The following is a 116,444-nucleotide window of genomic DNA, read 5'->3' on the forward strand; positions in this document are numbered from 1 at the left end:
CATAATCAGCACAAGTTTTTACGTGTATCCTTCGTTTCAAAGATTCTGAAGATTATCTTTTATCATCGTGAATTGTGACAAAATCCCATTTATTACAAACGGATTTTACTCGATGTCACAGAGACTCACAAAATTGTTGTTTTGGTATTGTGTTGGAGACCTGTTAAAATGGATCAGAACTCCACTCAACAAGTGAATTCGACTTACTAAAAATTGGATTAAATTGGGTTGAAATTTTTTTACAAATTTTAATACAAATTAATTTTTGATTTGGTCCACCTAGGACTCAGTTCATCCATATTGAACCCGTAGTGAGACGAGTTAGTTCACCAACCCGCAAATAAAGAGTCATAAGTATTTTGCATTTGGGTCAAGTTAAGTTGTTTTCTTTAGCCAACACAAAGATAATTTATATTTTTGTAATTTTGGTGTGTATTTAGATTGTATTAAAATTTGTTTAGATTTTAATTAGAATTATAATTTAGTTTTGACTGAAAAAAAAAATAAATTATATTTTTTTTAATTAAGTGAATCTGATTAACCCACTAACTCAGTCAAACTAGATTCAAATTTTTTTGACTTACTAATAAGTGAATCAGATTAGATTGGCTCAGTAAGTGATCAATTCGTGATAGGTTGAGCCAGATTAGACCGGATTACCCATTTTGACAACTCTAATTTCAGCATTTAAAGTCGGCCATTCATGCCCGAGAGGAGTTTTAATTTGTATTCTTTAATATGTTATGATGCTGCAGTAGCTATGGTAAAGAATGTGGTGGGGGAAATTTTGTCTGGTTGGGATTAAAACAAAAAAGTTCTGTGAATACATCACGATTTCAAGAATTCAGGGCTGTAGAATTTGTACCTTTAATTTACTCCATTCAGATGATAAAGCTTTGAAGTTTCTTTGGGTCAGCAACAGCATAGCAGGTGAGATTATCTGTTGAGGACTTTATTTGTCTTCTATTTCTGTCTTCTTGCTGAGATCAATCGGTAGTTGTTGATTCTAAAGAGCTGAAAAATTGCCTGTTTGGGTGATCATTGGACCTTTCCCTTAAATATCTACATATTGTTAGTTGAAGGTACATCGAGAATATAGATAGCAACAAATATAAGCACAAGTTGAAGTTCCATTCAGGGAGAGAAAGGTGAACACGGTATAATAAACAAAACCTATAATAACATCAGAATGTAAATGAATTCATTGGACTACGTAGCAGTAAGAAGTGCCTCCGTCAAAAAGATATCAGAAACAATTAAAGAAAGAGGGATGAACAAAATGCTAGCATAACGAATCAAACTATGTTCAAAGAAACTTTATGTAGAAAACTGATGTTTGGCCAAAATATACTTACAAAAGAACTTGTGTAATGTTTCATGAATTCCTGAACAGATTGGTAACAGACAATTGATCTTGAATGGTTAAGACATGTTCCCCAAGATAAAGCAAAGTAAGCCATTTTATTTCTTCTATTACCATCAAGCAATCCTTATCCCCAAAACTCACTGCATATGACAGTAAATAAATAATGAAAATTAACCATGTCCTTTCTATATTTTAATATCAAATGTATGGACTATCTGCTGAGCATCCGAGGGTTGGGGTTAACCACAAGAGATAATTGTTATAGGAGGACTATTACTCATCTAAGAAATACAGGAGAAATCTTGAACCAATAATACATAATTAGCGAAAAATTCAGCTCATCTTAATCGTGTACAAATTCAATTCAACAGCCAAAGGTTGTCTTATAACACAAAACCCAGTCCTTCAAACAATAATGTACTAGACATTAAAAAAAAAATAGTTTCGATGGATAAAGCTTCCAATTAGCATTCAATGTAGCACAGTTTTCGTTGGAAATATGGCTTAACTCCTACCTTGCCTTGGTAGCAGACTCTTCAGGGTTGTCTTAATTGCAATTTCAAGGGTGGGGATCTAGTTGCACATCAACTAAATATATGGGTTAAATACAGTTTACAATGCTTGGAAAGTTTTCACCTAACAAACTAGTTCTCTGAAATTGAATTAGACTCGAAACACAAGTTCTAAAATGGTATCAAAGTTTATCCTAAATTAATTGATGGATCACTTACATTTGTCACACTCCAAGCCTGATGCCCTATGCTCAAAGCAGAGTGTTGGAAGTCACCTTAATCGCAGTCTCAAGGATGGTGGTTTATTCTCATTAACTACACCAGACCCATATAACAAGTTATGCAAGCAGACCCTCTGCACAGGACCTCCAACTATTGAAGGTCTCTAATTTTTAAAAGTCAGCAAATTTGAACCGACATTTTTATTTGGATGTGATTATCAATATCAATCAGGTGGTTTGAATTTTTTGGGACTTTTAAAAAAAAAAATCATATTATAATATTTAGCAATATTAAAGGGTGGAAGGGTCCAATTTTCATGATTAGTAAAGGGTCTCCAAATATTTTAAGACGACACTGAACTAGACATTTGGCCTGAATACATTTTTTTTTATATATTTTTCAATGACAGCTTTATATCCATAAACCAAACCTTAACTACTAAATTTGAATGGTGAAATTTCATGGCATGATTTATTATTCTTCTATATTTTTTTCTTATTTTTACTTCTCTTTATTTTAAGGTAGGTACGACAAGCTAAGCTCACCAATTGTTGGCCATTTTTTTGGGTTGCAACGGATTGGATCAACTCACTTTTGCGCTAAACCAGTTATTTGTGTCAATTTGAGTGAGTCATGTTAGCTCATTTTGACAACTCTTGGAATTTTAATGGCCAATTGCCATTAAGGAAGTTGCAAGAAATGTATTTTTTGTTCAGAACTATCATATTAATCCCCTCAAAGATTAAATAAAAGGAGCACAAGAACAATGCTTAAACAATCAAATTCAGGGGTCTAAGGCAATCCTTTTCGTAAAGAACTACAGTAGTTTTAATATTTGTAAATGCACAGACAGAGTAAAAAGTAACTATTATAGGGAAGTAAGTAGAAAGAAAGCATTTCCTTTGTTTGGTAACAAAAAATGACAAAGAAAGATGGCACTTTCCATTGGGTCTTAGATATTTTACTTGCCACTTGAATATCGGGACAAAAGAATAAAGAAACTAGTATTTTCCAAAATTATTTATATCCCGTCTCTTTAAAACAAAAAATTAGATCATTTTTTCAGATATGTTATTTCAATAATTTAAGTAACTCAAAATATTATTAGAAAATTATAATTTTATAATAAAAGTATATGATAATTATATATCAAAGTGTAAACAGATTGGACAAAAATGAAACTTTAACTTTAAGGTGTTATTTAAAAGTTATTACATTCATAAAATAATCAATTTTGTTTAGGTAATTATGTAATTGTACAATTACTTAATGTTTATTAATTTATTTATATTTTTTAAATTACAACTTCCTTCATTTTCACTCTATTTCTTTTTTCTTTCCTCACTTTGTTTTATTTTCCTTTGGGGAACCGAAAGTAGCTTAAGTTTTGCATAGAATAGTATGAAATGCTAAGTGAAACACTTAACTAGAGCGGTTATCCCTCCTTGACGGCTAGTGTATGAGCACCAAAGTCTAGCAGCTCTTGTGGTGGAAGCTTGGCCAGCATATGTATGAAACCAAACTCCATCACAGTTGAAGACCCACTGGTGGCCAAACACAAATCAAGTGGCTCCAAGGGTGGTGGTTGGTCCACTGAATTGTCCCAGAACAAGCATGCCCAGCTTGCTACCCAGCTTGCTACTTTAAGGAAAAGTTCCCCGAGCCGTTGGGGGCTGATCAGATTAATTGAACCTTTAAACAATCTTTTCCCTGTACCTTAAGATGTCATGACACTAAAAATCAGTCATGGCTATGAAGAGAAAAAATTGTGCATACATGTGTCAGATACAAGAATACGACCAGCACCTACGACTAAGTCCAAGTAACTTAGGATTCAATACCTTCAAGTCATAGAAACATCATTGCAGAATAGAAATTTTCAACTGATGCAATTTTCCTTATCTAAAAAGCTCATATTTTTTATTAATCAATAAATACAAATATGCGCAGAAAACAGTTGTCCAAAGGGACTTGACAAAAAGAGGAGAAAAATCAAAAGAGAAAGAAACAATGTGCAGAGAGACACAGAGAGAGAGAGAGAGAGAGAGACTGTAAGGATAAAAAAAAAACATAATGAACTTTTTATTATGAATGAACCAAATTATAGACAATGAAAAAGTGCATTTATGACTAGTTTTTGTTAAAATCTCCACCAGTTTTGTCAACAGACACAAATTATTAGCCCACTTCACAGACATAAAGCAGTTCCAAATGCTAGCCTACCATTATTAAATAAATAAAAGAATATTTAGTGGTTGAACCGAAAGCCTTTATGTCGCAAAAACTTACAAGCACAACGGACCTAAAATGCATTATGGGATGTGAGCAATAGAATTCCTCAAATGGTGTAATGCGAAGCTCAAATGACTGGAGTGTTTATATCAGAACAATCGATGTTTCCAATTCATTCTCTATACTGTTTATGACTGTGTTGTAATAAGGAAAGGAGCCAGATTCTCGAGGAGAAGAATTACAGAATCCTATATCTTTTTTTACAACCCATCCCACTGCTATCAAAATTCACCCTAAGTAGAATCTACAATTTCTCAAATTAAATGTTCTCAAAGTGACGACAACATTGTCATGGTTTGGTGTGAAGAACCAGTAAAAATGAAGGCAAAGTAATAACAATATAAGGGGTTTTAATTCTCATTTCACTTTTCTTTTTTTATTTTAAAAGCTGTTTCCTAAAATAATTTCACACAACTTAACAATCCATTTGTAACTTCAAATCTATTAAGTTTTGAAAATTATTTCCAAAAAAAAAAAAGCATTTGAAAACCGAAAAAACAAAAAACAAGAAGAAAAAAATTATCCATTGTTGACAACATTATGCCTGGGTCATACATTTTATGGCACATTTGTCAGATTCCATAATGTCTTATGATATTTACTTGTCATCTGTTCTCATCTTATTTGACAAGCTACAATGATTAACTACAACAATATGTTTAAAAGCTTCATATTTGATGGGTATGCACGGGCTAATTAAGTCATCTTCAAAATGTTAAATATGGACTTGGATAAAGAAATACAACCAAACTATACCGATTGTTGAGAAGGAACTCGTAAACAAGAATGTATGTCTGTGGTCTGCCAGTATCTATTATACCTTTTTATTTTTAAATGCCTAAAACCCCATCCACTAGGAATGTATATAAATATTAAGAAAGACGATTTGTCAAAACATAATCTGTCAATTATGATAAAACCATCTAAACGCCAAATACTGGATCCTCTACAAGATTGTTTAGAGGATAAGAGGAGTTTAAGATTATCATAGTTGACAGATTCAGTTCGTTCTTTTTTCCATACAAGTTTTGCACCCAAGCCAACAGTTAGAATTATAAATATTGTATATTGAATTCAAACCTTGATTATATAGTAGTGTCAAATTCTTGAAGGAAGAGCTTTCTTGTCCAAGTCCTACCAAGTTCAAGCATGATTGTCTCCTATGGATGGTACCTAGGATATCTGCAAAGAAATAAAAAGATAGACCTTACCTTATTGTTCAGTTAAGTGCAAAAGTTATGTCATTCGATTTAGTGTTCAACACCACCACCATCCTCCAATAATCCTTCACAGGTAAAGAAACATTCGTATAAAACATTAGCTGATAAGGAAAACAATAGATCAAAAGTATAATAAATGAATTAGAAAGAACTTGCACAAAAATGGCATAAATTAATAAAGCTAGTAGCACTTGCTTATATATTCAAGAAAGGTAACAAGACACATCCCCATCAGGCATATGAAAGCCAAATTGTATTCACCACAGATGCAAAAGAGAAATCCTTGTTCGAAAGAATTGAGTTGAAACCAGAAGATAATTCAGTTAGAGGTAGATACTCACGAGATCGTTCTCCGCTTTATTTCCGTGCAGTTCCCAGTCATCGAAATGGTTTTCCAATTAATTTAGCAGCATAAATTGCCATTACACCCGAGAAACCCCGACGATCCGCTATCAGAATGCTGAGCGATTAGCGAATTACAGAGTAAAATCCACAAACCCAACGAAATAGAACAAATCGCTTATCTCGATAAACAGATCCTAACTAAACAACAACCACATCACGCATTCCGTGCCTCCCATCACACAAACGACGACGCAGAAATGAGAAAGAAAATGAAGGAAAGAAGCGCGAGTATAACTGTACCAGCAGCTAAAGATTTTCTTTCGGCTTCAATTTAGCAGAGGAAAAAAGAAATGAAAAAGAGAGAGAAACAAAAGAATTAGGGTTTGGAATTGGAAAGCGAGGGAAAGAGATTGGGGATGGGGAAGATATAGTGGGGTGAGGACAGATAGAACAGAAGGAGAAATGTAACGGTTATTGCCATTGTTCTTTTGCCGCCACTTTTTACTTCCCTCCTTAACTTTTCAAAACAAAATATTTAATTTCCATAAACTTCTTTTTAGTAAAAGCACCTCCAAAATTCTTTTTTTTTTTTATAATTAGTCGCATAGTATCCATTTTGATGCTGAAGTTTCTAATTGGTATCCGGTTTAAAAAAAGTCTCAATTACGTACCCAAATTAGTTTAAGTGTACCAATTGAGTCCAAACCGTTAAATGTTCCGAAACAGCGTTTAGAAAGTAATGAGGTGGCAGTGCAAAGGGATACGTGTCAAATAATAACACATGACTGGTTGAAATTATAATTGTACAGTGTTCCACGTGGTATTTACATTTAAAGGAGATTTGTCCTCATTTTCATTGTCTTCTTCCTCCCGTATCTTCTGCCCTAATTCAGTTTCTTCTTCATCAATATTCGCACAGTAAGTGCTGCCCTAATTGAGTTTGTTCTTCCACTCGTTTTTCAATTCCGCAATGTCTCGTAAAGAAGGGTGTTCATGTTCTTCGTGGGGTTCACAACAGCAGAGCGTCTCCTCCCCTAGTGGTTGGAATAGGGGTTTGGGTGAAAGACCAATGTGTTATTGTGGGGAGGTAGCTGTGTTGAGAGTGGCGAAAACTATTAGGAATGCTGGAAAAGAGTTTTGGGGCTACCCCAACTTCAAGGTTTGTACATTGGTTTTAATTTCTTTTTGATTCATTCTGCAGTGGTGGATTGTAATCGGAGGTTGTGTGTTTTTGTTTTGTAAGCAGCGAAGTGGTGGCAATGATGTATTTAAAAGGTGCAATTACTTCAAGTGGTTGAACAAAGATAATGGGGATGAAAAAGATGCTACCATTGCTAGACAAAGGAGAAAGATATACCATCTGGAAAAGTCACTTGTAATTTCTGGAAAGTGGGTTAGATTTTTAAGTGGGATTATAATTTGTTTGGGTTTGATCAATGTAATATTGGTTTGGAAGTTTATACAAATCCCACGAAGTGCTGTAAAATTCAGTTCTGTAGTGAATAGGAAGTTATGTAATTGGTCTGTATTTTGTAGTTTGCTTTTGTAATGAAGTGTTTTTAAATGGACGAGAGTTTGAGTAATTCGTCTGTATTATTGATTTATAATGAACCATATAAGTAATATAAAATGGACCATATTCAGAACATAAACGAATGAAGCATATAAGTAATCCAAAATGTTATTAAACCAAAATAACCATGTTCTTCAAAATACATAACCCCTACACCAAAATACATAACCATGTTCTTCCAAAAAGTTGTTGCACATTAAACTTAACAAACAAAATGACCATGTTCTTCAAAATACATAACCCCTACACCAAAATAAATAACCATGTTCTTCCAAATAGGTGTTGCAATTACACATTAAACTTAAGAAACAAAATAACCATGTTCTTCAAAATACACAACCCCTACACCAAAACTGCCCCAACCCTGTTCTTCCAAAAAGTTGCTGCAGTTACACATTAAACTCATTGCTTCGAAATTGGACCCCTCCTATATGATATTTTTTCTCTGAATGTGGGCCTTGTTGGTGGGTCACTGACATTGCATGAAGAAATCTGAGTTGGTTGACTTTGAATAGGTGTTTGAGTTCCCTGTTGTGGTTTTGATGGTAGAATAAGCGCACTTCCAGTAATCTGTGATTGAGTCACTTGTTGTGCTTCAACTGGTTGTGTTGGCTGAGATTCAATGGGTTGCACTGCTTGCCCTTGGTGGGATTGAGTAACCTGAGTTTCAGTTGTTGTGTGCCTCCTTGTTGTGTAGCAGATGGAGTTGGGTTTGGTTGTTGCTGAAGTGGAGGTGCTTGGGGACAATTATTTTGTTTGTGTCCAAGCTGTTTGCATATGGCACATCTTTTACGTGTTCCACCCTGTCTTACTTGTGTGTCATCCTTCCTCAGCTCCCAAGACTCCAACCTGCGTTTCTTTTTTGGTCTTCCAGGAAGGATTCTTTTGGTAGGAGGCAAAACATCACAGTATGATTGTCATTTCCCATAGGTGAGGACCATTGACGGGGTATATCATTGTCAGGGTCACACAACAAAGTACTACTACCCCCCACGTATTTCAGTGAACTCTCATTGACAAACCTTCCCCCATGGTGAAACACTACTTCAAAATTTTCGTCGTTCATGGCAACTACTATATGCCTAACTTTATATCCCTGCCAAATATACAAAAAACCCAAACAATAACACACAATTTACACTCAATACCACTAACACACCAACACACCGACAATAATTAAGAAAGAGGGACCACACCACATACTCAACACCGTCACTGTCACATATCATGGGGGACAAACCAATAAAGTAATACTGACTCAAAGGCAACAAAAAAGACAACATTGAAAGTAAAAAAGCTTCAAATACACTGCGCCTAAACACATAAATCAACAAAACTTCACAAAAAACAACCCTAACATCAAAACCCTAATCAGAAAATCAGAAAAAAAAAAAAAACACAATACCAACCTTTCGTTATTAATGGCCGACAAGTACCTCTCAAGTCTCCACTTCAGTGTTCGAAATGCGCCTTCAATTTCTCCACCACTTCGTGAAGAATCGTCCACCACTTCGTCTCCCCTGCCTCACCTTTCCCCAATTTCACGTTTTTATCACATGTTTCTGCGACTTCTTTTTAACTTCTCGCCCTTTTTTTATTTTCGTTTTTTTCTTTTTTTATTTTTTCATTACAAGACATATTTAATATTCTTCCCTAGATTTCCACGTCATTAAAAATTAATCACCACGTGTTCCAAATTTAATTTAGAGACCAACCAGTATCAGTCAACGTTAACCTTTCTAACGGCGTCAACTTAAATGGACTCAATTGGTGCACTTAAACTAATTTGGGTACGTAATTGAGACTTTTTTTAAACCGGGTACCAATTAGAAACTTCAGCACCAAACTGGATACTATACGACTAATTATACTTTTTTTTTCCTTCATTCTCAAGATTAACTCATTCAAATAGATATCATAACATTTAATTTCATGTAATTAATTTTAAATTGTATTATTCTTTTAAATAGACACCTCTACTTTTAATATTACCCTAATAAATCTTTAAAAAAATCAATTTTATATTAACAATTTCTCTAGCCTATTGTTATTAAAATATTTATATTAAATTTACTATTCATTTTTTATTTTTTAAAATTATTTCTTGTATATTAAAATTCATTAAAAACAAGATTTTAAAAAATAAAAATTAAATTAATTAAAAGATCTATTTGATTTTCTTAATACTAAAATTTATTATATTTTAGTGTTTTAAAATCATAATATGTTTTGTATGAACAAAGGTGTGTTTTTATTATACTTATTCTTAAAATTATGGCAATAGTATTTTTCAATTCATTAAAAGTTCGACATTATACTCACAGTACATAATTATTAAATTTAATAATTATTATTTTATCTTTGTATTCAATAATCATGTTAATTGTGGGTGAACCATATAACATTCAAAACTTTGTATTGACCCTCTTATATGGAAAAAATAAATAAAATGAAACTAGGTTTCATTTTACAATTGTGGGTACCTCAAGGGCTTAGGGACTTATTATATTGTAAATTTCATTTCACTCAAAGTTTGGTGTTGTAATAATACTTTGGTCTCACAATGACATTAGCCTTTGCAATGGATAATAATCAGAAACCAAACTCCTAAAACGATGAATTTTTACAGACTTCCCATTTTTTGTTTCTTAAATTTGTTGAATACATATATTATCAAAAAGAATATTCTGCAAAAATAATTAAAATAGATGGGGAAAATTACAAATACAGTAAAAAAAAAGAAAAGAAAAGAAGAAGAACGTAGTTATAATAATAAAGCCCCAAAAATAAACCTGTTTGGACCTAAATTGATTTACGGGACAAACTCACAAAGTCGTAATGGGCCATTATTTTGACTTAGGTGGACCGAAAGAATAGCCCATAGAAAAAATATGACATAAAGAAATAAACGACCACAGTGGGAGTCGAACCCACGACCTTTTGATCCGAAGTCAGACGCGCTAATCCACTGCGCTATGCGGTCTTCACATAAGCTGATGGGCCAATTAATTTTATAAACTATGATAAAGTAAAAACAAAGCATAAAAGAATTAACCGACCACAGTGGGAGTCGAACCCACGACTTTTTGATCCGAAGTCAAACGCGCTAATCCACTGCGCTATGCAGTCCTCACATGTTGCAATTGCCATTCAAAATATATTTCTTATTTAAAATAGTATATAAATATATTTAATTATTGTTTTTTCAATCAAAAATAATAATCATACTTTTTTTTCAATAATAATAAAGAGTTAACAAAGACGTACTTAGATTAATGAGGAAGGAGTTGAAAATTAAATGCTCAATAGCATCATTATTACTATATACATATAAAAAAAAATACAGAAGTGATAATATTAATAAACTTTCCAAAAAAACATAAAATTATTTTGTCTAACATGTTTTCCTCCCCCCCATCCCAATGTTTGCACACAGTATTTCATGAACTTTTCCCCCCTTCATCATGTTTCATTATAACAATATCTTCATTTTCTGTCTCTCTCTCTCTCTCTGATGTGTTTGTACTTTTTGGTTTACATCAATATCATCTTCATATGCTTACCTAATTTTAGTCCCTTGCTTCTGTAGTCGTGGGACATTATAACTATTACCTGATGTAATTAAAGTATATTCTCTCAAATTATATATATTGGAGCATGGTTACCCCACCCATCCACAAAGTCGAAGATCATATAAATTCTCCAAAAAAAATTAATTAAAAAAATTCGGATAAACTAAAAATAAAATTAAACATATATATTTTTATGAATTGAAGAACCGAGAAGAAGAAAGATGGTGTGTGGAAATTGTGAATACAAGATTCTCCGATGATGAAGATGGAAGGAGGGAACAAAAGTTCGATGATGTTTGTTTATTTTACGGAGTGAATGAATGATGATGCAATGGGATCACAGCCGTCCATTCTCCCATCGTGGTCCCACACTTCTCCAATTGTCCGTACAATTGTTATGATCAAACCATGTTGTCTAGCTGTCCTACTCTAATCACCTTTCCTATTTAGGCAGGGACAAACACTTCTTTCTCATCATCAAACACAAACCCACATTTTTCACTTTCTCTTTCTCAAATTCTCCACCTTTTAATCATGCATGCCATCAACTTTAACACAACACTTTCCCATGAGAACGACACCATCCACACTCTATAATCAGCGTTCTTCTGTACAAATTTTCGACAAAACTATCAAAATAATTACACTGCCTTTATAAATACTATTGTCACTTCAATATCAAACTTAAACAAATAAATTAAGATGATGTGGATTCAGCTTTCTATTTCTCTATATTGCAAATTGAATGTATTTTATTTTAAATAAATGCTTTTACAAAAGTATAGTGAGATTAAATAAAGTTCTAAAGTAAAATTCGAAGCTAGGTGCCTAATATCCTCCACTAGATCGACCTAGTGAATATTAAGATGTGATAAAACATCGAAAGGTTAGCATCGAATAACTAATTAAGTTAACATGCAATGCACCAAGTTTGTATAGAACCAAGGCGCGTAAAAAATGAAAAAATATAATTCGAGTACATTACACTATTAAAAAATGTTTTGATCCATTTTTTATTCATTTTTAACTTACATTACACTATTAAAAAATTAAAAATAAATAATTTAAAATAATAAATAAAAAAATAAATTAAAATATCATTTTCCTAAATATAATTATTTATATAAATACCATACTATTAAAAATAAGAAAATAATTACTGAATAGGATCTAGAAAAGAAAAGAAAAGAAATGAAAGAAAAGAAAAATAGAATTAAAATTGTTATGATGTGACATGAGCAGTTGGAGTGACGTGAGAGAGGTTACGAGGGAGATGTTGGTTTTTGTGAATTTGCAATAGTTTGTGGTTTGGTTGATTCTTCTGCGTTTTTGTTATATATATATATATATATATATATATATATTATATATATATATATATATATATATATCGCGGCTACGTCAATGTGCATGGCAGCAGGGAGAAAGAGAGAACGTGGCCTACACTCACATACGCTGCTGCAAAATCTGCTCCCACCAACGTCTGAACCAAGCAATCAGTTCTCACAGTGATTCAGTCACTACAACTTTTTCACTTCCTTTCTTTTCTTTTTTTTCGAATCTCAATCACTCACTATGTAACACTTCCTTTCTTTCTATTACACTATATTCCTTCTATTTCATTATTACATGTATAACAAAAATTCATTAATACTGTCTTATAAAAAAAAACATAATAGTCTCTCCTGAAGACAAAATGAAGGTGGCACCTCCACCAAATCTAATAACGATTGTAACACTCTTGTCTATTTTCAGATCTGTTGACAAAATGAAACAAGACTAACAAATTATTCATCTAACACGTGAAAAATAAAAATAAAAGAGAAAAAAAGTGATAAAAACTGTTGCGAGTTGTATAATTGTTTTGTGACGGAGGTCAGGTAGGTCAAGTCATAATTCAAGTAGGATTCTTGGTGCTGAGAGAGAGATTGTTGCATGTGTCATCAATTGTCTCGTAACGGAGACCAAGTGGGCTGAACCGTAATCGAATCGTGACACTTGGACTGTTATGCTCATAAATAAAAAAAATTATGTTCTAACTAATGACTATAACTTTTAACTGGTAGTAAACGTTCGACCCTAACATTTGATATCATAACTAAAATCACGAGTTTGATGGACAATTAAGAGTGAATAACTGTATAAAAAGTATATTTGTGTTTTTTTAGAAGAAGAAAAAAGGTTGAAAGGTGCATGATTATTGTTGGGGTGGTGGTGGTGAGTGAGAGGAATGAGTGAAGAAGATTAGAAAGGGTTCGAAGTTTGAGGCATGTGATGAGGGAAGAGTGGTGAAGAGAGAAGTCAAATATTAGGTACGTAGTCTATTCCATGTAAATGCCTTCAGCAGCCACGATTCCCGATTCTGGCCCCCCAACCCCAATTCTCTACCATTTCTCAAACTTATTATTCTTCTCCTTTCACACAGATAAGACAAATCACAACAACTACCATACTACATACACCAAAATTACTTCCATCAAGAATAAATAAACAATGTGTACACATTATTTAATTTCGTAAAAATATTAATTATTTAGTGTTCTATTAACATTAAAAAAACGAATGATGCTCGACATTCATAAAGTTAAAAACATTTACTTCACAACTTAAAAAAATATTTAATTTTATACATCATTGAGAAATTTGTATATTACTCACTAATAATTATAATTTAAGTTTATCAACACTCACTAATAAATTTGTGTTGATAATTATCGACACCATACAAAAAATTATTAAGTAATAACTAATTTTATAACTAAAATTAAATAGTCATTATAATGATTAATTTAGATACTAATTTATAAAAAAATTATTAGTAATTAAAATAATTTCAAAAATTTATAATAGGTTTCTAAATTAATAACTAAAATAGTTTTTATTACACTAACATTAATCACTCAAGTTTTCACTACTAAATAAATTGGTCTTTGGATTCATCTTTAATTAAAAAATTAGTTTTTAAATATATTTTTTATCACTAAAATTAATTATTATTTAAGAGTTTCTCGTAATCAACATATTCTAATTTTTGACTAAATAGGCAATTGGGTATTCTTTCTCTTCTTCTTTTTTTCTTTTTACTTCGTATTCTTCTTCACCTCCTCGTTATAGGATTATCTTATTGCATCCACCAATGTAACCTCTTATCATCTTCCTCGTTCCTGTTCTCTTTCTCATCCCCCTCCCCTCAAATTTAACAACAAATTTGTCACAAAAAATGTGTCAATAACTATAATTAAAAGTTACCAATAAAAATATCCATTAATAATATAAATTATAATTTAATGACAGATTTGTTACTTTGTATATAAAAGTATATGTTAATAAATTAAGTTATAAATTAATCGTAAAAATCCTTGATAAATTTGAATTTATCCCGACATGTTTTTGTTGTTGTTAATAATAATCTACGAGTAATTATAAATATTATTGTAAAGTGATATTGTTATTATATTTTATAATAGTTACTAGCTTGGCGTGATTTTTTAAGTGGTTGAAAAAAAATTGCTTGTCGATCCAATTTCACGTCCCAACTTTCAATTCTCTCTGATATTTGAAATTAGATGAATAGAAAAAACTGAAATTATAATGGAATATGTTATTGACAATACATAATTGATTTTTATGAACTTTAAATTCATTTAAATAAATATTTTAGTTTTGAAAAGCCTCTGAAAGTCTCACTTTCACATGGTTAAAGATTGGGTATGCTTGTATATAAAACTAACTTGACTTGTGAAGGATCCTACAAGTCAATATGTCAATATTGAACTAGATGCTGATTTATATATACACTTAATATTGTCTTTTGAAATTCCTAAATTATAAATTAAATGAAAATTCTTTAAATTTATTGGTTACGTTTGAAATGTTATTAATAAAAAAAATCATAAAATTATGTTTTATATAGTTATAGATGATCAGAAAATTAATATTAATATTTATGTAATTAGCTAAAATTTTAAATTTTTAGTAGTGTTTTTATTAAATATTAACTTAGTTTTGGGATTACTGTGAATGTTAATGCAAGTGGTAGATATATGAGTATAAACATCATTATGGGGTTTTTAATTTATTTTACTAAATGGTATTTAAAACAAATATATATATATATATATATATATATATATATATAAAATAGTTTTTTGAATTTGACGTAACATTTTTAATATTTCTCGTAATTATGTTAAACATGTATGAAATAAAGAGATATTTAAATAACTCATAAATAAATAACTTTAATATATATATATATATATATATATATATATATATATATATATATATATATATATATATATATATATATATATATGTATGTGTATGTATGTATGTATAAGCATTGTATTTTCTCATGATTGCATGCTGCAGCAAAGTAAAATGAATTGAACATGATAAGGTGAGGGAATCGGAAAAAGAAGATTCTCACCTAGACGCTGAAAACGACTTTACTATATAAACAAGAAAGACTAAAATAATGTTTTGATTAAATAATGTAATATTTTATCAATAATATTTTCGGAGATTTTTGGTTGTTGGAATTTTTTTTATTTTAATGAAGACTTTTATTAAATAATTTATACAAGATGAAATCTTCACAAAATTAGCTACTATTAATATCATAAATATTATTAAAATTCTTGTTATATCCTCATAATTAAAAATGCATTGTGAAGTACCAAGACCAGTTAAATTTTATTAAATATTTTTAAAAAATCATAAAAAGTTTGTGTATTAAATATTTTTAAAACATTTATATATTAATTTATTTTTTTCAAATTTTTATCTTCCAAATTGACTTCTTTTCTGCAATTGTCTCATTAGAAATTCTATTTATTGTGACTTGTCCATCAAACTCATAACCTTGATTCCTTAGTTAAAGCGTAACTCTTAACTGTCTAGATGTTACGATTCAATTTCTAAAAAGCATGGAAAATCGATTTCTCATACAACAAAAATCTAGATTTGTACTTGGTTAAGGATGAAAGTATGAAAATAGTGGAAATGGTGGCACCTTCATCTATACTAGCAGTTTCGATTTGAATGAAAATATCTAATTTATATAAACTGAGGTTACTTTGCCGTTTTGCAATCATTCAATTATTATTATTTTTTTAATAAAAAGGTTCACTGATGGCATACCTACAATGTTGACAATTGAAAATCTAACAACTAAACAAAATGGTACAAAAATTAAGAAAAATAAAATTTCTTTTATCATGTCCTTCTTTCCGGTCTTTTTATTAAAAAGTGCAATGAGTGTTAATATAATAATAATAATAATAATAATAATAATAATAATAACAATAATAATAATAATAATATCTACATATTTCAAAGAAGATTTAACTATTTTAAAATTATAATTTTACATTCTGCATAAGAGTCGAGGATTACATCTCTTTTTACCATTTATAATATTTTTTAAAGAAAAAACCGTGACTGAAATACTCTTCAAAACACACATTACCTATGAATTTATAATAAATATAAATAATTTAAATTATATATTATTATTATTATGATCAAATTATTTAATCCATTATTGATATCCACGTATATCATTAAAAGTATTTATTTGATGATCATTACAGATTTTAGCTGCATACATTTGGAGAGAATAATTTTTTCCCCATTCCTTTCTGTTCCCTAAAAGTAAAAAAGAGTGCCATTCAAGTGCAGTGTATTTTGGAATTCTCCAGCAATTGAGTATTTAGCTCAATTATAAGTTGACTTCTCAGAACATCTTTATTTATGATGATAACTAAAGTTGATTAATATGGATACTTGTCTCATTTACAATATATAGATATTATTTTCAAGCATATAATTGTAAAATCACGAAGCAAGCACTGTTTTTTTAATTATTTACACTGATATATATTCTTACTAGATGTCACTCAACTGCTACAGTATTATAGACTCATTTTTTACCAGAAAAAAAAGAGTTAAAAGAACCTAACAAAAACACAGACACAAACACATGTTAGGTATTAACTGTAGAAACTCTTTACCAATGAGATTGATGAATAAACAGCAGGAGATGGTAAATACTTGATGAGAAGGATTTGGTTTAAAGAAATGAAGATGATGTTAGATAGAAAGGGAAGAGGAGGAGATTGAAGTGGAATGATTAAGAAAGGTGTGTTGGCTTTAAGCTATGTTATGGCAGCCTCCAGAAAGATGCTGCTGCTACTGCAACTGCTGCTAAAAAGCAAGTAAAAGTAGTGAAAAGGTTAAGTGTGAAGTACTGTGCATCCGTCACGATTCATCGTCTCATCCCCTGCCATTTGTCTCTCTCTCACTGCCTCAAACAATAATATTTTTGGTTTAGAATGAGAGAAGAGAATTTAACAGCAATTGTTTGTCTGTGTAGAAGATGAATAAGGAAAACCATTTGATGATGGTACTTTTATATCTCCTAGGTATGGAAGAAGTAAGAATGGGTCTAAGAGGAACCTATAATTTACACTTTCCCTACCAAGTACTTCAATCCTTACTATTTAAATCACCTTCTTTAATTACCTTCTCTTTCTCTTCCTCTCATGCTCTGACCCAGATGAGTCTAACTTTTAAGAGTTGCGGTAGACTCGGATCCTGTCCCCTCTTCTCAAATAATAATAATAAGTTACTAAAACAATCAACGTCCGTTTCGTCCTTCACAATTAATACTCATCTCTTATTACTACTGCACACTCTCTTTTTTCATCTTTTCTTCTCATTCTTTTTACGTCACATTACTTACTTTCTTCCTTCTCATTGTAAAAACACCTCATAACACTAACTATATTTTTATATAATATTTTTTCTACTAGGTAACGTGGCTGCCGTCAAATTTGTGAAAGATGAAATAGAGGGTGAAAAGGTAAATGAAAAAATAAATAAAAAGTGTTGCTTGTTGTGTGATAGAATAGAACCAAGTGAGTGAGACTCTTCTCTCATCCCTTCTGTGTCTTCTGTACACACTTCGTTTTCCTTTTCCTTTTCTCTCTCACTGTCTTTTCCTTATGGGTGACCCATATGGGTTGCCGGAGGATCTCCGGCGGTTTATACCACCCAGAACCCATATGAACCCTTCAAACACGCACCTACTTGAGCCACTGTGTCTTCACCATGGTCTCAGTGCGGTTGCTGCTGCTGCTACTACAATTCCACCGAACACCTATGACCCCAACATGGTTGGGGACGTTTTCTTCCCTCGTGCCTTCACTCACTTTGCTCATCATCATGACTATTCCTCTTCTTCTGGTGTCAACCCTACTAATGCTGCCACCGGTGCTGTCTCGGATCATGCATTCTGCAGCATGGAGAGTGCAGAGAAAGGGTGGTTTGGGTTTGATTCCGGGAACAACAGGTGGCCGAGACAGGAGACCCTTTCGCTTCTAGAGATCAGATCTCGTCTTGATTGCAAGTTCAGAGAGAATAATCAGAAAGCACCCTTGTGGAATGAGATTTCTAGGTATATGTATACACTAACTTCTGAAAAAAAGGAAGAAAACCACTGTTTTTGCTTTCTGTTTTGTTTTCAGACTCAGAACGAGTTGGGGAAATGCATAGTGAGGTTGAGGAGTGAGGAGTGAAGAAATATGTGGTTGTTCTTTCTGTCTTTTCCTTTTATCTTGCTGGTTTACAATTTTTTGGGGGGTGGGAGGCTAATTTCCTCTTTGCATTTGAAAATGACAGGCCATTACTTACAGATAACTGAGAGATCCATGTGGCTTTTGTTATCTATTTCTAGTTTTGTCCAAGAAATCCACTGACTCAATGTGTATACTTGCACTGGTTTTTCTGTGAGTAAGTAATTATGGGTGCAAGGATTTTCAGCACCCTGAAAGCCTGTCTTTGTTTTTAGTACTATTAGACCTAGCTAGCTACTTTGCTCAGCTAGTTAGGGCTATATATCGGAGTTTATTTCCTTGATTGATTGAACTCGGATAATTGTATTCTTGTTTCTGACATCTTTAATGAAGAGAGAATGTTTTCATTATTTTAATCCTTCACCACACATGGTCAAAGAAGATACAATACAATGATAATAAACATAATGGAGAAATCTTAAATCCTAAATCTTAAATGGATTTACAATTTTTAATGTGCATGCGTGTTTAGGATAATGGCTGAGGAATTTGGGTACCAAAGAAGTGGGAAGAAATGCAAAGAGAAGTTTGAGAATTTGTACAAATATTACAAGAAGACGAAGGAAGGTAAAGCCAGTAGACAAGATGGGAAGCACTACAGGTTCTTCAGGCAGCTCGAAGCAATATGCGGAGACCAAGCAAACACAAACCATGCCTCAACTTCAGATAAACCCCATCGTGGTGGTGGAAACAGTAACAACACTAACAACATTCAAACACCAACCTTCACAATCAACCAAGACAACAACGGCGATTCTAGTAACAACCCCAAGTGCTCAGAGAGCCTGAGCATCTCAAACTCGTCCGAATTCGAGACATCCTCGTCCGAAAACAACGAGGAGGATCTTTCCGCCATTGCATTCATGATGAGGCAGTCGAGGGAGAAGCAGAAAGCGTTGTCGGATGAAAGACACGGCGATGAGAGGAGGTTGAGAAAAAGCTGGAGAGCGAAAGTGGAGGAGATTGTGGATTCCCACATGAGGAAAATCATAGAGACCCAAGATGCTTGGATGGAGAGAATGCTGAGCGTTGTTGAACAAAGAGAGCAAGAGATGTCATCGAAGGAGGAAGAGAGGAAGAGGAAAGAGTCGATGTGGTTTGACCAACAGGTGCATGAGCTGTGGGCTAAAGAGAAAGCGTGGGTTGAAGCTAGAGATTCTGCATTGATAGAGGTTGTGAGGAAACACGTGGGGATCGAACTTGAAGCATTGCCTCTGGATGAAGCCATGGTTGAAGAAGCAGGAAACAAGAACAAGGGCCAGGGAAAGATTGAATTTCCGTCGGAGGGTGTGGATCAAAGAGGTAGCAGTAGGTGGACAGAGATGGAGATTTCGAATTTGATACAATTAAGGAGTGGTTTTGAGCAACGATTCAGAGAAAATGGGTACTTGGAGAATGGGCTTTGGGATGAAATATCAGGAAAACTGGGTTGTTTGGGGTTTGAAAGGAGTGGAAGTGAGTGCAAGCAAATATGGGATGAGATCAGCATCTCTCTGAGAAGAACAGTGGATGAGTGTGATGGTGGGAAAAGAAGGCCTTGGTATTTGGGACTTAAGGTGACGGATGATGATGATCTTTGACACATTCTTGTAATAACGCAGGCTTCATCAGAAAGGTTAAGTATATATCACACTTGCTTTTGAGTTCTGAGCGTTGTTAAAAGGAAAAAACTTTGGGAGAAACATCGTTGATTAGGATTAATTAGCAAGTTTGAATCATTCGCAAATCACCATGTGTTTAACTTTGTATTCAGTGTGTAAGCATTGACTTTGTTGATTATGATCAGTTTTATCCATGCATGCATCAATGCCAGAGTTTAGTTATTAATTATCTATTATGCATCTATGTAAGTTTGTAGAAGTAGAAATCTATAAGTATCTTCTGCGTTCATGTGATTGATTCTAAAAGAATGCAATACCAGTTTATGTGGAAATGTACCCTTGAAAATATGTTTATTACTGGATGCAATAACTGGGTATTTGGATTTGGAGGTAGGCATTTATTATATCAACTCAAGCTTAACAAGATTACATACGATTCTCGTATTAATTTAAGGATTACTTCATATGTTTGTTATTTGTAGAAATGATTAACCTGGGATCACTATATATGTTGTTTTATAAATCTGACTAGTTTTTCTACATATATGTTTAAAATTCTCAATTTCAATAAATTAGTCTCATTCATTTACATCTCATATATATAGAGATTAATAATGACTATGATAGTTTGAATTATCTAATAACTTTTCTTCTTGTAAATATAATTTTTTTGGGTAAGAGATAACACATAGAAAATCAGGGATGAAAAAGGGAGATACATTTAAGGAGATATTTTCTATAAAGAAGAGAATAATGTGTTTTTTGAAGTGAATGCGTGTGCCAGAAGTAAGAGAAGGAAAAAAACATGTGGAATTAAAATAGGAAAACTATATTTTCACACTCATCATTTTTTCTTACTACACTTCCCAACTTCTTTTAAAAGCAAAATATTATATTTAACTAATAAAAATAAATATAAATAAAAAAAATTTAAAAATAATTTGTAAGGGTATTAAATGAAAGTGGAATAAAGAAAAAGTATCAACATAATATCCATTAAAATATGAGGGTATGCATGTTGTCTTACTCTGAACCTCATACGACAAATATACAACTAAAGGCTAAAACTTTTTCAATTTACTAAATTGCCCTTCTGATATTCTTTCTCATTTCGCTTCAAAACGTCATTACCAGTGTCTACAGTAACAGTTATACCATACCTGTTAATTTTTTATTTTTTGCAACTTTTACTTTGATAACAATTAAGAATTATTATCATCCTCCTCTTCTTCTTTTTTTTTTTCACTCCCTGAGTTGAGCATGTAAAGCCAACCAATAGGCTTATAAAATCTCGAAACTTTTGATCGGTTTAAAATAAATCGATAGTAGTTTTTCATCGCATTATTATATCTACATTAAAAACTACTATATGTGTGGATAATTAAGTTTATCAAACAGTAGAAGATGAAAAATAGAAAGAGAAAACAAGTGGGGAGGAATAGACATCTCAAATGTGAGCCGATCCGATTTATACGGGTCGGTTCATTATGAGTCGGATTGAAAATGAATAACTCTAACCCGACTCATTTTATGGTGAGTCAGAAATTTTGTAATCCAGCTCAACCAATCATAGGTTGGTAGATTAAGTGGGTTGTTTTACCAATTCACATAAAAAAATATTTATTTATTTATTTTTTTGTATTCAAATATTTAAATAAATTTTTAAGTAACTCATGAGATGACAATTATAGTAAAATTAATAACCAATGTCTTGATCATGCTCACCTTCAATATAGGATGAATTGTTTCTAATAAAGTATCCATATAGTCTAAGAAAACATAGTTAATATTACACGTTTTCTGTCATGCTATTCAACAAAATATAAATAAAAAAACTATACATTTTTGTCATGTTAATTTAGACAAAAATTAGTTATAAAACGACTGCTTGAGTAATTTACTATAAAGATTATAGTTAAAGATTAAAGTATAAACATATATAACTTGATAATCAAATTAATTCAAATTAATTAAGCATTCAAACTATTCATATATTATTGAGTAACATTTCTAGCATTTAAAAATATGAAATTGTGAACATATATAATAGGAGTAGTAAATAATTATTAAAAAATTATAAAAAAATGTTGATGGATTAAGTGGGCCAACCCACCTTCAACCCGACTCAAACCTGTTTAACCCGTGGGTTAAGTGAGCCGGGTTAAGTTCAACCCACTTTTGAAAAAAATAAATTTTTCTGAATTCAACCCAACTCAAACCCATGATGAGCCGGATTAGCTCACAAGTTAAAACTCATTTTACCATCTCTACAGAGAAACCACTACTGATTAATAGAGATAGAGAAAAGTTATAAGTAACCTTTAAAATCTTGGAAACGAATATTGTAAGGACAAGATAAGATTCTTATAAGCATATTTAGGAAAGAAGAATACTATGAAATACATTTTTTATAAACTAAATTTAGTTTTGAAAAATTATAAATTAACTTATATATAAATTATTTTTTATTTATGGAAAATAATTTTAATTATTCTCCATGTTTTTACCTAGAGAGGAAGGATGTTTATTTAAGCCAAGGCACTTTACTGGCTGATTCTCAACTTTATTATTTATGCTGTCTGCATTTTCCAGTAAAGAATGCCAATAATTTCAAAAAAAAAAAAATTATGGAAAAAACAAATCGTAAATGTAACTCTCTTTGTATGTGAATCCTAATTGGTTATCCTTCCTGTGAAACATAACTTAATAATCAGGAATGTTTCAGTTTTATTTTAAAAAAGAAAATATTTCGAATTGTGTATTTTCAAATAAAAGAGAAAAAATAATTTTACATTGTATTTTATATTTTAATATCCTAAAAATTATATTTCAAATTATATATTATGTAATGTAAAATTTATATTTTTAATTGTAAAATCTGAAATACACAAAAGCTATACAAAAATTTATGGAAGTGCAAGAAAAATATTTGTGGAGGTGCAGAAAAAAAAGCTGGTAGTTACGTTATTAAAACTTTTTAAATATGGTCTCAATTCGGCAATTGTATATGGGCTTTTTTACTCTGCACCCGATGACTACTATCTGCACTATTATTACTTGTTGCACCATACCGCTGCTGCTATGGCAGCTACCACCTCCAAATACTTATTTGGAAAATCTTGTTTTGAAATGCATATCATATATTTGAAAAAGTTTTTTCTGAATTTTTTTTATTTATATTGCATTTTATATATATTTTAAAGAACTTGTTCGAATAGTTGTTTTCCAAGGATTATATTTTGAAAAATTTTAAAAAATAACTTGGTCTGGAATACTTTCAGAACAGGTAAAAGTATTGTTATGTTAATTACTGAAACATTGTTTGTTATGATATAAATGGCAACGAAGGAGTTGGAAAGCAGGTGGATTTCACAATAATTGTTGATAGTTAGTTTTTTGAAGTTATTTAGTTATTGATGCCAAGGAATTATTGTTTGTCTAATTGTTGACAGAGTTCATTATTTTATTTTATTTTCATGTTAACTCTAAATGAATGTTGTAGGGTTTAATGATCGTGTCTCACGACTTCACCTTTTTTTTAATGTGTATTTACACTATAGGAAACATTCATATCAAATTTAGTGTCTAAGAAGGATTTTCAATATTGGTTGTCTTTTATATATATATATATATATATATATATATATATATATATATATATATATATATATATTCTCTCACATCTTTTGTGAAATTAATAGGTATTTGGTATTTTTAGTAATATTAGAGTTTTAATATGTAAAGTATTATATATCTTAGTGTGAGGAAGTGTATTAAAAATTTCAGAAGTGAAGTTTTAAGTTTAACTCAATCTCACAAAACTAGTTTGTAAGATGTGTAAGGCCCATTAATTTATGGTTCCCTTTTTTGCCCTAAAGTGAAGGGTTGCCCTACAACAGTTGGGCCTAGAGGCTGGCCCATAGATTAAATGTCAAATTCGTGCTGCCTAATCCCCATTTGTCTCATTTTCAGAAACAGATCTAGAACTGTGTCGTCATACTCCGCTGCCGTAAGGAGCTCTGTTAGGGTTACGTTTTCCCGATCGAACAGTGCTCAACTCCGTTTTCATATTCTGCGCAAGTCTCCTTCTAACCCTGCTCGTGGTTTTGCTACTATTTCGCTGGATAACCCTTTTCCCGTGTCTCTCATCTTTTTCCAGCACCTTGAGTCGCTCCTGGTTTTGCCGTTCACCACTGTTTAAGATCGAGGTCTCGTGCTAGTCTTTTCCAGGTAAGGGAAGCTAGGACTCTCAGTTGCTGGTGTTTTTCGCGGTTTTGCCGATTATTTCATGTCTGTATTGGTTGGTGGTCGTTGTGCCCGATTAGGATTGATTTAAGCATGTTTTGGTTTGTGGTTTTGGCTATTGTACGCGAAAACAGTGGCAGGTGCTGGTTTTCTCGCACAAGCTAGCTAATCTCGCCTAGGCGAGATTATTAGAGGCTCGCCCAGGTTTTTTGTCCCTCGAACTGTCGCTTAGGCGACTTGTGTTCTTTTTGAGCGAGGAGTGCTCTCGCCTAGGCGAGAAGGGGCTCGCCTGAGCGAGACCCCGCAGAGCCCCCTGTTCTTTCGTCGCGCCCTCGCCTAGGCGAGCTGGGATTCGCCTGAGCGAGAGGATCCCTCTCGCCTGAGCGAGCCCTGTTAGCTTGGGCAAGGCAGCAGGCAGGTTTTGATGTGGTTGTTAAATGGTTCACTGGTGTGTGGCTTGCTTATTTGACCCAAATGCTTTACTGGAAGGGTTGTGTGATAATGGCATGATTAATGCGTAAATTTGAAATGGAAATGGCACGTGGTTGATGGAATATGAATGAGAAAACGTGAGTTGCATGATTTGTTGATTATACATGATATGTATGTTTTGAGAAATTATTGATTGTGGGTGAAACATGTTTAAAGTATGGGTATGGCATAATTCCATGACTCTTGTAGTGAGAGATCTTGGTGGCGCCTCACCGGTTGAACGTAATTCCATGGACCCTTAAGGGGAGTCCCTGGTGGTGCCTCGACGAAAAGGACGTAATTCCACGGGGGGTTGTGGTGGTGCCTCAGGGCCAGGGCGTAATTCCACGGAGGCCACGTGGTGGTGCCTCCTGTAAGGGTATAATTCCATGAAGGCCTCGCGGTGACGCCTCATTTGTAGGGCATAATTCCATTGTCATGTGGTGGTGCCTCAGATATGGATCCGGATAGTCAAGTCTTATAGTTTTGAAAGGGGGTTTGATATATTATGTGTGGGTTCCCGTCATTTATGCTCGATTCTATGACTGAATGATAATTATTATAATGTATGAATCTTGTGCACTAGCTTAACCTTTTGCTTATTTGTATGGTTGTGTGTGTGGTCTCCCCCCTTTGCAATGATCATCAATTCTATTGATGTGAGCAGATGTGAGAAATCGAGGCAGTGGTAATAACGATGGAGATGCTACAGTGTGATGGTCATGGACAGGTATGAGCTCACTATGGAGCCCTCAGCTGAAGAAGTTATTGTCTATTTACCTTTCTATACAAGAACCGGTGTTGTTGTGTTTCATGTTATTTTGGGGTTAGGCAGTGTTGTGCCACCTTTTTTGTTATGGATATGTTGGGGTACTGTGTACGTACTCTCTGAATATTTAATATATGTGACGTTTATTTAAATTGATTTTTATCTATTTAATTGGAACGCTACAAGATGAGATTTGCATCCTATTTATATACTATAAAATTATTTTATTTCTATAAAGTTGAATTTTTGTTAAAAATGGTCAGAACCATTAAGAATTTAGGCTCAGTTAGTTTTTTTAGTTTGGTGTTGTTTTCTTTGACATGAGTTTTTTCTAGCCTTTTATGCCTCCTTGTATTTTGTTTCTTTATTATTCCTTTTATGGATATTTATGTAATGATAGATGATACTAAAAGTTTTGGAGTGTCAATCCGCTTGGGATGCTACAATTTTATAATAATACCCAATATTATTTATTATTTATTAAAAAAATCAAACATATGATGTTATTAATTATTACTTTAACATATATAGAATAATAAAATTCATTATATTTTGGTAATATAATATACTTTAAATAAAATGAATTTATCATTTTAGTATAAAAATGGTATTTTGTTTTAATAAATGTAAAACGTTTTGCTAAGGGGTCCACAATGTTATTTGACTCGTACTTGTGTTCACAAATAACATTTTTTTTTCACATAGGAAAGCATTTAAAGAGGTCTCTTCATGCATGAAGTTTGAAAAGGCAAAATGGAATTTGGGAAAGAAGAATGGAATACTGGGGACACACGTTACCATCTATTTTAGTTCCAAATTGTGTCGGGTTTCATATTGGGACCAAATTTGGTGACATTAATTCCTATCAAACTAAATAATTAACCCTTTAAACGGATCAATTAAATTTCGCCGACAAATTTGGCATCACAATGAGGAAAGAAAAGTAGATCACACCAATTGGTGTAAAACCACAGTATTCATATGTTGTGATCACTGTTTATTACAAAACAGTAGATGAATTTACCCAACCAAAATAATGTTTTTTGTATGGACAAGTAATGGCTGTCTGCTTTATCAAAATGTTCCTTGATATAGTATTCTCAAAATGTTCCTTAAATATGTTGTCTTCAAATCAATAGACAAATTAGTTGAATCGAGGCTGTAGGATAGGCAATGGGTTAAAGTTGGAAGATGTAATGAATAATTAATATTTTATGTTATCGTTGGTATTTTGTTAGTGGAGAATTGAATACACAATTTCTTTTCCTTTTTTTCATATCTTTCAAACTAATTTTATAGTTTTTGTGAAAAAACAAATTAATCTCATAATTATTTTCACCTTTTATTATAATTTTTATTATTAAACCAAATTTATATTTTCTAAAATTAATTTTCAATTGAAGGTAAAATCAAAGTAAAGTATAATTTGTAGTTTTACAGTTCTTCGTATTGAGCTTGAAAAAATAGGAAAAATTAGTATGATATGTTCAACAGTCTTATATTAATTAAAAATTGTGAATAAAATAATTTATATATATATATATATATATATATATATTATTTTGATATTTTTTAAACAAATAAAACTGTAATAAAATTATAAGTATGAAAACAAATAATATCTTAAAATTGGTAATCAAAACAAAATTCTTATTCCTCTAAACAATGTGGGATTTATTGAGTGCATTAATAAAGATATATTTATATACATTCTAATAAAATAACATAATTGTAACATATTTTTATGTTATTAGGTTTAAATAGACTCAAATTATATGAAAAGTCGTAAGTCACACTATTCTTATCAACAAATTCCCATGATCGGTTTAATTGAAGTGTAGGGTTATTGGTATAGAAAAAAGGGAAAAAAAAATAATTTGTAACTGTTTTCAGTTTATAATTAATTACATATTTTAATGTGTCTAGCTATAGCGTGAATTAAAGAGATGCAATTACTCTTATTGATTTTGTTGTACATCATTAATTTCGTTGAAGATATTCTAAAGCTGGAAGAAAAAATTAAACACGGTTTCACTCATCATTCACATTTTGAAGGATAGATTGAATAATATTTTTCTTTTTATATTTGTTCTGTTGTTATGTAAAAAAAGTGTGTTTATCTATTATTAATTGAATTTACTATAATTAAGTGAAGTTTTTTTTTTCCTTTCCAACATTAGTGAGAGTCCTACTTGATGCACCAATTATTCAAATTTTTCTTTTGTGGTGTGAAGTTAAAGTTTGTCTGATATTAATAGAAGTTGCTTTTAAATAAGCAATCAAATAATGTTATCCTAATACAAATTAACAACAAAAACAATAAGCATGATCATTAATTAAATATCAGAGTTTAGCTTCTAAATATTGAACATAGTTTTAAACTAGTATTGATTAATTACTAGCAAATAAAGAAATACGTTTATATCTTTATTTGTTATCTTATGACTTACGTTTTAGTTAAAGTGCTTTAATTAAACATCTTGTACATGGTCCTATATAGGACGAAAATAGGACGAAAATAAATTCTAAGAGAAAGGATTTTGCTATTTTTCTATTCTGTGTAAAAATATGATTTCACTCCTTTGTTTCATTTTTTTTTTCTCTTACATTCTCTATTAAGCCGAATTAATAAGGACCATAAATGCTTCACCGCATTGAATATAAAATCCTTAGTTTATAGTTATCTCATAAAATAAAGAAAAAGGAGAAGGCCTTTTTTTACTAATTAAAAGTACATGAAGCTGATAGAATTTTTAGAATTTTTGAAAATACGATATATATATATATATATATATATATATATATATATATATATATATATATATATATATATATATATATATATATATATATTATCTTATAGAAAAAACATATTTTTGTATTTTATTAATATATTTTATATATAAAGCAAAATATAATAAATATAAAATATAAAATATTTAAAATATCTGATTTCTAATTTAAAATAATAATAAATTTCTAAAATTAAAATATTTTTTAAAAATTAATTTAAATAAAAAATATTAAGTAATATTCGAAGCAACTTTAAATTTTATCTAGATTTTGCAGATGATGATGAACATTGAATAACGTACACCATAAAATACTGATGGTAAAAAACTGTTTTCAGTTTTTTCTTTTCTTTCAATTCAGATGTTAACTTTTGAATTTGACTATCATAAATATATGTTTTTGAATTAGTTGTATTTATTAGTTTATAATTGAAATTTCGACGCTATATCTCAATTGTTTTAAAACATTTTTTTTTTTTTTGCATTTTTATCATACCAATATAAGTGATTATATAAAAGTCATGTGATCAATGTTGGTATAACAGTGTAAGTATCACTTCCACACTATTTTCTCCAAGAAACTTTCAAAGCAAACAAGTGTGCTTATTAACAACTGTGATTAAGCACTAATTTCTCGTTGACCAAGGTTCCCCCACCCACTGCGCTGTTAGTGGCCGCAATCATGCTTAAACTCAAACTTAATTTTTCAGGTGAATTATTTATATTATATGTAGCTCGGATATAGATACGGATACCATACGAACATAGATATGGAGATATAGTTAGATTGAAAAATATAGGATACGGAATACAGTGTATATACATGTTAAATTTGAAACGATCAACTAACACATTGTCAACTAATACAAAAATAAATCTATCTAATATCCAATATGCGAAAAATAGTAATAAAATAAAATTTATTTCTTATTTTAATCATCAAAATCATATTAAAGATAAAAAAATATTTTTCAGATTTGACATAATATATCCTACAGGTATCATACGAGTGTCGATATTCAATACGTGTCGAATACAGAACACGCCAAATATAGAAATTAAAAAAAATGACTTTTAAGTTATATATATATAAGCAAGCCATTTTCTTGTTTTAATTTCTTTTTTAACAACTATTTTAAATTGTAAAAGAAAACAACAATAATTATAAATCCGCATCTTCCAACAATAATTAACTCTAAAATTCACTATTATTCTTCTTCTTCTTTTTTGTAAAAATTGAGGATGATAGGAACTATAGTACAATCTACATAATTTACTTTCTATTATTTAAAATATCTTTTTCTAAATCATCTAATAAATTAATTTATTTTACATTTAGTTTTTTTTTTCCATTTCCATCGTTCTTTTATTTTCTTTTTCTAAACCAAATGGAATTGATTAGAGGAAAAAAAAAAAGAGTTTGTTGTTTGAAGTAAGAAATATAATGTTAGAAAAGAAAGTTTGGTAGGTTGAGTGTGTGGGTGGAAGACTCTCAACTCAACTCAAATGTCGTTGACCTTGTTTTGAATTTCCATGTTCAGTGCATGGCAATTACTATTGGATGAAGCAGCTCTCCTTGTTCTCTCCGTAGCCCTTTCATATCACCTTTTTACTATCTGCCACGTGTTTGAAAAAATGCCACGTCAAAGTTGTGAAATGATCGTTCTGAATTACTGCAATATTGGTCAGTGCTGCATTTAATGTTTCTAGCCCCTTACCTGTGAGCCGCACCATTTGTTTTCTTGCGGTTAGCCATAAATTTTGCATCACTTCTTCGAAGCATGGCATGTCCAAAGCTGTTTTATCAAAGTTGTTGAGTCCATTAAGTAGCGGTCACCATCAGAACCCGCCTCAACACAAGTGTAGCAGTAACCAAAAAGTACTCGCACCACCACAACCACCTTCGTCTCTTCGCTTCAAAGTGCTTTAATTAGCCTCACCTACAATTTCACGCTGCCTTCCATTTTTATACCCTCCATGCATTCTTCACCTATTGATCATCATCTCCTCCAATAACCCTTTCTTCCTCTCTTTCTCTCTCTTTCTCTCTCCCAAAAATGGTGACACTTTCTTTCTATGATCGCCTTACCTTCACTGCCTTGGCCCTCTTCGTATCAGGCCTCATTTTGTTCCTCATTCGCAGAACCAAATCCAAGAAGTTGAACCTTCCGCCAGGACCCCCCGGATGGCCTATTGTGGGGAACCTTTTCCAAGTTGCTCGTTCTGGGAAGCCTTTCTTTGAGTATGTGAACGATGTGAGGCTCAAATATGGCTCAATCTTCACCCTCAAGATGGGGAAGAGGACCATGATCATCCTCACCGAAGCAAAGCTCGTCCACGAGGCCATGATTCAAAAGGGGGCAACATATGCCACAAGGCCTCCTGAGAACCCCACCAGAACCATCTTCAGTGAGAACAAGTTCACCGTTAATGCGGCTCTGTATGGCCCCGTTTGGAAGGCTCTCAGGAGGAACATGGTGCAGAACATGCTGAGCTCCACCAGGCTCAAGGAGTTTCGCACTGTGAGGGACAACGCAATGGACAAGCTCATCAAAAGGCTCAAGGATGAAGCGGAGAACAACAGCGGGGTCGTTTGGGTGCTCAAAGATGCCAGGTTTGCTGTGTTTTGCATACTTGTGGCTATGTGTTTTGGTCTAGAGATGGATGAGAAAACAGTGGAGAGAATAGACCAGGTTATGAAGAATGTTTTAATCACCTTGGATCCCAGAATTGATGACTATCTTCCCATCCTAAGCCCCTTTTTCTCAAAGCAAAGAAAGAGAGCATTGGAGGTGCGTAGAGAACAGATTGAGTTTCTAGCCCCTATTATTGAGCAGAGAAGAAGGGCAATCCAAAACCCAGGGTCAGATAACACTGCCACAACATTTTCCTACCTGGACACACTCTTTGATCTGAAAATTGATGGGAAGAAATCAGCACCCTCGGATGCTGAATTGGTGACACTGTGCTCAGAGTTTCTTAATGGAGGCACGGACACAACAGCCACAGCGGTTGAATGGGGTATAGCACAGCTCATAGCGAACCCTGAGGTTCAGACAAAGCTGTATGAAGAAATTAAGAGGACGGTGGGGGAAAAGAAGGTGGATGAAAAGGACGTTGAGAAAATGCCTTACCTACATGCTGTGGTGAAGGAACTCCTAAGGAAGCACCCTCCAACACACTTTGTACTCACACATGCTGTCACAGAGCCTACCACTCTGGGAGGGTATGACATACCCGTTGATGCAAATGTTGAGGTGTTCACTCCAGCCATTGCTGAGGACCCCAAATTTTGGTCCAACCCTGAGAAATTTGACCCTGAGAGGTTCATCTCTGGGGGAGAGGAAGCAGACATAACTGGGGTCACAGGGGTGAAGATGATACCATTTGGGGTTGGGAGAAGAATATGCCCTGGCTTGGGAATGGCCACAGTGCATATTCACCTCATGATGGCTAGGATGGTGCAGGAGTTTGAATGGGGTGCTTACCCTCCAGAGAAGAAGTTGGATTTCAGTGGCAAGTGGGAGTTCACTGTGGTCATGAAAGAATCTCTAAGAGCAACCATCAAACCAAGAGAAAAACTGCAGTTGTAAAATTTTGCTGCTTCTGGTTTTTACAGATAACATAAAACCTTTATCATCATTAATATTATTACTATTATATATATACATCGTCATGTTTGTGGTTAATTTGCATACAACTGCAAGTTTAATCTCATCTCTGTTGTCTTAATTGGTCTGGTTTGTTCCGAGAAATTTGTTTTGGAGTTGTCACAAAAATGGATCTTTAGTGGATATTTACACTTGTCTTATTTATTATGTGAACATCCTTTTTGAAGAAATCCAGATCTAGTGTAGACATCACCTTTCCCCTTTGGAATGAAGTGAAAGCTTTGTTAGTTTTCTTCTTTTTCCCTTTTGCTGTCAATGAACTAATTGGCAATGGAAGCCATACTACACATATTTAGAGTTTAATTTTTTGGATTATAAAATCTTGTCTGTTTAAGCTTTGCACATTCTTTTAGCATATTCCTTGATGTGGCACTGAAGACATCTCAAATCAAGTAATGTTACTTAATGAAGCATTGTTATAGGAACATACGAACTGAATTTTTTTTACATATATTAATTAAAAATTAATGTATGAGTTCTCAACAGATTACTCCAAATCCTTACAATATGTAATCACTTGTTTGGTTTTGGAGGAAGGTGCTGCAGTTGAAAAGGAGAGTGAGATTTGTTAGACTTAATTGGCATTATATAGTAAAGTTAAGGGGAAAGAATTTGTGGTTAAGGAATTGTTGAAAAAGGAAGTTGGTAATGAATGAATCCACTTTTGTTGGCTTTAAATTCGTATGAGTCCGGAAAGTGATGTGCAAGTAGCAGGAGCATAGTAGAAGACTGAGACGATTTGGACATAGAAATAACAGAGAAAGCAATGGTTGAAGAAGACAAATAACTGCCATGTTAAACGTTTTGCAGAGATGTTATGTACTTAGCTCCCTCTCTCTGCCTCTGCCAATCAATACACACACGTCACACCTATGCATAGTTAATGCATGTCTCATGCTTCGGATTTTTTAACACGGACAGACAATAAAGATTTAACATTAAGAACCATGATACCGTATTTGTCTTATAATTTTAAGGTTCAAGGTTTACACTTAGTGTGTTATCTTTAACCTACCCCAGTTAAGGTCTTCAAACAATTTTCCTATTTCTACTTAAACCAGACTTTGAACATCTTTTTTAAACTCTCCAACTAAGTATGCAAAACGTTGAAAGAATAGATGTTTTTCTGCAAAAAATTACATAGAAAAGTTTCGAGCAGTGAACAAACATACCAAGAAATAATGAATAATGAAAACCTTGAAGCGTGTGGGGTTAGAATGGTCCACACACTCTGCGTTACATTGTACTTTTACGGGTTGGGCAGTGCGCAGAGTGGACCGAAGATTCACCGTCACTCAAATTCCCAACTAATATTACATTACATCCCCCTCGGTCAACCTCAGCCTCTCCTATGAAGCTATATATGATATCACCCACTTTTATGATTTTAGATTTCAAACTAAACTAAAAACCGATTCATTCAATTTTTCTTTCTAATTTAGCTTTACTTCTTGTTTATAACAAGAATGAAGTTAGGATCGTTGGGTCATGAGAGCGATGGGTTCTTTTCAATCCTTCAATACTTTTCTTCCGGCGAAACGGTTAGGTGGCGCTGGACGTAGATATTTATTGTGTTCAATTAGATTTTACATACAATTTTATAATATCTAATTTTGTTATTCTTGGCACTGCGTTAAATATTGTGGACAACTTTTTTAGTATTATTAAATATACTATGGACTTTTTATTAAAAAAAAATCTCGTAACTGTATAATAAATTATCATCAAGATAAATCTGATAAAATAAAACATTATTAAGGATACATCTATGTAATTAATGGTGACAAAGTCGTGTCTTATCCCATCTGATAGCGATTAATACTTTTAAACTAAATTTACGTGAATACTCAAATCAATTTATTTATTGCATGTCGATATGTATTGATAAAGTCTACGAAACTCATAAATAACCCTCATGCTATGCTATAAGTGAACACACACACCAAAAACATACATATATATATATATATATATATATATATATATATATATATATATATATATATATATATATATATATATATATATAAATAAGAGTAGCTTATTGTTCACAATTTATTTTTTGCTAAAACATATTAAAATTTCAGAATACTTATTTTCTAAGCATTCATTAACACAATGGTCCACCATTTATTACGTGTAATTCAGAGAATTTAAGTAATGTACTTCGTAAAAATTATCCCAAATCTAGCATGTATGTTTTTTGTAGTGGTTTAGATTAGATGTAATGGAAACCGATATATTTATTATTTGGCTGAAAATAATTATATCGAGGAAGGAAGATATTTTCTCTCCTTATGTTTTTCCTTCCTATATTGAGTAGAGGAATAATAAGATGACATGACAGATCACCCATCCATGTAGATATTGTTTGAAATTATTCCAAGATTTTTGCATCGAGTATAATATATATATATATATATATATATATATATATATATATATATATATATATATATATATATATATATATATATATAAACTATCTTATATATTTATTTCTTTCTAAGTTTGAATTTATTAAATAATTTTATATTAATTTTATTATTACTAATTTCGTACCGTATTTATATTTTACTATTTTTACGTTTTTTTATGATTACTTAAATTTTGTATTAATATTTATATAATTATAATTTTTTATGTATTTAATATTGGATAATTATGTATATTGACATTAAATATTTATTAATATATGTTTTTCTCTTATGATTTTTATCTTTTGTAAAATTATTATTTAATTAATATTTAAAATAATTAAAAGATAAGTAAGGACAAAAATACTAATATATTTACAAATAGGATAAAAGTTCTATATTCATTAAATATAAAATAACGAAATGAAATTAAATATCTATATTGGGATGTCAACGGGTAGGGTACGGGTAGTAGCTCTCCCGTACCCTACTCGCTGGATAAATATTCGCTCCGTACCTGTATCCATATCCGTCGGGTATCCGTTATGCGGGTACTCGTCTATTTTTTTCATATCCGCGGATATCTACGAGTACCCGTGGGTATTTACAAAAATATTTAAAAAAATAAATATTTACCCATAATTAGTGCTTAGATCAACAAGTCTCCTTCCTCCGATTGATTCTTGAAAAACAAACAAATAAAAAATCACTATCAATTTATATTGTAGTTTATTTTTGAATAGAATATTAAAGAAATTACTAACTTCATCAATGTCTATCTCTTGCAACATTGTATAAAGTTTCATGGTTGTCCAATTTTAATCTAGAAGAGTCTTAAAACATAAGAAGTTCAGTAAAAATTTCTAACAATCACTTAATTAAAATATCTAAGTAAAAATGTTAATTTCTTTACTTTCCATGTTGGTCCATAACCAGTCTTAGAGACACATCAATGCCTCTACAGTATATGGAAGTAATTTACTCATTTGTGGGGTAAGAATCTGACCACCATTATTGAATGAAGACAATATATATATATATATATATATATATATATATATATATATATATATATATATATATATATATATATATATATATATATATATATATATATATATAAGGATAAAGTTTAGCGGGTACGGGTATCCACGGGTACGGATACTATGATACCCATACCCGCAGGTAATGGGTATCCAATCTTAATATCCATTTTCTACCCGTTGCGGGTTTTATCCGCAGATATCCGCGGATACGAATTTTTTTGACATCTCTAATTGCCATATTTCATAAATAGTAAATGTACCAGTTTATACATACACTACATTTCATTATAAAATTTTGACCGTGGTTTCTAATTACTAATATCTTTAAAATATTTATTAGGGCACTTTTAACGTGGTTTCTAATGCAAAAAAGTTATATTTTTCAATGGGTTGTTAATGCAATGGAAGTATAAATTTAATGGCATATACCTTCTTACATATAAGAATTGTTTTTTTTTTTTATTGAAACAATGTTGTTGAGAGAGAAATGAGTTTGAATTGTTGAAAGAGTTTATTGTGAGAGTTGAATAAAAGGTGGTAAAAAATTGTTGGAAGAGTAGCATAGTTGCATCATTAAAAATAGAAACAGAAGTAAGAGAAATCCTGTGGGCTAAGGAAGTAAGTTGTGGGCGATGAAGTTTTGTTGGTTGGAAGTGTGAGGTTCTAATTAATGGTGAGAGGGTGAAGAAACATCTTCACTGTGGACCACTTTCTCCTAACTTTCCCACCATTAACTCTACCCTTATAAACACAAACAACTTTACCATTTCATAACACAGTACAATATTTTTCTATGTAATCAAAATAAATATAACAATTAATTATAATTTATAGAAATAAATATTAACTTCGTTAGTATGGTCAGTGTCATTAGTTATTGCTTAGATTGACGTTGCAATTACTGTTATAATTAAAAAATAAATTTTATGTATCTTTAATATTATTGGGTACGGTGACATCCTCACAAAATCTTATTATTAATTGATAGGTGTATAATCATTCAGGTCTAACAATACCGATTTAACATGATCTAAGTTTAACATTTTAAATTTAAATTTAATGTTAAATATATTTTTAATCTTTTTAAGTCTGAGTGAATTTTGGAATTAGTCTATTTTGAAACTTTAGACTAATTTAGTCCTTTACGTGAATTTACTTGATGTTTTTTTGAAACAATTCGAAATACGTGAATTTAGTTTTTTTAATCCAATTTTGTTAAGTTTATTTGATGTTTCGTACACATTTCAGGATTGAATTTGAGTTGTTTATACTATTTGACATATTTTTGCTTTAATATAAAGTCAAATACTATCCTGAAACGTGCTTGAAATGTCAAATAAACTTAACAAAATTTGATTAAAAAGACTAAATTCACGTATGTTGATAAATGAAAGATCAAATTGGTCCAACGTTTCAAAATAAACTAATTCCAAAATTCAGTCAAAGTTAAAGAAAAAATATATATTTAACCTTTAAATTTATATTCAACACTTTCACATTTCGAATTAGACAGGATTAAAATGATCGAAAAAAAGAAGTAAGTAAAGTTGGAGATAAAAAAAAAGTGAGGTGACATCAAAATTATATTTTGAAGGAAAAATTTACTTTTATAGTTAATAATTTTGAGTTGGATGAAATAACAGAAAGTTTAGAATATTGATATTTTGACCTATTATTTTTTTATCACTTTTAATTCATTACTTTAATTATCTTTAAATTATCACATTATATTATTATAAAAATTAAAAATAAATAATTGAACGATGATTGAAATAATATATTAAAGAAAAACGAAAATAAAATTATCATTATTCAAAAGTTTAATCCAACCCATATCCAACCTCCGCATTTATCCATATAATTTACACATTTAAATCGAATTTACTTACAACTAACCAATTCTTTTTTTCCTTTTCGAATTTTATCGTTTCGTACGGTTTAAACACTTTTGCTCAGGCCTACCTACGGGACTCGACTTTGATCCATACGGACTAGGATAAAAAAAAAGTTTATGTGGGTATAAAATTCAAGAAAAAGAAGTCTAACGACCAAAGTTGATCGATCAATTATTTTTTAAAGTAAAATATTTTATTTAAAATAAATAATATTCATTTAAGAAAATATTTATATACATAAGAAGTATCTCTTTAATCTTAATCTACATCAATATTAACATAATTGGCATAGATTATGTCATATCAACTTGGATTAAGATGTATCTGAATACGTGCTTTTCATTATTAAAATGTGATTTAATTTTGTAGACAGTTTAGACCCTACAACACCGTCTAACCAACTTATCATTATTAAAAGTAATAATAGCACTTTTAATGTTTATATATTATAATTTATTTTATATAGATTTTTCTTTTCATTATCAGTCTATTAAACTATTTTAGAATCTATCATAACCAAAAAAATTCAACATAAAATAAGTTTTTCTAACAATGTTGATCTAATATGTGGTTAAGCTTAAAAAGGGCTATAGCTAGCAAGTAAACTAGGTTTAGACTTTAAGTATGCCAAACTTATTTAAACAAAATCTTTTCCACCCGTATCACAAAAGAAAGTGAAGAGGCCCACAAAAAGAGTTTGTGATTCCTCCCTTTAAAACCGCTCTTCTAGATTGATCCTTTCCCCAGTCACAACTATATTTTCACAAGAAACTATGGATCATAGTTATGGCACCTTCCTTAAAATATAAAGGAGAAAAATCACCAACTGAACCTGATTAAAAAAACTATTGTTACAAAAGTCAATTGTTGGATATGAAGTCAAGATACATTAATTGAACAGCATGGCTTGAATTGATACAAAGGTTTGTTGGGGAAGAACACAGCTAAAGCTCCACCTGATCTTCAACTAATTACAATTAAAAAGGGAAAAGAGAGAAATAGAGATAGAATTGAAATACTATTTAGTATCAACAAATTCTAGAAGAATCTAGATTCTCTGTTGAGTTTTTAGTACTGTTTCTACTAATCCTTTCAAAATGCAATGACATTTGTATATTAAAAAAGTTTTTAATATATTTTAAAACATCAAACTCAGTGTCTATATGTCTATCTTGAAAACTCAAGAAAAAATCGACACAAAATTCAGTAAATAATCCAAATTTCCAAATTTCACGACAAGATAGGAGAAACAGTAAAAAGCGGCTCAGGGGAGGAAGGGGTGTTCTCTGCTATATATACAGTAAAAGATATTAACCATCCATTCAACCTGCTAAAGCATTTCACATTTTCAATCCAGTAACTTTTGTACTAAATGTGTGATTTGAAAGTATGATAGTGAAGCTATGATTTCCATGAAAACAATCAATTCTGGAAGTTTGATGGACTCTCTACATGCTTCTTCCCTTCATCTTTAACGAAGTCACCCTCACTTAAACATATGATGTTGTCTAATGAAACTGCTCCACCAACCTCAGATGGAAAATGATCTTCTTCTACAGGATTCACCCCATGGTTGTCAGGGGTTCTTGATGATAATCCATTATCATCCATCATACACTGATAATGTTGCGTGTCAAAGGATTCTATTCCAGGTTGCAAAGCAGAGCTGAACAAGGGTTGCATTAACCACTTTCTATCTGGAAATTCGCGCAACGATATTCGACAAACAGGACATGTGGAATTCTGCTGCAGCCATAGATCTATGCAGGTCACATGGAAGGAGTGTCCACAAAAAGGGAGAATACGCAGCATATCCTCACCTTGGTATTCTGAGAGGCACACTGTGCATCTACAAAAACAATGAAATTGAACGTTCAAAACAAGGAGATTATTATCTGAATGAGAAATGTTATCAATAATCTCATATGTGAAACTTCATGAGAAAACCTAAAGCACTCTCCTCAGTTAAGTTCCTTACAGCATAAACCACACAAAAAAACTTCATACCATTTTGTATCCTTTGTAAGAATTATAGGAAACCATTGGGGTCAACCACTTCCGAAGCTGTATTTAACTTTCCAAATTTGTGGTATGATTAGATGGCACTGTCATCCCACAAGTTTTGCCTACATAACTGTCTTTTTGTCGTAATGTGTCAAGGTTATTAAAGGATCATCAGTATATAATAACCTTCCAGACATTACGACAAGAGGTAGTTAGTAGACAAATCTTGTGGGAGATTAGTACAACTAATTCATATCATAAATAGTTTTTGTAAGATTTGTTGATATGACTATGCCATGATAAAATTAGTCATGAGAGGATCCATTCCCATGGCATACACGTATAGAGTAAAGAAATTCACTCTATCATAAGCTTCTTTTGCAGGAAAACAACAAAAGTGATGGTGATAGAACAATCTAAGTAAGACTCTGACAAGAGTTAGCCAATGGAAACTATTATCATATAACTTTCTCATGAGTCATGACAGATACATACGTTTTCAAATTAAAGAACATACGAGATGTCAAAGTTCGTACTGATGCATAATAACATACTGATGCCTAACATGACCTTATTTGGAGAAGACTTACCATTAGAAACCACAGAAAAAAAGAAAAAGGCTATGGGATTGACACCTTCATTACAAATTCCTGTGCATGCAATTCTTTTTTAACTTAACTACTGAAATAGGCATAAACTACCTTATGCTATTTTGCCATAAGAGTATCATACAGTAATGAATATATAAATGAGAAACAGATATTCAAACATACTGAGAATTTTCTGCTGCAGCAAAAAACTTGTCACTGAACTTCTTTGTTGGAAATTTGGCTACAGTCACGCGTTCGAGACCATGGGAACCCCGCTCCACCTAAACACGGGAAAAAGGTCTAATTGATAATAAATCCAATTCAAATAAAATGACATCATATTTATTAGGAAAACAACACAAAGCTTGCACTGCATCAATTTACATATATAAATAAATAAAAAATTCAGTTGCTATGTTATATCAGTGTAAAGTGTAAAAATCTGTATGCCATATATATGTCATGATTAGTATCACTTTTAAGATAATTATTATAAATTTAACAAAAATATTTTGTAATTGGATGATAATGCAAAACCCTTTACACTGCCATGTGCATGGTCTATGCGTATCAAAAATGGAAAAATAATATAAATAAGGGGCATAGACCATTTAATCAAAAAGTGGAGAAATTTCTTTTACTCTGTCAACCAACTAACAGAAATTGTGCTAAATTTGTTGACTTTCACATGAATCACCTTGAGAGTCATAACATAACTTCAAATTATTTGAGAGAGTAATTTTTTACGCCAACAGTGGATAGTGGATAAAACTTAAACTCCAAAAAATAATGATACTAACAGCAGAAATTTTAAGATTAACTTGAAAACTGAAAAAATGTGCACCATGCTGAGATTGGATCTGGAGACAATAGGAAAGGATCTCCTTGCAGCATTCAAGTGAATTCGAGCACATATGAGCCTGGTGCAGACGAAAACAATGAACATGGTGCTCACCGCAAACCCAATCACAGTCATCACCAGGTTAATCCCAGAAGAAATCATTTTGCAAAATAAAAAAAAAAAATCCCAAATTGATAAAGAACCCTCCAATTTCAGATTCCAGCCGAAAAGGCCCCAGTTGAACAGTGAACACTAACAGACACCGCCAGCAACTTCCTCCATGGGTTTCAGATGAGAATCCGAAGTGAGCTACACGCGCTGGCACTAAAGATGCATGCTTTTCTGGGTGGGTATGGAGGTGAAAGGTGAATCAGATAATGGTGGTGTGAGAGGGTGAGAATTGGGACTGTTGTATTGTCCCAGAGACAGAGAGAAAGCAAACCCTAGAAGGCATGGTGGGTGAGTTGGTGAAGAGTGAGAGTGAGAAAGGGGTGAAAGATCTAAGGGTAATGATTGCTATGATCAAGATTTTTTAGATCTAAATCAAGTTTTGAAGTACTGTTCTTTGGCTATGGAACAAAGAAGATGAAGGATGATGACTCACTGGGGTGTTGTAGACTTTTTTACTTCATTAAGAAGAGTGTTGTGCTAACATAAATATTTTTATATTATCATCTAATTTACATTTGACCAAGGAGATGTGAATGAACTATACAAATTTAATTTAATTGATGGTATTTAACTTTTTTTCATATAAATTAAATTGGATTTATATATGGGAAGTAAAAATAATAATAAAAGATACAAAGAAAATATATTAAAAACTAAAAACTTTAAAATCTATAATATGAAAATAATATGCTAATCAATATGTATAATTAATTACCCATGTTTGTAAATGTTTAATTATTATTTATGTATATATAATTAATCGTGTTTGCAATTGTAATTAAATAATATTATTAATATTTTTTAATATATTTTATTATATATGATAAAATGAATAATTAAAATAAAAGCATTAAAATAATCAATAAATAAATTTATTACTTTGTTAGTATACGTTTTATATTATGACAAAGGTAAAATTGAAAAAAAAACGAAAAAAAAACAATAAGTTAATTAATTTAATTTTTTATGTTTACTTTAACATTTTCTTTCTAAATATAATTTACTTTTAAAGTTTTATGATAAATTTATATTTTAAATTTCACTTACATTTTCAGAAAAAAAAAACAAATTAAAGTGTTCTTAAAGATTTATTTTCTAAATATGTTAATATATAATTAAATTTAATTTAATTTCCTCATATTTTTTTTCTTAATTGAACAATTTCACTTTTCCTTATCCTACCATTCTTCTTCTTCTTCTTCTTTTTCATTTTCTACTCTTGTCAATTCAAACAAAATTATAAAATCAATTTTTTTGGTATACACAAAAGTTTCATGTATATGATGTCGAGTCAAATATGATAACTTCCAAAAAGTAATATGTGTTCTATTTTTATTTTTGGAAATTTTAAGAAAAAAGTTAGTAAGCAGTATTACTACTACTTTTAGTAAATTATTGAAATTCTTTCTCTCCCTTCTTTTCCGATCACAGAAGAAGGTTTTCCTTTTTTTTTTTTCTTCTTTCTTGTCTTGATCCAATCAAGGAAGAGGATGGTGATTAAACAATTGAATAATAAACTAATTGATCAGAAAGCGAATAATTGCTCCATTAATTAAATCAGAGAGTGGTTATAAGGTGAGAATCAAGTTAGAATTTAATACATGAAAGATTCTTTACGAAATTATATGTGATAGTTACATGTATGGCCTCCTTTTTCAGTTTCACCAATCTGCACTCATCTATTCTTGTATACATTTTTTTTAACTTTAAAAAACTTGAAGTTTGATTCCTCTAATTTGAGGGACCACACCTTAAAATGCAGTAACAAACCTTAATTTAAAAAAAAAAATATAATAAATCAAACATATATTTAACAAAATTTAAAACCCTCATAATTTGAAATGTTATTTATTTACTCAATGGTTATTTTTATATTTATCCTCTAACATACATTCATGTTATTCAGCACACTTTTTTTAGTAGTTTTATCATATAATTTTAGAAAACTATTTTTGAAAAGAAAAGAACAAAATAAGTCTGATAACTGTATTATTCATAGAAGTTGAGTTGTACTTGAGTGATGTCACACCTTCCCATATTTTTCCACTTGGGTTGAGGATCATTCATTCCAGTTTTTAGTAAGTTTGACAAAAGGTTATTAAAATTCTCAATGAATCTCTAACAAATGTGACGAAATATAATTTAGTGATTTTTGTTATTCAAATAAAAAAAAAACTATGTATCAGATAGAGAATGATGGAAACTGATAGGTGTGGACCTGATAACTAATCTGCTTTGACTATTGACAATCAACAATCTCACCTCCCCCAAATAGTTTCCTATGGATTTCTTGTTGGTTTAATTTAAAAGATTATTAATTTCTAAATAACTTGTTGTTACTCACAAATAGGTTTGTTATTTATTTATATCAAAATTTTAAAACTATTTCCATATCAATATTTTTCTTTTCTTTCAATCATGACTTTGGAGCAAGAAAAGTGAGAAGTGATTTAAAAAAACATGTTGTGGGTTGCTTTTGTCAGTATGGAGGAAGTAAAGCTGAAAAGGGTGTTGAAATTTTCTAAGACAGGGTTTGGGGGTGATGGGTGAGGACTCAGGAGGAAGTTCTTAGGGAGACAAAGTGGCGGAACCAGAAGCTTTCCTAATATCGATTACAAATAAATCATAGCAAATTTATATTCGGTTCAAACCTTATAATATCATCTTACAAAAGTTTAATTAAAGGTTAAATTAAGTTTAAAATTTATTTTATAATATATTATTAGTTATGATTAGAATTTATTTTAACAAAATTGATTATTTATTGAATTTATTATTTATTATCTGTTATCAAATTGTTCGTTAATATCTAATTATTTATTTAAGATATATATGTTTTAATACGAGTAAAATATTTCGAGATCCCGTATCTAATAAGAGTTGGAGAAACAGGCTTTTGTTACCAAGGCTGAGTTTTTGTAATACTGTGCACTAATAATGTGATAAAAACCAGATAAATGCAATTACATAATAAGTTTGGATTGAATGGGGGGCTTTTAAAATGGACTTTCATACCTTCCAAGAGAACAAACCGATAAACAAGAATTAGTTAACTTTCTCTCTTTTTTTTCAGATGCACTGAAAGTTTTCTGTGTAAGTCTCTATCAAAATCGATTTCCTTCTTTTACTTTGATACACTTTCAATGTGTGTTAACATGAAAGTATGAAACTTTGGAGAAATTTCCTGCTAGAAAGAGTCTATATTTCTAGAAGAAAAACTCTCAACCACTAGTGCCTTTTTATTCAAACAGACCCATGGTTTTGACACTCGATTAATTTAATCACATCAAATTACATTCAATAATTTAAACTCAATTCATATTTTGTTTTCAACTTACCCAAGAATATGTTTAATTCAACAATGGGAGAAGGGATGACATTTTAGAAGTGGGAACACGAATGGAAGGGAGAGGTGGGATGTTTTTAGTAGAAAATTGTGTGCGGTAGAATGGAGAGAAATTTTAATGGAAAAAGAGGCAAAATAATCTTTTTCTCGTTTGGTTCTCAAGAAAAGAAAATGTTAAAAGAATAATATTTTTTTATCCATATTCTTGTAATTTTGGATTTAAAGGATAAATAAAATTACTTTTATCAATATACTTAAAATATTTTAACTAACCTCCTCTTTCTTCCTCTTCCAATATTGAAGGGGAACACAACATAGAAGAGAAAGAAATTTGTTCTCCTAAAAATTGAACTAAACAAAAAGGTTTCAAAAAACCCCTTCTTCCATCCCCTCCATTTTCTTCTATCACTGTGTAAGATTAACACACTAAAACATGTTTCCCATCATCAAATCCAATCTCAGTTTAAAATTATCAAATCTAGAGATAAATCTACGACAGACAAAATCTTGATGACCAATAAATAGTCAGTTCGGCATTTAAAGTAAAAACAGTCCAGATTAATGGAAGAATTAAGAGTGTATTTTGCCACAAAAAAATCTCTTCCCAAGACAACTAAAGAGAATACAGAGAATCACCTTAAAGTACATAACAAATAAAAACCATTATTTTTACACCAAGCTTAGTTGCTAACCTAATGAAACTATATATACATGTTTCATCTTAAATGATCGCCATTAAATGAGAAACGATTTGCAAGAGGAACCCCAACAGTGCTATTTGAATAGGGTCTTGAAACCTCATCACCAAATGGCATCTGTGGTGTTGCATTTTCATAAGATGGATTGATGGGAAACGTGGGATACGAGTATTTACTGGAAGAGAGTGGACCTCCGTTTGAGAAAGGGTCAAAAGGGGACTTATTAGAACTAAATCTTGACCCATTTTCCAAGTATCGGGTGGAAAGAGCTTGATCATCAGCAGATAGGCTCAACATTGTGCCAGAGTAAGGAGGATTGGTTAAAAACTGACCATCAGAAGTTCTAGACATGGTTCCATTAAGATGATAGTTTGAACCAAATCCAGCAGCTGGATGACGGACATTGAATCTAGCTGTTGCTTCATCAGAAAAATCTGTTGGTAGTCTGAAGAGACCAGAACACCCAATAGGAATGTCAAATCTATCCTCACTTTTACTCACAGAAGGCAACGGTTTAGCAGTGTACCCACCCTCTACTACTGGCAATCTATTGAGTTCCTGTTGTAGGGATATTCTAGCTTGTTTAAGAGATTCAAGAACACCATCGAATTTGTGAGTTTGTTCGCGAGTAACTAATGCATAGAGATCCATTTTGTTTTCTGAAGCATCATTTTGGTGCTGGACACCATGAATATCAGTTGGAAAGGAACGAGTAGGCCTGAGATCAGAATAACTATGCCTACCTGGATCTAGATGGCTCGTATCAGAAGACGGAGATTGGCCATTTACCAAGCTCTCATTCTGATTTTCCTTCAGTGGGGAGTGTGAGTTTTCTTGACCAAGCAAATCAGAAGTGCTAAAAGTGGTGCTTTTCTGGTTTCTGTAACCATCTGTATCATCATGTGTTTTTGGCATAATTTCTCTGTCCCCAGCTTTGAATTTTTCTTCTGATAAGCAAACACCTCTTGGTTCTCCTTTGCTCTCTTCAGCCTTTGAGGTAACCACCTTAGCAGCATATGGAATCTGAACCTTGCCTTCATCTTTATCCTCAGTCATATCTGACTGATTGCCCGGATCACATGAATCCTGAATAATTTAGGGTCCAAAATAAGTTTGACACTTCAGGTGAATTTTACATGGAATTAGAAAGCAGTAAATAACCTATTTTGAATAATAAAATCATTAGATGCACAAGGTTAATAGAAAAAAATAACATGAACTACCTGTTATTACTTGTTTAATACAGTGGAAGCATACATATTAAAAATCGGACACATAATAGACAACAAACACTCTACCTCAAACATTTTGATCAAACCGAGATTCATACATGTGTTTCATTCAATTCGTTCTCTACATCCTTTTTGAAAAAGAAATGTCTTACATAGTTTTGCATGTGAGCTTACTTTAATCTTTGGATAAAAAACAGTTTTCCTATCTGTTATTTAAGAAGTACTTCGGTACTTGTTATTTTTGGTCGGAGAGGACAGGAAATTGAGAGGATGGTTAAGTTAGTGTGTTTGGTGAGAGAAACAGGGAAGAGAAATTAAAAAGTGGTCTAAGCAACATTTTTCTACTCTATTTTTAACTCATTTTTAAGCTTCTTTATATCCCTCTCCTCATTTGTTCTTTATTTCTCTTCAACCAAAGACATTTAATTTTTTATTTTATTTCTCACTTACTTCTACTCACCAAATTTATTTCCACCTACTCTTTCTCCCTTCTCTACCAAACAGACCATATATGACAACCACAAAATACATTGGTCAAAATAAGAGATACAAGACTCATCTTCAACCTTCAGCATTAACTTTCGTTAAAACATCCATAGGATTATTTGGTCAAGAGCTTTATTCAGTAAACTACACTTCTAATTAAATTTGAATTTAACAGATATTTAACGTCAAACTATAGCCGCTAATTCTGTTTTAATGTCAAACTATGCCGAAAATCATTTCTACCTTCCTGCAATTTCATAAATGCAACAACCAAACACCAAGTTTCAAGAAAAAACACTTAGAATATAGTAAGTCTAGGCGAATCATACATACTGGTGTTGTGCTGTTATTCTCTCTAAATTTCTCCTCCCATTCTCTTTGAGCCTTCTCCATTGCTTCATATTGGTCAATAAGTTGGGCTTGGTGTTCAATAGCCTTCTCCATTTCCTTCTCTCTTCCATATCCATCTATGTGACGATTTTTGCTAAGTAGGTTGGCCTCTGATCCATTCTCTTCTTGAATTTTAGATTCTATTTTAAGAATGTCAGATCCACCATCTTGGAAATTTGGAAATTCTTCAGAAGAGGATACAAGTTCATTTACTTGGCAGTTAACTTGGACAAACTTGTCTCTAGATTCTTCCATAACTGACCTGGGAAAACACAGCATATTTATCAACTTCACAAGCAATTAGGAAGACAAGTGTTACAAGAGAAGAAACATGCAAATTACATTCAGGGGTTATTCATATATGAATTTGGAGCAGATAGGACAAGACTATCAAAACTAAAATAATAAAACACTGTCAAGCAGAGAATTTATCTGAGACACTTCCTTAAAAGATGTAAAACAAAAAGGAGGGATCAATAATTTATCAAAATAACACCAAGTTTACAGGCACAGTTTTTCTAAAAATCAGTTTTCATTGCAAGACAGTAATTGAGCAACCACAGGTATTATATAACCCTAGAAATTTAGAGGCCCAAAGCCTATGAGTTGGAACCAAGTCTAAACTAGAAACAAGCAGATTTTTTGTTATTTGTCGGTTACCTCACATACAGACAATAAGAACAATAAGAACAACAAGCAGGAAAACAGCATTGTTCTCTGTGGAACATAGTCACATAAATGGAGATAAAAACAAATTTGATCAGAAAGAGTAAAGGTTATGACTTACCTGGGTTGTCGATGTCTTATCTTGCGACATGACTTTCCTAAGCGGTGCTTTGGTGAAGAACTAAAAGATGAAAAACTGCTTTGCCTCCTCACATTAGTAGTCTTGGTCTTGCACTTTTCAAGAGAATGGGACAAATCATGGCGTCCTTTCCATGACAAACTTTTACTGGATCCTAGTGAAGAATCTACATTGGAACCAGACATTTCATCTGACCCATGTTGTCTTCCTTTTGAGTTCATAGGCCCCTCATCCTCTTTTGAACAGTCATTACTCATACTAGAATCAAAAGGATTTTCAAGGTCTGAGCCTGAATCAAATTCATCAGAAACACCACTTATCCCTTGATTCTCCAAAATGGCAAGAACATCAGCAGTGGCCTTCTCTGCCATCTTCCTCTGAAGAATCACCATCCTTAGTTGTTCCTCCAATTCCATGACCTGATTGAAATAGTGGAGAAACATTTAGTGCCAAAAAGGGAGCATTAAAGGCCAGTTTGGGTACAAAGCTAAAAGAGCTTTTCAGAGCTTCTGTACTGAAAGAAAAAAGAAGAAGAAAAGAACTCTATATTTCTTGCAGAGAAGTTCTCCCCTTCTAACCTGTATCCAAATAGGCCCTAAAAAAGGTCAGGCATGTTTGACTACATAATATAGGAAACTTAAACTTAACATACCTTTTTTGCCAGTTCATCGGCTCTCTGTCTAGCACTTTTTGAGATGGACCTTTCAGAAAGCAATCTTGCGCGCAGGAACTCAATAGTCATTGCAGTTGAATCCTCCGTACAGGAAGCAATCCTAAGTGACACACATTTAATTAATACAGTTCAAAAAATATCTGATAGAGAAGAAAAATAAAAGAAATCTGATTGTAATGCTAAGTCAGTATTGAAAAATCCTAAATAACTATTCCTTAATTTATGCTGACTAAATTTGGAGGGAGGAAGGGCCTTCAAGATGACTTGTTATAAACTTATATCCTTCCTTCCTTTATTTCCTCTCAGTGCCTTGCCTTGTTCCAATCTCTCTCTCTCTCTCTCCCTCTCTCTCTCTCTCTCCAGCTAAAGAAAAATAACAATGAAGTTCAATAACAAAATGAAAATAGAGGAGTTCAAACACATTAAATAGAAAGAAAAACAGTCCTTCTCCCCAGCCAAAGAAAATGTCCACTTATTTTAAGACTATTTTCCTTAAGGAAAATGTCCTAAAATATGCTATACCCAGAATTTAGCAAACAAAAAAGCTGAATGTGGTATTCAAGTCATGAGACTCTCCCACCCAATAAGCTAGCATTTTGGGGGATGAGCTCTCTTCATGGATTTGTAATGCAAGAGCATAAGAAAAGTAAATAATTATTAGCAGAGTTATCTTAAAATTTGTAAAGCTGGACTAGATATTGAACTAGTAAAATATCTGGTTCATGTTGGATGGTATAAGCTGTTGAACAATGGTTGAACAGTGTCTCATATGAGTGTTATTCAGACAGAAGATGGATATATACACATACAGAGGTACTTTTTCCACTTCACATATGGGCTTTATATTCTCTACACCATCAACCATAAGTTTGCGTCCACTTTCAGCTGGGAAGTAAACTAGGTTTCTATTCTAACAGTCTCTGACAGTTGTAACTAGCTGACTTATGTAGGGTTACGTTTGAGACTGTAGAAAGAGAAAAAGAATAGATGGGAGAGATGATCAGAACTGTGTCTATGGATAACGCAACAGAACCCATTTTATATAACCTGATTACGATAAATACAAATAATTATATGATATTCTATTCCTAGATACATGAAATGACATACCTTTAAATCACATTCCAATAAATCTGATTCCAATCAGATATTCCTATAATTATAAAGATCCTTAACTATCTATGGAAATAAATCAAAGTATTAAAGAAGAATAAATCCTAAGAGATTATCCAAGATGTTCTAAAATATTCTATGACAATGTCATTATATTTCTAACAGACTTTAAGCTCTCATCATTCGGAGACACTAGTTTCAATTTACTAATCAGAGCTTCTACTGCAGATTTGGATCTCTCTCCCTGACTACTTCACGTTCTTACATTTTCTCTGTTTCTTTCCAGCACAGTTTGTCAGATTATGGTGAATTGGATCAACCAGACAGGTTTTGAATAACTGGTCTCAAGCTATTTTAGGGCCTGTTAGTGTGCTTTTAAAATAAAAGGTGCTTTGAAATTAAAAGACATATTTAAAAAATCTATAAGTACAGAAGTTTTTCTAGTTTTATTAAGCTTAAACAAACAAGCCACCAATATTGGTAGCTTCAAGTAAATGACAATGGGTAGAATTTAGATAATATTTATTTTTATTTTATATTCCACAGGCTTATTTATACGTCCAAGGATTCCCAATGTGTTTGGGTTAAAAGTAATATTAAAGAGATTACATTTTGCAATTGGTAATGAGTAAGAGATAGGCCGGAAAATATGTAACCTAGAAAGGCTTAGGTTGCACTATAAAAGAAAAACCTCAACAGTTGTACGGCAGACCTTTACCTTGAGTCATAAATCCATAATTATAAATAACTTTCTTTTCCTGGTTTCTTACAGAAGAAACAGCCCATTCATTGGTTGTGTTTATTAATTGATCATCTCTTAATCCTTGAATCCTTGGTGAAACCCTATCTAGAAGCCTTGAACTACATCAGCTTGTGAGCCATGAAAGCTAGTACCTTTGCTGAGACCAGAGAGTTGGGCAAAGTGGGAGAGGCAGCTTATAAAGGAGTGACCAGGGGAAGGACTATTCTGAGTGCGCAGCTGAAGTTGACCACTGTGGATCCCAAAAATGGAAAGGATACGTAACTTTATGTCCAAAACGAGAAAACATAACATGGTATTTACGAGAAAACATAACATGGTATTTACGCCGTGAGACTCCCCCAGGCTAGTCTCCTGAGATTGCCTTTCCTTACGAATTTGAACTATAATAGACGTGTCCAGAAAATTGGGTTCAAACTTGAATTCCGAGGATAGATGAAGTCAATTAGTCCTAGAGTTCCAAAATTTTGAGGAATGAATCCCAGAGAAGAGAGCATTCTCACCCATCTGCAGGTAACAATTAACTACTCGCGGAGCCAAGACAAATGGAACCCCGACTACGCCCTAGAATTAGAAGATTATAATTCTCAAGAACATACCCGATACGTTTCTATAGAGCAACCTCACAGTTAGATTCACAAATCTCAAGTAGATCTTAAACTTTCTCTGGATTACTTCGAATAGTAAAAACATGTCCGAAGAACCAAGCCAAAACTAAAAATATTGTCGGGTCCAACCAAATCATAAAAACAAGAAAAAAATCCTCACGCGTCAAATAACAATTATGGTAAACAATAAATCATACAACAAAGGCACCAAACCACAACCGGTAAACTAAAAACACGAAGCCACTACGAAAACAGGAACACCATCGAACTCCTTCCCATGAAGTAAACGAGAAAAAAAAAAAAAAAACTCCAAAAGCATCAAACACCACTCACAGCCGAAAACCAAAAAAAGAAAGTACAAGGCAAAGCAGTACAAGAAAGAGGGGAAAGACATGGGAAAATCGGAAATACCTCTGATCTTGCGGATCGAGCACGGAGTTTTGCATGATCTTGGGCAAACTACGAAGTCGAAGTGGTGGAGAAGAACCCCAGAAATATGAATTATTGTTAATATGGTGAAATTGAGAGTGATGGAAGAGAAAATAGTTGTGGAGAGAGAGAGAGAGATAGAGAGAGAGAAAGAAGTTGTGGTGTGAGTTAAGGAAGTGAAGAGAACGGAAAGATGGTGGGAAGCATCGAAGGGAGGATCTTTTCTCGATCACCTTCTCCTTCCCACTCTCTCTCTCCTTTTCCTTTTCATTCTTCATAATCAATGTTATTTCGGATTCTATATTGAGAAATTTTAATGGTATTTTTTTAAATGTTTAAATCTACATTTGCTTTTTTTTATTTAATTTGATATTTTTTTTTCAATTAAATTTTTTATTCTCATCAAATTTTAGTTAATTTGATGTTTTTTACTAAACTTTAAATAGTGAATGTTTTTTAACGGTACATGTCACGTGACTTTAGGTGTTTTTGATTTTTTAATTTTTTAAATTTTTTTAATTTCAAAAAAAATATTCAAATCACAATTGTGTTAGCGTCAATACTAGTATTACGTGTCAATTTGTGATTATAATATTTCTTTTTGTCTAATTTAATCTCAAAAATCATTATTTTTGTTCAATTTAATCTTCATTATTTTAGTTTAATTTAGTCTTAATTTTTATTAAAATTGAACAATTTAATTTTTAAACTTGACATTATTATTAATTATTTTTGAAATTTAATTATAAATTATTATATTTAATTATAAATTAAATATAATTTTTAATTCAATTGTTAAATATAATATAATTATTTAAATATTATTAAAATATAATTGTTAAAATTTTAAAAATATATATTAACATTTTTAAAATTTACATTTAAATATAAAATATTTAATATTTTTATTACATTTTAAATATTAAAATCTAAATATTTTATATTTAAATATTAATTTTGTAAGAATATTAGTTTACTTTTCTAAAATATTTTAAATATTTTTAAATATCAATTTTAAAAGTACTTTAAAATATAAATTTTAGAAAAAATATTTAATTATTATATTTTTATAATATTTTAAAAAATAATATTCTATTTAGGAATTAAATATAACAATTTTATTCGATTTATAATTAAATTTAATAATTCATAGTTGAATTTAAAAAATAATTAATAAAAATGTCAATTTTAAAAAAAATATTAATATAATTTGTATAAAATATATTAAATTTTGTGTCAATTTAAAATGAACAAAATTGATTTATTTTAACAAAAATATGAATTAAATAAAAAAATAACGAATATAAGGATTAAATTGAAAAAAAAAATAACACTACCACAAATTAACACATGGCACTAGCATTGACACTACATGTATATTTAAGTCCTTTTTAAAGGTTAAATTTTGGTCCTCATTGTTGTAGTAAAATATTGATTTGGTTCCTTTATTTTTTTTATCTTGATTTGATCCATATTTTGAGCAATTTGATGCAATGGGTACTTTGCCTTAATGGTGTAGTAAGAGCGGGTGTCACGTGTCAGTTCCTAAATTTTTTGAATTTTTATTTTTTATTTATTTTTAAAAAATTTTAAAAAATTGTCGTGTCAAACTGATGTTGTGTCACGTGATAGTAATAGTGTGACGTAGTAGTGACCGTGCTAGGTGTCATTTCCTCATTTTCAATTTGATTTTTGTATTTTTTTTTCTCACTTTAATCCCGAATTTTGTAGAAAGTAAGTAATGTTGTCTTTCTCCAAATCGATTAAAATGAGTAAATCTACCTAATTGGAAGGATGAAGATTAAATTAATCTAAAATTTGAAAATGAACTAATTTCAAAATTCACCGAAAATTAAAGGATAAAAACATATATTTAACCCGTAAAAATATGTTTTATTAAGAAGTTGAATTAATCATACATTCAAACTACTTATATATGATTTTAAAAACATGAACAGTTAATATCTTCAATCTACATTATTTTTTATTTTGTACTTTAGTTTTTTCTTTTTTTTTCTCTATTGTTATCTTCTTCCTCCGGTACATTATCTTCAATCTTCAAAAAATTGATTGGAGTTAAAATAAGGAATTACTTTGAATTCCCTTTGTTGTATTTATTTATATAATCTATTATTATTTTGTTAATTAGTTCACTTCACACCCTGTTCCCGAGTAGATTTGTAAAAGAAGCACAGTGCAGTGGGTTGATCTTGATTTGTATTACTACATCACAGACCTTTGATTAGAACAGAAGGTATTACAAACAAAGCAGTAGAAAAATGTATTATTGGGTTAGTGCTAATTCTTCGGATTTCGCCGGAACCCCTCCCCAACGTCGCAGGTGATGAACTGAGTCATCATGTCGCTTATTCGCTTATTCTCTTTGTTGTTGCTTTCTTTTCGCTTTCTTTTCCATAATCTCAGTCGTTTCATTCGTGTATCATTGTTAGTGGCCACTCCGCTGTTAATATCGGGAAATCTAAGGTTGTCGTGTTTGGAGGCCTTGTCGACAAGAAGTTTCTCAGTGATATCGCTGTCTATGATATTGGTAACGTAATTCCTTTTCTTATTTTCGGTGTTTTCATTAAAATTGAAGAGTTTAATTTTATGCAAAGTTATTAGAATAAAAGTTTTACACTATCCATAGTCTGAAATTATAGCTGACTTACTTTGACTTTCACGATAGTTATTGGAAAAATGACGAATTTATCACAGTGATTTGTGATTGTGGTTCGATGAACATTGGCACAAAATTGAACTCTTCATTCGTTTAACATATTTTAGAGGCCAAGCAATGGTTTCAGCCTGAGTGCACTGGAAGTGGGTCAGATGAGCATGTAGGTCCCAGCCCTCGGGCTTTCCATGTCGCTGTTTCCATTGATTGTCACATGTTCATCTTTGGTGGTCGTTTTGGAAGTCAGAGGTTTGTGTTGCATCTCGGTGTTTTTGTTTTTCTTTCATAACTATAATGTATGGTATAATTCATGGTGTTTGAATTTTACAGGTTGGGGGACTTTTGGGTTTTGGATACTGGTATGTAAGACATTTTATGTGGTCATTGTTGAGCTCATATTGTGAGGGAAATTTCTGACATTTTTGGGACTTTTGTTTTGGCATGCTGGCACTTGGAATGAATAATGCTGCTCCAGACATATGGCAATGGTCTGAACTAAGTGGATTTGGAGACTTGCCATCACCTCGGGATTTCGCTGCAGCTTCGGCTGTTGGAAACCGAAAAATTGTTATGTGAGATCTATAGTGTTTAATTTGACGTTTTCTTTATGCTAATTAGATTGAGTTGGAGTAAATCAAAACATGTAATGAGGTGGATTCTGTTTGATGCAGGTATGGTGGATGGGACGGAAAGAAGTGGTTATCTGATGTTTATGTCTTGGACACTAGTATTTTTCTAATACTAATTTTTATCACCTATTGTCTAATTACCTCATTATCCAATTGTAACCAAGTATAACATCTTTTTCTTCATCTCTTAGTTTCGCTTGAGTGGATGGAGCTCTCAGTTTCTGGAACATTGCCACAGCCCAGATGTGGGCATACTGCCACTATGGTTGAAAAACGATTGCTTGTATATGGTGGAAGAGGTGAAGTGACACAGTTCTCCTTGTTCAGACGTTGATCTGATTTTAAGATTATAGTCTTTTTATTTAAATAGAAAGAACACATTCTGGTGTTACTAGGCAATTTCCGTGTGTCAAAGAGCGGGAGAATATTTATTCTTTTCCCTATTTGTTGTTTCTTTTTATATATTTGAGTGTCAGCCTTAATAGAAGAGTGTGTCTTAATTTCTCAAACAATGATCAATTTGTGCCACTTGGTGGATTTCCTCACTTTCACTATCATTTCAGTTTTAGGAAGTAGTTTTAATATAATAATCTGGGAGCAAGGTTTAGCTCTTCATTTTTGGTTTAAATTAATGGGCAAGATTGGTGAAATTTTAAATTAGCACGATGGTCACGAAGTAATGTTGAAGATACTCAATTTTTTTAATGAAACTATTAAAATTGAACTCGTGAAGTGTTAGTTAATTTTTTCTATATTCAAAGATGCACTGCTGTTGGATTGCTAAACTGCATAAAACTTATCCAAAAACCCATTCCATAGTCTATTTCTTTCTCTGACACACATGATGTTAGAATTAGTTTTGAATGTGAAACTTTTCTTCTTCTCTAACTTGCATGTAAATAAATACCTGCTCTGAATTGATGAAAGGGGCATACATATTGATTGCTGTAATGCCAATTTGAATTTGTTATATCTGAAATGAGTGCTATATCCTGACTTTAACAGGAGGAGGCGGACCTATTATGGGTGATTTATGGGCTTTGAAGGGCCTAATTGAAGAAGGTATGCATAATTTGCCATCTTTATAATTGAATTATGTTTGCTTTTTTCTTTTTTCGTTGCTTGCTGCTAGTTGTTATTATCATGTATTTCCTTTTCTTGAGGTCAGGTGCTGTATCTTCCTTTCATGGGAGATTTGTGTATTTTATTCTACTTTGAATCTGTATTTTAATTTTGCAATTGTCATAACAACAACATTCCTCTTCTTTCATGTCTATTAATAGAAAGAACGAGAGACATAAGATGAATTCCGTGTGCCTCAATTACACAACAAAGACTATTCTATGTGTTAGGAGTTATAAATACTAGTTTTGTGGTTACATAATATCTTAGAACACACAAATACCTTTTTCACATTATTTCTATCAATTTCTGATATATTAAACTATGTCCAATAAGAACATAATATCCTAAAGAAGAATGTCTATTTCCAGTGTAGTTGTAAACTTCCTATGAAAAGGGGTCCTAACTGCTGGCACTCAGAAGTTGTAAAAACTACCTTACAACTGTATTCTTAGTTATTGTTTTTAAAGCTTATCCTATCATAAAAAAATGAAAAACATTTTCTGCCCTTGCTATCCAACCTTGTGGGTCATTCCCTTCAAACGTGGACAACTCCACCCTTTTAACCCAAGTATGAGGTGGTTCTTCCTCCTCTTTGTTAAATCCATTACTGTTGATGTCCTCCTCTTTCCTTTTCTCGTCACCATTGATTTACTTTTCTCCTCTATCTTACTCTTTCTTTCCTTTCTTGATTTCAAAAAGCAGTTCCTTTGTTTCTCTCATGTCTGGTATGGTTTGTTTTACCAGAGTCATGTCTGTTTCAACTCTGCAATCATCTTCCTCTGTCTGCTAGCCCACTTCTTCAAAACCACTCACTGTGCTTCGCATTATGCTACTCAGAGATCCAGCAAGTTGGCCAAAAAATGTTAGGAATCAACATTATTTTCAGAGAAAACAAAGAAAAGTGAATCTGAACTTCTCTAATTTCACCAATCATACAACAAAAGATACAAAGGAGAACTCTCCTTCCCACTAGATTAATCCAGTTGCAAAACTCAATTGTCTGAAAAATTGCCCCCCTTCCCCCTAAACTTCCTATAAAATGGGGTCCTAACTGCTAGCAAACACTGAGCTATAAAAACACTATACAACGGCATTTTTAGTTATTGCTTCCACACCTCCTCCCATAATAAACTTGCAATCCTTTCTTATTGTCAACATGCTGTATTTGCTTCTGTATCAAGTAGCTTCTTAATAAGATGGGTTATGTACTTATAATGCACATATGCTTTCTTTCTCGTCTTTAATACTATTTCTTATACTAAGAAATATTTAGTTCTTGGTAGCTTCTAAATAAGATGGGTTATGTACTTACAATGTGTATTTGTTATGGAGGAAAGAGAATGAAGCACCTGGATGGACTCAATTAAAGCTTCCAGGTCAAGCACCTTCTCCCCGATGTGGCCATACAGTTACGTCTGGAGGACATTATGTAATCTGATTTGCAAAATCCCTCTCTTTCTAGTTCTGTTATCTTTGTAGATTGCTTCCTTTATTTTTATTTTTTTTACTGCCAAATATGGATTTCTGTACTGTTCCCACTTTATCCTCTAATATAGTGATCTACATTTCAATATCATTATCATCATTCTTTTTTTATGGTGGGTTGGAGGTGACAAAGATTGTCAATTTTGTGTATTTGAGAGTTGTTGAAGGCTAGCAGCTTCCTTTTGAAATTAATGGTATTTAAAGGGAGGTATTTCATGAACATGATGGAGATTGTGGACTAACTGTTTAGTGCTAGGGTTTTAGAATTCTCTCAACTACTTTTTCTAGTTATGGGTATACCGGGAATATGATCCTCTCCCAGTGTTTTCTACCTTACCTAGTTAATTTAAGGTAGAATGTTCACTAGAAGGGGCTTTGGTTGCTGAATAGCCCCGGTGACCAGCGAACACGTTGATTGTTGGTCTAGGTTACTTAGGTTTAAAGAGCTGCATGAACTTGTTTATTTCAAGGGATATAAGATTTCCTTTATATGGTACTAGGAAGTTGGTAATCTTTGTTCTCCTTTTACATCTTTCCTTAATGATAAATTGTCTGCCTTAATTGTCTTGTGACTTTTGTCTTAGATTCATATGTGTGCTCTTGTTCAAGAGTATCAAATGTTTGCTTTTAATGAAGTTTTACCAGTCAGAAAGAAGTTTATGTTTATAAAATTGAATTATAAGATCAAATAATATTACATTATGGTTGATGTCATCAAATAATTTTTTATACTGTTGTGATTCCCCTTTTCCCTCTAAATTCTTTAATATGTCTTAATCCCTAGTCAGAATTGCATAAATTTACTGTTTTAACCTGAAATCCTGTCATTTATCTACTTATTTTATATTTGTTGGAGAGGGTTTTACAGTTGTTGATGTTTGGAGGACATGGGACTGGTGGATGGTTGAGTCGTTATGATATCTATTACAACGACTGCATTATATTAGACAGAGGTGAGAACTTTCACTATACCTGTTAGTGTATCTATCACACTTGTATTATTAACCATTATAACTGTTGTCTCTGTGTCAATCTATTGTTAAAGCCAACTTGTTAATGATCTCTGGCATCCTTGTACATACATTTCTGACATACAGAATACGGTTGGGGATTTGGCTAAATGCTTTGAGGGAGAAAAACAGATGATGTATGTTAGTTGCATGAGGGAGTCTTTGTTATTTTCATTTTTGTGTCAGTGGAAATCAGAGATTCTGGTTCCTGTTCAGAAGTTCAATTTTATGAAGTTAACCTGTTTATCCAAGGAAAATTAGCTGCAGTTTTTTTTTTTCAATTTATACTATTTTTTAATATCACTTTGTAAGCATTAAAAACTAAAATTTATCAAAATAAATATATGGCTCTCTTCTCAATAATCCAGCATCCCTTGTGTTTTTTGTTCTATAATAGATTAAAAATTCTCATACAACTTATATATCTTCTTTATGATGCGAGCTTCGTGAATCTTCTCGAGTTGGAGAGTTACAAATCTGTCCTTTATTGTTATTAGAACCTTAATGATACTCCATGAAACGTTTTACATTCTTGTTCAAAGAATAGTTTCCGTTTTTAGGTTTTGGATGAGTACCTTATTTTTATAGAAAGAAGCAATAAGCTAATGATGCACAACAATGCCCTTGAATGCAAATTCAGTGTAATTTACATGTTACTTTAATTTTTGCTGAAGTGGCTTGTCTGTAAACTATTATATTCAAATGCATGAGCATAGATGGCACCTTTTTATTTTATTTAAACTATGACAAAGTTCTGCACAAAATCAATGTTTGGTGGCATATACTAAATTCAATTACTTGGTCTGTTCGGTTGCAACAGTTTCAGCACAGTGGAAACGCCTCTCCATAGGCAGTGAACCCCCTCCTGCTAGAGCGTACCACTCTATGTCAGTTGTTGGACCACGGTATCTGCTAATTGGTGGTTTTGATGGGAAAACGACTTATGGTGATCCATGGTGGTTAGTCCCTCAAGGTATTCATTGCTCTATCGTGGTCTACAAATCTATTGCTTTTGTTGTCAAATACTCCTTTTTCAATTGTAGATATTTTCACTGAAAAGCCGTGCAAATAAGGGTAATTAATTTTTTTTGTTTGGCAATGAGTTATTTCTTGGAGTACTGTTTTTGAGTTGAATGGAAGGAATATTCTATTCTTTGAACTTTCTATTTTCTTGTACTGTAATTTAATACTCAATCCAGAATCTTCCTCTCTAGAAATGCTTGTTTTTTAATGGAGAAGTTTTATTATAAAGCTGAAACCTTTCAACCTTAGATGAAAAGAGTAAAAAGAACCTAACTGCTCAGAGGCTAAAAGTGGCATCCTAAACTCTCACTTCTTTTGCATGTTTCACAGAGGACCCAATTGCAAATAGATTAACTGCAGCTCCACCCAGAAATATTGCTGAAAGTAAGGAATTTGCTTTTAACGATGATTTTCAACCTCAACTAAAGGTATTGGTTAATCTTGTTTTGTTCACACATCTCTCTTTGCGATCCATCCTATATTTGTCTTATCTAGTGAGTTTTTTTTTTTTTTTAGATGTGTTGAACATAGAAAAAAAATGTCTTAACTTCTTGGTGCTTCTCTTTCTTCTTAATATTTCTTTTAATTTAAATAGAATAGTCATAATTTCAGTTAAAGAAGAAAATTAGTAAATAATATTAGCTTACTAAGCATTTCTGTTGATATATAGTGGAGCATTGTTGTAGTCAATACTCACTAGTCACTTCTCTAGGTTACTAAATGCTTAATTTTGCTACTGTGCGAAGTATCAAGACTTTTGAGTTCCTATCTGTTGTTTTTAATCTTTAAAATGCTTTTCATTTAACATAGTTTTCCACATCACAATCTCGTCTTATTTTGATTTTGTTTAAAGAACAAATCACTTAGGAAAGAATAGAATCGTAGAATCAGGAATTTTCCTATATAGATGAAAGAAAGACAGCGGAAAATTTAAATGAGTCAACTCAAAGAGCAACCCAATTTTCACAAATATGAAATAGAAACATCCTTAAAAGAAAAGCAGGATCGCATAATGAGGCTAAGGCAAGTCTATCCATTTTCCAATAAAAGTTATGGAGGAGAGCATTAATGCTAAAGGATCCAGGAATTATGTTTCAAACACTTTTATTGACAGAGCACAATGTGCAAAAAATGGACAAGTGCTTCTTTCTCGCTGGGATGCCTCTAATTCTTTATTGAAATGTATTCTACGTTCAGTCTTAAGTATTCATATCTGTAGTAAACCCAAAAAACGGCCTAGCTAATTTGTTAATTGTGATGTTAAAAGGAAGGAAACAGTTATGATAAATTGATAACAAAATAATTACATACTTGGGTTTGTGTCTTGGACTCTTGGTGGTCAAGGTTTTTGTGAAAAATTAAATTTTAAAAGATGGGGAGATAGTGAGGACCAACGAAGATGAATATGAAAGCATATGTTGATAAAGACAAATCTATCTTTGATGATGTTGGAAATGGCAGCTATCGGTTGGAGTTAGTAAAACAAGTCGAAATAATGCTAGGAGCCAAACCACAGGCTAATATGCAGAGTCATCATCAAAAGGCACCAGCTGCATATGTTGAAAATGACTGGGAAACAAGTGGAGATGAAATGGAAGTGTTGACAGCTGCGGAATTGAATCTAATGATGAGTTCGTGGATGTACTCTTGGATTGATTTCTCTTGTGATGGTATTAGCGACCAAGGGTTCCCTAACATACAGAAGTTGTTTGTTTGTGTCTTTTTGTTGAGCTTTTTCTATGGCTAGGATATTTATGATTTTTATTGTGATCTTATAATTTATATCTTATTATCATGTTCATCACTTTACCACTTTAATGTTTTTTTTTTTTACTGTGTTAAGCACGTGTAACTAACTTTATAGTGAAGAATTAATTTAAAATGTTCAAATAACTTTTTCTTCTCTTTATCATTTCTTTTTTATGGTGAGGTGCTTTTTTGGGCACTCCAAAGGCAGTATCCCCTCCCCCCAAAACACAGTTTTTTCGTTTTTATTATTTGCCAATTCTTCTTTTTTGTCATGTCCTTTTAGTGGCACTGGCATGACAATCTTGGATTTCATTTGTGAATTCTAAGTAAAATTTGAACACATTATACTCCTTGATTAATTTATTGCTGACACCTTTGTCAGGAAAGCCAAACAGAGAAATTTCCTTTCTCTGAACTACAAAGACGGTTGCAAATATCAGTTTCCAGTTCCAGCCTTGAGATTGTAAATGAGTTCGAAGATAAAGAGCTGCTTGAAGTAGCATCAAGATTAGCAGGTGAAAACGTTTCTACTAATTCACTGGTAATATTCCCTTACTTGCATGAAAATTTTCTGTAAGTCCAAATCATCGTGATTTTAGTTGAAATAGTATTTCATTTTCGAACAAGGCGATCTTAACAATTCGTAAACACTGGAGAAACTCTGAACCAAATATGGTTAAACTCAAAGAGCTTGGACCATTGCTTCGGGATTACCAACGTCTCATATATAGGCACTATCTGTAAGAGCTATATCTTTCATCCAATTCTTTCTATGATGTTTTTGCATTTGGTCTCTGTCTGCAAAACTTGACGCCTCTTATTCTCAGCAAAATTTGGGGCAGATTTTTATACATGCTTATTTATTACTATTTTTCTTTGGTATTCCTGTGCAATTGATCACACAATATCTACTCTCTAAGTACCTACTGGCCTAATTTGCTACCTGCTATATTCGCATTGAAGTTGCTAGGTAGAATTTTCTAAAATTTATCAATCTGCTGGCAATCTTTGTTAAGGTTGCTTGAGCAAATCCTTGAAGAGTGGATCTTGAAAGAAATTGATGCCAAGAATTGTTTTGATCGAAAAAAACAAAGAATCTTGATACCCGCGCACATTAACGTGTTTATATCTGTTTATGAATGATCCCTTTTTCTTTATGAACATGAGTGGTGAATAGTTTGGCTTATGTTGCTTGTTGGTTTAACCTCTTTAGAGAAAGGAATGCATCTGTTCAGAAGCCTGGATTTGGTGAACACGTGCTGCATCAATTTTACCACGTCAAAAATGCTACTCAGGTATATTTTTGTAGTTAATGGATATTCCCTTTTACCGGTGTTTTTGTTTCTCCTTGGATATTCCTTTTTACTTAAAAAATATTCTGGAAATATATTTTTGATATTTTCCTTGGATATAGTGATACCAAAATCATAGATATTTTTCTTGGACATGCTTTATCAAAACTATACGGTAAAAGTGATATTTCAGTAGTAATATTCTGAGTACCATAAAAGTATTATCAAAACTATATGCCAGTGGCACTGATTTGAAAATTGAAACTAGGGTACATATCAGGTTGTCTGGTATTGCATTTTTGGTATATATTGTTGCAGAGACTTTATTTTGGTTGAAGTCTGTGATTGATTACATTAAATACTAGAGTTACTCTTGTAACACTATTATATAACTTCTGTCAATTTTTTTATGTTTAACTACACAACTTTTTGTTTTCTCATTGTCTTCTGCTATTCCCATTGCAGTTGCGCATGGACGATATTCCAAAACTTTTGGCAGAGTATAAACAGCTACCTGTATGAAGAATACTTGTTGTATGAACAATTTCTAACTTACACTGAACGAAAAAACATGGTTCCCAAATAATACATTATTTTATGTACATTAACCTTTTAATATCTATTATCAACATTTCAATAATTTTTTTCCATACTTTGGCGCATTCAGCCTCTAAAGTTAGCTAATTGAACATTATATATATTTTAACACTTTTTTGAGAATAAATAATATATTAAATTTGTAAGGGTAACGTCTGTTATGGTTTATATTATTTGTACTGCTACACATGAACATATCTAAAGATCTAGGAGTGTAAGTGATATGCTAAATTTGGTCTAATTTTTTGCTTAATTTAGTTTTGGTTACAATTTTGAAACTCTTGCATACTATTTGTTATCTCGATATACACAAATTTTAATCAAAATATCTAAAAATGTTTATCATAAAATAGTATTTCATTTGTTAATATAGAGAAATTTCCCCTTTTTTTTCGTTGTTACGTGCATTTTTATTTTTGAATAGTAAGAATGCAAGTACATTTAAACACACAAAAAATTGAATATACCAAGCTAGTAAACACAACACACCCAGGCATAAGTTATGGTTTCAAAGACAGAGACTCTATTGTCTTGCATAGCTCGTCCAGTTTCTTCATCCTCATTCTTTCACTCTCAGTCAGCATCTATTTATGAAATACCAAATACGGCAACAGATACATGGTTACCAGAACAGTTAAAAAAAGATGACAGGAACAAAAATTAAACTGAAAAAGGGTATACTTTATTTTCTCAAAAATAACAAATTGATTTATCAAATTAAAATTAAAAATTTAGAGAAAATGTACGTGAGAACTTTGTATAAATTAGTTTGTACTTGTATGTTTACCTCAACTAGTGTAGCAACTAGATGAGCCTTCTCTTTGTTTTTTTCGTTGAAAGCTTCCAAGGCTTCTTTACACTCTTTCTCCTATCAGACAACACCAAAGATTAGTTTTCACTCGTCTTTAGCAAACATTATTAAGAAAGTAGTTCCAGAATACAAAACCATCCCATTTTTAACACTTCTGGTTCATGATTTCTTTTCCCTTCAAAACCACGAGTTTAATTGTCGTAGTAAGTATGATTTAACAAGTCCATAAATTTATTATTGTTAGTCTGTGTTAGATAATAATGTAAACAAATTTCAATGTGTTTAGGAAGCAAAAAAATCTTCATATGTAAACTCAGCCTTTAACTAATGAGCAAAATGTACCTTTTTCTGGTAGTTAAGTCCCAGTGGCTTTAAATCTCTGTTAGCCAAGTCAATCTTCTTGCGTAACATTGCAACTTCCTTCCTCATGGGATCATCAAGCACTTCAAGCTCCTAGTAGAGAGTGTGACAATAACAACTCGTGACATATTAGCATAACTTGGATTTAACTTAAAGAACTGAAACTATGTTCTGTCAGCATCATAGTAATAAGAAGTAGAGTTAATGTACAATTTTAAGTGACAACCTGTTTATTTTTGGTTCCTGAAAGTGTTTGTTTGTACAATTTAGACCTCATCTCAGTTAACTTGTTCACATTTTATTTATTTCATCACACACACACATATAAACAAGATGTCACTTTCAGGATCAGGCAAAAGCACCATTGTGGAGTAATTTTTGAAAATTACCGAAATGGATACATTTGAAAAAAAATTATAGATGTGTAAGTTGTGTCATCATTGAGAAGTTGTATCACTATGACACAACTTTAGTGTAAAACATTTTTAAGTTAAAGTTGTCTCAATATGGCATAACTTAGTGTAAAACATTTTTAAGTTAAAGTTGTCTCAATGTGACATAACTTTAGTACAGTACATTTTAAATTGAAGTCGTGTCATGATGACATAGTTATTTTTTGTAGTGTGTTAAAATGACACAACCTCATTTAAAATTCTCTGAACTAAACTCGTAATAGTTTACCACAACTTTAGTATTATAAATGCTTTAAACTAAAGTCATGCCATCTCATATGATCTTGGGATTGAATCTACTAAGAACTCTTTCCCATTACTTTTTTCGGACCATGTTTATATGTCTGCTAATGAAGTTAAAAAAGAAAATGACGTTGTCCATGTCATGAAACTTACTTCCCAAATGTGTGCCAAGCGCCTAGTCTCTTCTTCAGCACGACCAAGTTGGAGTTCAACTTTCTCTCTCACCTCCATTTTTTTCCTCTCAATTTCTTCTTCCTTAGATTGAAACGTGGAGATGGCCAGCTTTGAAATATCCTCATCCTCATACTCTTCTGCTGATAGCCTCCCACTGCTTCCAATGCTGCCAAGGTTCTTCATTTTCTGCATTTCCTCTCTGCTGCTGCAAACTAAGCCCATGTGCTTCCCCACAAACTTGGTCCAATGATTTTGCTGTTGGTTTATTTCAACAAGAGGCCTCTCTGTTGCTTTCACTTCAATACTCTTTCTTCACATTTCAACAACTTCTTCTCTCTTGGCTTCTAAATGCAGTAAAGAGACTCCCAGAAACTCTTTGCCTTTATCAGAAGTCTGTTTCCTTAATAAGTATTTGATGCATTCCAGGAATGTAACTGATCCTGGAGATTTCTTAAGAGGGATACTTATAGTGGCACTCGAGATTTTGTAGTAAAACTGAAAGTATTATGATGTTGCATCCACAATGAACAGCTAAGTGATGATGGATTATGATGTGGTTTTGCATTGTTTGTGAACGGATATGCCTTAGAATCTTTGCTTTTCTCAGAAGGTATTTGCAAAGTTGCAATCTTAAATTCAAAGTCAGATAATGGGTAAGGAAGAATGGAGACTGAATAGGGAAGCAATGTACGTGTTTGGGGTGCCAACTTACGTTCCTTCGTGCATAAGATACATTTGGGAAACTCTTGCCAGGCAAAAACATCAGGTGCATTTTTCTTTAGTTAAAATAATATTTGTTACTATTTTTTTACTAAAGTCTCATATTTATTAGTTTTAATTTATTTCATATTTTTTAAAATATATTACGATTATGTCCATTCCGTTAGTACAATACTAACAACGTTTATGTCACATATCGTGTCATATATCAAGTCATTATCTCAATTTCAATTTGGTCTATATATTTGTTATTTTGATTTCATTTTAATTTCAAAAATTTTCAATTTCATTTCTTCCAAATTTAACTAAATTTAACTTTTATATAAATGTTATAATGATATTTTTATTAAAAATAATATTTTTATTACATATTTTTAACAATATTTAGTTTATTTAAACTTTATTTTAAAATTTTAAATATGTAAATTGATAAATTTGTATTTCAAATATTTGTATAATATTATATATCAATAATTTTTATACAAATGTTAGGGTTGGTTTAAAAATAACAATTTTATAAATTCTAATGTAAAATTTTAAAACAATTTAAAATATAAATTTAAATTAACTTAATATTGTTAAAATGTTTAATAAAAATATCAATGTTAATAAAATATCATTATAACATTTATATAAAAGTTAAATTTGCTTTTAATTTAGAGAGAATGAAATTGAAATATTTAAAAAAAATGAGACTGAAATAAAATCAAAATAAGGGAACAAATTGAGATTGTGTCAATGACACATGGCATGATACTCACGTGACACGTGACAAAATGAACTTTTAAAAAAAAATTTAAAAAAATTATAAAATTTTAAAAAAATAAAAAAAGAGGAGCTGATTCATGACACAAACTTAACGTTATTAGTACTATATTAACAAAATAGACCTAATTGTTACGCATTTTAAAATATATGAACATAATTGAGACTAATAAAAATCTAATGACCTATTTGAGATTTTAGTACATAAATGAGGAGCAATAGATTATTTTAACTTCTTTATTTCAAAATTACTTAAATGGGTAGTTTTCAAAAAAATCATGAAAATGAACAAATTTTGTCAAGGTGGTCCAATTTTTACTGTGAAAAAATTGTGTCGAGGTGTCACAACTTTAGTGACAACATTTTTAAAGTTGAAGTCTTGTCGATATGTAATGACTTTAATTAAAATTAGTTTAATTTAAAATGATGCACATATTTCTACCAAAATTGAATTAAAGTTGTGTCATCTTGACACAACTTTAGATTAAAATGCACTAAACTAAAATCATGTCACATTAACACGACTTTAACTTAAAAATACTTTGCACTAAATTCATGTTATTCTGATTTCTTCAAAGTAAGAAGTCGTATCAAATTCATGTGACTTGCTCATTTATGTAATTTTTTCAAAAATCTCTATTTCAATAATTTTGAAAAAAAAAATTGCATCATTTTGATGTTCTGCCACTTACCAAGTAACTTTTGTAACAATTATCATCTTGGTCAAGTAAATTTAAGGTATAATTACTTATTTGGTACCCCAACTTTTTGGTTAAGTTCAATTGGTACCCATATTTTTGGTTTGTTCAATTTAGTACCCAATTATCTAAAGAGATTCAATTTGGTCATCTCCGTTAAGTTGGAGTTAACACCGTATCCGTACAGGACACATGTCAAGCCATGAAATTTTTAATTTAAAAAAAATATTTTTTTTCAAAAAATTAAAAAACTATCACATGTCACTTTATCATCGTGCCACGTGACAGCTTACATTCCGTGGCAGTGGTAATAATTGTTTTCAATTTAGTCCTCTATTTACATTTTTGGTTCAATTTAGTACCCAAATTTTTAAAATGATCAAATTTCGTCTTCTCCAATTTGAGACCAAATTAGTAAATAAGCTTAATTACAATTTGAATATTTAGGTGTAGTGATTTGATGTATAAATTCAAAATAATTATTTTAACATGTATATATAAGTCATAATTAAACTTAGTTACTAATTTGGTCTCAAATTGGACATAATTGGATCATTTTAAAAAAGTGAAGTACTAAATTGAACCAAAATTTAAATAGAGGACTAAATTGAAAACAACTATTACCACTGTCACGTATCATGATTGTAAGTTGTCACGTGGCACGATAATAAACTAACACGTGACAATTTTTAAATTTTTTGAAAAAAAAATTAAAAAAAATTAAAAAATAAAAATTTCATGGCTTGACACGTATCTTGTACGGACATGGTGTTAACTTCAACTTAACGGAGAGAACCAAATTGAATTTCTTTAGATAATTGGGGTATTAAATTGAAAAAACCAAAAATATAGGTACCAATTTGAACTTAACCAAAAAGTTGGGGTACCAAATCAGTAATTATACATAAATTTAACATTAGAAATCACTATTCATAATTAACACTCTCAATAATACATTTTTTTATTGAACGAGTTAAGATAATGACCGAATTAGTTATGATAACTCTACTCCAAGCTTGTATGTATTTTTTTTGTGTTTTGTTTTCCCAATTCTTTGTTTAAATATTGTTAAAGAAAGTTGGAATAATTTGATCATTTTAGGATATTAGAAACTAGTTTATTTTTCTTTTTTAATATTTATATGAAAATAGTTTAAGTTTACACTTATGACACGTAAAAGCAGGAGAAATCCAAACATAATATATTTCAAAATTAATAACTTTAGTGAATTTTAAAGGTACATCAGATAAAACTTAATAAAGAATCCAAACTTGTTGTAACATTCTCAGATTTAAAACGTGGAAGATCGTGAGAAAAAAATACTTGTCATTCTATAAGTGTAAAATAAACCAAATATATGTGTCTTTTAGAAAAAAACATTACATTATGTTTTTCGTATAAAAATGTGTATTACACTAATATTATTTAATTCGTTAAATAATATCACTTGGATACATTATTTTTTACTACTCGCTTCAGTTCTAGCTATAGAATAATTTGTTCTTGTGTAAAATATTATTGTTGTTGAATATTGTAATCCAGTTAATTTATTGTTCTGTTTACAACTAGAATAACATAATCATTGTACTCTCTTAAATACATGTACTTTGTATAAATACTGTGAATGAGAAAAATACCATAGTTTTTTTCTCCAATCCCTGCATTTTCTTCAAGAGCTTTCTGTATTTTCCCTTTTTGTGTTTCCCTTGAATGCGTGAGGGTCCATTGTTGCAGGTACGTGTTCTCCATAGATAAAATGAAGAGATTGATGAGTAAGAGGTAAGTAGAGAGCACAAGAATGTGGTGAGTGCGTGACTCTAAGAAATGAGAGAAAGACTTAGTACAGGTGACTGGGTCTATCCGATCTGTTTAGACCTATCAAGCAATTGACTCACAAAAATGTAAGTTGGGCTAGATTCCATATATAATACATAGTATTACAATTTAAATTAGTTTCTTTTATTCGTTTCGGTTAGTCTAAAATAACTAAGGATTAGAGAGAGCTATTTAAGAATGTGATTGTTTGAGTCTCTAATTAAATTAGCTTATTGGTTTCAAATGTTTTTCTCATACACATTTTAGACACACATGTTGTTATAAGAAGATCATCATCTCTATACTCATGGTTGGGATGTTTTGCATTGAGAAAAAGAAATGTACATGTAGAAAAGATAATGTATATGCTCTAATGTAGCTCTCTTTCAATTTCTTATTTAAATTTATCTTTATCTACATAATTAGATAATGTTTAAATACTATTTTAATCTTTGTTTTGATCTAGTTTGTTTTTTTTTTGCACGTTCAATTGAATTTTTGTTTTGCTAAATTATGTTCAATTTTATCTTTTTTTTTTACGTTGTTTAAATTGATAAGGGAAGAGTGTACAAAGTGACATTATTCATATTACATGGTTTAATTGTGATTATTTGTGTTTTGTTTAAATAAATTTCTATTTTAGTTAAATTTGTTCAATTTAATCTCACATTCTATTTCATTATTCTCAACTTCCACTTCATCACGACCCTCACCATGGACTCCTTCATCACACTCACTCTCTATTTTATGATCTTTTACCACTATCACTACCACCACCATCGTCATCATTACCACCACCACCACCAAACTAAACCCATCACCACCACAGTCACCCTGCAACCACCACTATCACATTAAAACCATATTCACCACCATCACACTAAAACTCATACCACCGTGAGTGTTGTTGTTGGTGGGTTTAGAGTAATGGTGGTGAACGTGATTTTAGTGTGGTGGTGGAGGTTATTGTTTTAACGTAATGGTGGCGGTTATTTTAGTGTGACGATGGTTGTTGTTGTGGTAGTGGTAGCGACGACAATGATGGTGGTGATGATAATGATGAAGGGTCATGAAATAAAAAGTAAAAATAATAAAATGAAAAGTGAGACTAAATTAAATATATTTAACTAAAATTGAGACTTATTTGAATGAAACACAAACAATCATAATTAAAATAGTTCATGTAATATATTCTACCGTTATCAAATTAAACAGCGTAAACGAAAATGATTAAATTAAACATAATTTAACAAAAAAGATACCAAATTAAACACAAAAACTAAGTTGAACAAATATTTAAACCATTAGATAACATGAAACTAATATATCTATATATATATAATTCAATTTTACCTCGCATGTATATGATGTCGACATGATATATATAACATTATAAAATATCACATGATCACTGTCTTATTATATTGTTGTTTGAGAAATTTCAACGTCATCATTATATATAAAAACAAATCTAGGTGATTTGTGCGATACAGGTATTGGTTATATTTCTTTATACAGGGTTGACACAGTACCAGTTAGAAATTATCATTATTATAATTTTATAAAGATAATTTTAAATTTTAAATATAAAAATGACCATATTTCATAGTAGTTTATTACTGATAATAAATTATTATTTTGTAATAATTTATAACTGTTAATATTTTTAAATCTAAAAATTATTTAGAAAAGAGACTACATTAAAGTTTTTAAAAAAGGTGAAACATAAAAGTAAATTAAAAGACTATCATCATGATTTATCAATTAAATAAATATGGAATTTGGCATTTTGCCATTACCTGGTGGTGCGAGCAGAAACGAAAAGCCATGAATCTCAAATGGAGTTTCAGTTGAAGTGCTTCACCCAAAAACCCAATCATCCATCACACTCTCTTCTCTTCTCTTTCCGATTCTAATCCTCAATTCCCTTTTTCTTAGTACTACAAGCTGAATATATTACCCACTCAAACTCTTGCCATGACTCTACTACTTCTCTCTGCATTTATTGAACTTCGCGCTTTCCCCAAAAAGGTTTGCCACCATCAATAAATTTCATCTCGTTCATTAATCGCTACTTAGATTTTTGCTTCATCTCTATCTGCAATCTCCGGTCAAAATATTTCTAGGGTTAGGGTTTGTGCATCGGTAGGGTTTCTCGCTTTTCCTAAGATCCCTTTGGGAATTACCCAATTCAACCGAAAAGGTATATAGGGTCTGCGTTTGTTTGTTGAATTAAGCATGCAATACAGTAGACGGCGCGAGGAAGACCACGCTGCACCGCACCGATTCGAATCGGGACCCGACCCGTTTAGGAGAAACAGGAGAGACGGGTCGGATCCGGTGCAGCAGAGAAAGATGAGCCCTCTGAAGGTGGATGGGGCGAGAAGGGGTGGTGGTGGGAGCAAAGGGGGTTCTGATGGGTTTGAAGGGAGGGATTATGATTGGCAGCGTGTGGGTGGTGGTAGAAGGAGTGGTAGGGTTCGGTCAAGGTCACCTCCAATGGAAGCAGTAAGGAAAAGGTCACACTTTGATGATGGGGTTAGCCGTGATAGAAGTTGTTCACCACCACCGCCAGGCCCGAGAGCAAGGTATGAGTTGTCAAAAGCCATGGATTACTCTGTTGATAATGGAAACTTGGATGCAAAGCGCATTTACCTTGATAGAGAGAAGGACTTGGTTGAGGGCAGGTTGGGTGGTGGGCAGGGTGGTATGGTGGATCAGAAGTTTGTGGTACGTGAAAATGAAGTTGGAGGATCCTATAAATATAGGTCTGTTCAAGATACGGGTGTAAGTGTGACAATGAGGTACGAAGAAACCGGTAGACACTTTCCTCCACCGTCGAGGGGTGTACCAACAGGTAGGAGATTTGATCACGATAGACTACAACACAGAGACGGACTACCTATGGAGAAGATACCCCTCACAGAGTCCCACAGTGGGGCAGATAAAACTATTCTTCATGCTAGGGATGTTTCTTATTCTGCCTTATCTCCCTCCTATGCAAAGGATTTTGCAGGCACTTCTCACATGAGGGATTATGGAGGTTCCTCCATAGAAATGTCAAGGAGCGAATTTCTATGCTCACACGGTGATGGCATCTGTTTACCTGCATCTTATGATCTGTCAAGGAGCAGCGGGAAACTTGCAGAACCTGCAGGGTTTAGTGGGCACGGGCAAAGGACAGTTTTAGACCCTGCTAGAGCTCTTGAAATTGGATCAAGGAATATGACATGTCACCAACGATGTGAGTTTAGTCCTACCAGGACTGAGCATGTGGATTATCTTAATTATAAATCACAGGTAAGGGCAGCACAGGATGAACGTTTATATCAATATGATGATTTACCTAGAAGGACAGTGCCTCATGGTCGATTGGACTATGAGCAAGCTGTAGCGGAATATGATAATAGGGAGTTTTCCAGACCTTATATTCCACATCCAGATTTAGATAGAAATGGTAAGAGTGAAGATTCTTATGGTAATCAAAGAAGGGCTATTGTACATGATCACCCTGCAATACAGAAGCCAAAGTATTATGACTATCATGATGTGAGAAGAACATCAATTACATCAATGCAAGATGAGGCTTATATGCGATCTGGATATCATCTTGAAAATGGGAAAAGAATGCCACAAGATTATGAAGTTTCACATATGGGTGCACCTGAGGCTGACCGGTTACCAATTTTAAGAACAGAATATGAATCTCGAAGAGATGTTGGTCCAGGGCTCCAGCAAGAAAGGTTTCAAAGTTCACCTATGTCTAAACATAATTCAGAAACCTACAGACAAGCTGTCAGGGCGGACATGAGACAGGATATTGGCATTCATGAGTACTCAGAGAGACTTATGAAAAGAAAATACAATGCCAATGATGAAATAGATATGCATGATTTGAGAACCATAAAATCAAGTAAATGGGGTGCAACTGAAGACTTTCAAGATGCATATGAAAATGAAGAATGGGTAGACGAGGAGGACATGGATGTGTTGTATTCATCTGGTAATGTTGAATTTAACCCCAAGATGTACAGGAAGTATAAGAATGAATATAATGAGTTGGAGAATGAAGAAGATTTTCCATCTGATGAACTTATTATACCTCAAGGTTCTATGGGACATGTACCAATGAATTCCCTTCAATTTCGGAAGTATTCCAATCAAAATATAAAGCACCATTCAAAGTCTAGTTCTTCAAACTGGTCAAAATCCCAGCATTTTTCTAAGAGAAATGCAATTCAAAAGCAACCTAAAGTTTGGAAAAAGTATCATGGATATGATGAGAATAAGCATGCAGCTAATGATGAATCATCTGAAGATTGGATAAGTGCTGCGGAATCTGAGCCAACCGAGGGCTCTGAGGAGTTTAATCAAATGGTACATGAGAATTTCTTACTGTACTCCAAGAAGTTGAATCTGAACTTATATGTGCAAAGAAGGTACCAGGACCAGGGAAAAGCGGGTAGTTTGTACTGCATTGCTTGTGGCAGAAGGTCTGTTTTCTTTTCTGTGACGCTGTTTTATTAAATGGAGCACTTCTGCTCTCACATATTGAATAAGGAATCCTCTAGCATTTAACACAAAGATGGAGTCAAGTACATGTGCTATTATTCCGGGGATCACGTTTTAGGTTCCCAAACTTTGGAAGTAAACATGTTGGTATGTATAATTGTTGTGCTTTACTAAGGCAGATATTTGGGGAGTTTGATAGCACGAATCCATGCTATAGGATCAAACATTTGGTTAACTCCTTTGGGACGAACATGAGTCAGAAAAGCTAGCTGAACTGGTGTCCTTGCTTTTTAATGATGGTGAAGTTAGATTTAACTTTACTGCCTTGTTGCTTGGTTTTAAGTTAGGTTAGAATTTTGTTACCATCTTACTATATTTTGAAAATGGATATAATCTCTTAAGAGTATTTATTTTAGCCTTTAGGTGCCTTAGAGATTGCAGATTAATTATATTTAGGATGGAAGGGACAAAAGGTATGGTAATCTGGGACAAGAAATTTTATGCTTCTTATCTTCAAAGGGTAAATGGTAGAAGTATTGACTTAACATCTACAGCCACTAAAAGGATTGTTCTGACATAGTGATATGTCATGACATAGTAATGATGACTTCTGGCTATAACTGATCATCCTGGACCTACTAAAGCTGTGAATTTTGGGTTTAGATTTTAGCAGCAGAGGATGGAAGCTTCAGGTGCTCACTGACTTGTGCTGCATTTGTGTAGTGATTAAGACTTTGAAATGTATATAATGGGGTTTTAATGATTTTTCTAGTAGGAATTACTTGAGAGAATTTATGATTTTTTTAATCTCGTGGGAATTTGTGAATGAAAACAAAGGATTGTAATCTGAGGTATACTCAGTCAACCATGCAAGTGATTGTATGCTATCGTATTTCTGATAACTGTTTAAGATTATGATTTCCTAGTAGTTTGCTATTTATCTTTTTTTTATTGACTTCTCTGTTATTAATCTTGAAGATACCACCAAATTTTATTTTATTTAAATGCTTGTCATTTCCTCTAGGCTTTAGACTTGATTTTTGTTTGTTATGCTGTAATGGAAATAGTGTAATTTCATTTTTCTGAATTCCCTATGTTCTGTTTCATATGCTTGAAATTTTTTTATAATGTTCAAGTTGCCAGTAAGTTTTATTTCTTAAGTGTAATTACCGCTGTTGCAGTTCTTAACATGTTCTTGTGTCCCATTTATCCCTTTTAATGGTAACAGCTCGTCAAAAGAATTCATGGACACTCAACGTCTAGTAACTCATGCTTTTATGTCCCATAAGGCTGGGTTGAGAGCCAAGCACATGGGTCTTCACAAAGCAATCTGTGTTCTGATGGGATGGGATACCGTTGTTCCTCAAGATACAGTAACTTGGGTTCCCCAGGTATTGCCCCCAGCTGAAGCTCTCTCTCAAAAGGAGGATTTGATCCTTTGGCCTCCTATCGTTATCATCCATAACATATCCATGTCTGATCAAAATCCACAAAACTGGAAGGTTGTAAGCATGGAAACAATTGAGGCGTTTCTAAGAGGTAATTTGTGTTTGGATATTATGATAGTATGCAGTATTAATTATTTGAGTTAAAACATAATTTTTAGTGAACCAAATGTTACCTAGTTAAATATTTTAATTTGATTATATGCATCAATCATCCACTGGAATATGCATGTTTCTAAATACTGCATGTTGAATTTAGATTAAAATAATAACTAGGTCCTTGAATCTTTTTGGTAATTTTTAATTAGGTTTCTAAACATAAAAATAAACTGTAATTGGGTCTTTTATATCATAATTTTTTTGTGATCTAGTCTTAGGATTTTTAAAATGATCATGAATTGTTATTTTAAGCTGATGCAAGCGTCCTTCAGGAATTATAGGATCAGGGTCTAATCACATTTTTTTAGTTAGGGATCTAATTATTATTTTTATATAGTTTACGGAATTACTGATAAATTGAATCTCAAATTTATATTGCATGTAACTCGCATTCCTCCATGGAATTTACTCATTGTTACCCTGTTAAACTGTGAATTTGGAAGTTTTTAATTTATTTTGACCTTTCAGGCAAAGGTTTTGTGAGAGGAAGAATCAAACTGTGCTTAGGGAAGCCTGCGGACCAAAGTATTGTATTGGTGAAATTCCTGGGCACGTTTGGTGGGCTGGGAGATGCAGAGAGGCTTCATAAATATCTTTCTGATAATAATCGCAGTAGAGCTGAATATGAGAGAGTAAAATCTGAAGGTATTGAAAACTGTAACATGGGAGAGACAGAGGAGGGAGCCAAAGTGGAGAATATTCTTTATGGTTATGTTGGAATTGCTGAGGACTTTGACAAACTAGATTTCAATAGTAAGAAATGGAGTATGGTAAAGAGTAGGAAGGAGATTGATGACCTGGATAAAGCTCCTGTTAAAACTGACGAGAGGCGATAGTTACATGGCGTTGAATTGAAGAAGATCGTTTCATGTTACTCTGATGAATTGAATTGGAGTGTGGACTGATCTAATTTACATAATCTATTTTTCCATAAGCAGTTTATGATATGTATGTAGTTCAGGAACTGGAATTTCATTTCAAAGTCCTTTGTGAGAGAGATGTGTTCAGCTTTTGAATGCTTTCACCGAACTTGACGCAAAGCTTATGCAGCACCCTGAGCCTTTTTTAGGATTTAACTATTGCACCCAAATCATGTCTCAAATTTGTATTTGATCAAACTAAGTCTAAGGGTGCCAGTTATTTTTGGAATTTACATTTACTATATTTTTAAAGATAAATATTTACAAAGTTTATTAGTTTCTGGTTGTCATTTTTAAGTTATTTTAAAAGTACGTGGCTAATTTTATAAGTTGTTGAATTTGTTTCAGACAATTCATGATCAGACATTAATGCGAGCCATGTGGGACTTACGCATCTTTGTATATTATGTGAGCGCTAACAATTCGGATTTTCCAACGGTCACATTTAATTTTGGTTCTGTGAATGCCTGCCCTCTGCTGTTCTTTTAACCTTTCTTTGGATTAGCTTTTGTTGGAATTGAAGGATGGAAAATGAGAGATTAAAAAAGGAAAGAATTGACGAGAAAGAGGTAAAAATGACTGAAATTTGCTTGGATTCAAAGAAATTAAAAAGGTATTATTATAATATTATTTTATTTGATTTTTCATTAATTATATATTATTATATTTACAAAATATTTAAAAATGTAAAATCTCAATGATTATACTGTGACCTAATGAATTATGTTGTTTTTTGAACGTGAAACATGAAAAAGTTAAAAAGAAAGGAACCTGATCTATTCATAATTATTAATTATATTATTAATATAATTGATTATCTCTTTTTCTTTTTCTCTTATTCGAAATTCTTATTCTTTATAAATAAATAGAATTGAATAGTTTTACATAATTTATTACCAATTTTACTTTTATCAGTATAATTAGTTTTTTTTATTATAAAAGTTACCTATAATAAGTAATAATTCTTCAAATATTATATAATTATAACACTATAAAATGAATAAAAAAATTATAATTCTTTTAAAATAATATTTATTTTAACAAATATTATAATATTTAGTTTTGTATTGAGCCGATATTTTCACTAACAATAATAATACTTTGATTTTTAAGATTATGTGTAATGTTAATCTTTGTTTTTATGAAACTCTTATTAATTAATTTAAGTTCCGAACATGAAATTTGAGTTTTTGTAGTTGGTCCTATTTTATCTTCCTACCCATACGGAACCTTATTTTGATTTGGTAACTTATTTGTTTCATGCTTAAACAAAATTGCAGTTGTTCGTCTAAAATAGTTTTTGTAAAAACACTATAATTACCCATTTATTATTCCAACAGTATTTTCAAGATACTTAACTTCTCAGTAAAAGAAAGTTGCTGCAATTTAAGAATCAATACGAACAACTAAACTAATAAGATTATGTTTAGCATAAGGAGTTGGTCTCTCACAGCATGACAAACTATAATTTGAATCTACGCTGAAAAATTTGCCCACATTTAACGACCACCCGTTTCTTAAATAGAATTATCTCCGAAGAAAAATACTTCTGACAAACCGGAAAAAATATAAGTAACTACATTATTATACTTTCTGGTAGAATTTATCTGCTTTCAGCAAAAAAAAGTTATTCATTTACACTTTTGTTTGTCTCTAAATGTCATTTTGCAGATTCATAAAATAGAAGGTGAAATTTACTGTGTCAGAGGCTAACATGATTGGTGCTTATAAGTTCAAAAACAAATACAAGAGTTTGCAATAACGTAGTCCATATGCTCAAACAGCCAATATCCACAACAGTCATTTTCATTTGTACACTTTGGAAGGGTATGTTGATTCAGTTCAGATATTGAACAATGACCAAAAACTAGATACAATTGAAGACTTTCAGACAGTATGGAAAAGCATAATGCTACTTATCTATTCTAAAAAAAACTTCAAATGTCTTTTCTTACTCTTTCACTTTTTGTTTGTGTTTATTCTGTTCATGTATAGTATCTGTGGTACTTACTTATCTCTTCTGGAAATTAAGAACCTTGATACCATATGCAAAAACAAGAAGAAACAATGTGACAAAAGCAATAAGAGCCACAACAACAACTCCAAGGAAGTCATAGTCATAGCCGAATTCTTGTAGAAGGTGTGCTTTTACTGACACAGATTTTGATCCAGGTACCACAATATTATTAGTTTTGTCTCCCACCTGGGAAGTCACTAGGCCATATAAACTCCATGCAGTTGGACATCCCCAGTAATACCACCTCCACCATATTGGAATTTTCTGCAAAAACATGTGAAGCAGATAGTTTTAGTTTCTGTAAGCTGTTATGGAAGTTCTTGTGATTCAGTACAAATAAAATATCAATCAAGTTTCTAAAATTAGCACAACCAATACCATGTCTCTCATTCAGTTTCTTCATAAGTTGGGTGAGAAGTTTATCCAAGCTGACTTTTAAGAATAGATTGCAAAAGGGTTTCAATTTCAACTAGTACATTTTTAAAGTATCATGTTTGAACTACATTTAATGCAGGCCAGTGAACAGTTTATTTAGTTATTGTTTGGTATACTTACCGATTTTGGGATAATGAAGCCTGAGAATACGTTCCAAAACACCAGAAAGAAGGCCATAACAATTGCAGCAATTTGAGGGTTTGGTGTTAGAGCTGCAGTCATCATGCCATAAAGAGTGAAGTAGACAAAGGAAATGAACATAAAGAAGTAGAACCACAAGAACTTATCAACTTGCCAAAGGAACCCCATCATTGAGAAAAGGATAAGACTAAATGTAAATGTCTGTATTGCAACATATATACATTCCACTGCCACCTGCACCACAATGTTCATAGATATCATAAATTTGCTCAGTCATTGAGAATTAGTACACGCACATAAACTATCAATTGTTTTTGTCTTGTTTTTCTGTGAAATGATAGCTGCATTTACCTGACCAATTGCATAAGGTAAAGCTGAGTACAATCCAGCAGCCTTTTCACGGTATAAGACTGTTCTTTCTATTGCAACTATGGGTTGAACGCTAGTGGTGTTGGACCCTCCAAGAAAGAAAACAGCAGTGAAGACAGCTCCCATTAGATTCATTAGATCTTGCTCCGTATCTCTGCAGAAAATGCATTTTATCCTCACTTTAGTCACCTTTCATGATCGAGAAAATAGACATGGTATTTTCCTTTTGAGGAATGTTCTATCAGTATCATTTGATCTCACTTGATTCATGGGTTATCCTATCAAAAGTTAATCCATTTTTTCTGTAAGCACAATACATAGCAGAACATATATGGACTTACATTTTCTTTCCCTTTTTCCAGAAAACGAGTCCAAAAATAACACCTATAGTTGTTGACATGAAGAGCCGGATTGCATTATACTGTGGATTCCTCCAGTAGGACAAGTTCTGTTTCCAGAAGCAAGCTATACATTGAGTAATGAAGGACTGAGAGTATTTATTAGGGAAATCAAGTTCCTTTGTTCCCTCTGCAGGTGTGCTTAGCTCTTTAATGAGTTCTTGATTCCTCCTGCAAATAGTTGATGTCAGAAATGAAAAGAGAAGACCATGAATGGTTTCAGATTAAGAAAAGTGAAACAGTTGACACTTGTGAGATTTGCACTCACAACTATATAAGTCAACCCCACAAAACAGGTTTGTAAAGTGAGGTTTGCACCCATATATATATATATATATATATATATATATATATATATATATATATATATTTTTTTAAATTGGTCTTTTCTCTAGTCGATGTGAAATTTCCAACACACTTCCTCACGTCGAGAAATATATGCCCCGAGCGAAAGACTTGACATTACTGGTTGGTCTGATAGCAGGTGAAATCATATGTCCAACAAAAACAAATTTCACTAGCTCTAACTCATAACTCTGATACCATATTAAAAGTTGGACATTAAGCCTAATTCAATCTCATAAAATCGGTTTATAAGATGAGATTTAGGGTTTAGGGTTTAGCCTAATTTAAATTACCCTTATCTCTACAACTTCCCACAAATACAACTTCAATTAATACTTAACTGATACAATTCTGACTTCTTGTACAGTTCTGCAAAGTCTACACCGAGCTGAGTCTCAACTGCTGGAGAACTGATCTCTAAAGCCCAAGTTGCAGGATTATAACCTTCTTTGATTTTAGGAACTCCAGGAATAGCCTGCAAATAGTATACGAGATTATTTACTCTGAGAATGTATACATTTTGCTGTGTAGAAGTCATACTCACCTCAAAGTACTCTATAAGCTTCTGAGATTGTTGACCTAAGGGACCATTATATATGAGTTGTCCTCCTCTCTTCATCAGAAGTAGCTGAAGAGAAGGTTAAGTTGAGATAGCAACGAGTCTTATAATTAACATAGAAATAATAATTTCATCTTCTAAATATTTGGAAGTTGTACCTCATCGAAAGCTTCGAATAAGTCAATGCTTGGTTGATGAATTGTGCAGACGATAGTTCTACCTGTATCCGCTGTATTTCTGACAGTACGCATGACAATTGCTGCAGCTCTAGCATCAAGACCAGAGGTTGGCTCGTCCATAAAGATGATGGAAGGATTGGCAACTAATTCTACAGCAATGGTGAGTCTCTTTCTTTGTTCAGTTGATAAACCATCAACCCCAGGAAGACCTACTAGAAAATTTCTCACTGGATGCAGCTCAACCAGGTTCATAACTTCTTCCGCAAACATCTGCGAGAACAGAAATTGTTTAAGAATAATTCTTTGTAACAGTTGCTTCAACGAAGAATAATCATGAGAGTTGATTTGAACAAACACACCTTCCTTGTTTTACTGTCGACCTCCTTGCCAAGACGCAACCAAGCAGAAAACAGAACAGATTCGTACACTGTGATATTTGGAGAATGGATATCATTCTGTTCACAATATCCACTAACCCGAGCAAAAGTTGATTGCTTTTTTGGGTAACCAGATATATTGATGCTTCCTTCAATGTAACCACCAGTTTTTCTTCCAGCTAGAACATCCATCAATGTGGTTTTTCCAGCACCAGTTACACCTACTAATGCTGTTAGTACTCCAGGCCTGAAAGCACCACTGACATCTCTTAGTAGTTGAAGTCGACTCCCTTCAATTCCATGTTTTTCCATTTCCTGATACGAAAAACACTGTTAAAATGTTGCACATTGGAAGATTAACACAATTGTAGAAGTAGTTAATCAGCAAAGATATTTGTCAAAAGTAGGAAAAGGAAGTAGTGAGAAACAATGCTGAAGCAAATGACAGTTAGAGATGATTAATTTTGGCTAGAGTGTGTAGAATTTACCGTAGGCATATTGATGTAGTAATTCACGTGATCAAAGGCAAGTGATAGAGGCCTAAAGGGTAACACCATTCCCCGCTTGGTTGTTAAAGTGTCTTCTTCAGGAGTTGAATTCTCTCGGCTGTTTTTTTCTGCCATATCAATATATCTAACCATTTAGTTTGTTTTGTATTGATAAGAAATACATTTGGTGTAAATAAAAATTGAGTATGAAATTGAAGTGAAAACATGACAAAATCCTAGCTGAGCTCAGATAGAAAATTCATTTCAAACCATGCTGGGCAAAGTGCACATAGTGATGAAAGTGATAAATCCAAGTAACTTGGTGGTTTTGAACATTGCAGCAAGAAAGTTTAGGTACCATTTGGTTTAGAAAATACTTTTTTATTTTCACTTTGTTTCCTGATTTTTAAAGTTTATACAGAAAAAAATTGAAAACAGAAAGTAAAAAGGAAAACAATAAAAGGTTATTTAACAGGAAACGAAACAGAAACTGAAACTATAAAACATTCTCTCAAATTTTACAATATATCATGATAAGAAAGAAAAAGGTAAAAGATTTAGTTCTTCCAAATGATTTACCAGCTGAAATGGAACTCCTTTCTGCAGTTTCCTTTTTCTCGATTTGCTCCTCTATAATAATAGATTTAGAATCTCCATATGCTGGTATTCAAGATGTTGTTAGAGACAGTTTTATGGCAGTATGAGAAACAAGCAGCAGTAGAGAACTTACGATTCAGAAACGTCAAAGCAATTATAAAACAAATGTTGAAAAGCAGAGAAAAGCCTAGGAGAGCACCGATACAAATCCAGTACCAATATTCTTCAGTATACATGCTTCTAACCTTGAGAAGGGCCTCCCCAACTGTACGCCCAGGAATTCTTCTGTCCCTGTTTGGCTGGAAAGTAGATAAATGAATGCAGTTTTCAAAGAAAATGAAAAAGAGAAAAATTATCCACATGTTAAAGATCTTACAGCACTCCATCTTGGGTCAAGGAATTCATTGATAGCAATGGCGTTCTGACCATACATCATAGGAGAAGCATAATAGCCCCATTGCATCCAGGGTTCAAGGTCATCTGTAAAGGAAATTATTCAAGTTACATGAACCATTCTTCTTTCCACAGTTACTTGAGTAGAGAACGCAGAAGAATAATGAGGCTCACCTTTGGCAATGATGAACCCACCAAGAACATAAACAAGTAGCAGTACAAAGAAACCAAACGTGTTTGCCACAACCAGTGTTCTCCCAAGAGCAGCAATGAATCGGAACAGTGAGATACCCATTTGATGGACGCAGACAAATGCTAAGAACTGACCAAAAAATCTGCAATAATTGATGTAGCTTAGATTTTTCTAAAACACAGATAGATAACAAATCATAAACTTCTGGAAAGGTTGATTCTTTTACATGAATTAGCATATTTTCATACCTACTTGCAGCTGGAGCATACCCTACGGTGTAGTAAGTAAGGACAACCCATAAACCGGACTCTACAATAGAGAGAGGAATTCGAAAGATCCATATGGGAAGTGCAAAAGCCCATGCTGGATAAAACAGTGAATCTCTTTGCTTGAAGAAAACGGGAAGTCTAAAAATAGTCATGGCAAGTTCAGCCATTCCATTGAACATTATGTTTGTGAGGCTAAAGAACAGTGCACCATAATATTTTACCCCATCCTCAAGGTGACCACTTTTCATTTGTGTCCTAAAAAACACCGTCATAGTAATCAAAGACATGATCGTAATCTGAGTGGTTTTAAATATGTATAGAAAAGCACTGCGCTTCATCAGTAGCCACTCTCTTGCAAAACACGCCTTCAAGAGTTCTAGTTTTGAGAGTCCATATTTATCTTTAACCAACGCAGCAGGGTGAGTTTTGGCTCGGTCATAAGGAACCTGAAGTTCTTGGGAAAGTTGTTGGCCAATGGCGAAATTGTTGAAGTGAGCTACGAACTCAGGAACGCTGACATAATGGTAAGGCTTGTCCCTTGCGAACCAGTATTGTTCTTGGTCCTTTCTGGAAGTAACTTCCTGTAAGAAATCTGCAACACCTTTTCTTTCGGGGCATTTGAAGCCTACACTCTCGAAAAAGTTGAGAACACTCTCGCGTGGACCTTGGTAGACAATGTGGCCTTCTGAAAGCAAGATTATGTCATCAAAAAGGTTAAATGTTTCTGGTGCAGGCTGTAAAAGAGATATTATCATTGTTACATCCATGACATGCACTAGCTGCTTCAAGAACTTCACAATTTGGAAGGTTGTGGAACTATCCAAACCAGTTGAAATCTCATCCATTAAGAACACTTTTGCAGGTCCCACCAACATCTCACCTGCATAAAACAGGAGATTTTGGAATGGAAAGAAGTAATTGAAGGAGACTATCATCTTCTCTTGAGTAAGATAAAATTTTCTTATTATTTTTTGGTTTAATTACTTTTTTGAAATAGTAATTAAACCTAATTTTCATACCAGTAGTTAACCTCTTTTTTTCTCCACCAGATATTCCCCTCCTCATCTCATCTCCCACCAAAGTATCAGCACATATTTCCAATCCAAGAACCTGAGTTCATTGTCTTTGATATGTCAGATGGCAAGAAACCTGATAAATATAGCGACCGAAAGCACAGTGATGAAATAGAAACAGAGGAACCAAACCTTGAGAACATAATCTGTAATGAGACTAGTTTCTTGACCTTCCACTGCTGTGGCTTTCATGAAGGCATCTATCTCTGGATCTGGTTTAAGTCCAGCTTGTTTTTCTCGCTTTATCAATTCTACTAGTAGTTCATGCCGTGTTCCAACTCCCAAGCAGCGTCCAGAAAAATCCAGCGTTTCTCTTACTGTCATCTCTCCGTGATGAACATTGTGCTGACTAATATAAGCACATGTTCTTTGAGGAACAAATTCTGATAACTCATGACCACAGTAAGTGACTCTTCCAGAAACCTGTTGATGAATAAATTTGATGATGCATTGTCAAAACTCCCATTTTATTGGTTATTTTTTCTTGACTTCTTTATCTATGATCCTTAGGTGAGAAGTAGAATCTATAATCACAATTCTGGGATACCAATCATGTTCATCGTGTAAGAAATAATGCACAACTGAGATATATATAGAAGAATTAGCACACAAATTTAACAATGAAATCCTTAAAAACAAGACAAGGCAATGTCCAGTTTATTAATGATGGAGCAAGAGGATGGCCAACCCTTAAATCCCTGTCCAGTTTCCCAGCAAGTGCTTGCAACAGTGTAGTTTTTCCTGATCTTGGGGGCCCCAAAAGCAAGGTCAATCTGGAGAGTGTTTGAGAAAGTTTATATACAGATAAAGAATAAAAAATAACAATAAGAAGTTAGCAACATAGTTTGTTTGTGCATTTTTCTAAAAGCATTTCTTTGATTTGAAACAGAAAGAGGCACCTTTCCCTGTAGAAAATAGTTTTGTGCAGATTTCAACAGGATCAACAACAACAAAAACCCTTTTTTCTTTTGTTTTTTCTCATTTGACATAAGGTGAGGTTCAATTGAGAGACTAAGATCCTCCCACTAAAGAACAATTTTTAAGGCTACATTTCCAATTTATAGTCCTTTTTAAGTTAGAGAAAATGTACTCTGCAACACCGATTTAACTTGTGTGAAGTACCTTGCAGGCTTGACAATTCCACTGACACCTTGGAGTATCTTGATAACTGTTTTCTTTGATGGAAGAAGATTAACTGATCCAAGAATTCTCTGTTTGCCACAAACCAAGAAGAAGAAAATATCATTGGACAAATGCTTCAAAAGACTTCAAATCAAATAACTAAGTTTAATGGACTTCAAACAAGAATGTTGAGGTTGATAGCTGGTTGGTGATATAAATAATTTACCTTATACAAAACTAGAAAATAAACGTTTAATGAAATTATCTTCAAGTTTATACACATTTTAATTTTTTTTTTTTTTAAGTTAACTTAGTTTTTTCTTCTAAGCTTTCCTTAAAAGAAAATATTTTTTCTTAAGAGACCCACACTGTTATTTCAGTATCTCAAAATATATTTTTTTTAAAATTTGTTTGTGATAATATATAGGTAACCCCATTGGCAATGCAAAAATTTTCTATTAATTTTTTCTTATAATACGTAATTTATCTCTTATATAACTAAATCTATTTTTGTGTAGAAAATAAAATGCTCAAATATAAAAATATTCACATAATAAATATATAACTGACTTCTAGAGTTTAATAAACCTGCGCATTAAATTTTTATTGTCAATTTATCAGAACTTTTTCTGAGACATGACCTTTAAGAAAGTTAATATAAAAAACCATATAAAATGTTGTACACATTAAATGTAATTGGGTAGCAATCATAAGCGGGAAAAAATATTCTTGAATTTATTTTCTTACTTTGCTATTAGCAGTTAAAATCTTTACTTCTGGATATAACATAAACAAATCTGTAAAAAAAAAATATTTTGCACAAAATTAAAGTTTCTTTTTTGATATTATTTTTGTGTTGCCCATATTTTGTGATCATATTTGTCTGGTGTGTATTAAATAAAGCTTGAATACAGGTAGGTGTTACATGAGAATGGGTCCTATTGAAGGAGAGTTCAAGATCAAAGTTAGGAACATGTAATGTTCAACTATTTAAAACTATACACACCCAACCCAACAACAGAAAATATTATTTCTCAACTACTTTTTCTTATTCTTCCTATTTTCTTTCTCCAGAAGAAAATATATGTTAAAGGGGAAAAAGAAATGTGAAAAAATAATATTTTTAGTTAGAGATTTAAATTACAATATCATATCATATGCACTATTTAATAAAGATGTTGATTGTGAGTTATATTAAATAAAATTATTATTTATTAGATGATTACTGGTAATAACACGTAACACCCAACACTCTTAAGTCTCATTTAAAGTTTTTATTATTTTATTTTTTGGCATAAACATTCGTACCCATCCAAATATGTAAGTACTATCACTTTTGTTTCTTGATTTTCTAAAATAGTCAAAACATTTTATTTAGTCTTACGTTTACTTAGACAGCAAGATTTTTATATTTAATATTTCTTAATTGAAAGAATTTGTTTATTGGAAATTTATTTATATAAAAAAATATTCATTCTGTATAATTTTCAAATTAAAAGATAGTGGATGAAGAAAAAGAAACAAATTCCTTAAATTTGTAAAAATATAATAATTTAATTGAAAAAATTAAAGATTATATTTTTTTTTCAGTTTGATTCGTGTCAAAAATGTTTTTTTAATATTTTAAAACTTCTGTTAGATATTATTATGTGTCAAAATTAATGAATTTTAAGCATTATATTATCATATTTTTAAATAAAAAGTTTAATGTTTTACTTCATTGTCTTTAAATAGAAAATTTATTAGAATTTTCCTAACTTAAAACCATTATTTGTTAGTTGATGAAATTTGTGTAACGATTTTATGAGTTAATAAAAAAATTGAAAAGAAAGTATTTACTGAAAAGATATTTGTTATGCGATATCAAAGAATTACATATATTTTTCAAAGAAATTTAAATTTCAGTTCATTATAATGTTATCACACTAACACTTTGTTTGACAGAGAGAAGAGAAAATTATCAATAAATATAAATAGAAATAAAAGAGATTGACGAAAATAAGTGAAAAACGTGTTTAAAAAAAAATAGAAATAAGAAAAACAATTAAAAAATAGAATAAAAAAGTACTGATAGGTCACACCACTTTTAAATTTATTAAACCTACCTCCATCAGTTATTCCTATTTATTTCTATTTTCACCCATTTATTCATTTCTCGTCACCTATCAAAAAAGAACCTCTCTTTTGATATATTTAAAATAACATCTTGACCCTTAATACTAACTTTTATTATGATGAAATTTCAGCTTTAATTTAAAACAATTAATATTAAATTTATGTGTCAGATGAAAAAAAAAACTTCTTCAGAAGTGAACAACATCAACTCATCTCATGTCCCCTTTGATGAGAAACGTAATATTTTTTGGCTACAAAATTGGAACATTATCTTTTAATGACATGACTCTAGCAAGGGCATTTGTTGCAAATCATTAGCTAAGAGAAAAGAAAAACCAAACACAACTTTATCAGTTTCTTCTCAGAACCAATAATTCAAATCTATAATGCTTGCCCACATGGTCTTTCACGACAAAATGCTTTGCACTAGATATTATTAAGAACATGTCTTGCTTTTGTTGGAATTAATTAATTTTATTAGTGATTCATTTAAAATTAAAAATATTATAATTGATGTGATTTAATTAAATTTAAAAATTTGCTGGTTATTATTATAGAAAATGACAATAAAATAAAATAAAAAAAAGTAAAAACTAATTTAATGGATGTTGGTTTATAAAAAGGTTGAGGTTCTGTTTCTGGTCATAAGTTTTTTTTCACAGTAACATATAGAAAACATGTGAGAAGAGAAAAGAAAGATAAAAAGATAGATTGGAAAACTATAGTTGAAGAGCACACAAAATTACAAATTGAAAAACGTATATTCACATGATCTCTTATGAATCAAGGTTAATGCTCTATTATGTTTTATAATTTGATAATCCTAAATCTTAAAGATCAAATTTTACAGCTTTTGCTTATGTTCTTTCTTGTAAAAAAAAATAAAAAATGAAGAGTGCTAAAAAGTTTTTTGTTCTTTTAAGTAAATAGCATTAGAAAGAAGGTATTATTATATGATCACACTTTATTACTATCAGTGACCTATCTAATGAATGCTCTAAACATGTCAAAGTGAGCCAACCAGACTCACACGGGTTAGCTCACCACGAGCCGGGTTGAAAATGAGTGAACCCAACCCGGCTCACTTTCTGGTGAGCCAGAAATTTTGTAACCCGGCTCAATCCACCACGGGTTGCTGGGTTAAGTGGGTTGGCTCACCAACCCACCTAAAAATTATTATTTTTTTTTAGTATTCAAATATTTAAATAAATTTTTAAGTAACCCCTGAGATAACAATCATAGTAAAATCAAAAATCAATGTTTTGATCATGCTCACCACCAATATATGAAGAATTATTTCCAAGAAAATATTCATTAGTCTAAGAAAGCATGACTAATATTACAAATTTTCTGTCATGCTATTCAACAAAATATAAATAAAAAAACTATACATTTTTTTCATGCTAATTTAGAAAAAATTGTTTATAAGACGGTTACTTGAGTAATTTACTATAAAGATTATAGTTAATGATTAAAGTAACAACATATATATATATATATATATATATATATATATATATAACTTGACAATCAAATTAATTAAACATTCAAACTATTCAAATATAATTAAACAACATTCTAGCATTTAAAAATATTAAATTGTAAACAAATATAAAAGTAGTAAATAATTATTAAAAAAATTAAAAAAAATTAAAAAAATTAAAAAAAAAATTAAAAAAATTAAAAAAAATTAAAAAAGTTGTAAAAAAATGTTGGTTGGTTAAGTGGGCCAACCCACCATCAACCCGGCTCGAATCCGTTTAACCCGTGGGTTAAGTGAGCCGGGTTGGGTTCAACCCACTTTTTAAAAAGTTGAATTTTTCTCAACCCAACCCGACTCAAACCCGTGATGAATCAGGTTGGCTCACGGGTTGAAATCCATTTTCACATCTCTAGAATGCTCTCATAATAGATTTTTACTGTCTAAAAAATTAATGTTCTTTTTTATGAATTCTTGAACGTATGATATTGGTTTTAAAATCTAATTAGTATTTTATTCCTCTAAATAGTATTAAAATATTTTTAATATGTTAAATGGTTTTCTTAATCAGTCTTAATGACGTATGTTAAGAAAATAAAAATGAAACAAAAATTTGATGCTATGTGATTTTATTGTAAGACAACTTTCAGAAAAGAGTAAAATCATGTCAATTAGTTTATTTTTTTGTATGTGATGTCAAATTTGACAGTGAGTTTAATCATTCTCGGAAGAAAAAAAAAGTTTGTTAAAAACAAAGTATATCAAAGCATTTTTCAGTATTTTATGACAGTATTATACCAGCATATTGATAATTGATAAAAACATTAAAATTAAATTAAACATTATCCAAAATTATTTGTAAATTTTGTTCATTAATTCTTTATTCTAATGCTTTTATCTTAAGATTTATTAACTATATTATCCAACGTCACAACTATTGGTTGAATTAAAAGATTAGAAATCATATAAAAATGTATTAAAAAGTTTTTGTTTAAATTCATTTTACCTCTTAACTATGCTTTTTTTTTTTACTTTTACCATTGAATTGTTTCTTTGTACATAATATTATTATTATTATTATTATATTTTAAAAAAATTCACACATTTTACTTATATATTAAATATATAATAAGGTATTTACATATTTCGAAAAATAACTTTGCTTTATCACTTTTTTTTTAAATGATGTCGTTGTATAAATTAAAATAGTATGATGATAAAATGTCTAAACATTGAAATTTTCGTAATAAAATGTATTGAAAACTCATAATAAAATTGAAAAGCTTGGATAGAAAATATTTCAAATTGATAACAATTGAGTAATAAAATGTATAACTGAACCGAAATTACAAAGAATAAGTTTTCAAGTATCTCAATAAAAAAATATTTTTTGTTATGAATTAATGATTGTCCATTGATTTGATACATTTACTCATATGATTCATTACTCTTTATGATAAATATTTGTATTAACTAAGTTGATTTGTTTCTTTTATGGATTACATATTGTATCTATAAATAGGACTCTTCCTATCAATAATAATAGATAGATGAGTTGCTCCCTATTCTCTATTCTCTATTGTTTCTTCTATTATCTATTATTCTCTCTATTATTCACTTTATTTCATAACACGTTATCAACACGATGCTCCAACCAATTGAGGACTAGTGAAAGTTTTTTCTCTATAACGACAGTGTTATGCGTGTCTCAATCCAGGCTCTTTCTAATCCTTTCTCAAATTATAATTTTACCTTATATTCTTCCTCTTGTGATAAGAATTATTTAACTTTATCAATTTTCATCTTCGTCTTATTATTTTTATTTTTATTTTGACGGTGATTATTATTATTATTATTAATATAATTATTTTATTTTATGTGCTAGTTCTAAACACACGAAATGTTGCAAAATTTGGATTTGTGACCCTTGATAGGAAGAATTCCTTATATTGGATTTTAACTGTTGGAATATATTTAGATGCAATGGATATTAGGATACCATTAAATAAAGAAATAAAGCATCTAAGCAACATGACAAAAATATTGTGAAAAGAGATTTCACAAATATTGTGAATTTATTTCATGCCTATGTATGGCTGGCTGGACAAAGCAATAAAGCTTTTGATGAAAAATCATGAAATCCGCCTAATATGCTCCATTCCCAGAAGTGAATGCAGCAATCAATATTATGAATTTCTTTCATGCCTTTGTATGGCTGAACAAAGCAATGAACTTTTGATAAAAAATCATGAAACCTGTCCAAATTGGTTCTGCTCCATTTCCAGAAGTGAATGCAGCAACATTTTATTTATATTTTCATGATCGATCATGATCTTGATTTTGGACATGGTTATAAAGAAAATTTCAAAGACACATTTTGTCACCAGAAGTGGCACGATAATGTGAAAAAAAAGGAAAAGGAAGATGTGAAAATATTGACAAAAAGATGAAGGTATATATTATCATTACGATGGTAAAGGCCATTTGAGTTGTACTTATTGTACACCAGAGCATCTTACAAATAATGAGAAGAACATAGAAACACACTTTGCTTATGAAGATGGTGATTCTGATTATGGCCATATGGATGCTACTCATCTTAATATTGTTATTTTCTTTGCTAAAACAAATGAAAGCATTGATCACCTAATTGATTATGAGAGTGTTGAAAAAAAAAATCTCATATTGATATTTACGTTTATATGAAAAACGAATGTTTTGCACTAGTACCAAAAGATATGTGTCTTATTGATAGTGCAACAACTTATACAATTCTCAAGAGTAATAAATTTTTCTCTTGTTTGATAATGTGAGACATCGATGTTAGTATTATTTATAGTACTACAAATATATTTGAAGACTCTAAAAGAGCTACTATACTTCTACCAAGAAGTTGAATAGAAACTTATTAAGTTTCAATGATATTTGTCTAAATGGATATTATATTGAGACAAACAATGAAAAAGATATGAAATATCTTTATATCTCTATGATTGAGTTGAAAAAGAAAGTGTATTGGAGAAATTATCAACATTCTCTTATAGTTTGTACTACAAGTTTATTAGTACAATTTAAATGCATGTCATGGTAAACCAGAAGTTTACAAATCAAAATGATTGTCTTGTTTGACATGATCAGTTATTATGATGCGAAAAAAAAAAGGGTTGAAAAACTCATGTGAACACGTTTGAAGCGTGGTAGACCTATTGGTTCCAAAGATAAAAACTCTTGAATGAGAAAGGGGGCTAATATGCAAAATAACCTAATCGAAAAGGTTGAAATCCCAAAAGATTCATTTGACATAATTAATGGTTCGGTTCCAAAAGAACCTCAGGTACCTGAAATGGTTGAAAATGATGAGATCTCAATAAATTATGTCATGAATCATATAATATGGAACCAAAAGGAAGTTAACATTGACGAAACTTTTACTTATAACATAGCGATGAATGCTATGAATGACAATGAGGATCAATAAACAATGATCATTGAAGATTGTCGGCAAAGAAAAGATTGGCCAAAATGAAAATATGCAAAGAAGCATAATTATATTTGTTTGCTAAACGAAAGGTTTTTGGACGTATAGTTCACACTCCTGAAGTTGTGAAACCCATTGGGTACATATGGATTTTTGCGCAAAAATCAAATTAAAAATGATGAAATTGTTAGATACAAAGCATAATTGGTTGCTCAAGGTTATTCACAAAACCTTGTATTGATTAGTGAAAAAACATGTTCACTAGTATTGGATGCAACAACATTGCAATATTCGATTATCCTAGTTGCACAACAAGGTTTGCATTTACATCTAATGGATGATGTTATAACCTATTCGTACGGTTCTTTTGAGAATTATATTTATATGAAAATCCCTGAAGGATTTTATTTGCCCAACAAGACAAATTCTAAAAAGGGTTATTCAATAAAATTGAACATGCTCTTTTATTGATTAAAGCAAGGATGTGTGTGGTATAACCATCTTATTGAGTTCTTATTAAAATAAGGATATGGAAATGATCCTTTTTGTCTTTGTATTTATATGAAAATATTAGAAAATCAATTTTTCATAATTATTGTTTATGTAGATGACATAAACATCGTTGAAACTACTAATGAGCTCACAAGGCAATTGAAAGAATTTGAGATGAATGATCTTTGAAGGGCAAAGTCTTGTTTGAAATTAGAAATTGAGTATTTAAATAAAAGTATTTTTATACATCACGAGGCTTATATGATTAAGGTGCTTAAAATGTTCTAAATGGACAAGTCATGTCCATTATGCACTCCAATAGTTGTGAGGTCGTTAGATGTTGATAAAGACTATTCTTAGACCTCAAGAAAATGATGAAGATCTTCTTGGTCTAGAAGCACCATATCTTAGTGTCATAGAAACACTAATGTATCTTGCGAATTATACTCGATCTAATATTGCATTTGCTATAAATTTGTTAAGCAAGATATAATTCTTCAACTACAAGAAGAAAATGGTTTGGAGTAAAACATATACTTCGTTACTTTAAGGGTACTACGAATATGACCTTATTCCATCCAAATGATTCAGATTCAGACCAATGGGTTATGGATATGCATGTTATTTTACATATTCTTACAATGTCACAATGGTTGATCACAAACAAGATGTTTGTTCACATGTGGTAGCACAATGGTTTCATGAAGGTATATGAAACAAATCATAGTAGCAACATCGTCTAATCATACAAAATTACGAGGAAAGTTGTGAATATGTTTGGTTAAGGTTTATAATTCAACATGTGCAAGAAACTTGTGACTATCCCCGAGAAAGATGGAATCAACAACCATATATGAAGACAATAGTGTATTGTTCAATTGAAAGGATGATATAGATATCCAAAAATTCGTTCATCTGAAAATATGACAAGTCTATTTGTAAAGTTTTTGCCAAGAAAAACTTTTGAGCAAATGACTCACAAATTTGGACTCTGTCACCTTAATGATGTAAGTTTACATGAGGGGGAGAAATAGAATATGTGATGAACAATATTGTATTAAAGAATACAGAATGTTGTACTCTTTTTCCTTCACTAGGTTTTTTATCCCAATGGATTTTTCCTAGTAAGGTTTTAACGAGGCACATTCTTTATCAATGTACACTCAAGGGGGAGTGTTATGAATTAATGATTGTCCATTGATTTGATACATTTACTCATATGATTCATTACTCTTTATGATAAATATTTGTATTAACTAAGTTGATTTGTTTCTTTTATGGATTACATATTGTATCTATAAATAGGACTCTTCCTATCAATAATAATAGATAGATGAGTTGCTCCCTATTCTCTATTCTCTATTGTTTCTTCTATTATCTATTATTCTCTCTATTATTCACTTTATTTCATAACATTTTTAACTTTATAACCATGTTATATAATAACATTATAGGAACACCGGTTAGAATTTGTGTTGACTTTAATGTCAGTAATTGAGAAACATTAAGTACACATTATTAAATGTTATAATTACTCCCTTGTTTCTATATTGTTTATCACTTTAAGAATTTTAATTTATTTAAAAGATTTATTACAAACAAAAAATAGACCAAAAACATTAATTGATTTTATTGAAATCGCTGTTTATTTATTTCAAGAATTTAACTCATAAATATTTAACTAATTTGTAACTATATTCTGTCTCTTTTAATAAAATATTTGAGTTAAAAAATTACTATAGTAATTTGTATACTTAATATAAAAAAATGCACATTTTTATTAGGAATATTATTTTCTGTATTAGGAATATTATTGTCTTTATTTCACTATTTATTTTGTTAGTTTTAATTGTTCTTAAAATGTCAAAAATTACACATTCTTATTAGGAATATTATTTTCTTTATTTCATAAACTTAATTCTGTGATATTAATAGAAAAATATATTAAAATTAATTTTTCAGTAAGTTATTAATATATTTTAAATTCTTCAATTTGAGTTAATATCATATAGAGTAATGGATTAGCTAAATTGGAAGTGGGTTAGCCTGACCTAATTTGAAATGTTTTTTCTTAATTATATATTTTATGATTCGACTTGCTCCATATGCTATAGTTCATTTACTTCTAATCTATATTTAATAAATTTAAAAGTAATGGGATAAAATAAGTTGGATTCTATTGAAGTATGTTATTTAGTTTGGTTACACGCATTTAATATGTTGTATTTCTTCAAATTAGTCGGATTTATGTCAGTTTTTTTTCAAAATCCAAGTCAGTTTATCCAACGTTGACTGATCTATCATGTATTTTTAACAACCCTAGTTTAAAAAAAAAAACATTTTTAACATATATTTATCTGTGAATCCCTCAATATTTACCATTAACTGGTGAAGCAATCTATTTGTAGAAAATGAAGAGACAACATAAAACAGAATTTGTTATTACGTAGGATGTACTATTTTTCTTTAATATGTAGCCATGTGGATGGTTTTTAGTTAGCATCAAAACCAGAAAGAGAGAAATTAGAGAAGAAGGGAAGAAAGAAACATATACCTCCATCGCATTCATGGTGGAGTTCACCAGGGTTGGCAGTGCTCTGCTTCCATTAAATGCATCTCCTTCAACAAACAAATCTTCAAATCGAACTTCAACTTTTGGAATCTCTATCCCCACCCTGATCAACACAACAAATTTAACATCAAACTTAACAAATTAATGCGACATAATAGACAGTAAAAAAAGTGATTAAACAAACAAACACCATGGTATTATGTCGGTGGTGACATGATAAAGAAAATAAGAAGCTGACCTATCAATCCTCTCTCTCATGCGACGGAGGAACCTCTCGTTGTCTTGTTCAACGGTGGTTAGAATGGCACGGAGGAGTTTCTTCCTGTTCTGGAAACCTAGGTTGGATATATCAACCTCTTCATAATCGAACCTTCCACTCTCTTCTAAGACCCTTTTCACGAGGCTTTTCCTCAACCTTTCGAACGTTGGAAGGCGTTCTATGGCTGCCCACTTGAGTTCTTCTTCATCATCATCATGATCCACTCTTGTGCTTCTGTCAAAGACATCACCGCCATGGCCAGCGCCCCAGAGCTCAGAAACACCAGCAGAAACCCAGCTTCTTCTGCTTAAAGATCCTATGCTCATCCTCAAGCTGCTCGCAGACCTCACCAAATCATCTGCATCCACCGCTTCCTCCATCTCTGTGAGCTTTCAGCTATGGATAGAGTGAAAGCGATAGTTCTTGTGTGTGGGAAACCAAAGTGATGGGAAATTTTTTGTGAAGCCCCAAATCATTTATTTGTGAGTGAATTTTAAAGGCTTCCACTGGATTGCTTCAAACCAACCCTTTTGATGGTTCAGTTGCTATCAATGGCTCCCTTCACTTCAATTTACATCAACTTTTTTTTTTTTTTTCCTTCTTTTCGGATCCGTACTTATTTTCAAAATGAAGGTGTTTGTGGGGTCTTCGCTTTATATTCTTTTGTTCATTTTGTCAAGGGAAGTTTCCTTGAAAAATATATTTTCTATTTTCAAAGTTAGAAGAAGGAAGGAATTGTTTCTTATATAAACTATTTTAAATAAAAAAAATGTAGATGAGGATCAAATGATATTTTTTAATTAAAAATAAAACCAAAAAATATTTTTTGACTTCAAAATTATGTCTTCCACGTTGCTAATTATTAAAAATTATGCTTTTCGAGGTACAACACCCAGTTCTTTCTATACGAGTAATCTAATTAATAATTACTCGTATATAATTAAAAAATAATTAAGTTTTTAAATCTTTGATATATTTAAATATTTTCAAATAAAGTTTTAGTAATTTTTTTGTTTATTAAATAGTCTAAAAATATATATTTTTAATTCAATTTCATATAATTTTTTTCAATTAGATATGTAATTATTATTTAACCTCTTCTTCTTCTTTTGTTCATATGTTAAAATGTATGACATTTTATTACTTAATATAAAACGATACTAAGTAATGAAAGTCATTTTATATTAATAAGTTTTATATTAATTACAAAATTTTATATATTTTAATACATAAAATTAATAATTGTAAAATAAAATAAAAATCACACAATTCATTTAAAAAAATTAAAATATAAGACTTAAATTAAAAAGATATATATAAATTTTGATTATTCAATAAACTAAAAGAAAATAATAGAAAATGAATTATAAATATTTATATTTACAGTGAAAAAGTTTAAAATTTATTAACTAATAATCAAATATCAACATTTTTCAAATAAAAAATTAAAATATTATCATATGAATATAATCCTCACGTCTATTAAATAATTTTTGCACACAGTTCCATACATACAGATAGATCAGAAGTGGGTATTACTATTAGTAATTGGATGGAAAGTTTTTTTCAACGAAACTTCTTCAGTTTGTCCATACAAAGCTAAAACAAGTGGTCCTCAAACCTTATACGTGACTCGTTTCTATATTTTAAGATAGCATAATAATGTGATCAAACCACCATTTCGTCCTGCAAAATGGTTACGATCGCAGGCGTTAATAAATAACATGTTATTCTTATAATTGATATTTTACTGTACGCATTTTACCCAAATTTTATCTTTATTAATATAAATAAAATTATTATTTTAACTTTTTTATTTTAAAATTATTTTTTCAGATTCAATAATTAACACTATATTATTATAAAATCATCTATTTTATATTTATTTTATATTTTTATGGATTTAATAACAAAAAATATTTTTGTTTTCTTATTATTAATAGATAAAAGTAGACCCACATATATATCTGCAGCTGTTAGTATAAAGAAATTAAGGTTAAGGGTTGAGCTCTGAAAGCTACTTCCAAAGGAATTGATCCTTACTCTTTACTGACTTGTTATTACCATGCATGTCCCACGTACAATCTATTTAATCCTGTTAGGTAAACAAGATGAATAAGTCCAACTCATGTGACATCACATGACATCATAGTTATCTTTTAATTAAAATTAAGCTTTATAATAAAAGTAAAAGTATAAATTACACAAATCACGTGATATTAGATAAATACTCTACTTTCCTTTTCAATTGGAAGGTGATTTATGTGAAGTTACGAACTTATAAACTTATAATACATCTTATTTTATTTAGATTTTTAATTAAAATTATAATTTAGTTTTTTTTAATTAAAAAAAGTTGTATTATATTTAAATTAAGTGAATTAATTTGTTTAATCTATCAATTTACGGTAATTAGACCACGATCAAAATTTTCATATACGTTAATAAATGGGTCGAATTAAGTTAATAGTTTATTAAGTGACTAATTCATAGTGAGTTGGGTTAGATTGGACTGTATGACCTGTTTTGACAGTTCTAACTCCTAAGATAACTTCCTAAAAAGGAATCTTCATGGTTTAGCCTTTGATTCAGTACTTGAGATTTCCTTTTGCAATAGATTTGTTGGTGTAACTCAAGCCTCAACTCTGTTATCCAATTACATCAATGTCAGTTTTATCTAAAGTTATTTGAAATTCATTTATTTTTTTTATTTATTCATTTTGACTATCTATTAATATTGAAAATTGCAAAATAAGCTAAACTAGGATTATTTATACATAAATTCATTAAAATAAAAAACAAGATAAGTAATAAATTCAATTCAAAATTATCTCACATAAACACTTATCAAAGGAATTTGAGAGATTACTTACCAAATTTGAATTAATATGAGATTAAGCTATGAAGAAAGAAAGGATCACACCTTTATTAAAAGAATATTTTCTTTTATTATTTAGCTTGAGTTTGGTCAACATATTTTTTTATAAATAAAAATTAATCTTTTTATAACTCAACGTGAGTTTGACCAACACTACATAAATAAATAATTAATTTTTTATTATTACTTATCATGGACCTAGTCGACACTAACCCTTCATAAATAAATAATAATAATCATTAATCAGTTTGGGTCTAATTGACACCGATTTTTATAAATAAAAGTTAAATGTGGTTTTACTTTTTAGTGTCGGCTGGACAGACTCTAGATATCAAATTAATTTCTTTATATCAATTTAACTGACACAATAATTTATCAACAATTTCTTTAAATTATTAGTTATATTATAAACTTTTTTGGTTTCAAAAATTGAATTTACAATGCAATTTTTTATATAAAATTTAAATCAAGTGTCTACTTTTTTGCGTCTCTAAAATCGATGCATTTTTTTATACATATTCATAAATTCCAGTGATAATTTGGAGTGGGTTTAATCCACGTTAAATTTTAAATATCTTCTTGTTATGAATGTTCAACTTAATACAAGATAAAGAAAAAAGTATTTTAGTCACCAACAAAATTAATCGTTAAATAGGTAAAATTAGTCTCAAACATCCATAGCCACCAAATTAGTTAGTACAAATAAATAATGACGATAACTCTAATAATTAATTATCAATTTCAAAATCAGTCGTTAAATAGTTATTGAATTTGTGATTATGTCATTACAAATTTGGTTACGTTAAAGTATTTTCTAATTCCATGATTAAAATAAACAATTTTATTCTACTATATCAATTTAACAACCGAATTTTTATCACTAATATATGTGGTTATCATTCCGGTCGATATACAGACTAATATCATTAACAAGCCAATAGATCATTTCAATGGTAAATTTGAGATTAATGTAGTGACTCAATATCAACATTACATTATGAAAGATGATTTTCTATCTTTCCAAAAGTGTTCTTAAGAATTCTCAAGTTAATAAATTGAGATAAACAAATGGTTGTACGTTTATGTTATTTGAATAAGAAATGACAAGTTATACATCGTTGAAAGTTTTTTTTTTTTTTTTTATCTTTTAAATTTAGATACACCTATAATTAAGGATGTCAATAAGATGGGTATGATACATGTAGTAGCTTTCTCATATCTTACCTACGAGATAAATATCCGCCTGTACCCGTATTCATATATGTGCAGCTATCTGTTATGCGAGTACCCGCATATTGTTTTAATATCTATGGGTACTCGCGGGTATCTGCAAAAAGAAAAAATTAATATCTAATAAAAAAATTTAACTATAAATTCAAATAAAAATACAATACATAACCTTTATAAATTTCAAATAATGAAAATAACTCATTTAAATAGTATTGAATGACAATTTACAAATAAATGAAGATTTTTTAAAATCAATTGATAAAAAATAACCTATTCAAAATAAATGTGTTAATGTTTTATAATTTTTGTTTTTAATTCAAATTAAAGTATAACGGGTATGGGTATCTATGAGTACAAATACTATAATATTCATACCCGTGCCGTTAACATACGAGTGTAAAAAATATTCGTACTTATTACTCGCATGTATTCATTTTCAATATTCATTTCCTACTCGTTGCAGATTTTATCCGCAAATACATGTGGGCACAAATTTTTTTGATATCCCTACCTATAATATTATTAGAGTATGACATGAAAGAAACATTAATATATATATATATATATATATATATATAGTCATTAAATCATCAAAACTATAATAAAAATAATATGTAGATGGAGCTTAAATTACGGTACTTTACTTAATGGTGTTTATTTATTCTTCATTAATCAATAAGCATGATATAGATGAGAAAGATTCATAAATTCAAAGCGAAAAATTAATTGAAATATTATTTACTAAAAATGGATATATTTTCTTGAATTTGCTTTAATATTTATTTTCCTGAAAATATATTAGGAATCACTCCTTATTTATTTCAAAATCACTCCTTATTTATTTACTATTATATTTTTTGCTTAATAAATTTTTACTGATCTTCGAATAGCAGGAAATAAGTTAATGAGGAGATTCACTTTAATTATAAAGTACATACAAAATGTAATTCTAATTTGTCCTTTTTAGGATTAGAGGTTAGTTTGGAGATGACACAAAAAAATTAAAGGTATTGAAACTCATTCTTAAAATGTTATGGAATTATTCACAACATTTATTTATCATGTGCTTCCAAAAAAAAGGCTATGATTTCAATGAAAGGATTAAAGAATGAGATTGTTGAACTTTGTTTTTCATACACAACAATAAAAGAGGAGAGTGAGACAAAAATCATATAAAATGAGAACATATAAAAATAGATACAAATACTTCTTTTTGTCCATATTATCCTTTTGATCATACTTAATAAATATTTGAATTAATTTTGCATGACTAATTGAAATAAATGAGTTACACTAAAATTAATAGAATAACCCAAAAATATCTCACCTCAATTAAAATTTAATCATTTAAATCTTAAAAGTTACACATCTAATTGCAATGACAAAACTTTTATTTTCATAAATTTTATTCTTTCACAATAATTATTATCATTATACCTATTCGTTATACACAAATATATATTTGAAGCCAATATTACAATAGGATAAATAAATAATAAAGATTGGTACGTAATTGAAGACAAATATAATTAACAAATATAATTAAATAAAAAGAATGATTACAAAGTTTTAAAATTCAAAATAAAGTTATGCTAAGTATGACTATAAATTTTGACATTTGAGTGTTGACACTCCAAAATTTATTAATCATTTGTCATCATATTATAATTTATTAAAAGTAAAATAAAATAATAAAATACAAAAACACAAGAGACTACACTAAATTCATATAAAATTTACGCTTCAAGAAACTATATCCATTATAAAAAAAAACTATCTAAATAAATACATGAAGGAAAAATATTAATAAACTTATATTTCTTTATATGATTTTTTTTGTGTAAATACATATTATTGTACTTTAATAAAATTCAGTCGGTAAATACTAAATTTTTTATAATATATGATAAAACGTAAAAACCGATTATATTACTGTTTTCTATAAGGAATGTAAGTAATCAGCCAAACATAATAACTTAGGTCAATTTTGGTGGATGTTATACATGTAATGGGTCAGAACATGATTAATACAATTCATTTGAAAGACATTGAATGCCACAAATTATTCTGAGTCATCGGCTTGAAAAGTTCTACAAATGTAAATCAATAATAAGTTTTCATATTTATTGTCTAGTGTGTAATATATATGTTGAAATGTGTATTCTTATTAGTCACATTAAAATTATTATTACATTAGTTCAATATATATATATATATATATATATATATATATATTACTCCATCATTTATTGCAAGTCTTTCTCAGAATAAATAAATCATGATTTTTATTGTTCTCAGTAATATCAATAGTTTTGTTAGTTTTAGTTCTCTTAAATTTCTTAGTGAAAGAAATTTACCTTTTCGACCATAAAGTACCAAAATTGTTGGTATGGTAGAATCGTCAAAGATTTGATCCATAGATAGGTATGTTTGAAAATTCATAAACCAGGTTAGTTCGCCTCAGAAAAATACAAATTTAAATTGAATTTAGTTATTTTCATTTATTTATTTATCTAAATAAATTTAAATTATTTAAATCATGAAATTTCTGTACAAAACTTGGTGCATCAAGGTGATATCGATACGCAAATACATTTTTGATTCAGGAATCAATTGTTAATATTTTGTGGAACATGTGTATGGAATAAAATTGTTATAATATGAAATCAATTTTTATAATCGAATAATGAATATAATATGGAATAAAATTCATACAAACCTTTATTGAGACCATGTGTATGATTATTTATAATAAGATTGTGAAGTAACGAATTATATTATAGATTTATTTCTATATTTTGATTTTAAATTGTTTCATGTTAAATTATTGTTGTTTTGATTAAAAAAATGCTAACTTATTTTTATTGTGATTAATAGCATGACTTTTTCTACCATGATCATTATTGTTATGAGATGAAGTCCGAAGAACATTCATGGACATGCTTGGAGGTTTTATATACTTGTTTATTTTCATTTTTTTAAAATTTATATATGATTCTGTTGATAGAGATAATATTATTAAAATAAATGTGTATATATATTTACATGCATAATTATATTAAATAAGGCGGGCGTTACACATCTTAATTTATATGATGTTTCATGAAAGGGAAAGAAAAAAAAAATGGAAAAGAAGTTGGAAAATTAAGAGAGAGAAAAGGTGACACCTCAAAGCAAATTAAATGAGAAATGAACACGAAACAGAAAATGGTGATAGCTAGAAGAATCCAACTGTACCTCATTTCTTGTCCACTGCATTCATTGTTTGTTTATCACTGCCACTTCCAACTTTCTCTTTTAACTAATAACCCTTCACCAACCCTTCTCCTCTCCATTAATAATACTAATTAAGTCTCCTATTTTCCCCATTTTTATGACTTCAAATTGCTATTAAATAAATTATACTTATTTTTAAAATTATTCTTAAGATGAGTCAGAAATACACATATAAAACAATAAAAAGTTACTACGAAGTTCTAAACTCATACGTAAGTCAATAAATGTAAAACATTGATTACTTCTATATCTTGTTGATTAACTCTCAAACTATGCAATTGTTAGGACTATATCTTGTTGATTAACTCTCAAACTATGCAATTGTTAGGAAGTTAGTAATTTAAATGTGAGTTTAAGTTTCATATTGATTTAAGAAAGTGGAGTACTGTAAAGACTCATAGATTTATTGTTTTAAAATTTTTGGTTGAGAATAGTGTCAATACTTTATATAATTAGGTTCAGGTCTCGTTAGTATCGTATATCCCATAAAATTTTCTCCTCTCTGCACCTATGAAGTTGAGTTTAAAAAATGTTATCGAAAGAAGAATGATTAGACTCAACTTAATTAACTTTTACACGCTTATCTAAATAATCTCGTAAATTAAAAGAATTAAATATAAATTTTAGGTACAATAATATATAGCTAAAAGTAATTTGCGTAGAAACCGTTAATATAGTTTGAATTAAGGTGAGTAAATTTATTAAAAGGAAACTAAACTATTCAAGAAAAACATTTTCATTTATGTAGGTCAAATTTCATATTTCATTCAAATTAGATAAAAATCTTTATCACTCAACAGTAAAATTAACTCACACATGTTGACTAAATTATTCTTTAATCGTAACAACTTTATTTATTTTTTGTATTTTACAATGTCATGTCTCTGTGCATTAATTTGGTGTGCAGGTCTGGAGATAATGTCAAAATTTATTATTGTTGGTTGTCATGTAGCGAATGAAAAATGAGTATAAAAGTCAAAGACTGACTACGATTGAATTAGGTTAACGTTAAAATTGTTCAAACTACATTTAATTCCGACGAAACTTAATGCTATAAACGTACTTCCACGATGGTCAAATTAACTTACTTTTAAAAGTAAACGATACAATTAAAATTATTATTATTGTTGTTGTAGAAATTAGAATTCTATTTATTAAATTTAAATATATTGAAAATTCATTTTTCAACGTATTATATTCAAATAAAATATATAAATTATTGATTTAAATAAGTTGTATATACTACTATGAAATTTTTTACATTAAGCAAGATTTTTTTTTAAATTGTGTACTTAATAAATTAGACAATTATTCTCTTAATTATATTATTTCTGTCCGTTTTAGCGTTGAACAATCGATCTGGTTAAAAACTGAATAAATCCATTTTCATTAATTGCTTAAAATATTTAAGCTTAAATTATTTATTAATTTATTATATTATTGTCTGATTTAAATGTATGTGCATGAAAATAATTGATTAAATAATAAATAAAATAGAATCACTGATTTATCTTTTAAAGTTATTTTTTGTTAAAAAATAAATTTTAAGTTTGACTCAACTTCATAAAATTAGTATGTAAAATAATGAATTTTACATTCATTTATATATTTATTTATATATTATATATTGTGAATTGAAGGTATTATCTTAAACATTAAACTAAAAATAAGTGAATGGTTCAGTAGTAATCTAATAATAACTTAATAGTAAATGAAACAATAAATTTTTCGTAAATAGGCAATACAATAAATCTAAAGAACAACAAATAATGAATTGATTTTACCCTGAATGAATGTAAAAATTTTAAAATAAAATTTATTTTAATGATATATTTATTTTGAAGATATCATATGTTTGAAGTTATATCACAATTAATAATAATAAGTATCACTTGAGATGTTTTAGTTTATCTATTACCAAAACGTAACTGGTTAGTCATGTCACATCCTATAAAAGACAAAAACAAAAACTTGATATTTTTAATCTTCACCTTTTCTTTGAAGAAACTAAAATCAAACATTCACATTTAAGTTTATTTGAAAAAAAAAATATACTTGAAATTTTAAAACTTAAATGATTCTTTGCAAAAAGAAAATATTCACAGATTGTATTAATAATTTGTTTCGGTGATTTATGCATCAAAGGAAATTTATCTACTGTTAACCGTATGGGAAAAAATCGTTGATGTAAATAAAAGTAATATTCAAAGTAATCATCATTCCTAAAATAAAAATAATAAATATTTTTTATTTATTTATATTAATACATAAATAACAAAAATATCAACTTTATTTAGTTTTATTCCACTCAAACTATTTATTTTTCGTTTTTTGTATAACAATGCCAATAACAAAAATATAAATTTAGAATTTAGAATTTTGTACAAACTCTGCTTCAGTTTGAAGATATAAGTAGGTATACAAAATGCTCCATTTTTGTAATCTTCTATTTTGATCCATCTTTAAATAGATTATATATGTTTGCTTATTAAACAAACGTTTTTTCTTTATATATGTCCAATCCACCTACTTTCACACGAATGGATCAAAGGCTGAAAGATGAAAAAATTACAAAACTTCTAAAATTTAAAATAATAGAAAAACTTGATTTATTTTAACAAAAACTGAAAAATATATAGCAAATATTTTATCCATAATCCTAGCCAATCCCGGTGGGTTTGGGTTCATTTCCATTTATTTCCAACCAAATATTTCCATCTATAGTCATTTTGCTTGGTTGTAGAAATATAGGAAATGAATAAAAATAAATATTAGTTAATAAAATTAAATAAATAGATAAATAAATAAAAAGACAATGGACATAAATATTTGTTATTAAAAAAATAGTAGCGTTTATTTTTTATTGTTATTATTATTATATTAAAAATAATCCTAATTAATTACATTCTTTATTTTAAAATAATTTTTTTAATATTTGTATCATATAATTCGTTATTGTTTCTTTTACTAAAAAAATTATTTCTTATTTAACCCTTCAAAATTCAACTATCTTATGCTATAACATAAGCTGCATAAGAGAAATAAAAAAAATATACAAAAATATGAGACTAAACTTAACTCATATGAAAAAACATACTAACAATCTTTCTCCAAGAATTATTTGTACAACTAATATAAAAAGAAATACTAAAAAAACTAATATAAAAATAAAATTACTATAAAAATAAAATTTCAATCTATTATTAAAATAAAAGTTAACTAGACTATCTGTACGACACCGATTACTTTCACCACAAAATATTATATAATCCATTGTCCTACATACATAACTCTTTATATAATAATTTGAGATGTAAGACTAAGTTTTAATACTTGAGTCAACCTCGTTCAATATGTATTAGAAAAAAATATTATTTTTAAATATGGATCAAATTAAGCATGATTTACTTAATCTGCGAGTTAAATGGTCAAATTTAATTGAAGACAAATTAATTTGTAATCTATCATTAACAATCTTTTATTAATTTATTATTTCACCAAAAAACATTATATAACCCATTGTCCTACAAATATTACTCTTTATATAATAATTTGATGTAAAATTGAGTTTTAATACATGGACCAACTTGGTTCGATATGTATTCAAGTTGAGTTAAATTAGAAAAATCAAATATTATTTTTAAATGTAGGTCAAATTAGATATGATTCACTTCATCTATAAGTTAAATGGGTTAAATTAGTTTGAAGATAAATTAACTTGTAATCTATTGGCAACAATTATTTAATATAGTTTATTATTAATTATTTACTACTTGTTGATAATTCAGTCTTTTTAAGTACTATTTAATAATATTTAAATAATTTAGATTTTTAATTTATTTGGTTATCAAATTATATAGGTTGACAAATATGTTTTAGTCGTTAAACTGTCGCTAAATTTGAATGTGAACTCGGAATTCATCAATCTCAAATTTTAATACATTTTAGTCCTCAAACTTTAAAAGTAAATGAATATAGTTCTTTTAATTCAATTGCATTACAAATTTATTGACATACCAAACATGTTTTAGGATGATCTTTGAGTTGTTTACACTGTTTTGACATATTTCAACTAATATTAGCCTAAAACACAGTTTAACAAGTCCAAAAAGTTAATGTCATTAGGTAAAAGAATTATATTCATTAATTTTTTAAATTTAAAGACTAAAATGGATCAAAATTTAGAACAAGGATAATTCCAATTTTACGTCCAAATTTAAAATCTAAAAATATATTTAACCGTAAAATAAATTAGACAAACAAAACATTCTTAAATACTAATTTAATAGTCCACTTATCTATAAAAGATTAAATTAGATTACAAAATTTTTAGTCACTACAAATTAAATTGAATTGATCCGAGTCAATTTTTAGTTTAACTAGTAATAATTTTTAGTTCAACCGGTAATGAAATAATTCTAAATTTACTCTATTTGACATCCTAATAATCAATACATTTTCACGTCCTTGTCTTACATTTTAGGTAAACAGGATTTTATGTGTACTTTTTCCTCCATTCCTAAGCTTTCTTTTACTTTTGGGAGATTCAAAGTACTACCATCTCCTTCTTTCTTTTCTTTCTGGATTTGCGCACTTCAACTTCTAACAAACAAACAAACTTGAATGCTTTCTTATGAACTAAGAGTGACCAACCGAAGTTTAATACTTTCCGTCATATACAGATACAGTAAATTCTTTAAACATTCAATATAATAACAGAATTATAGTTTTCAGTAACACAGCAGGTAGGCCAAAAATTTAGTTACCATGTTATATTTTATATAATTTTATTATATAAAATTATTATTTTCTATTTTATTATTATTATGGATTAACATTAATCAATAAATTAATTATTTGTTAATATTAATTATATTGTATATATTTATTATTATCTAGATAATATATAATTTTCAGTTTTTGATAAACGATCCGTGATGAGTTGGATTGTTTAATAAGTGATCTGTGATGGACTTGAACAATAAGATACTTTTTTGAGAGGTCACTGGTCTCTGCTCTGCTGAGAGGTTATAAAACTAATATCCCATTATTTAGTTTTAAGAGTAACAACGTAAAACATATCAGAAAAAGAACAATAACATATCATATTAGGTATTTCCATAAATCTTTCATTAATTTCGGATACACAATCTTTTCTCTCCTACTTAAATATATTTTAAATATATTATATTATTGTGTCCTATATATATTTTATTCCTAGCATACCAACCCTGTGAGCATGGAAAATTAACAATTATTGGTTCCATTTCAGAGTTTGTAGTGATTGGTGAGAGATTTCTTGGTTAGCTAAGTCATGAAGAGAAGAGTATAAAATATAAAATAATGGTTTCTTGTTTAAGGTTCACAACAGTACTAATCAAACACGTAATAGTACTTAGTTATCGTTTTGTTTAAGCAAGAAAGGAAATAGAGTAAAAACTAGGTAAACAGTAGAAAAAATAAGAATCATTTAGATAAAGAGAAAATAAATTACAAGTAATAAAAAATTTAAAAAATACCATTTTACAAACCCTAATTAATGTAATCATTACAATTTTTTTTTTCACTTTTTACATAATCGATTATCGCTTAATATATTTGTTTAGTTTTAATATTTATAACAGTAGTTCTAATATTTATTAGAAAGAGTACAGTCTCTTTTATTATTACATAACTTGCAGCTGCAGGATGCTAACTTGATATATTTTAATATTTATATTCTTTTCAATAGATGTTTTTTAGAATCATTCTGTCAAGTCATAATCTTTAATTAGATTAAAATTCATATAATTAAAGAGACAATATTAACTCATTTTTGTAATCATATTAAGTAAAAACAAATTAAATAAAAATATGAAATAATTAATATAAATATTGAGACTAAAAGAGGTATTAAGACATTGATTGCTATGAATTATTGATAACGTTGTCGATGTTAAGTTTCGTGAATAAAATCAACTCTTACATAACTTTTATCTTATTTAATCCTCTAGTTTATGTTATTTTTTGTATTGTTTCGTATTTTAGTTGTTTTATACTTTTTTACTTCTAATATCTATTTTGAGTGTGTGAAATAAAAATCCTGGTGAAGGAAAACAAGTTAAAACTCAAGGAAACATGATTGGTTATGAAAGATTGACTTTTACACAAATAATCATGTCGAGGGGCACGGAGATCAAGTCCAGCACTGCAAACATGGAAAAAGGACTCACCTATATGTATATACTGCTTTAGACCACCCTTTGAAGGCCAAAAAACGACCATTGGGTGCCAGGGTCACTCGTTGAGTGAGCTGGTGGCTCGCTGGGCGAAAATGACAGACCAGAACTGAAGTATTCGAGTCGTTGGACGAAAATATGGCTCGCCCAGCGAGTTACATGTCTGAGAACATCGTTTTTAGGCTTTGCTGGGCGAGAATGAAGCCGTTGGGCGAGAATATCGACCTCAATACGCGAATATGGTTATTTAATCATGTTTCTACGAGAGTATTGGGGGATTCCTCATTTTTCACGAAGAGAAACATCTTGGGTGCTTGGGAGAGACTCTTGGAGGCTATTAAGGGTGTTAGGAAACTCTCCCTTCTTCTTCTTGGATTTCCTTCTTCATCCATGGAGGTTTTACCCCTTTTGGGTTGGAGAGGATGATGGGCTACGAAATTGAACGGAGATGCGAATGGGACACGCAATTGAACCATGAGCAGTATTCAAGAACCTTGGGAGAGGGATTGTTTCTACTTTATGGTTCCAATTTCTTCCCTATTCTTCAATTTTATAAAACCCTAGGTTCTCCACCATGGAGAGCAATTTCTATTTGTTGAGATTAGATGTAAAACATTGAATTCTTGTGTAAAATTGTGTTGTTAATTTATATGTTTTTCCAATTCATGTTAGTATTTGATTTCCATGCTTAATGCTTGATGTGGATTGTTCCCATGCTTGATTTGTGATTCTTGAGGTGTTGGGAAACATATTTAGAATCTAGATTTGAAATTAAATACCTATGGATGCTTGTATCTAGGAATAGAACTTGGTTCATTAGTAATCTTAGGTTCTTGAAACTAATGCATGATTTCACTTGTTGAGGATTCAAGGAATTGAAACTTGATGAGTAATCATAGGCTCAAAGGCTCTAGGAATAGGATTTGAGTATTCTTGTGAATTGATTTTAACATGAATATGGAATTGCGATAGTTTAGAATGCATGGTTGAAGTCTAATCTTGACAAATTGTAAATACACTATGTTAATTTCTTGTTACACACCAACTGTTTCATATAATACAAAAAGAGTTTTCATTGTGTTTGTGTGAACTTTGTGTCTAATTGAGTCGTGAATTGCGAGAGTTGTCATGCTTTGCACAAGTCTTTTGGGAGACAACGATAAAATACTTATTAGTTGTTATGTGCTACGGGTGCACTTGTTGGTTTTTCACTAACAATTATGTAGTTAGATGAAACCAAAATGTGAGGCAATGAGTAGCTTTAAATGTTATTTGTCACAATTGTTTTAATTATTTAGTCTGTTTCTTTTGTTGCACATCTAAGATTAATTGTACACTTAGCTTTTGTTGTGAATGCAAGTTGGTGTGTTGTCCTCGGTGGGTTTCAAGTCAGAAAAGTGGGAATGTCAAATTATGTGTTATACACACTATAAATTTTAGATAATACCATATCTAAATTTTTATTTTAGACAAATATAAATTACTTTATAACATTTCTATATAAACTTTTACAAAAATATATAAATATCATAAAAGATATTATTTATTATTTTTTTAATTGTATACGTTCATTTAGAAAACAGACAAATTAAATAAAAATGAATATTGTATTATTTACAACTTATGAAGTTTATACACCACATATAACAAATCCATTTTTTTCTAATGTTTCTTTAAACTTTAGTAACCACTAACTTTATTCCATATTTTTTTTAGACTATTTAATTTTCTTTCTTTGATCACATTATACAGGACTTAGAAAGATGAATATATGTTTGACATTTTAATCAGGTTGGAAAGATAAACTATGATATTTTACAACTTTTTTTTTTTGTTTTGGAGTAATTTTTTTTTAAAACACAATAATTATACTAAGGGAATAAGTTAATTCAAACTTTTATTTAGAAAATGATTCATAATTGCAAGAACGTGATATCTCAGTTTTTTTTTTTTAATTGAGAAATGATTATAATGACTATTGAAGTGAGTTGTAAAATTTTGTATTGCTTGAACTAATATCATTCATAAGGTGGTAATGGTTTCACTTATATGTAATGTTTATTAAGTATAGGGTTATTAATGATAATATATTTTAATTTTTATTAATACTTAAGCCACTTTAGAGGGGTGAAAAGTTGATGAAGGTTTTTGTTTGAGATATTTTATAAGTGGTTGTAATTGAGTCAAATCTTAGCTTTTTAAGACTTCGCTTAAGGTCTAAATTTAAAATTAAATGTTAGTCTTTGGATACTCTCTTTTAGAAATCACCGTGTCAAGAGTAAAATTTTTGAATTCCAAAAAATTTCTATTAAATTCTTGATAAGTGTACAAATAGGAAAAGTAATAAAAGGTGATAATAATAGTACATTTAGTTGTTGTCCTGATTTGACTTCATGTGCTAGTATTTTTATATGAATTAGTCGAGGTGAATACATGAATAATTTTTCAGGTTTTTTAGGGATACAAACTTTTATTTATGTTAGATTTATGAGGGTTATTTATGCATTGGAGGTAAAATGTTTGGAGGAAGTACTTTCAAAGGCTTTAGTTGGAGAGTGATTTTTCTTATGTGTCAGGATTTTCTGGATCAATGAGTAGTTTCTTAAAGTTTTAGATGGAGATGACATTGATACTTGCATTTTTGTAAGCATATGTTGTTCAAAGTTTCTTATATTTTTTGTAAAGGAAATTATTTTGTCGATAAGTTAGTTAATTTAGCCTTAGTTAATAGAGAACAATATAAGTGGTTTAATATTTTACCTCCATGTATTCATTTAGATTTTTTTTCATAATACTTATAGTTTGACTATATTTTGTCAAGTATACTTTTTATCATAAGTTTGATGTGGTCTCCTCATGCTTTGTATTTGTTTATTTTATTTTGTTCTTCTTAAAAAAAATTTATTTAATGACAAATTATTGATGAATTTTAGTGTGTTAACGTAACTAAAATGTCAAAGTTCATAATGATGTTCAATATAACTTGATTTGGAACTATTGTTTTCTTGAAAGAATCGCACAATTTTAGCAAAGTATACCATCTTTTTACTGCTTAGAATAACTATCTTGTGAAATTGTGTTGAAAAAGAGAGTTTTCAACACTTTCTATAATATATTTGAACAAGAAAAAAAGAGAAAAAATTACCGATTTAGATTTATGCAAGTGAACGTTTAGGACTATATTTCAATCAACGCCTCTTTCTTGGCATATGATACTCAATCAAACGTCAAAAAATGACCTAAATCTTAAATTGTTAGGTGAATAAAACCTAAGTTTCTTTAACCTAACTCAATAAAAACAACTTGCTTTAAATTTAATGGTGTAACTAATTTTTAGTATTAAATATCACTAATATATTTTTAAAATATTAGCTTATAGTTTATATTTTTTTGTAATTTACAAAAATTCAAAGATACCAGTTATGGAAAAAGATGACTTAATTATGCTATAAACCTTAAACCTTAGACATAGACGACTAGGTAATACTTAACCAATCACTAGTATTTTTAAGGATATTAATTAAATTAGGACAAGGCTAACTATTAGTGCACGAGGGTTTAAGGAAAAGCGAAGTTTGGTTACTGAACCAACCAGCCATTACACATTTTTCAACTGTGCTGTGATAGTAACTATTTTTAGAATTTAGTAAAAATACTTGACAATTGAAGTTAATATCTTAAGAATATATATAATTAGTATTTTATATTAAATGATGAAGAAAACTATTTAAAATTCGATAGGAAAATTAACTGTTATTTTCTTATAAATACGGTGAATTATTCTTTATCCTTTTCTTTAAAGTTAAAAATAAACTTTTTATTGCATCACTATAGTATAATTCTAATTATGTCTGAAACGTTGTAAGTTAGATTATTACTAATATTTTCCAACTTAAATATCATTGTTGGACACTCTCACTTAAAATATCTTTTGCTTTCATTACAAACTAGCATTCTTTTAAAATATAATACACTTATAAAGTAACAAATTTCCACATCACATTTATTATTTAATTAATATAATAATCAAACTCATTAAATTATTACAACTTTACTTTTGAAATACTTGTATTTTGAATTAATTATGCATTTGTCATACTACTGGACTAGTTCATATAGAATTATATACGAAGAACTATGTCTTCTTCATATTTGATTTCTTACCACTTTTTAGATACAATCTTTTTTCACATCACACTTTAGGATATAATAACCTTAAACAATTCTCACAATCTAATATATCTTTTTATGATAATCCAATATTAGTGGAGTGAGAATAATCTCTTACGAAATCTTTATTTAATTTACAACCTAAAACCTTTTAAAATAATATTTCCTCCTTGAAAATAACCATGTTCATACACAGAAATATTATATTAACAATTAATACTAGATTATGAACACATCATGTGGCTTTACTCGACCATAAACATACACAAGTAGTAGCTTATAACTAAATTCCTAGCTTCTACTCAACCATACACATATAGACAAAAACAATAGATTATGACTAAAATTCTGACTCTACTACGCCATACACACACCAAAAAACAATAGTTATTGTTTTATCCTTACTTTGCTCGACCTCACCTATCATCATCAATCATATATATATATATATATATATATATATATATATATATATATATATATATATATATATATATATATATATATTCATATCACACAATCGTCCTTAAACTTAAAACAATTAAAGTATATTCTTTAAATTAGATTTGCTAATTTTAATCTCTTAGAAAAATATTTTCTTGCCTACTAGACTTACTTGTTTGCTTAATAAAACAACTCCAGGAGTTTGTAAAATTTAGCTTAGCACGTTACTTTTAGAGGTATACTCACCTAACACAATATGACTCTTCATTGACGAATCCCTATGAATTCTCTAGATTTTTATAAAATGAATTTCTTTCAACGAAAGAATTGAATCACCTAACAACTAAGTATTTGGGGTCTCTTACCAATTTAATTCACTCAACGAAGCCAAACTTACCCAACGATCAAGCCACGTTAAGTGCGTGTTCGTTTGAAGAGATTTATGAAATCTGTTGATTTGGAGAGACGAATAGTGATTCAAATTCGTGTTCCAATGAGATGATATGAATATAAATGCGAAGATGAATTTGCGAGATAATATAAAAATTTCATACTCTCAAACTACGATGATTTACACAAATTATTATGTATTTTACCTTTATACCCTTAATTCTATAACAATAAAAACTAAATTACACGGATTCATAATTAAGAAAAAAAAAACAAAACTAATAATTCATGATAATAGAATAACTGAATTTCACAATACATTTTATAAATAAATAAATATATATATATATATATATATATATATATAGATATATATATATATAGATATATATATATATATATATATAAAATAATTATTAATAATATATATGAAAAATAATAATAATTATTATTATTAACAAAATATATTTACAATAATTAAAATATTTTTAAATATATATTATTAATAATTATTATATTAATTGTGAAATATATATACATATATTATATAATTTATTATATATATATATATAGTAAATTATAATAATAAATAATTAATATATATATATATATAATAATTATTATTATTAATAATATATAATAATTATTAATAATTAAAATATTATTAAAAATATAATGATTAATAAATAAAAATATAGTAATTAGTAATTAGTAATATATGTAAAATAAGTATTATTATTAATTAATTAAAGTATATAGTAATTAATAATAATTATAATATTGTTAAAAACTAATAATATATTTAATTATTATTATTACTTTATATATATATATAATAGTTAATATATAAAAATATAATTACAATATTTTTAAATTTTAATTTTTTTTTATTTATTTGGTGGTAATTTTACCAAATTTTTATTATGAAGGATATTTTGGTAAATTTAAAATTTTATTTATTATATATTTTTTTTAATTTATTATATCAATCAAATCGTTTACTAACTTTCCTAAAATTTATTTTAAAATCCACTCACTTTACTCTCTAAATCTACTCAGAAAAACACAGATATTCATCTTCTTAAATCTGCACAAATTCATCTTTACACTCTCTTTCAAATTTATCTCTCCAACCAAACACAGCCTAAGTGTCTCTACATTTTAAATGAGTTTATGCATGCCAAGAATCTACATGCATATACTTTTTAAAACTTTTCTTTAAAAGATGAAGAAAAATAGGAGATTACTTTGGAAAAATCACAAAATAGATGGCTGTCACGGTCAATATCCAATCTTGCACACTTAATCACCATAAAAGTACAAAATATGGAGAGGAAGAAGGGGAAGGGAAAAAGAAGGGGAATGAAAAGGGTGATTGCTTTGTTTTATTTTGAAAGAGCCCCATGAATTCTAAACTCAATTCTTCAATTTTCATTAACATCTTTTTAGTCTCTGTATCTTCTTCCTCGACTAAAACAAGGGTTTTATGTGTAATTTACTTCGACTCCGTTTTCTTCCTCCATGAATCAACGTTTTCGCGTGCTGGTGTTCAACAATAACGTCCCTGCACATCAAACATAGAAACCAATTATTTTCTTACTGGACCACGAAACAGTGACAGCAGGTATAGTAGTGAAACTTAATAATCTTTTTGGCAATCTTTTTAGAAAAATAACTGCTTAACAAATTATTTTATTAATATAATAATAAAATTTTAAATTTATATACTATTATTGTTATTATATTAATAAGAAGTTTTGGTAAGTAGTTGTAGTAGTAAAACTTAATGTCCAAATTAATATGTTATAACAATTACAATTCTTAAACCAACTATAGTTTTCATTGAAGAAAAAAAAAACAGATATATGAGAATTTCATGACAAATTTTACAGTAAAGAAATAAAGCAAAATTACAGTAACTAAAGAACACAATTTTCTGCGGTAGCAAAATACCATGCTACAACTAAGTGAATTAAACCGTGTGAATAAAAATACTCACCGCAAAGAGATAAATTATCTCCAATTAAAGGATTA

General features: G+C 30.3%; 8 protein-coding genes, 1 long non-coding RNA gene and 2 other non-coding genes across 12 annotated transcripts; 4 read left to right on the forward strand and 7 right to left on the reverse strand.

Annotated features, from left to right (window-relative positions):
• Window positions 1-3,405: 3,405 nt before the first annotated feature.
• On the reverse strand, window positions 3,406-6,413 carry LOC114192436. The gene is made up of 3 exons (XR_003606104.1): window positions 5,954-6,413; window positions 5,473-5,677; window positions 3,406-3,816 (listed from the first exon to the last, which is right to left on the reverse strand). It is a non-coding gene; the product is annotated as an uncharacterized LOC114192436 (long non-coding RNA).
• Window positions 6,414-10,439: 4,026 nt separating this feature from the next.
• On the reverse strand, window positions 10,440-10,513 carry TRNAR-UCG. Its single transcript has one exon. It is a non-coding gene; the product is annotated as a tRNA-Arg (tRNA).
• Window positions 10,514-10,585: 72 nt separating this feature from the next.
• Window positions 10,586-10,659, reverse strand: TRNAR-UCG. Its single transcript has one exon. It is a non-coding gene; the product is annotated as a tRNA-Arg (tRNA).
• Window positions 10,660-18,012: 7,353 nt separating this feature from the next.
• On the forward strand, window positions 18,013-20,675 carry LOC114189622 (trihelix transcription factor PTL-like). The gene is made up of 2 exons (XM_028078243.1): window positions 18,013-18,564; window positions 19,215-20,675. Exons 1-2 carry the CDS (start codon window positions 18,113-18,115, stop codon window positions 20,320-20,322), a joined length of 1,560 nt encoding a protein of 519 aa, XP_027934044.1. The 5' UTR covers window positions 18,013-18,112; the 3' UTR covers window positions 20,323-20,675.
• Window positions 20,676-30,376: 9,701 nt separating this feature from the next.
• On the forward strand, window positions 30,377-32,518 carry LOC114189475 (cytochrome P450 77A3). The gene has a single exon (XM_028078037.1). The coding sequence runs from the start codon at window positions 30,678-30,680 to the stop codon at window positions 32,211-32,213; it is 1,536 nt and encodes a 511-aa protein (XP_027933838.1). The 5' UTR covers window positions 30,377-30,677; the 3' UTR covers window positions 32,214-32,518.
• Window positions 32,519-38,851: 6,333 nt separating this feature from the next.
• On the reverse strand, window positions 38,852-41,705 carry LOC114192594 (RING-H2 finger protein ATL8-like). Its single transcript, XM_028082367.1, has 3 exons — window positions 41,088-41,705; window positions 40,427-40,524; window positions 38,852-39,498 (listed from the first exon to the last, which is right to left on the reverse strand). The coding sequence occupies exons 1-3, from the start codon at window positions 41,244-41,246 to the stop codon at window positions 39,072-39,074; spliced, it is 684 nt and encodes a 227-aa protein (XP_027938168.1). The 5' UTR covers window positions 41,247-41,705; the 3' UTR covers window positions 38,852-39,071.
• A 3,432-nt stretch (window positions 41,706-45,137) lies between these two features.
• Window positions 45,138-52,072, reverse strand: LOC114191607. The gene is made up of 5 exons (XM_028080889.1): window positions 51,778-52,072; window positions 48,865-48,985; window positions 48,195-48,631; window positions 47,351-47,669; window positions 45,138-46,385 (listed from the first exon to the last, which is right to left on the reverse strand). The coding sequence occupies exons 1-5, from the start codon at window positions 51,810-51,812 to the stop codon at window positions 45,318-45,320; spliced, it is 1,980 nt and encodes a 659-aa protein (XP_027936690.1). The 5' UTR covers window positions 51,813-52,072; the 3' UTR covers window positions 45,138-45,317.
• A 1,840-nt stretch (window positions 52,073-53,912) lies between these two features.
• LOC114192687 (protein GLUTELIN PRECURSOR ACCUMULATION 3) lies at window positions 53,913-63,432 on the forward strand. 2 transcript variants are annotated; one of them, XM_028082469.1, is made up of 16 exons: window positions 53,913-54,136; window positions 54,246-54,343; window positions 54,580-54,718; window positions 54,800-54,828; window positions 54,945-55,041; window positions 55,141-55,196; window positions 55,290-55,397; window positions 56,104-56,160; window positions 57,561-57,652; window positions 58,565-58,661; window positions 59,539-59,691; window positions 60,072-60,169; window positions 61,873-62,031; window positions 62,118-62,230; window positions 62,704-62,785; window positions 63,248-63,432. In XM_028082469.1, the coding sequence occupies exons 1-16, from the start codon at window positions 54,075-54,077 to the stop codon at window positions 63,302-63,304; spliced, it is 1,497 nt and encodes a 498-aa protein (XP_027938270.1). In that variant the 5' UTR covers window positions 53,913-54,074; the 3' UTR covers window positions 63,305-63,432. The 2 variants fall into 2 exon arrangements, with proteins under 2 accessions (XP_027938270.1, XP_027938271.1); XM_028082470.1 differs by having other exon boundaries at window positions 58,577-58,661.
• A 337-nt stretch (window positions 63,433-63,769) lies between these two features.
• On the reverse strand, window positions 63,770-65,964 carry LOC114192539 (RAB6-interacting golgin-like). Its single transcript, XM_028082289.1, has 4 exons — window positions 65,399-65,964; window positions 64,533-64,643; window positions 64,167-64,247; window positions 63,770-63,963 (listed from the first exon to the last, which is right to left on the reverse strand). The coding sequence occupies exons 1-4, from the start codon at window positions 65,639-65,641 to the stop codon at window positions 63,880-63,882; spliced, it is 519 nt and encodes a 172-aa protein (XP_027938090.1). The 5' UTR covers window positions 65,642-65,964; the 3' UTR covers window positions 63,770-63,879.
• Window positions 65,965-71,198: 5,234 nt separating this feature from the next.
• Window positions 71,199-76,729, forward strand: LOC114189756. Its single transcript, XM_028078429.1, has 3 exons — window positions 71,199-73,910; window positions 75,158-75,468; window positions 76,002-76,729. The coding sequence occupies exons 1-3, from the start codon at window positions 71,656-71,658 to the stop codon at window positions 76,367-76,369; spliced, it is 2,934 nt and encodes a 977-aa protein (XP_027934230.1). The 5' UTR covers window positions 71,199-71,655; the 3' UTR covers window positions 76,370-76,729.
• A 1,452-nt stretch (window positions 76,730-78,181) lies between these two features.
• Window positions 78,182-96,402, reverse strand: LOC114191881 (pleiotropic drug resistance protein 2-like). The gene is made up of 20 exons (XM_028081326.1): window positions 95,784-96,402; window positions 95,528-95,648; window positions 85,409-85,497; window positions 84,975-85,059; window positions 84,419-84,709; window positions 84,233-84,323; window positions 83,193-84,093; window positions 82,926-83,086; window positions 82,735-82,838; window positions 82,492-82,657; window positions 82,341-82,421; window positions 81,762-81,889; window positions 81,256-81,588; window positions 80,876-81,166; window positions 80,703-80,786; window positions 80,500-80,633; window positions 79,757-79,984; window positions 79,398-79,569; window positions 79,026-79,280; window positions 78,182-78,734 (listed from the first exon to the last, which is right to left on the reverse strand). The coding sequence occupies exons 1-20, from the start codon at window positions 96,182-96,184 to the stop codon at window positions 78,465-78,467; spliced, it is 4,386 nt and encodes a 1,461-aa protein (XP_027937127.1). The 5' UTR covers window positions 96,185-96,402; the 3' UTR covers window positions 78,182-78,464.
• Between the last annotated feature and the right edge of the window lie 20,042 nt (window positions 96,403-116,444).

This window comes from Vigna unguiculata, chromosome 7 (assembly GCF_004118075.2).
Source record: "Vigna unguiculata cultivar IT97K-499-35 chromosome 7, ASM411807v1, whole genome shotgun sequence".
NCBI lineage: Eukaryota > Viridiplantae > Streptophyta > Magnoliopsida > Fabales > Fabaceae > Vigna > Vigna unguiculata.

What these genes read in the sequence shown, in the direction of transcription:
- LOC114189622 (XM_028078243.1), top strand. Translation starts at nt 18,113, where the DNA reads ATGGGTGACCCATATGGGTTGCCGGAGGATCTCCGGCGGTTTATACCA. An exon ending in TTGTGGAATGAGATTTCTAG is followed by an intron (nt 18,565 to 19,214) that starts GTATATGTATAC and finishes ATGCGTGTTTAG; the next exon opens with GATAATGGCTGAGGAATTTG.
- LOC114189475 (XM_028078037.1), top strand. Translation starts at nt 30,678, where the DNA reads ATGGTGACACTTTCTTTCTATGATCGCCTTACCTTCACTGCCTTGGCC.
- LOC114192594 (XM_028082367.1), bottom strand. Translation starts at nt 41,246, where the DNA reads ATGATTTCTTCTGGGATTAACCTGGTGATGACTGTGATTGGGTTTGCG. An exon ending in CCAGATCCAATCTCAGCATG is followed by an intron (nt 40,525 to 41,087) that starts GTGCACATTTTT and finishes TCCCGTGTTTAG; the next exon opens with GTGGAGCGGGGTTCCCATGG. An exon ending in GCTGCAGCAGAAAATTCTCA is followed by an intron (nt 39,499 to 40,426) that starts GTATGTTTGAAT and finishes TTGTTTTTGTAG; the next exon opens with ATGCACAGTGTGCCTCTCAG.
- LOC114191607 (XM_028080889.1), bottom strand. Translation starts at nt 51,812, where the DNA reads ATGCAAAACTCCGTGCTCGATCCGCAAGATCAGAG. An exon ending in ATAAGACATCGACAACCCAG is followed by an intron (nt 47,670 to 48,194) that starts GTAAGTCATAAC and finishes GTGTTTTCCCAG; the next exon opens with GTCAGTTATGGAAGAATCTA. An exon ending in AGAATAACAGCACAACACCA is followed by an intron (nt 46,386 to 47,350) that starts GTATGTATGATT and finishes TAAATTATTCAG; the next exon opens with GATTCATGTGATCCGGGCAA.
- LOC114192687 (XM_028082469.1), top strand. Translation starts at nt 54,075, where the DNA reads ATGTATTATTGGGTTAGTGCTAATTCTTCGGATTTCGCCGGAACCCCT. An exon ending in TGTTTATGTCTTGGACACTA is followed by an intron (nt 55,197 to 55,289) that starts GTATTTTTCTAA and finishes TTCATCTCTTAG; the next exon opens with TTTCGCTTGAGTGGATGGAG. An exon ending in CTCATATATAGGCACTATCT is followed by an intron (nt 62,231 to 62,703) that starts GTAAGAGCTATA and finishes TAACCTCTTTAG; the next exon opens with AGAAAGGAATGCATCTGTTC.
- LOC114192539 (XM_028082289.1), bottom strand. Translation starts at nt 65,641, where the DNA reads ATGGGCTTAGTTTGCAGCAGCAGAGAGGAAATGCAGAAAATGAAGAAC. An exon ending in GCTTGGCACACATTTGGGAA is followed by an intron (nt 64,644 to 65,398) that starts GTAAGTTTCATG and finishes ACTCTCTACTAG; the next exon opens with GAGCTTGAAGTGCTTGATGA. An exon ending in TAGTTGCTACACTAGTTGAG is followed by an intron (nt 63,964 to 64,166) that starts GTAAACATACAA and finishes TTTCATAAATAG; the next exon opens with ATGCTGACTGAGAGTGAAAG.
- LOC114189756 (XM_028078429.1), top strand. Translation starts at nt 71,656, where the DNA reads ATGCAATACAGTAGACGGCGCGAGGAAGACCACGCTGCACCGCACCGA. An exon ending in TGCATTGCTTGTGGCAGAAG is followed by an intron (nt 73,911 to 75,157) that starts GTCTGTTTTCTT and finishes TAATGGTAACAG; the next exon opens with CTCGTCAAAAGAATTCATGG. An exon ending in AATTGAGGCGTTTCTAAGAG is followed by an intron (nt 75,469 to 76,001) that starts GTAATTTGTGTT and finishes TTGACCTTTCAG; the next exon opens with GCAAAGGTTTTGTGAGAGGA.
- LOC114191881 (XM_028081326.1), bottom strand. Translation starts at nt 96,184, where the DNA reads ATGGAGGAAGCGGTGGATGCAGATGATTTGGTGAGGTCTGCGAGCAGC. An exon ending in TCGACAGTAAAACAAGGAAG is followed by an intron (nt 81,167 to 81,255) that starts GTGTGTTTGTTC and finishes CTGTTCTCGCAG; the next exon opens with ATGTTTGCGGAAGAAGTTAT. An exon ending in AAGAAGTCAGAATTGTATCA is followed by an intron (nt 79,985 to 80,499) that starts GTTAAGTATTAA and finishes AACTATTTGCAG; the next exon opens with GAGGAATCAAGAACTCATTA.